Source organism: Heteronotia binoei, chromosome 6 (assembly GCF_032191835.1).
Source record: "Heteronotia binoei isolate CCM8104 ecotype False Entrance Well chromosome 6, APGP_CSIRO_Hbin_v1, whole genome shotgun sequence".
In the NCBI taxonomy this organism is placed as follows: Eukaryota; Metazoa; Chordata; class Lepidosauria; order Squamata; family Gekkonidae; genus Heteronotia; species Heteronotia binoei.
The window spans coordinates 103,073,713-103,182,142 of NC_083228.1; the positions used below are offsets into that span (position 1 = coordinate 103,073,713).

The 108,430-nt window shown below is 42.1% G+C and overlaps 2 protein-coding genes across 3 annotated transcripts; both read left to right on the forward strand.

Annotated features, from left to right (window-relative positions):
* The first annotated feature begins 1,255 nt into the window (after positions 1-1,255).
* Positions 1,256-7,053, forward strand: RNF7 (ring finger protein 7). Of its 2 annotated transcripts, none has more exons than XM_060242260.1 (3): positions 1,256-1,519; positions 4,842-4,889; positions 6,412-7,053. In XM_060242260.1, exons 1-3 carry the CDS (start codon positions 1,342-1,344, stop codon positions 6,528-6,530), a joined length of 345 nt encoding a protein of 114 aa, XP_060098243.1. In that variant the 5' UTR covers positions 1,256-1,341; the 3' UTR covers positions 6,531-7,053. The 2 variants fall into 2 exon arrangements, with proteins under 2 accessions (XP_060098243.1, XP_060098245.1); XM_060242262.1 differs by having other exon boundaries at positions 1,272-1,512; positions 6,412-6,468.
* A 7,626-nt stretch (positions 7,054-14,679) lies between these two features.
* On the forward strand, positions 14,680-84,959 carry GRK7 (G protein-coupled receptor kinase 7). The gene is made up of 4 exons (XM_060242263.1): positions 14,680-15,594; positions 16,156-16,593; positions 63,631-63,905; positions 84,422-84,959. Exons 1-4 carry the CDS (start codon positions 14,992-14,994, stop codon positions 84,744-84,746), a joined length of 1,641 nt encoding a protein of 546 aa, XP_060098246.1. The 5' UTR covers positions 14,680-14,991; the 3' UTR covers positions 84,747-84,959.
* Positions 84,960-108,430: the final 23,471 nt, after the last annotated feature.

A 108,430-nucleotide genomic window follows, 5' to 3' on the forward strand; every position in this document is an offset into this window, starting at 1 on the left:
AATATGGTGCATTTAGAAGACCCTGGGACGAATTCAAAACTTTATCCCCAAATCATTCACTTAATTATTACAGGGAACACATACTCATAGGACTCATCCATTGTTGCAATTTACTTTTTGCTATATGGAGCTTGCCAATCATTTTTCTTTTATCTGGAATAAATCCATCACTTCTAAAGTTGACATGAACTGGAAGGCTTTGCAATAAATTGTTTTTATTGTCTATTATTGAAAATTATAAGTAAAAGTATGGTAACCCTTATATCACAGTTCTATTTTGTATTCCCAGAAATCTGACAGGGCGCAATTTTCAAGTTGGCCAGATTAGTATGAGAGACATTCATTCTCTGGTTTTACAAAGTTTTTGTGGATCCAGAGGCAGGCAACAGCAAACCACCTCTGAATGTCTCTTGCCTTGAAAATCCTACAGCGTCACCATAACTCAGCTGTGCCTTGATGGCACATTCTACCACCAGAAACAACAGCCATATAAAGTAAGTTAAGAATGTTAGCAGTCTGAGAATAGAAGCAGATGTTAGCCAGCCTTTCTCCTCAGTCTGCACAGTGTGAGTGATTCTATGAACATTCAGCTGTTTCATGGGTATTGGAGAGGTAGGCAGTTCAAATCCAGTCTCCTTGCAACACAACATGAATGGAAAGGCCTCAGATTCCTTTCTTTCCTATACAAAAATGCAGGGTCCCCCCCCCCCCCCACACACACCGTTTCCCCTCTGCTTGTAGCCCTCCCAGTCTGCACACCCAACTGAGCCACTCATTGCCTGACTTGCCTGGTGCGATTGCAGCTGGCCTTGTCGCAAAGTTTGCCTCTCCCCCTCTCCCCCACAGCTTTGTCAAAGGGGCTTTTGAGAAGGTGCCTGCAGTGGGGGCCGTGGGCAGCAGGGTGGGTGCTCCGAATCAGATAATTTGTGAGGAGGCCTCCGAGATTTTGACTGCCTAGGGGCCTCCACAGGGCACAGTGAAAGACAAGCTGGAAATAGAGGCATTGTGACTGCCCGGCAGCGGCATCTACCTAGCTTGCTAGCCCCGCCAAGGTGCCTCCCTCTTAACCTTCTCAATCAGGTGAAAGGGCGAGCCCCTTCCGCTGCCCTTCTGACAGCCCTTGGCTAGTCATCCCGTTACCAAGGCCCAAATCATCCTCAGGGCCCTCCATCAGACCGTACGAGAAAGTCCTTTTCGTGTAGGCCCAACAGACCTTGTTCGTTTCCCCCGCCAGCCGCTGGGAGGAGCCCGAGTTCTGTTTTGCAGCTGCCGGGCTTCGGGAGCGGGGCGGAGCGCTCCGGCCTCAACAGCGGCAATCTCCTCCTCCTCCCGCCCCCAGCCATGGCCGACGTGGAGGAGGGAGACGAGCCGGGCGTCTCCGCTTCTCACGCGGGCTCCTCCGTCTCGAAGGCGAGCGGCGCCGACAAGATGTTCTCGCTGAAGAAGTGGAATGCCGTGGCCATGTGGAGCTGGGACGTCGAATGCGACACCTGCGCCATCTGCCGAGTGCAGGTCATGGGTAAGGCGGAGAGAGGAAGTCCGGATGATGGAGCAGAGTAGTCCAGGCCTCGCTCCGCGACGGGGCCTGCAGTCGCCTCACGCCCCCCTGCCTGGCTCAACCGGACGGGGCGGGGTTGGGACGGACCTCGCCTCGCCTTTGCCGCCGGCCTCAAAGGGAGCCTTGAAGCATTTTCGAGGCTTTTCCTGGCAGTCGTTGTCCAGGGTTGGACCATTTGCTTCACGAGGATGCCTCCCACCGATCTTGAAAAGGGGGGCTTGCTCTTGGTGCTGGTGCCGTCATGGAGGCTTGCATGTCAGTAGCTGGCACCAGTGTTTCCTCTAAGCTGAGTTAGCGTAAACTACCTCACAGATTTTTAGCCTCCAGCTCACACATTTTTGCCTTAGCTTAGGAAGGATGACCCCAGAGCACAATAATGTATGCAGTAGCACACAACTTTAATGCCAGTAGCTCACAAAGTAGAATTTTTGCTCACAAGACCCTGCAGCTTAGAGGGAGCATTGGCTGGCACAGCGCCTCTGTTTAGTCCTGTGGGAGAAAATGGTTTCCATCCTGGTGTCTTCCGTAATAGGGATGGGTCTTGAAGGAACGGAATCTCCTGTATTCCCTGACGCCTCGCTTTATACGACAGCGTCGTTTTCACTGTAGACATTAATTCCTTCTCTCTGTCCAGGTCCCCTCGGTGGTGATGTTTTCCCCTTGCGGAAAAACGGTGCCTTGAGGATGTTCTGTGGCATCTTCTCCCTGAGCAAATCCATGCAGCCTTTGTAGTTAGGTGTTTTGCCGCAGGTTTGAATTCAAATTATTCAGGGCCTGTGAAATGAGATTAAAGCCCAGAGAAAGGGACCTGCTGGCGAACTATTTAAATACCAGATGGACATCTGGACAAAATGTTCAGTCGGAGTGCTAGTTCAGGAAACTGGCAACTATCAACCTCCCTTACTCAAGTCTCTCAGAATAACCTTGCATTTGATTGCCTTGGATATCATCAACACAGATTTTTCTCCACCTTGACTTACTAACGGCAAGGGGGGGGGGGTGCTGTCCATTCAAAATTGACTTCTAATCATCCATTTTTCAAAAAGGAGGAGGGTAAAAGTTTAGCCATTTTTGTTGTTGCAGTGAGAAGGGCTGGAGACTTAAAAGTTGGGAATTTAGAGCAGCTAGTAGATTGTGCCAATACATCACTATAACATTATTGTGCTATAGGACAATAACAGTTACTGTTTGTTTGTTTTTTAAAAATCAGCTGTGGCATGGTGGAGGAAATGGCAGTTGGTGAAAGAAAGTGTGCACAGAGTTCCCATGCAAATACTGTGTTGCCAGTGCAAGTGTGTCTGCATTTGTAGCTGTGAGGTTACAGAAACAGAATTGTCCCTGTGTTTATACAACCTTGGTTTGAAAATCACAGCAGGACCATAAAAGTCCTTTGTTAGAACCACCTAAAAAGATTAGCAAAAAGTGAGCTAGCATTTGATTTAATCACAGCTTTTAATCAGGTTATAATTTAAGCAAAAGTACAAATATGAGAAGAGCTTTTGGGTGCAAAAAAATCCCAAGCTGCACCCTAGTGTGTAGGGCTATGAAGCATGTTTGCTCTCCTTAGGACAGTATGAATACTAGCAGTTATTCACATGTGATTAGTGTTTCAGGATTGGAGAGCTCTATCGAAATTGAAGAATTCACTGGCAGATTACTAGGAGATCTTTATGAATTAACAAAATATTATTGCATGGAAATATGGCATATTTATATCATCATGACTAAGTAATACTAAATACTAAAGCTGGCAGGCTCCTTAATATGAAGGCAGCAAACTCAGGTTCCCCCATGTTAGGAGTTCCTGCATAGTTGGGAGACCCTAGATATTAAAAAAAATTGACTTTTGTGAACTGACCAAAAGAGAAAAAAGAAACATACTGATGAGGACTGAATGTGCAACAGGAGGCATGGAATAATGAAAGCAGCTTAGAGTCATGTAAAGAGAAAAGGCTGGCAGGATGAGAATATGATCTTGCAAACTAATTGAAGGTGATGGAGAGGGGCAAATTTCCATATTTTCATTTAATAAAAAGTGGGTGGTTTATGCCAGTCAGAAAAGTACCAAAACCAGGCCACCCACAGTAAGCTTGTGGTGACAATATAATGGGGGGTGGGGGGTGGGGAGCAAAACTGCATATAAAGCTTGATAAGAACCAATCATGTTTATTGTTTTAAAACACTGGAAAAAGTTGAAAATGTGCTAAAGATTGGGGGGGGGGGGGTATGGAATGAAAGTTATGGAATCATAAAAGTTTCCAGATTGCTTATCTCTCACACACATCCTATGCTATTGTGATTTATAAATACAATTCACATGAGATTGGATATGTGACTGGTACAATTTTCTTATCATTTCTTCCATGTTTGGGAATTGCACTGTGTGTCTTTTTGGACCATTTTTGACGGTCAGAAAGGGGATTGTTTCTCCATGCAAGCCATTTTACAGAATTGTGTGGAAAAACACATTTGCTGTGTTTACATATATTTGTTTTCATTCTGCAGTAGTTCCTAATAACAGTACTTTTGGAAAGTAATATGAGTGAAAGACCTGCTGCAGAGTAATTGAGTTTATTCCTGGAGTTCATAATACATTTACCTATGTACTCCGGTATGGAAAGATGAAATTACAGATAGAGAATATCCACTTTTGACCTGAAAATCTTTAGCAACCTGTGTTGTATCTAACATCCATTACTCATTTGGTGTCAAATTTTACATGTTGTAGCAAATCTACAATACAGTAGCTTCCAATGTAACAAGATCACTTGAACACACATGAACACATGAAGCTGCCTTGTACTGAATCATATCACTGCTCCATCATAGTCCAGTGTTGTCTATTCAACCTGGCAGAAGCTCTACAGCATTGCAAGTGGAGGTATTTCATATCACCTACCACCTGATCCTTTTAGCTGGAGATGCTGGAAATTGAACCAGGAACCTTCTGCATGCCAAGCAGATTTTCTGTCACTGAGCTATAGACCGTCATTACCAATAATTCATTTTTCATGTGTAAAAAGAAACATATTGGAGCAAACCAATGTCTAGTCTGTAACCTCCACAAGCTCCTCTCCGTTATTCTGCTAATTTGAAATAATTATCAGTGAAAGTTGAGCTTTTAGGTACATAATGAATCATGATGATTTCTAGATACTACATATACTCAGCGCAATATGAATATTTCCAAAATGTTTTTCAGCAATTGTACATGTTTTGGTAAACCGCTTAATTGAGGTACATCCAGAACATTACATTTAGTCTTGTTCTTGTTTACATCTAGATGCCTGTCTTAGATGTCAAGCTGAAAACAAACAAGAGGATTGTGTTGGTATGTTGTGATTTCATTCTCTTGTTATTCAACCAAAGGTTTTCTCTTAGTGGGGTGCTTTTTAAATTTTTCAAGTGAATACTTATTTTTGTGCATCAATAAAATTCTTTTGAGCTTCGCTCAAGTAAAAAGACATACTGCTCATAAAATAGCAAATGCGCTGTAGATCCTTTGTGTGTATGTGACTGTTCAGGAGAAGTTACATTTATTCGAGAGCAGCAATGACTAAGTCCTCTTTCATATCTTCAGACATTTTTCTGAAAAGATGGCTGGCTGAATGAAAGAAGAATAGGAAATTTTGAAAATAAAAGCTATAATTTTTCATAATGGCTGAGATTCTTGAGATTTCAAAGATATTATTTTAATAGTAGCATGAGTTTTGTATTTAAAGAGAGTGTCAGAGGGTTGAGACTATATATCAGTAAGTTTGTACAGTTCTAGAAGAGATTGTGTCTTTTCTGGGCACATTTCTGCCCAAAATAAGCAGTTCAGATTATTTCAAAAAGACTGAAGACTGTAGTTTTATACTCCGCCCTTCTCTCTGAATCAGAGACTCAGAGCGGCTTACAATCTCCTATATCTTCTCCCCCCACAACAGACACCCTATGAGGTGGGCGGGGCTGAGAGGGCTCTCACAGCAGCTGCCCTTTCAAGGACAACTCCTGAGATAGCTATGGCTATCGCAAAGCTATTCCAGCAGCTGCAAGTGGAGGAGTGGGGAATCATGCCTGATTCTCCCAGATAAGAGTCTGCACACTTAACCACTACACCAAACTGGCTTTCCGATTGAAATCTGCACTACTTAGAAGTATTTAAATTTGCATGGAGCATGTGCTTAATTTGTATATATTCCTACATCTAAAAAAAGGAAGTTGAGATTTTTTAAAAAATATGAAAATACTGTAGGTGATAAAATATGGAATTAACTTAAACATTTCTTTGTTAGCAAGTCAGTGTTAATCACCGAAATTTAAAATTGTTCCTCTGTATTTAAAAGCTGTTGGAGTGGAGGCTTCACACATTATTGGGGGTGTTTATGTGTTGATCTGTCTTCAGATTTAAGAGGACAGCTTCCCCCCTGGTAGCATTTTCCAGTGCTCTCCCCACAGGGTGAACTGGCCCTGAGAAGAAAGAGGAGGAAAGCGCAATGTTTGGCTGAGAAATGTTAGCCTGAAATATCAACCTTCATAAAGTCTTTCAGGGGAATTCAGAGATTTAGTTTGAAACACTCAGTGGCTACTTGTTCCGAGTGTTATATGACTTTTTCTTTCTCTTTGAACGGTAAGTATTTTTAATTTCTCCAGTGCTGTATCACAAATTCTCTAATTTACGGAAATGCCTTACTGTTCAAGAAACAAAAATGAGTGCTTCTTTGGCAATGTGAAGCACGTGGCTTTGAGTCCTGGCTATGATATATGTAACATTTGTATGCAAAGGTGTAGCCCTGTTAGTTTGTTATAGCAAAATCTGCCAAACTAGTTTTGAACTGTCGTATCTCAAGTTTTATTTTCTTTTCTTTCAGTGGTCTGGGGAGAGTGTAATCATTCCTTCCACAATTGCTGCATGTCACTGTGGGTGAAACAGAACAATCGTTGCCCACTCTGCCAACAGGACTGGGTAGTTCAAAGAATAGGCAAATAAAAGCATCAGCAGTTCTTCTGCTAAACCTATGTAGAACATTAAACAACTGATGCCATATTCCCTAATGAAAAAGGACTGCTCAATATGTGGCAAATATTATTTTATTTATTCAGCTCTACAGAGTTTTATTACCTTGGTTTGAAAATTTTGTGTTGCTTACCTGATTTGTTGGAGCCTTCTTCAGAATTGTTCTTGCAAGAATACAGATGCACAATATTGAAGAATATATCTAAAGGTTTACTGTGAACTTTGTAAAATTGCTTAGGAGAGTGTTAGGGCTGATAAGGCTCATAAGTATGATACAACCTGAGCAATTGCAGCTAAAATACCACTGTTTTCTGGAAACTGGGTTATTTAACTGAAATACATAGGGTAGACACATTGGTTTTTATTTTATTTTTTTTGCTTTGTTTTATTAACTTTGTTTTGAATACTGTTTCTATGATATTTTAACGGTTAAATTGAATTTACTCCTTTCAAAATATGTACTTTAATTCACAGTATTAAAACATTACCCTATTAAGTGCTCAGCTTCTTCTTTTTGCAGAACAGTATAATTTAATTGGAAATTAAATTGGCAGTTTGTCTCCAGGCCAGTTTTGCCAGGGATCCTGGAAGGTTTTTGTTTTGTTTTGTTTTTTGCCATCTTCTGGGCATGAAGCAGGTGTCACTGGGTGCGAGGGAGGTATTTGTGAGTTTCCTGCATTGCGCAGGGGGTTGGACTACATGGCCCTGGAGGTCTCTCCTAACTCTATGATTCTGTGATAGAAATTTATGAAAACAATGTGAATTCAAACTTTTTTTTTTTGTAAGTAGCATTTTAAAAAGAGCATCAGAATAGTGGGTCAAAGCAGAACCCATGAAGCTCATTATTTTTTCTACATGAATAAACAAGTATTTGTTTAGATGTAACTCTTCTATCCCCAACATCTCATTACAGGACATGATCTTGCAAAAGTTCTACTTCTTGCTGTTTTCAACAGGATTTAAATGTATTTAATAAAGATGGAATTGTAGCTGCAGCATTTCAAGTATATTAAAAATATTGCTAAAATGTTCAGTTATTCTTTGGCACTTCCCTTTTTCATTCAGCTCAGCCTTGAATTAACTGTTTGTCCATATAATCAAATCCACTGTTGAAGCATGGTGAATGAATACAGCTGGCAGCTTTCTGTTGCAGAACCTATGCTGCAGCAGTCACAGAGAGGGACTTTAATTTTTAGTGGCTCTCTTTTTCATATTTGTCTTTTTCATATTTGTTATGAGAAGAAATTCACTGCTGGGCAGCTGCACATGCAACCCTTCCCCCATGGGGCAAATAACACCTGTGGTACCATTTTGGTTTGTGAAAGCAGCAGAGGGGGAAGGTAGAAGCCCCTCCTCCACCCAAACCATAGTCCCAACAAGAATTGATCTCCTGCAGCACTTCTAGATAAGAGCTTTCATGGGGAACTTGCAACTGGTGTATGGCTACCGTGTGGGAAAAGTAACATGTAGTTTGGTTCATAGATTGCCTTCCTTGGGGGTGGGGTGGGGGGTTTGGAGATACATAACAGCTGATTTCAGAGGTCAAAACAAACAATGGTTAACGAAATTTAGCAGCTTTTGGCATGAACTGATAAACCACGGTATATCCATTGGTTGGCCTGTAGAGGCCCCGCCATAGAAGTCAGAATAACATTGTGAACTGGTAGAGGTAAGTAATGAGAGGATGGAAAATAAAGGCAGTTGGGCCATTCGAAATTATGGTGCATCTGTTTTATGTTTGAAAGCTCAAACCATGGTCTTGATTATAAACTCTAGCTAATGAAAGCCGTGATTTGGCATGACAGAAATGAACCAATACATTTTGTACTTTTTGTAGGCCCTTCAGCTATTATTAGTCTACTAAGTTACAACTTGCTGTTGTAAATGGGTGATATAAGGTGCAATTCTGTTTTCTTTTTGAGCCAAGCAGTAGGATAGGATAAGAGTTGGTTGTCTTCCTAGGTAGGTTAGGGAAAATCTGTAAATACCTTTAACATGCATTTGCCATGCATTTTAATAGTCCTGCTCTACAAGCAGCTGGCATCAAACAGAAGAATCACTAGGTGACAGGAGTTAAAAATCTTAGGAAAAACTTTTATGTACAAAACAAGAACAATTAGTATAGATTATGAGACCCATCCATACCTGCCTCTTCTAATTTTAAGTCATGTTCAAACTACCGTCTTTATTCATATGGCCGTATATACAGAACTCAAGACTTTGACCCATGCCCTTATTTACTTATTTATAACTCACATTTTTATTATTTTTAGCATCGTAAAACCAATACTGAGTATATAAAAATAACATCACTTACAGTTATAAGACATACAGAAAAAGTGCAAAAACATAAATAAAACTTACATACAGAAAACCTTAACTCCGGTTACATGTTAACAACATATTGGGAGATCCAACTAATACAGAATGTAGTCCAGATATTTAGTTGGAATAGATGAACTGGATGATGGATTTTCATTTATGTATGCAAAAAACCAAAACCATTTTTCGACAAAGGTATCTGCTAATAATGGATTTTCATATTTCAATATGCAGGATGCCAAGTTATCTTGAATCAAGAGATCCCAGACTTTTATCAAACCATTGACGAATACTATTATTTATTTATTTATTTATTACTTTTCATTTATATCCCGCCCTCTCCGCAAGCGGACTCAGGGCGGCTTACAACATTATAAAACAATCCAATAAAACATATAAAACCATAATTTACATCAACTTTAAAACCATTCTATAGCGCTATTTCAATCCATTATAGGCGGTATTGACTTCTTAACTATGATCAGACCCACCGGTGTCCAGTGGCAGCCCTTTTTCAGTTAGATCACAAAAGCCTGTTTAAACAGTTCGGTCTTACAGGCCCTGTGGAATTCAGATAAATCCCGCAGGGCCCTTATAGCTTCTGGGAGGGTGTTCCAAAGTTCTGGCGCTGCCACTGAAAAAGCCCTGGATCTTGTTACACATAGCCTGGCTTCTCTTGGGCCAGGGGCGGACAACAGATTTTTTGTCCCTGATCACAGTGCTCTCTAGGGGATATATGGGGAAAGGCGGTCCCGTAGATAGGCAGGTCCCTGACCATAGAGGGCTTTAAAGGTTAATACCAACACCTTGAAGCAAACTCGGAATACAACAGGCAATTAGTGCAGCTCTCTCAGCATTGGCTGAATGTGCTCCCGTCGCGGCAGCCCCATTAGCAGCCGTGCCGCAGCGTTCTGCACTAGCTGTAGTCTCCGGGTTAGCGTCAAGGGTAGCCCCATGTAGAGAGCATTACAGTGATCTATTCTTGAGGTGACCGTAGCATGGATTACCGTCGCTAAGTCGTTGCGCTCCAGGTAAGGGGCCAGCTGCCGTGCTTGCCGAAGATGAAAAAAGGCAGATCTAACAGTGGCTGCCACCTGAGCCTCCATTGTAAGGGAGGACTCAAGAAGCACGCCTAAGCTCTTGACCTTAGGGACCGGTATCAATGGTACCCCGTCAAGGGCCGGCAGCTGGATCTCTCTCCCCGGACCGCCTCGACCCAGGTAGAGAATCTCCGTCTTCGTCGGATTCAATTTCAGCCGACTCAGTCTGAGCCAAGAGGCCACGGCTTGTAACGCCAGGTCTAGATTTTCCAGGGTACAGTCAGACTGGCCACCCATCAATAGATAGAGCTGGGTGTCATCCGCATATTGATGGCAGCCCAGTCCGTACCTCCTGACAATCTGGGCAAGGGGGCGCATATAGATATTAAATAGCATCGGGGATAGGACCGCTCCCTGCGGCACCCCACAGCTAAGAGAGTGCCTCTGGGATGCTTCCTCCCCTATCACCACCCTTTGTCCCCGATCTTGGAGAAAGGAGGTCAGCCACTGTAAGGCCAATCCCTGAATCCCCACATCGGCAAGGCGGCTAGTCAGTAGCTGATGGTCAACCATGTCAAAAGCGGCTGACAGATCTAATAACAGCACTGCGGAACTGCCATGGTCCAGATGTCGCATAAGGTCATCTATGAGGGCGACCAGAACTGTCTCCGTCCCGTGACCTGGCCGGAAGCCGGACTGGAATGGATCCAGTGTGGAAGTGTCCTCCAGGAATCCCTGCAGCTGAATCGCTACCGCCCGCTCTATGACCTTGCCCAGAAAGGGAAGGTTTGACACCGGCCGATAGTTCGCCAATATGGCTGGGTCTGCTGATGGTTTTTTTAAGAGGGGACGGACCACTGCCTCTTTAAGAGGTGTGGGAAAGATCCCTTCAGTCAGGGACCTGTTGATAATGTCCTGTAGTGGTTCACGCAGCCACGTTTGGCTAGCCTTTATAAGCCAAGAAGGGCACCGGTCTAACCTACAGGTCGTAGGGCGCACAGCTGCAAGGATCCTGTCGACTTTTGTCAGATTTCCAACATTGTGCCACATTGATTTTAGCCGCCATTAATAAAATAAAGAGTAGTTCTAATTTCAAATTAGAACACGGTTTCTTATTCCACATATTCAGAAGAATCAACTCCAGTAAGAGAGGGATATCACAACCTATTCATAGCAATCTTTAGCACTGATTTCCAAAATAATTTTATTGTGGGACAATCCCACCAACAATGTTTTAGCGTGCCTATTTCCCCACATCCTTTCCAACAACTTGGGTTTGGAATCAATTTACTACGAAATATACGGCGTGTAATACCATCTGGACCAGACTTTAAAGTTTTGGATTCTAATATAAGAGGACCTTTATTTAAATAAAGAGCTTTTCCATACTGAATTCCATTGTTCTTCCGAGAAAACCTTCTCGCAGTCTTTCTGCCAATGATTTTGTTGTGATGTACATTGTGCCCAGATCTTTAAGTTTAGTAACTGATAAATATTTGAAATTACACCTCTAACAGCTGTAGAGCCAGTCTTCTATCGAATTTCAAAGGTGTTTAGATGTCTTTGCACATGTAAGAGGTATAATTTTGTTCAAGGTATCATGTACTTGATAGTATTGCATCCAGGGGATTTTGGTTTTATATTTTGCTTCTAGTTGAGGTATCGTACTAATTTTGCCATTGGTTGTAATGTCTATTAGATGAAAAATATTCTTGTCACTCCAGAGTTTAAAATCATTCAAATTTTTACCTGGTAAAAACCAGGTTTGTCCAAGAAAAGCCATAAAAGGGGAGGTTGCTAAAACCTCTCTACATTTATTCCAAAAACTAAGTGTATGTTCTAAAAATGAATTGCTTAAAACCATTTTTGGTCTTTCAAATTTCCCAAGCCAAATGACCTCCTGTAAAATAGCCTCACCTAGAGAGTCCTTTTCAATACTAAGCCAAGAGGAATCGTAATTCGGATTCACATATAAAAGGATGTACTTGAGTTGAGAGGCTAAGTAGTATTTTTCTAAAATGGGGACACCCAAACCTCCTAGTGCTGTGGGTTTTGATACCATAGAAAGGGAGAGTCCATGGTGTTTATAGTTCCACAGGAAATCCATGAAGGCTTTTTGCCATCTTCGTAAGTCTCTTCTATCAATTGGAATAGGCAAATTCTGAAATACAGAAATTTCGGTAATAAAAAGGATTTTAAAAGATCAATTTTTTTCAAGCAGTGAGAAAGTACTTCCGGACTATTCAGATAACAAATTCTTAACGGAAAGAAAAAGGGGAGAGTAATTTACTTGAGCTAAATCTTTTAAGGTTCTGCGGTATATTAATCCCCAGATATCGCCCAGATTTTTCCACCCACTTATAAGAAAAGCAGATCCAGTCCTGCACCACAGCAGAAAGATCTTCACAATATGACTGAAAGAAAACATCAGCAACCGTGTTGTGGCTGGCTGTGTCCCTTGTGGCATTCATTTTGTGGCTGCATCCATCACTGTCAGAAAGGTGCCCACAGGCTCAAAAAAGTTGAGGAACCTTGGTGTACAAGCACAAATTGATATATAGTCTAAGAAATGACACTTCCTGATTTCTATCTGAACATCTACCATCAACTAAATTAAAGTTGATGTATAAAATGTATGGAAATTTTCTACCTGCTGTTTAATTGGGACATATCAGAAGGGACTAGTAGAGGGAGGGGAGATTTGTGGCTGTCAGCATATTTTAATGGATCATTATATCCAACCCAATGTATTGTTTGCCTTGCCCTGAGGGGTCTGTCTCCCCTTCACTTTTCAACATATTACTTTAGGTTACCTGACATCTAATTGAGCCCTCAAAGAAGGGCTGCTAGCCTTTGTAAGTCATGGAGTTCTGATTGCCAAGAAATTAGTCCTTACAGAATATACATCTTACTGAACCCCAGCCACTCGGAAATGGCTGCAAAAACTACACATGTAACTATCAGCAGCAGGTTTTATATAAAATAAGATGATCTTGATCAGTATGTACCAATCTGGTTCTCTTATTGACTTTCTTGGGCATAACTGAGCTGCCTTAACCACTTAATGCATCTGTGTTTTTGCCTTCTTGGCAGAAGCTTATATCTACTTTTTTTTCCTTCCAGTCGTTTCTCAGAGAAGACTTACTGGTCTCCATATTCTTCAGTTTTTCCACTGGAAAACTTGCAAAAAGGCCTCAAGACTTTTTTATGCTATACATTTGGAGTATGAGAAACGTTGGCTTAAGAAGCATTTTCAAAAAAACTTCATAGGAGTATTCTTTTTAAGGTGCACCCCCAAATTTTCCAATTTTTGCATTGGAAAAATGGGGAAATCCTTGGAAAATATTTTTAATTAAATTTCCATCCCCCAGCCTTCACCCATCTAGCAAGAGTCAGTAAAATAAATCACAGAAATCCTTTTTTTAAATAAAGTATTAGGATGATATAGAAGTCACTATCTGTTAGAATTAATGAAGACCTCAAGGCAAAACTCAGTTCTGAGTTTGGGATTTAGGAGTCAAACAGTAGTCCTAAATAGAGTTGTACCTTTTTGAGCCCATTGATTGCAGTGGATTTAAAAGGATACAACTCTGCTTAGAAGAAGAAAAGATTGGATTTATACCCTGCCCTTCATTGCCCAAAGGAGTCTCAGAGTGGCTTACAATCTCCTTTCCCTTCCTCTTCCCTCCCCTCTCCACAATAGGCACCCTGTGAGGTAGGTGGGGGCTAAGAGAGCTCTGACAGAAATTGCTTTTCCAGAACAGCCTCTGACAGCTATGACTGACATAAGGTCATTCTAGAAGTTGCATGTGGAGAAGTAAGGAATCAAACCCGGTTCTCCCAGATAAGAGTCTGTGCACTTAACCACTATACCAAACAGGCTGTCCTTAGGATTATACTGTAACAGTGCAACTTGGGAGTAAGCCCCATTGAATAAACCTGAGTAGAATTCTGAGTGTACCTGCTTGGAGAGCAATTTTTAGCAAGTTTACTCAGAAATCCCATTTATATTAATCTGGGCTTGTGACCAGGAATGTGTTCTTGGGACTGCCTTGTAAGGGAGCAAGCCAAAGCAGGTTTACTGAGAATCCTACTCGGGACTATTCAGTTTACTCCTAAGAAAGTGTTTTTAGGATTACATTAAAGTTGTGAAGCTGAAGTTGTACTAGTCTGGGGCAATAAAACAATATGGAAGTTCATAGGATATCTTGTGTTGTAAGCAGCTTTGAATTTCTACATCTGCCACAGGCTGGAGATTGTTTTTATTGCACATGGAATCATTACTCATTGCAGAGCAGCAGTCATTCTTTGCTTGCTCTCTGTCTGAACTGATTTGTATTCCTACAAAAGAACTGTGGATGACAGCAAATGCTTGCTCTCAACATTGACTGGCTCTGTATATCATCTGATTGAGGAAACAGGCTTTAGGCTCTAGGTCTGAATAATAATTACTTAAATCTAGTTATCTCCTCAACCTGCAATTCTGAATAGGTGTGTGGGGTTTTTTTGGCTAAATGTTTTGTAGCAAAGCAAAATGCTGGAAGTATATCATTTCCATTTTAGAAGCCTCTTTCAAAGACTGTTGCTGCAGTTAAAGTTGCCATAGATGGTGGGGCAAGAGATTATACCGTAACTCTTCTTTGAAGAAACAGTGTCCTGTAGTTTTTGCATGCAGAGGATAGACCCTGGGCTCAGAGTGGTGTAAGAGGTGCAGCATTCTTTAAGAGTAAGGAGCAGTTTGTGCTGAGGAATGTATTCAAGACTTTGGTGGCAGGCGGCAGGTTTTCCTGGGATGCCATTCCTTTAGCTATAGATAGTAAACACAAAGCTCCTTAGAGAGAAATCTCTTATCAGCTGCTTTCCACAAATGGTACATACATAACCTAAAGGTACTTAGTGAAAAATCCTTGAGAGGTATTTAATGCTATTGCTGTCAGTCTCCCCAGCATTTCTTGGAAGCTCACACACATATCCAGACAGTGGAACAAGGCAAGCAGTACCAGGGCAGTCACACCGGGTCTACACAGTGGTTTTGCCCCAACTTGGTTCTGCAACCCTAATAGGTCACCAAAATGTGTGACATGGGAGGACTGGATAACTTGATTGCCAACACAGCATATCTACAAGCCAGGAAAAGCAAGGATACTGACAACAAGGAAATACAAAAAAGGCGCAAGGGTCTTGCACTTCCAAGGATCGATGAATTATTTGAACTAAGAGATTCCATTAAAGTGGAATATGAGCACATCTGTGAGAAACAGCCCATTGGTAGACTTTTTTTCAAGGAATTTGTGGGAGAAGTGCCTGAATACCTGCTGGCCAGTGAGTTCTTGGATGAAGCAGATGGCTGGGAATTGTCTGAGGAGAAAATCAAGAGCAGCATCCTTGAAGGATTGGTCAACATGTACCTGAAAAATATCAGCAATAGCTACTTGAAATTCCTCAGTCCAGATTTGGCTGCAAAGTGCCAGGCAGCCACTAAGAATGATTTTGAAAATGTGATGATATTAGCCATTGAGGAAGCAAAGACCTTTCTTAACGGAAAACCCTTTGAAGATTTCCAGAACAGCCAATATTTTGAGAAGTTTTTGCAATGGAAAGCTTTTGAAAAGCAACCTGTGAGTGAGAAACATTTTGAAGAGTTCCGTGTATTAGGCAAGGGAGGCTTTGGAGAGGTAAGGATCAATATTTAAACTTTTTAACACAAAAACAGGTAGGCCTTAGCAATGCAATGAATAGGCCTTTATTTACATTCCAAGAATTGAGCAGCTAGCCACTTCCAGTATAGGCAAGATGTACTGTGGTGCTGGCCCATCTTTATCCCTTTTCACTGTTGACCACTGTATTAAAAGAAATTTAGCAGCATTAGGCTGAGATTTATTTATTTATTTATTTTGCTTTATTCCTTTCGTTCACATCTCTCAGAGTGGTTTTATTTTATTTGTGTAGGTTCCCAGTGGAAACTGCTAGGGCTGCTGTTATTATTCAACATTCCTTACGTTCCAGCAGTGTAAAGAGCATCTTAAAGAACTCAGATGTTTAGTTGCCCTTGCTGAGATGGTTACCAGCTAAGAGAACAAACCTAAGCAGGTCTTCTCAGAGAAGGGTCCTTAGGATTACATTGTAAATAAGGTATTAGCAAATAAATGTGACAATATGATGTGGCAATAAATGACATCTACTGTCTCCAGCTGCTAGCTTACATGGACTCCATTCCTTTTTTCTTGCTCCTTTAGGTTTGTGCTGTCCAGGTAAAAACCACTGGCAAAATGTATGCCTGTAAGAAACTGGACAAAAAAAGGCTGAAAAAGAAAAATGGTGAAAAGATGGTTCTGCTGGAGAAGAAGATCCTTGAGAGAGTAAACAGCAGTTTCATTGTCTCCCTGGCGTATGCGTATCAGACCAAAACTGACCTGTGCCTGGTCATGACCCTCATGAATGGAGGAGATCTTAGATTTCACATTTACAGTACAGGGGAACGAGGCTTGAAAATGGACAGGGTCATCTACTACTCTGCTCAGATCACTTGTGGCATCAAGCACCTTCACTCCATCAAGATCATCTACAGGGACATGAAACCAGACAACGTTCTCTTGGATGAGCGTGGCAACTGTAGGTTGTCTGATCTTGGCTTGGCAGTAAAAGTCAAGGAGGACAAAATCCTCACCCAGCGGGTAAGTGAGAGTTCACTGTAGGGCAGCATGTATGGCAGTTGAGACTGTGCTATTTCCAAATGCCCTGAGCCCAAGCTTTACTTCCTTACAGTTTGTTCCTTGCTAAGGACCTTATGTGGCCATTTCATTCTAAATGACAGGCGGTAAGAGGATTTGGTTAATGAACTATTTGGTTGTGCTGTGCAGCAACCAGGATGGTGTGCCTGGTTTTTTTTTTTTTTAATACATAATTAACAAAACAAATCATGTTCTTTTGAGGTTTTAAGCCATCCACATGTTTTGGGTCAACAGAAATATGTTCTCCTATGAAGTCCTACAATAAAGGAGATGGTGCTAGGAAATGGGTATTAGTGTATATTTTCTTTCTGATTATTAAGGGCACAATCCAGTTGGAAATTTTTCTGTGCAGTCTTCAGTGATGTTGACAAGACCAGTACAAGTGTTTTACGATTTTTAAACCACTCATGGCAGTGTATCTTGCATGGAATTTCCATTTCATTTGTGCCCCCCCTGCTTTAAAAAACCCATCTGAGAAATATACAAATCTGCAAGTATATAAACAACATAAATGTCTATCCATCAAATTCTAAAAAGGACAGATAAAAGAAACTGCTATATCACTGCTATAAAATCTGCTAGACACATGGTAAGATCTCTTGTTGTACATTAGTCTATGAACTTAATCCCAGTAATTAATAAATGGATGCCATTCTATGAATACTTGTATGTAATTCGTTTTTACTCCCAGATTACTATTTTGTGCCCTGTTTTATAAAGAATTCATTCTTTTAAGGCTTTATTTTTAAAAGTGTAGTGGCATAAATCCACTCTTACATTCTGTCAAAATGTGCAATAAGCAGGAGAAAGTGCTTAACAACAAAAGGTTCCAATAGATCAGATAATCCAAGCCACATGTTAAAAGTAATGCTAATCAGGCTGATCTAGGGAAAAGTTCCATTCTAACCTCAAATACAGCAGCACTGACTACAAGGGAACCATCCCCAATTTTTTCCAAGCATGAATTTTGAGAGGCAAAACTACATGCAGTTCAATATCCAGAGCCTAGCTATAGTGGTTTTGATATCACAGGATAACCATAACCCTCCATGACACCAAGGAACCTGCTTCTTAATAAGAGGGTATAGTTCCAAGATGTGTGAAACTTCATTGTAGTATGTCTTCCTGCCATCTCCAAACAGCAAGAAGAGAACCAGGTGACCAGTTTTACCTGCTGTTGTTTGAGGTGTGTATACGGTTGTCAATCCCCAGGTGGGGGTAGGGGATCCTCCACTTTGGAAGCCCTCCCCCTGCTTCAGGGTCATCAGAAAGCAGGGGTGGGGGAGGGAGATGTCTGCTGGACACTCCATTATTCCCTATGGAGACCAATTCCCATAGGGTATAATGGTGAATTGATCCATGGCTAACTGGGGCTCTGTAGGGCTGTTTTTGAGGTAGAGGCACTAAATTTCCAGCATAGCATCCAGTGCCTCTCTTCAAAAGATCCTCCAACTTTCAAAAGGATTGGACCAGGTGGTCCAATTCTATCAGCCCCAAAAGAAGGTGCCCCCATCCTTCATTACTTCCAATGGAGGGAAGGCATTTAAAAGGTGTATGGTCCCTTTAAATGTGATGGCCAGAACTCCCTTTGGAGTTCAATTATGTTTGTCACAACCTTGATCCTGGCTCCACCCCCAAAGTCTCCAGATATTTCTTGAATTGGACCTGGCAACCCTAAAAAGGAGTGTGGTCCCTTTAAATGTGAGGGCCATAACTCCCTTCAGGGTTCAATTGTGCTTGCCACACCCTTCCTCCTGGCTCCACCCCCAAAGTTTCCTGGCTCTACCCCCAAAGTCCCCAGATGTTTCTTGAGTCAGACTTTGCAAACCTAGGTGTGTAGTGTATTAATACCTGTGGTGATTATAAACTGATCCTATTCCAATGGCAGTTGCACAAGGAAAATCCATTGGGTTATGTAAAGACAGTGCATATTTCAAGTCTTAATGATGGTTACACAAGAAAGGTGTATTGGAGTAATTGAAATGTGGTACATCCATCTGATTATCCAATGTCCTTCTCAGCATGCAGTCTTGTATTACCCAATGCACCTTCCTTTTGTGTGCTGCTTTTGCAAACTGCCATTAAGATGGGTTAAGTTAGGATCAGTTCATAATCACCACAGGTCATATAACTTTACTATGCACTGTCAATGTACAATGACAACATTTATATACCTTTCTTGTGTATTTTTCATGTGCAACTGCTGCTAGGTTAGGAATACTTAAAATTAGGATTCATTTGTAAAAGTTAAATCTAACAAATTAATTGTTCTAATTTATGGAATGGTATGAATTGATAACATTTTTGTTGTTTCTTTAAATTCCCAAATAATTCTTATGAGAAAGGTAAGAATACATTATCTTACATAGGCCTTTCCCATCCATTGGCTAAACCAAGTGTTAGAATTACGGTAATATCAGTCAATCAATTTATTTGGCCAATGACCAAATCAAAAGCAAGAACTATTAATGCATGTATGGTTTGATGTGGACATAATAGAAATTCTCCTATAATTGGAAGAAATCTTACTTTTATTGTTTATATGATACTGGAATGTCATTTAATTAATTAAGTATAAAATTTATGTAGGTGTGCATTAAAGAGCCAGTTTGGTGTAGTGGTTAAGTGTGCGGACTCTTATCTGGGAGAACCGGGTTTGAGTCTCCACTCCTCTACATGCACCTGCTGGAATGGTCTTGGGTCAGCCATAGCTCTCGCAGGAGTTGTCCTTGAAAGGGCAGCTGCTGTGAGAGCCCTCTCCAGCCCCACCCACCTCACAGGGTGTCTGTTGTGGGAGAGGAAGGTAAAGGAGATTGTGAGCCGCTCTGAGACTCTTCGGAGTGGAGGGCAGGATATAAATCCAATATCATCTTCTTCTTAAATATACACCCTGTCCTTTTTTCAAGATCGTTTACAACATAACAATTAAAAATTTGAATAAGCAATTTGAAAAAGTATTGGATTGATTATAATTGTTTTTATTAGTAGTAACACATGTTGAAACCTTCTAAAAGTTAACAACCAAATATGCTTATTTCTAAAGCTACTTCTACAAGGGGGCTAGAAAAGTTACTTCCACTGTAAAAACAAGAATGAGAGGATGGAGGTGGGTAGGGCAGTGCTACACACCCCAGTCTCATGTCATGCACTACTGCTTCTGCCCCATCCCTCTGCTTCTGTGTCATATCAGTGTAGAAACGTTAATGATCCTGCCAGGCCACTTGTGGTCCTGTAACCCTTCTCCCCCTTTCACAGCTGAGCCACTGTTTAAGGGACACCACATCACAGCTGTAAAAAAATTTTTAAAGCCAGTTAAAGGGCTCTGGGGAGGAGAGAGGAAAGTGGGGCTTAGCTCTGCCCATCTGCCCAGACTGGCTGCAGGAAGAGCATCCATGTTGATGTTTCATCAACAGCTCCCCCCCCCCCCCCCGCTCCTTTGAGCTGGAACAAAGGATGTTTTTCTTTGCCTCAACTCAGAGAAGGAAGCCCCAGGAGAGCCCCAGGAGTCTTGCTCAGAAAGCGTATAATGTTGTGTGGAAGCTCAAAAAATACAGGGAAATGCTTTGTTCCATGTAGGGGAAAATCCCCATGGGGAAGCAGCCTAAGTTGCCAGTAACTGGAGCGTTACTTGAATGGGCCAATAGGGACATATGCCCCATGTGCAACTCAGATATAAATGCATTATGGATTCAAAATGTACAATTGTTAAAATATTAAATTATGTAACATTTTCATTTCTGTTTGGCATTGTTAGACATGTTTCCATGGCAGTGAGTTAAAACCGGGTAACGTCCTCATAAAGGGCTTAGGGATGGCAGCAGTACAGACTTAAGAGTTACTCCTGCAGCTTTTCCTGGCGTTGTGTCTGCACTGCAGCCTGTCATGGCAAAGCACATTCAACCAAGTACCGTATCATTGGTAGGGATGAGGGGAAAATGGTGGCAAGTGATTGAACAGCAGCTGTCACCAAAATTTTTGCATCACGGCTTTTCAGATGACTCACAGTATGTGTACAAACAGCAGGGACAGTCTGAATAGTGAAAATGACTGCTATATTACTAGTGGACACTGACAGTGCATAATTGGTGATATGGTAATTAGTGAATGTTGTTTTCCTGTTGAAAGAAGTTGAGGAAAGGGCCAAAAGAGAACCCCACTGTAACTAACTTGTGGAGGGGATGTGGCTCATTGGTAGAACATCTGCTTCGCATGCAGATCTCAGGTTCAGTTCCTGGAATCTTCATTTACAAGGGTCTGGCCGTAGGTGAGGGAAAAGACCCTGAAAAGGCACTGCCAGTTAGAGATGACCATACTGACTTTGAAAGACCAATGGTCTGTCTCTGTGTAAAGTACCTTTATCTGTTTTGTCCAGCTCTGTGTGGGTTTGGAGGACTCCAATTTTCAAACACTGAGAACAAGTAGATGACAGAATGATATGTAATATAACATCTTTGTGATCTGCAGAAACCTTTGAGATTTAATGCTGAAGATTAATAGTGTAGTATATCTGAACTGCTGGTATTGGACTCTGATTTGGTTTAAAGTAGAAATGCAACACCTGCATTATAAATCGTTATTTCATGGTATGTGTGAAGGCATGTATTTGCAGGTGTATAAGAAGGTGTGTGTCTGACCTTTTCTACATGAGTTATTAACCGATGGTTCAGTGCTGTGAGGAAAGTTCCCTCCCCCCCCCCACTTCCACACAGCATTGTAGTGAATTCATTCTCCTCCTGGGTCTCCCCCAGCTTTTCTTCATCATTTCCAAAACCTGTTTCACTGTGATGTTTTGGGAGAGATCACAGCAAAGTTTAGATGGCTTCTGTGTGAGCTGGAACATTTTTCCAGTCCCACCCCCACTGTAGCCATTTTCCCTTCCCCAGGCAGTCCCCCATGCTTCTGGGGGAGACTTTTAAAGATTTTAAATAGTAACGAACATATCCATATACCTGTAGCAGAATTAAGGCTGGATTGAGCCTCAATCCCCTGCTAAACCTATTACTGTAATTTCTGTAGTAAATTAGCTTCTATAGTTGAATAGTTGTTTCTGCCTCCCAGGTGGCCTTTAGATACCAATAATGTTATACATGACTTTTGCCTTATGACTTTTGCCTTTTGAAATGTTTATACACTACCAAATTCTAAATTGAAAGGGTATTTGAAACTAGCTTCCTTCACTCTCTGAGTCACCCTAGCTTTCCCTGATTTGCCTTGATCTTCCTGACCCCAAAGATAGAAAGGGCTAAGCTTTGTTGTATGCGTCAGGTATACGTCAGATGCTTAGCAACAGACTTGACTGACAGTTACATTACCTCCTATGGATGGAGAAAGGTACTTAATGGCTGGATTTGGTGTTATTCGGGGTTGTATGCCAACCACCCTGTGTTATGTGGCAACAAGGATATATTCTTTATAAAATAGTGCACTCTAATTAAGTATTTAATTAATTTTGTATGCTGCATACCAAATTCTTATATGTTTTAAAGGGGTTTGAAGTTAAAGAAATAAGAGGTGTTCTGAAACAACTGTCTCTCTCTCTCTTGATGCAATTGGGAAGCCACTTTCTCTCCCTCACCAATGAACACAGTGAGGATCGGAGTCCAGGAAAAGGTTCCCATCCCCACTATGTTCATAGTGATACATAATTATATTGGAAATACTGGGGAAACTAGGAGTCCAGGAAAAGGTTCCTGGACTCCTAGATTCCCCAGCAGTACCAATATAATTGTATATCACTAAAAAGCCCTCTAGTGGCATGTGGAGAGGATGGTGACCACTGAGTGGACCAGGGCAGATAAAAATGTGGGGAAACCTGCTATCCACAAGCCCCATTGCCAGTCTGCTGCAGTGGTGCAGGAATACTGGAGCTTCCACAGGAAAGCATCACCATGTGGGAGTCTTCTGTGAGAGACAGAACATATGAAGTTCTACTGACTGACTTTAGCCCTGCATGACGAACAGATTTATATTGAGAGGTGGGGCAAGAGGTAGGGAAAGGAACAATAGTGTGATGCCTGCTTACAAAGAAAAAAATAATTGAGTGTGGACAAGAAAGGAAACTAATTTTGGATGATAGAAGCAGGTACTATTTTAATATCTGACCAAGTCCTATACTGAACAGTTGCACTTGCTTTGATCTGAGCAAGGCTAAGAAGGAGGAAATGTTTAAAGTTGGAATTTTGGTATTCTTGTTACAGCTTTGAAACTATCTTTTCAGTAATAAAATATGTAACCCAGATTAAAGCTCTATTTATGCTTTATCAAGCTGACCCTTCTGATTCTATTAGTGCAGCTAAGGAAATACGTTGTGAATGGCTAATTAAACCTTGGAATGTCCTTGCTAAATGAAGTAAATCAGTTTTATGCAGTCATTTGTACCTTTGGATTGTTCTTTTCTGTCCTTTAAAAAAAACAAATTGTATGAAGTTGTGCAGTGACCAGATCCTGCAAGCTGCTGAAGTGGCCAATGTGTAGACAGGAGACTCCTGGAGCCCTGTGTATACCACCTTAAGTACCTAATGGAATGAAGGCTGGATATAAATGTAACAGGCAGGGTTTTTTGTTTTTAGCAGGAACGCACAGGGATGCATTTCTGGCTGACTTGGCATAAGGGGGTGTGGCCTAATATGCAAATAAGTTCCTGCTGGGCTTTTTCTACAAAAAAAGCCCTGGTAACAGATAAACAGATAAATAAGAGTGGGGTGAGAAATATGCCAAATCATGTTCTATCCCTTCTCAGCCCCCTCCTGTCCCTCCTCCAGTCTTGCCATATTCTCCCTTCTGCATGCATTGACACACAAAGGAAAATTCTTGAGCATATACAGCCCTCTCTCACTTGCAGCCATGTTATCCAGGCCAACTCTTAAGGGGTTAGCAGTACAATCCTAAGAACACTTTACTGGGAGTGAGCTTCACTGAATTTTAGGATTTTAAGCAGATCTGTTTAGCATTGGGTTGAATAGGGTTCTGAGTAAATCTGTTCAGCATTGCTCCCAAAAACAGCATTCTCAGCCTACTGCTGGTCAAGCTATCTTGCTCCATGGGATTTGACAGAAGAAATTTGACACATTTACTGCATGTGGCATGGAAAATCAGTTTACAGTATGGCAGTCAGTAAGTCTCAGTTGTAAGCCACATTCCATAGGATCTTGTGAACCTTCTTCCTAAACAAACAAAGAAACCCTTGAAAATACTTCATTGATTCCTGTGTCAGAAATCCATATTTTCAGAGTTTTGTAATTCAGTGCACATTGTAGAGTTGACAGATCTGATCCCCAAGGCAAGCGCACAGATGAAGTTACGTCAGCTAAAAAGGTATTATTGTAAAGTCAGGTTTATTACTAGATATACATTTGTACATATTAGTAACTGTCACACATAGGGAGGGAACACAATTATAGACAATTGGTACTTTATATACACCTACATGATGCTACATATAATATAAACTGCTACTTTGTCTTCTGATAAGGGTGATGTGGTCATGCTGTGAGCTGCAGAATTAATTTTAAAATTCAGTCCAAGGGGCAAATCAGGCACACTTTTTCATATGGGAAAATGCCCTGTAACTACAGTCCAATAAGGACTCTAATTTGACTAGGTCCTTAGTCTCTGTAGTATAGGTTTGGGGCTATGTAATTTATGTTTAAAAGTCTACAAAAATGGCTTTGGAAAGATCCTACCAAGTTATCAACAACCTAACAGCCTTATACAAAAACTGTTTATGCAAGTTGGCTATATGCAGGTGTAGGAATTAAAGTCATCATCTTATATTCTAATAGCCAAGTTGCTTAAATCTTTGGATGCTTAAATCCAGTGACTGGAGCTGTGAATGTGCAAGACAGATCTTTCTACAAACTCTAACAAAAATACACTGGAGTGGGTGGGATTAAAAAATGAAAATGATAAAAGAAGTACCTGTAGTTTTAAAAACCAGACTCCTTAGTGGCTGTTGCTAGGCAACCATGGTATTCATGGAACCACCGAGTTGGAAGGGGCCATAAAGGCCATCCTATCCAACCCCCTACTCAATGCAGGATCAACCTAGACTAGAGCATCCCTGAGAAATGTTTGTCCAGCTGCTGTTTAAAGACTGCCAGTGAGGGGGTGCTCACCATCTCCCTAGGTAACTGATTCCACTGTTGAACAACTCTTACTGTAAAAATGTTTTTCCTATCCTAATATCCAGCTGGTACTTTCCCATCCTTAATTTCAACCCAACCCATTAGATTCATATTCTTTGCTGCCACCGGGAACAGCTCCCTGCCCTCCTCTAAGTAACAGCCCTTCAAATACTTAGAGAGTGAACATATACCCCCTCAACTTCCTCTTTTTCCAGACTGAACATTTCCAAGTTGCTCCAGGTTGGGTTCTGTCAGTAAAAGGAAGAGGGGCAATATGGTTGCCAGGTCCCCTCTGGTCACTAGCAGGAGATGGTGGGATAGGGTTGCCAGGTGGGAAAATTCCTAGAAATCTGAAAATGGAGCCTGGGGAAGACAGGGACCTCAGTGTGGTACAGTGCCATAGAGTCCACCCACCAAAGTATCGATTTTCTCCAGGGGAACTGATCTGTAGTTTGCAGATGAGATATAATTCCAGGAGATCCCCAGGTCCCACCTGGAGACTGGCAACCTAGAGGGCAGGACCCTTTTCAGGCCTACTTTGGCTTTTTTAGGGAGGGGTACTTTGGGCCAGGCCTGACAAGGGTTGCCAGCTCCAGGTTGGGAAATTTCTAGAGATTTTGTGGTGGAGTCTGAGGAGGGCAGAGTTTGAAGAGAGGAAAGGGCTCAGCTGGATATAATAGCACAGAGTCTACCCTCCAAAGCAGCCATTTTCTTCAGGGGGAACAGGTCTCTGTTGTCTGGAATTCAGTTGTGATTCTGGTAGATCTCCAGCTCCCACCTAGAAATTGGCAACCCAAGGGCTGGCAGCACCCTCTAGTAGAGTTGCCAATCCCCAGATGGGGGCAAGGGATCCCCAGTTTGGAGGCCCTCCCCCTGCTTCAGGGTCATCAGAAAGGTGGGGGCAGGGAAATGCCTGCTGGACACTCCATTATTCCCTATGGAGACTGATTCCCATAAGGCATAATGGAGAATTGATCCTCAGGTATCTGGGTCTCTGGGGGAGCTGTTTTTTTAGAGGCATCTGATGCCCCTTCTCAAAACACCCTCCAAGTTTCAACAAGATTGCACCAGGGGGTCCAACTCTATGAGTCTCAAAAGAAGGTGCCCCTATTCTTCATTATTTCTAATGGAGGGAAGGCATTTAAAAGGTGTGCAGTCTCTTTAAATGTGATAGCCAGGACTCCCTTTGGAGTTATGCTTGTCACAACCTTGCTCCTGGCTCCACCCCAATATCTCCTGGCTCCACCCCCAAAGTCCCAGATATTTCTTGAATTGGACTTGGCAACCCTACCCTCTAGGTGACTTGATACCATCTGACTTGCACAACCCAACTAGGCCTGACTGCTTGCTACTGTTCAACAGCAGCCACCCTATGAAAGCCGATATGATGCAGCAGCAAATGCTTCAGAATAGGGTCTGCAAGATCCAGGTTCAGACCATCTTTCGGTGGAAGCTGACTGGGTGATTTTGGACCAGTCACATACTTTCAGCCTAACCTACCTCACAGACTTTTGCAGATAAAAAGGAGGAGAGAATAATGTTAGCTGCTTTGGTTCCCACTGTGGAGAAAGATGGTAGCTTTCCTAGGTAGACCCTCCGGGGGAGAGGGGGAGCAGGAATATAAAAAGCTTCCAGTTTCCTCTACAACAAATGTAATTTTGATTACAAAATTTTCCTTGCTTATAATTACAAGTGGTTATAATTATGATCAGCTATAATTGCTTATAATTACAACCAATTACAACTGATCTACAAATGACAGAAGCAAGTTCCCCTGGAGAAAATGGCCGCTTTGGAGGATGAAGTCTATGGCATTATACCTTGCTGAAGTTACTTCCCTCCGCAAGCCTCACCATCCCAAAGCTCCACCCCCAAATCTCCAGGAATTTCCCTACCTGGAGCTGGCAACCCTAGGGAATTGATCTCTGTAGCAGGGAGATCTATTGTGATTCCTAGCAGAGGCGTCACTAGGGTGGGTTGCACCCTGGGATGTAACTGATTCAAGTCACCCCCCCCCCCCATTGGGCATCACCCCTTTTGGAGGGCTACGTCACCCCCTCCGCACACAACCCCGCCCACTTCACATGGCCCCTCCCTCATCCACCCTCTGGTCACATGACCAGCCCCCGTAATCCAAGATACCAGTTTTGCAGCATTTAAGTTTCCCCCACTCACCCACACAATTTTCGCTGAGCCGGCGGCAGCGTGGCCCCCGTTTCAGAATCCCGGCCAGCCCACACACAGCAGCAGCATTCTAGTCCCAGGGCCAGCCCCTTCCTGTTGGGGGGGGTCATGGGTCAGTGCCTGGGGCCAATGAGAATGCTCTGGGGGAGGGCCGCTGATTCCTAGAGAGCTGCTGCCATCATTGCTGCTGTGCAAAGGAAGGAAACAGGCAGGAGGCCGGAAAGCTAAAGATGGTGTGTAAACGGGGGGAAAGTAGGTGAGTGAAGACAGAGGCTGCCAAGGGGAGAATCAAAAAAAGGTTATATAGGCATGGGGTGGTGGGGGGGGGGACGAAAAGGGGAAATCTGCAGGTACTTCCCAAGACAGGTGTTATGTGTTGGAACTGGAGTTTGGCCTTAGGGCCAGCAGAGACTTGGCTGAGCTTGAGACCCTAAATTAAAACAATAGCCACCTGGATTCAGGAAGGAGGCCCATCAGGGATTGTTAGGCCAGCTATTAACCTATAGTTGTGTGTAATGGGATGATGGTAATGGGTTTTTGGGTGGGGAGGTTTGCATGCATATGAACAGGGCTGTTGGTCCTGCCGGACAGTTCTGTTCCTATCTCTCTATGCTGAATCACTGAATAAAGAGCTGAACTCACTATCTCTTGGGCATCCTCGTGCTTTGAACCCAGTACATTATACAGGCAAAGGAAAAAAGCAAGAGCAGGGGACTGATGAAATGAGACCTTCCGCCATGAGTTCTCATGGAGTTCTTACCTGTGCTCTTTACAATTTAGGAGAGCAGTGTCAGGAAGGCACAGCTGAAAATCTGAATTCTAGCAGCCAAGGATTTTCTGATTATGTCAAGTACATGTAATGAAGCATATGCAAATAGTGGATGAGTCATGGAATGACTGAGCTGAATCTCATGTGTGATGGCTACAACATAATGACATGTAAACATCACAGAAAACACATTAATGGTGAAATGTAGCATATTTTCTCATCTTTCTTTTATCCTTGCATCAACTCTGGAAGTGACATCATTCTTGCTGCGTGGGCAGGGTGAGGAATGCAAGAGCAAGAAGCATGCTATAGTGTTAATAGCAGATATATATTTATAACTATTTACAAACCTTTACATAGAGATTTCATTGCTGTTCCAATTCCTGCTCAGCCACCACCAACTGTCTACCACAAACAGCTTCTACCAGCTCCTGTTCTTCTGTAGAATATTGCAAACCATGGCAAAACTGTAATTTGTTAAGCCTAGGGTACCACATTCTCTGCATTATAATACATTATTATTATTATATTAATGAGACAGAATGTATCTGTAAAACTGTGATTGAAACTAATAAGCTAATATTCATGCAAGGAGTATCTTTATAGACACAGGAGAAAGGTGTGTGTGCAACTGGCACTTTGTTTTATTTCTTGCTACAATCTACCCGTAAATAAGAGTAGTTCATAAATTGTTTCTCCAATTAATAAGGAAAATCTGGGCAAATTTAAGCAATCATTTCAGTAGAAAGATGGTAAACATATGATTTAACTCTCCCATTGAAATTGATGGAGCCGCAAAGTATTTAGCTTGTCTAGGCTTTTAATTGTCAGGATTATTCTTTTGGGATTGGAATTCCAAATAGCTATGTTGATTCATTACCCAAAACAATCTTTATTAGGACCAACCAACATATCACAAAATAGTAACCAAACTTTCAAGTCCAAGTAACCAAAGTTTCAAGTCTAGGGAGGATTAGCAGAAGTGGTGGCGACATAAGAAAGACTTTATTCAGTGTGATGGTGAACTCTAGTCTGCAGATTATAAATTTTAGGTTGGAATACAGGATGCGTTATGCAGGTTTAATTAGCTTATTAGACTGTGCTAGGTTTAACAAAGATCTCTGGTTATACCAAAGCCTACCGGGGCAAAGATGCAGCAGCTGTTATTTCTTTGAATATATAAAAGCCAGCAATAACTTGGATCTGTCTCCAGCACAAATCAGAACATAAGGCTCCCTTGTACAGCAGACTCCAAAAATACAGAGACATAACATAGCAGGGACATTTCATAAAGAGGCAACAGAAGCCCAGCTGGATAATATTACCTGTGGTTGGACTGGAAGGCATATTTTCTTCTATATATTGTTCCATTGTTGTCTTGTATATGCCCTCCGTTACAGGGCCCTCCTTTTGAACCCTTTAATACACTGTTCTCCAAAACAGACATAAATTGCAGCCTATACAAGAAAATAAACCCTATGCAATTTCATCCTGGACCTTTATTAATTATTTTGGTTCATTTACATCCATCCCTCCCTGAGTGCTCAAGACCATCCTCATGATCCTGGGCCTAGTGAGGCCTGCTGGCCCCAGGGAAGCCTGTCTCAGAGTTATACTGAAAAGCCTACATTTCCCAGGATCCCTTCTGTCCCTCTGATCGGGTGGCAAGGTTTTGGAGGGAAAATGGCCCAGAGAGGGGTGGGGCCTGGGAGGAGAAAATAAAAAGGCCATGCTCTGGCAGGGTGTGTTCTTTTCTAAGGAGGCAGAGCTGAGGAAGGGGTACTGCAGGGAGGATACCCTCACCCTTAAAGGAAGGGTGAGTAGGCCCAGGTCTGACTGAGACAGTCTAGGGGCAGTAAGTTCAGATGTGTTGGGGCATTTGTTTATTTTCCCTTCACCCCTTTTACTGTTTAATGCACCTTGTTTGTTATATTGCACTGACTGATCTTTTAAATAACCCTTTTTTTTCTATTGTTTACTCTGTCTGGTCCTCACGCCTGTTATTTGGCCTAAGCTAAAGGAAGCCTGAAGGGCTTGGGAGGAAACGCTGGGCCTTCTGAAGGGGAACCCTTAACCCAGAGTGGTGGCAGCAATTGGTAATACCCCCCTGAGTTGTGACCACCATGATCAAGCTATTGTCTAGAATCATTGGTTTTCAGACTTCATTTGCAGAGGGAACCCTGAGATTTCTTCAAAATGTATCAGTGATACTTCTATCAGTAATGACAGACAAGCATCTCTGAAAATATAAAAGCCCAGTGGCACTTCGAAGAATAACATTTATTTTAGTATGAGCTTTCAAGCATCACAGCTAATTTCTTTAGATATGTGAAGGCAAAAGATCATATTGGGAATTCTTCCTGTAGCAAATATTATAGCAAAGGGGTTGAGGCAGAGAGAAATAGTATGGGTTCTGTCATGTATCTTTCAAGCATAAATTCCAGATATCTGATAAAGGCAATTTGCACAAGCTCATTCTGTTGAAATCTTTGTGGTGTTTAAGGTGCTACTGGACCCAAATCTTGCTCATCTACTGCAGACCAACACAGCTACCCATCAGTAAACATAAAGGATGATGAGAGTGGTAAGATGTTCAGACAGATAAGCAAAGTGATGAAGTATGATACATAATTTATATGAAGATCAACTGGTACAAGGTTATTGTCTGATAAAACATGTTAAGAACAGCCAATTAAAATTTCTACAAAAATGGGTCCAGTAGAACTATTAGAGATTGTAGTGTGTAAGGAAATGGAAATCTTTGTTTAAGCCATGATGACATGTAGTTTTTAATTTCTTGATGAGTTCTAATTCAGCGTTATCACAAGTTGGCATCTACAAGTGTTGAGGGGGTTGGTTCCTTGGTTTGTGTTTCTGTTGGGTGATTCATGGTTGTTGGTGAGAAACTGTTGTAAGTTGGAGGGCTGCCTGTGAGCAAGGAAAGACCTGCCATCCAAAGGTTTTGAAAGAGAAATATCCCTGGAGAGGCTGTAGGTCACTAATGATGTGTTGAAGCAGCTTAAGTAAGCTTTACATGTGTTCTGTTGTTACCTCCTTTATGCATGCCTTATAACAGACTGTTTCATGGTACCGGTCTGGTACTAGGTAGGTATGGTAATTTTTAAAATGCTTTTTATAATCTCTGTAGTGAGAGTCCCTGTGTGAGGCACTGTGATTGTAACACAGTGCGTGGCTGTAAACTACAGATTGTTTCATGTTTACTGTAGTGGTTAAGAGTGGCAGGCTCAAATCTGGAGAACTGGGTTTGATTCCCCACTCCTCTACATGCAGCTGCTGAGTGACCTTGGGTCAGTCACAGTTCTCTCAGAGCCCTCTCAGTCTCACCCTACCTCACAGAGTGTCTGTTGTGAGAAGAGGAAGGGAAATAAATTATAAGCCACTCTGAGACTCAGAGTGAAAGGTGGGATATAAATCCAACTTCTCTTCCTTCTCCTCCTCCTCCTCCATTTCCAGATGGTAGCTGGAAGCATACAGCTATGTTTGATGGTCAGTGGTTTTTTGATAGAAGATGGTGCTTGTGTGTCCATTGCATAGTTTCACAATGGTGTCAAAGAACTGTGTGGGTTGTCCATGATGAGGTTGATGCTGGGGTGAGAATTGTTGAAGTGTCAATGGAATCTCTTGAAAGCTTTCTTCCCAAGTGTCCAGATTATGAAAATATCAATGAATCAGTGAAATTATGAAAATATCAATGAATGGTACACGGCAGGATTTAATGGAAAAGAGCTGAGGAAACATTCCTCTAAGTCCATCATGAAAAATTTTGTATCTTGTGATACCATTATTACATTTCTTAATATTTTGAACATTGGTAGACTGATTTCTGTAACCAAACTGAGCCTATTCAATTATGCAATACAAAAAAGTGTAGGGGACTGCAGTCAATCTCTTCATTCCCCCTGGAGCCCAAGTGCATTTGTTTGTCCCTGCTTTAGCTGATGCAAGTAAAATGGAAAATGTGAAACCAAGTCAGAGCTTGTAAGCAGCAGCAACACAACTAAGAGTGCTGTGGTACTTAGAGATACTATTTATGACTAGTTGATAGCAGCCTAAGCGAAATAGTTTACACCAGGAAAAGGAAGGAGAGGGACCTTGCTGGATGAAGACCTGGGATGGCCACAGAAAATCAAAGCTCCTGCATTGGCAGATGTAGGGATTGTGAGACCATTTCCCCACATACTGCATAAACTATGTGCAACCTAGATCCAGATTGGGTAGCCATGTTTATCTGAAGCAATAGAAAAAGTTAAGAGTCCAGTGGCACATTTAAGATGAACTTTCAAAGTTTTATTCAAAGCTTTCGTGTGCATGCACACTTCTTCAGCTTATACCTTGAATAAAACTTTGTTGATCTTAAAGGTGCCACTGGACTCTAACTTTGTTCTGCGTGCAACCTAGAACATTCCCAAAAATCCTTTGCAATATTCTTGGATTTCTTGAAAGACAAGATGGTGGAAGTGTTTCTAGTTTGGACTATTATTTCCCCTAAATTATATATTCCCAGGATTCTTTCATTCTACATATGTGGCCAAATCCTTCTTTACTTATGATAAACTATTTGATTTTCACTATGATTTTAACTTCCTTGTCATTAAAGAATGCATTCTATTCAGACTGATGTTAACAAAAAGAGCAAGGAGAATTGCACTAAACTTATCACTGAGTATGTCATTTGTTTAACACCAATGCAACCTTAGTATACACAAAACAAAAGCAAGAGTTTGAATGCAATCATTTGTATTATTTGTACTAACAATCCTGGTGCCACTGTAGCAGCTTTGCAGGCGAAAGGAGTGGGAAGACTATAAAAACAACACATTTCATGTTTTAAGAGGCTGATAAGAGGGGAGGAAGAGATGTGTCACTGTCTCTGGTTGCTGTCAGTTTTTTCTTTCTGTGGCATTTCTACCCACTTTTGAGTGGGGGTAAAACCAGCTGGAGAACATGATACAGTGCTAATCCCTCTGGCATTCCTCTCCTTGCCTCTCCCTGGATGCATCATCCTAAGGATCACAGAAGTCTTAATGTTTCCTACAGTATAGCTGTTTATGCGAACATACCCATTCCTCAAGTTCTTTAAAAAGCCATAAATTGATATAGCAGATTAATAAAAGTAATCAGGGGTGTCAAACGTCCATCATGTGGGCTTGATCCAGCCCCCACATGACTCCAATCAGGCCTGCCAAGTTTTTCAAGTTTCAAGTTTATTTAAATTTATATCCCGTCCTTCCCACCGAAGTGGCTCAGGGCGGCTCACAACACATAAAAATCTAACATAATTTTTGAATTTAAAACATCTTACACAGTTAAAACAGTAAAATAATAAAACATATAACGGCGGTCTATCAAACTACACTCAGCTTCCAATACCAGTTAATTATAAGCCAGCCGGAAGAGGGCTGTTTTACAGGCCCTGCGGAACTGGCCAAGGTCCCAGCAACAGGCCATCATCTGCTTCCTTCTCCTTCACCTGCTTCCTTTGGTCACCATTTTTTATTTCTTCCCTGTGATGAGGCAGCTGAGCAAAGCAGCCTCTTGCTCTTTCCTTCTTCATAGGAGGCGTCTCAGCCAATGGAGGAACTTGGCTCTGTAGCTCTACTGTGTAATTGAGAGAAGTTGGGTGCCAGGCTCTCTCAATCACACAGCAGAGCTACTGAGCCAAGCCTCTCTTCCTTCTGTTTGCTGAGGCTCCTTCCCCTTCCTGTACCCTAGGGAGGGAGGGAGGGAAAGAGGGAGAGTTTCCTTTGCCCAGTTTGATAGCATGGGGGAGATACAAAGAAAGCACATTTAAGACCAGTAATGTTTTATTCAAGTTATGAGTTTTTTGCTTTGCTACAGAGAAAGAGAGTACGTGTATTTTATTGGCTTGTTATGCCAGGCGTCTCCTGGGTGCAACTGGGTTTGCCTTCCCCTTTATAATTGTATTAATGATTTCATGATCCAGCCTTTCTTAGCAGCAGGACTTTTTTTGAGCAGGAACGCAGTTCCAGCTAACTTGGCACCAGAGGGCGTGGCCTAATATGCACGTGAGTTCCTGTTGGGCTTTTTCTACACAAAACCCATGTGTGAAACAATGGTGACACCAGGGAGTGTGGCCTAATATGCAAATGAGTTCCTGCTGGGCTTTTTCTACCAAAAAAGCCCTGCACAGCAGGAAAGCATGTAAACTGCTTAGAAGAGGAATAACAACTGGCCAGTGAGATGGATTAGGCTGTTGTGTCCAGACCAAGTTTACCCATCACATATTCCTCTGATTTCTTTTGATTTATTGAGGATTTTGAACAAACTTCCTAGATAGTAGGCTGATACTGACCACTATACATGGCTGTCTCTCTGTTCTTGCACTACCTCATAGGAGTTGTAGTTATTTCTCTGGGGAAGACTATAGCTTTGTAAACAAACACATAGCCCTCAGTCTGTGTCATGGTGCCTTCACATGTTCTTGACCATCACATGAAGCAACTTATGTACAAAAGCTCACAATGCCCAGCCATTTCATATTTTCTTCTGGATCATAGGATCAAAACATTTACCATAAGATTTCTGTTATGAATGTCAGTAATTCAAAAGTAGGTTTGCAACTTAGAGATGCACACCTGAACAGCATACTCAAGACTGCTACAGTTCAGACATTTCCTCTCGTTTTTGATGCAATAATTCAGAGAAAGAGATGTTAGTTATCAGAGACTGTCAAACAAAATATTGCAAACATGCTAATATTTTAAGCATGTTTTATTTTAAGTTAAAAAATCTTTAATTGTGTTTATCTTGCCCTTATAAAGTTTATAGCTGTGCTATCTGGCATTACATTTTATGACACACATGGGCCGGCCTGGCGATCTCATCTATGTCAAATCTGACCCTCATAACAAATTAGTTCAACACCCTAGGTAAACATATTATAGGCATTTATTGTCATCAAACTGAAGTGTTATAGCACAGCTATCTTTAATGGGGCTGCATTTAATGTTAGTGTGTGTGTGTTTTGCTTAAACTCTTATTCAGAATATACCCCTACCCATAATGTTTGTTCTGTTTCTATAAATAAAAAAAAAGTTCCAGAAAAGCTATTTTGATGTTTTAGAACAGGGGTGGGGAACCTCCATCCTGAGGGCCATGTACGGCCGTTGAGGTCACTTGGTGTGGCCCTCAGGGATTGCTGGACCGAACCAAGCCATGTGGCAGCCTCCCTGGGGCCTGGCTGGCCAGCGAGGATCGTGGGGCCCAGCCGCACTGTGCAGCAGCCTCCCCAGGGCCAGGCAGGGATCACAGGGCCCAGATGTACTGTGCGGCAGCCTCCCTAGGGCCTGGGTGGTTAGCCAGAATTGCTGCAGGGCCTGGAAAAGTTATTGTCACAGTTCAGTTTGCACTTGATTATCTCAGATGGTGTGGCCCAATATGCTAATGAGTGTGTGACCTAATATGCTAATATTGGGGGGTGTGGCCTAATATGCTACTGAGTTCATACTGGGCTTTTTCTACAAAAAAGCCCTGGACCTATGCATTTGCCTAGGGCGGCGGGCCGTGTGTGTGTGTGTGTGTGTGTGTGTGCCAGATTAGGCTCTCTCCACATGACTTCAAATAGAAAAACAATTATTTGCATTAATTTTGCTGGCCTGAATCATTCTACCTCAGCAGAGCACTTTTAAAAGTTGATAATTTTTTATGACCCGCAAATGATGTTATAAATATCCATATGGCCCTTGGCAGAAAAAAGGTCCCCCACCCCTGTTTTAGAACTATGCTGTTTAATAAAGAGAGCAATGAAGTGGTGGATAGAAGTCATGGTTGTGAAATCACAAGTTTATTAGTCCTAACATAGACTATTTCTGATTAACATATTACATGTCCATATGTTAAGATTTTGGGTGAATTATTCCTTGGCCCTTGAAAGCTATGAATCTTACTGAAACTGGCCTGAGCCCCGTCAGGGGAGGGCGGGATATAAATCTGATAAATAAATAAATCACAGTTAGCACAAACATGTTTACGCTAGTTTCTTTTACCAGCATTTTTCTTGTTGACCTTTCACCAGGAATTGCCAGATTCTCTCTTTAAACACACGGTGCAGGGTGAGTTTTTCCATTATTGGACTTGGATGATATGAGCCAATAGCCATAGATATAGTGCTTCTGAACATAACTCGTTAAGCAAGATCCTTAAGAAGCATTCTGAAAAGCAGTTCAGTCACTGAGGAAGAGCTTTGGAATCTCTAGCTTCAGTCTAATTAAGGTGTCATGACTTAGAGGTAGAGTATCTGCTTAGCCTGTAGAAGGTCCCAAGTTCAATCTCTGGCACCTCCAGTTAAAAGGATCAGGCAGTAGTGGCAAAACTGAGTAGGTGTTCCTAACCTTGATGGACCAATGCACTGATTCAGTACAAGACAGCTTCATGTGTTCATGTGTAACTTTAATTGCTCACAATTAGTCCTGTGTAGCAACTATGAGGTCGCATCTGTCCAGTTCAGTAGTTCAAACAAATATTGTGATAAGGATGTTCATGCAGATGCATAGCTTTGCATAGCCTCCATAACCAAATTTCCCTTGCTGCCTTTATTGAATTTTAAGGTAGATATTTGTATCCAGTTCAAGATATTGGCGTATCTGTAATGTATATACTGTTTTGTCCTACAGAAGGTGCCCATCTCTCTAGAAAGATGTCTATGCTTACAAAGTGAGTCAAAGTTTATTCCAGAGTTATCAAAGATTTCAGGTTTTCATGGCTGGTAACATCATTAGGGTTTGTAGAATCTTTCGGGCTCAAGTGCCGTGTTCTTCTGGAAGAAAAACTTTTTCCAGTAGAACACGGCACTTGAGCCCGAAAGATTCTACAAACCCTAATATTCCAGAGTTATTTGGGATATGGAAGATCTGGGAATGTGGGTGGTACACTAAGTGTAGCCCTGTTAATTTTGAACTAGGAACTTTAGTGTTGGTTTTTCTCCAATATCTGGATTTCCAGTTTAACCATATGGTAATTCCGGAGAGGTGGTCAAGTTAGTCTGTTGCAGCAGGAAAAAAAGGGGAGTGTTGTGGCACCTTAAGGACTGTGATATCTTATGGCCAGAGCGCAAAGGCATTGTAGATGCATGATGCAAATATATATGTATGTCATCATGTGTCCACAGTGCTCCTCTGCTTGGTGTAGTGTTTAGGAGTGTGGACTCTAATATGGGAGAACCAAGTTCAATTCTCTACTCCACATGCAGCTGCTGGGTGACCTTGGATCAGTCACTGTTTTCTCAGAGCTCTCTCAGCCCAGCCTATCTTGCAGGGTGTCTGTTGTGGGGAAAGGAAAGGAAGGAGATTGTAAGCTGCTTTGAGACTCTGAGTGAAGGGCAAAGTATAAATCTAATCTCCACTTCCCCCTCTTCCCCTTCCTCTCCTCCTCCTCTACATAGATGGAGTACATAGGCACAAATCAGAAACCAGCTTTGACATTCATTTTTTTAAAATTCTATGCTTCCTGAGAGGACCTGTCACTAGATTATCTGTTTTCCTCTCAGGAGGTACTGCTGTGGTTGTGGCTCCAGCACTTCGTTGTGGGGTGGGGGTGGGGGTCCAGCCAGCATGTATCCCCACATCAGAGTCATAGAAGGAGAAATTGTGGAATAAAATGGCCGCAATTTTATTGGTTACAGCTGTATGAAACATTGGCACAGCATGCCTGGATCCGGAGCATTGCCTGACCTGGCGCCAGTTGATGTACCCAGCATACCCAACCCAGCCAGCTTGGGATAGCATGTTGCCGGATCCCTCAAGGACAACTGCCCCTTGGTGGTCTCACTTGCCATCTGCTTGTGAGGGCAAGCACTAGTAGTACCAGTGGCTTGCTCCCATAAGCCCTCACACCAAAACTCCTTCTCCCCCACCAATATCTGGAAACAGCATGCAGATCAATTTATGAAATCTGGATGTGGATCTATGCTGTAACTGCCAGAAGTTGTGACAAAGTTGAACAACAAAGTAGCAATAAACAAAATAACTTGGCTAATAATAAGAAACTATAAACCACGTACAACATTGTCATGTCCCCTGAACAGCTACCTACTATTCACACTGACACCACCTCCAATCACTCACTATAGGGGGGGATGGGTGGGCAAACTGCTCCTTGGCTGGACAATAGAATGGGGCAAAGGGCATATGGCAAGCCCCTTCCCCTTGCAATGACCCTCCCCCTGGGTCACATTTAAATTTACTATTGGTGCCCAGGGCAGGGGAATGGCCTAACTTTCCCACTGCTCTGCAGTCCAGGCACCCCTTAGACCTCATCTGCAGCCAGCCCAGCTTTCAGCTGGCTCCCCCCTCCATGCCAGTCACTGCAAAAGTTGGGCCATGGCTGAGTCAAGCCCTCCCCACATTACTTTGATCCTTAAACTGAGCCTCAATAACAAAGAATCAAGTGAAACAGATATGTCTGTTTTTCTTCTGAGACATACTATTGTGTATGGGTGTTTGTTTTTCTAGAACTGACCCCTTCAGAAAGCAGAGTGAAGTAGATTTTTTTTCTGCATACGTTGAAGAGATTGGCACTAATGAGAGATTTTACAGTTTCATAGTATCTTTGATAATCCCCCAAATCTCCAGTTTCCCTCCAAGTTCACACTTTCTATGAACAGGACCACTGTCCTGAAAGGGGTTTTTGGCCTGGCCTATTGCTAAGAACAAGAGGAAGTTTGTTGTATGGAGTGAGGATAATTTGTAATATACAGAGATTACTGTGAAATAGATGTTCTGTTACAAATTTATGACTCTCGTGTGATGCAATTTCTGCAGTATCCAGGATATCAAGGTTTCATGTTCAGCTCATGTCAGTTGTTCATGTTTAGGTGGTTAATGCCTTCCTTCAGCCAATAAGAATTATGCATGTTTTTACACACCACTTGTTCATTCATTTATCACAAATTTCCCACCATTATGTTTTTCAGATGATAAGATTACTGGAGATGAGAATAATCCCTAATGTAGTTGCAGTGTGTGTATAGTGCCATTCCTAGTGTCAGTGGCATATTGTCATGTGCCTTCTCGTTCTTCACATTTTATCATGGGATGTTCCATCTATAATTGCTGGTGCAGACCCAGTGAAATGCTTGGAAGCAACTGATCAGTGTTCTTCTCATTAGACACAGTTTCAGAGGTCTGAAGTAGAACAACTAGATTCAAGTCCAGTGGCACCTGGTGCTACCAGACTCAAATCTAGTTGTTACATACAGAACTTGCCTCAGGGGAAAGGAAGGAGTTATAGGAGGAGCTCACAGCTTCCTTTTCCTGAGTTACACTTAGTATGAGCAAGTTCTTTTTAAACACAGTTTTCTCACCTCTTGGTAATGTATATAGAAAACAATATTTACACACACAAGTAGCTGAATTCTGTATTGTTTGGTTCTACAAAATCTGTCATAAGGAGAAAAGAAAATATTAAAGTGTTAAATATCAGCTTTTAAACACCTCTCTCTTCTTGAGTACAGATTCTATTGTACTGGAAAAATTTAACTGTTGCAAGGTAATAAAAAATTGTTCCTTAAATTGTTGGACAAAACCCAAACAAATTATTACCCAATTGTTATTGTGAGATGAAAGGCAAAAAGCAAGACTTGGTTTCTGCTACTCTTTTACACAGTGCATGACAAAGCAGAGGGAAAGAAAATTTTGAAACCAAACATATTGGACAGCTTCCTGCGGTCCAATGTTACATTCTTCCAAGGTCCATTAAGGCCACTACTGAAGGAAAAACGGAACAGCTGGAATGGAGAACAAAGCAGTCAGCGGCACCCCACGAAGGAAAGAGTAAGCTCTACAAAACAGCTGATCAGGCTAAATTCAGCTTGTTTTTCCCCCTGTTCAACAGTTCTTGTGCCATATCAAATAAAGGATGGACACACACATTTGCATCTCTGTTTGGTTTATGAAACTCATTGAGTTTGTTTTGTAAAGAGCTGTGGGAAAAGGTAGACATATCTAAATCACATTTTCCCTCTGCTGATGGAACCTGTGGGGAGAGTTGCATTGCGTTCCTTCCTACCCCATAGCAATTCACTCAGCTTAAATGCCACATTTCTTTGGCCAGGACAATTAGCAGTACAACACACTCTGCGGGACATTTTTTTTTTTTTAATGCACAAAACAAATTTTAGTTCTGGGTGCCCAGTATTTTTAAACAATCACGGCAGCATGCTGAACTCCTTTTGTGCCAATAAATACAGTCACCACAGTCTGTACGAGGCATGGCTTATAAACATAAAATCACTTTAAACCAGGAAGTATGTGTACATTTTGTTCATATTTCTAAACCTTTCATTGCCTGCTCAAATTTCTATAGCTAAGAGTTCTTTCTAATGTTACATTTGTTTAATTGCATTTTGAAAATACAGATAGAGAAGCAGTTACAAATCAGATGCAATATTGTTATGCTTATAGGCAGGGGTCATTTTGTAGAAAAATAGGTGGTGGAGCTCATCCAGGGATTGTTATACAGCTGCACATACTATTCAATGGACAAGGAGGTGGAACTCTCAGAAAGGTTCAGGAGCTGTGCTCCTGTGAGCTCCCACTGAATCTGAGGCCTGCTTATAGGATCACATGCAAGAACAAAGCAAACCAGTCAGTTTGGTTGCATACAGCAGTATATACACTGGATTGTGTGTTTGCACACACATGCTAGTTCATGGTTTTTGTCTCTTTGTCACACTTGAGTGAGACCAGGGCTTTTTTTCCCTGGGGGAACACAGCAGAACGGAGTTCTGGAATTTCTTTATGTTTCTCCTTCATTTCCCTTTTGAGAGTTCCAGCATCTCTTTTTCCAGAAAAAAAGCCCTGAGTAAGACCAAGAATTGAAAATGAGGTCACAGTTGTGTAGGTAATGACACAATTGACACTCAGCTCTATGGCATGCTTCCAGTTGATCCCAGGAAAGCTGTAGAAGCCCTGAACTGGTGCCTGGAGGCAGTTTTTGGGTGAGTGTGGAATAATAAATTGAAGCTTAATTGCAACAAGATGGAAGCGCTACTGGTGGATGGAAAGTCTGACCTGGGAATTTAAGGTGTAACCTGGTCTGGAATGAGGTTGCATTCCCTTTATGGAACAGGACCATAGCCTGTGGGTGCTCTTGAACCCAGGTGTTCTGCTGGATAAGCAGGTGGCAGCTGTGTCCAAGAGTGCCTTTCATCAGCTTTGACTGGTTAGCCACCTGTGGTATTTCCTGGAGAAAAAGCATCTGGCCACTGTAGTGCATACCCTAGTCACGTCTAGATATGATTACTTCAATGTGCTCTACATGGGGCTGCCTTTCAATAGTGTTTGCATGTTGACTGGAATGGTTTGTAGGGACCGTATCACTCGAGTCTTGACCCATCTACATGAACTTCCACTTTGTTTCCAGGCCCATTTCAGGGTGCTACTCTTGACCTTCAAAGCCCTTATGATTTTATAATTCCTTATGAACCTGCCTATTACGGTAATCTTTTAAAGCCTTTCTTCTGTTGCTCCTACCTTCTGAGATTAAATGGGTGGCAACCCAGGAGAAGCTTGCTGAGGGTAAAGTAGATGACTGGGGAAGGCAATGGCAAACCACCCCAAAAAAGTCTGACAAGAAAACATCCTGATGTGACGTCACCCCATGGGTTGGTAACAACCCGGTGCTTGCACAGGGGGCTACCTTTTTTAACCCAGGAGAAGACCTTCTCAGTCATAGCACAAAATCTCTGGAACTCTCTCCACAGGGAGATTTGTCTGATCCCTTCTGTTGCCTGCCATCTCCTGCCAGTTAGTGAAGACTTATTTTGTTTCATTTGGCATTCCCTCAGTGATCCCTAACCAAGGAGTTCCTAACCAAAGTTTTTATGTTTTGTATGTATTTTAACTGCCTTGCATATATTGTAACTTTGTTTTAAAATTCTTTTTAAAAACGTTTAATGATGTGTGTTTGAGAGTGGGTTGATTTTAATGGTTGTTCAATGCAATTTTATCATGTTATGTTTCAAATTGTTAGACACTTTGATGACTTTTGTAAAGGCAGAAAGGCAGGATACATTAAAAAGAATAGAGTGACAAACAACATCCAGTCAGACCACTGGGGCTACCAAAGGAAAGAGACTGTAATCTGTTGAAGAAAAAGAGTTGGTTTTTACACCCCACCCTTTTCTACCCTAATGAGTCCGGCTTACAATCACCTTCCCTTTCTCTTCTCACAACAGTCACCTTGTGAGTTCTGAGAGAACTGTTACTGGCCCAAAGTCACTCAGCAGGCTTCATGTGGAAGAGTGGGGAATCAAACCCTGTTCTCCCGATTAGAGTTCACTGCTCTTAAACACTACACCATGCTAGCTCTCACCATGTGCTCAATGACACCATGTGCTCAAATAATCTGTTTTATTGCTGGTAACCCAGGGTGGGGGTAGGTTTAACCCTCACTCTGACAATGCACACATCTTGTTTCTGTCTCTCATATTAGGGACCAGCTGCTTTTCTTCCTAGTGTAAAAAGCAAAGCATTGTACTTGGGAGGGAATGTTTGGATGAGGGCAACCCTGCCAGCTCCATTTTTTAACTCTGATAATAATAATTTAAGTCTGGTAATAAGTGGAAGCCTCTTTCCCATCCTCCAAGACATGGGTGGCCAAACTTGCTTAACATAAGAGCCATATAGAATAAATGTCAGATGTTTGAGAGCCGTAAGACTTGAATGTCAGATGTTTGAGAGCTGAAGGGAGGGAGGGAGGGGTAGAAAGAAAGCAACTAACTTTAAATGCATTCTCCAAGCCATCAGCTGGCTTGGCTTGGAGAAGTAATTTAAAGAGAGAAAGACTTTCTCCAAGATGGCCAATGATGCATTGGGGGCTTGGAGAAGCACACAACATGTGTGAAAGAGCCACATATGGCTCCCAAGCCACAGATTGGGCACCCCTGCTCCAAGAGGTCCCTGTAATCTGAAGGTGCTCCTTCTACATCCACAATCATTACAAAGATTCTGCAAATATTGTTTAAAAAGTCATAGGGGTATAATACAGGAAGAAAGGGGTGTAATATACAAGCAAGCAATACTCCCTTTAAGCCGTGGAGCCTTGTGAGCAAAAATTCTACTTTGTGACCTACTCACATTAAAGTTGTGAGCTACTGCAATAAATTAGTTTGCTTTGGGGCCATTTTTCCTGAGTTAAGACAAAAATGCATGAGCCATAGGCTAAAAAAGTGTGAGCTAGCTCACACTAACTTAGCTTAGGGGGAACACTGCAAGCAAGGCTGTATTTCTTGGAATAGCATTCCAGTGAAATAAAATAATGGTATTTAAGACTGAACTGTGACTTTTGAATTGGTTGGCAGTTTAAGGGCTAATGTTTTAATCTGATGGGTGCTTCTATGAACAGACTGATTTAGTCAATTAATTCATTTTCTTTTTTCAGGATGGAATATTTTTGACAACATGATCACTAATGTAAAGACAAGAGGTCATATTTAGATGACTGTATGTCTTTCTCTTCTTTCTACTATGAGAGATTGGAAAGCAACCCAAGAAAGTTCAGCTCTTATTTTTGCATTTCTTCTCATCCCTCATAGCAGCTGCAGTAAAAGGGCAAGGTGGAAGCATTGTATCACTTCTTTACTTAGGGTTCCCAGTTCCCTGCTAGGGCAGGGGTTCCCCTGGTTTGGGGCCCCAAACCTGTCAGCATGGAGCTAGCCCCCAGGGGGATCCCCACCCACAAAGAGGTCCATTGCATGTGACATGCCCGGAGACGGAGAGATTATGTCACCTGGAAGTGACATCATTGCACCAGGCACACCATGCAGGGGATGCTCTAGCAATTTGGCTAAAAACTCATCGCATTTGCTACAATGTCTCCAGTGTGACATGCCTGGCATGATGACATCACTTATATATGTGTGTGTGTGTGTGTAATTGTTTATACTATAGAGCTTTTGTCCAAACACCAAAGTGTCGCCCAGACATCACTAGTGTGATGATGTCACTTCCTGTGCACACCAGACATGATGTCATCAGGTCACTGGTGATGTTGCCTGCCTGCCTTTCTCACCTGGTAAGTCTCCCCACTGGTCAGTAGGGTTGCCAATGCCAGTTGGGGGTAGGGGATCCCCTGATTTGGAGGCCCTGCCCCCATTTCAGGGTTATTAGAAAGCGATGGAGGGTTGAATGTCTACTGGCACTCCGTTATACTCTTTGGAGACTGGTCCTCATAGGGTATAATAGAGAATTGATCCATGTGTATCTGGGGCTCTAGGGGGATGTTTTTTGAGGTAAGGCACCAAATTTTCAGCATAGCATCTGGTGCTTTTCCTTTAAAAACCCCCAAAGTTTCAAAAAGATTGGACCAGGGGGTCCAATTCTATTAGCCCCTAAATATGGTGCCCCCATTCTCTGTTATTTTAAGGAAGGCATTTAAAAGGAGCACAGTCCCTTTACATGGGACATGGGAATTTCCTTCAGAGTCCAATTGTGCATGTCACAACTTTGCTTTTGGCTCCACCTCCAAATTCTCCTGGCTCCACCCCCAAAACCCCCAGATATTTCCTGAGTTGGACCTGGCAACCCTATTGTTCAGCTGATTGGCAGTGGAGGGAACGCATGCTTCCATCAGGGGAGCTGGAAACTATGTTTGTTAGGCCCTGAGGAACTTTCTGGAACAATCTAAAAAAAGATGGGCTTTACTTGAACCAAAGGGAATATCAATAAGGTGGAAGAGCAGCTTTTGAAATAATCTCAGCATGAAAGCCTATAGGAGCTGTGGACTCCCCAGTTTGGATCATCTTAGTCCAAAAGGATTCTAGTATAAACATTCAGAGTGAAACTGCTAGGATGACAAAGGACAGCCATTAGCGGAAACGAAGGTGAGAGTTGTTAGAGAGGGAAATGCATTATAGCTACTGCTACGGATGGGCACGGACAACGGAAATTAAGGTTCATCTTGGTTTATGGTTTGTGAGGTCACATGAACCCTGAACCAGTTTGGTTCATGTGGTTCAGAGCCTCCCTCCTTTCTGCTGGTGCCCGCTCCCCAAGGCCAGCAGTATGGAAGTGGGGGGGAGATGTTGTAAAAGCCATTAAAGGGAATGTTCCCCTTAAATGGTTTTTGCAAGCAGGCACCCCACACAAGTGAAGTCCAAGTGGCTGGACTTCATTCACACACATGAAAGGAAAGGTCCCCTGTGCAAGCACCAGTCGTATTTCACATACATGGTGGCCACTTTAAAGGGAACCTTCCCTTTAAATGGCTTTTGCAAGTGGACACTGCATTTGCAAAAGCCATATAAAGGGAACAAGTGTTCATTCATTCACGAAATGAATTGTAACTATATATGTGCTATGCTAGAAGTTTCCAAGCCAAGATGGGGGAGTGGAGTGCTTGGTGCTAAATGACGATTTATATATAGTGAATGTGTCTGAAACCTGATGGAGTGGGGAAAATCAATTATATCATCATCCCACAGTCTGGCCTCTAAGGGCAGTACAAGGAAGGAATGTGTTGGGAGAGGTGTTGCATTGTATATCAAAGAGGGCATAGAACCTCATTAAGGCAGCTCGCCAACAGAAGCAATATTGGTTGAGATACTGGGCCTAAAGCTTATTTTAAAATTGGGATATACTATAGATAAATCTTTGGGGTTGATCTTGAAATGGAGAAGGAAATAAGGGAAGTGACTAAAGCAGATAGTGTTGTGATACCGTGTGACTTTAATAACCCTCACATTGACAGAATAAAGTTCAAGTCATGCTGTAGAAATGGGATTCCTTGACATCATAAATGACTGTGCACTGGAACAGTAGGTAACAGAGCCAGCCAGAGGGGTCATGATCTTTCTTAGACTTGGTTCTGAACAGGGCTCAAGGTCTAATGGCAAGTGTAAGTTGTGTTGCACCAGTTGGGAACAATGGCCACAGCTGAGCATTTATATCAATGGGAAGTTACTCCTAAAATCCTAAACAGTACCATTTGATTTTAAAAGAGGGAGCTTACAAAAATGAGATTAGTTAGAAGGAAGCTGAAAGGGAAACACAAGGGAGTCAAATCCCAAGAGGATGTTTGGAAGCTAATTAGAACTATGTTAATGGAAGCTCAGATAGAATGTATTCCCCTGGTTAGAAAAGCTATGTCTAAAAGGTTGTCTGCATGGTTAATGACCCACGTTAAAAAAGCATAAAGGACACAAAGTCTTATTTTTAAAAGAGGACGATCTGCCCTAGTAAAACGAATGGAGGTCTGGCAAAAGAATACTAGCCAGAGAAGCAGTTGGCCCTTTGGATGACCAAGGAATAAAAGGATTGCAAAAATAAGACTGTGGAATGGCAGAGAAGCTAAATTCTTTGCACCTCTGTTCCTTGTGGAAACTGGGCCACAGCCACTATTTTCAGGAAGAGAGTCTGAAAAACTGAGCCAAATTGAGATGATGAGATATGAAGGCCTATTGGGGAAATTCAAAACCAGTAAGTCTCCAGGTCCTGATGGTATATACCCAACTGTTCTTAAGGAATTCAAATTGTTGATTTACGAACCAGTATGTAGGGCTGCCAGCCTCCAGGTAATGGCTGAAGATCTCTTGCTATTGCAGCTGATCTCCAGGCAAAAGAGATCAGTTCACATGGAGAAAATGGCCACTTTGGAAGGTAGACTTTATGGAATTACACCCCACTGAAGCCCTTCCCTTCTCCAAACCCCACCCTCCTCCAGTTCCACCCAAAAACCTTGAGGTATTTCCCACACAGAGCTGGCAACCCTATTTAACTAAATTCTGCCCCTGTACCAAAAGACTGAGGAATAGCAAATGTTACCCTGGTTTTTAAAAAGGGGTCCAGAGGAGATCAGAAAACTTCAAACCAGTTAGCCCAACAGCTGCACCAGAAAAATTAGTAGAAAATGTAATCAAATATAGAATTATTAAACACATAGAGGGGCAAAGCCTGCTGAGGAAAAATCAGCATGGCTTCCTCAAAGAAGTTCCTTTGAGAAAGTGAACAAACGTACAAAAGATTGTGTACTTAGACTTACAAAGGGCTTTTTGACAAGGTACCTCACCAAAGATGCTTGGTCATGGGATAAGAGGGCAGGTTCTCTTCTGGATTAAAAAATTATCAAATGACAGGAAGCAAAGATTAGGAATAAATGGACAATTCTAACAATAGAGGGAAGTACACAGTGGTATTTACAAGGGTTAATATTTAGGCCAGTACTATTAAATTTGTTCATAAATGATCTAGATTGAATTAGGGATGAGTAGCATAGTGGCCAAGGGTGCAGATGACACAAAATTATTTAGGATAGCGAAAACCAAGGCCAACTGTGATGAACTCCAGGAGTATCTCTTCTTCTAAATTGGATAAATGGGCAACAATGTGGCAAATGCAGTTCACTGTTAGTAAGTGTAGAGTGGAACATTGGAACAAAAAAAAAATCCCATCTTCAACCTATATCTTAATGGGATCTGAACTTGTGAGAGTGAGAAGGAAAGAGACCTTGGGGTCACAGTGGATAGCTTAATGAAAATCCACTGCCAGAAGATGTAGCAATGGTCACAGACATAGGTGGCTTTAACGGGTTAAAGAAGTTCATAAAGGACAGGCCTGTTAGTGGCTACTAAGCCTAGTTACTAAAGGTAATCTCCACATTCAGAGGCAATAAATCTCTGGATACCAATGTCAGGAAGCTACATCAGGGGAAAGACTCAGCCTCTATGCCCTGTGCATCAGACAGAATGCTGGACTGGATGGACCACTGGTCTGATCCAACAGGGCTCTTTTTCTGTTCTTAAATGGCTGCCATACCTGAAATCAGTTCCATTTCCTTAAAGACTTGTTTTCTTCTATCTGCCTGTATTTTAATTATGAAACCCAAGCATAATGTATAGAACCAAAGTTTATATTGATAACTTTCACCTTTTCATGACAGGAAATTAAAATAAAAGCATCACAGGCTTGGATCTGGTAACTGCATTCTGCACATGCTTTGGCTACCAAGCAGTTCACTTCCTCTGCCACTAGTACTTCCAGTTATGCAAGATCAGTGGTTTTTAATGAGCCTTGTACCATAGGAAGTACTAATGGTGGAGAAAGTGAGCTGCACTATGACCTGGTCATAGCAACCAAACCATAATTTCTGCAGTGAGTAGTAGAACTTTCAATAGTGTTTAGATCCAGAAACTTGATGTAGTAATTAATAATCCAGTTCAACTCATGCTCAACTGATGCTCTAATGCTTGTTTTCTCCTTACTTTTACTATATTCCCTTTTACAAAATGGTTGCTTCCTATCTTGCCCCAGTTTTTAAAAACTGATCTGCAGTCTTTCTTTCCTCTGTTGACCTCAAGGGGAATAACTTAACTGGCTTTCTTTAATTTACTCTTACTTTGGAAATCAGTGATTGTATTCCTAATCCTGTCTTTTAGCTATCTGAATCCAATTAACACTAATGAGAATTATGCAGTTAAAAATGTATGCTTCAGCCTGCAAATGTGACCCCTGTGGTGCTATCTCTGCCTTCCTAAGCTTCTGCTATTTCTAGAGATAAGGCCAGTACTCAGACCCCATCTTTAACATGATACTGAGAATTCAGCTCTCGCTACAGACAATGTCAAACAGGCAGACAAAATAGTTTAGATAGTCCTTTATCAAATACATAAAGGCACTTTTTAAAAGACTCTAGCACATCTTTTTTTTGTTTATTCTGAAAGTCATGATTTTAATTATTTTGCTGCAAAAGTTTGTGTGCATCATATTTTGAAACTGACACATAATTATTGAAATAGTTGATATTTGCTAATGAATATCATTATTGACTATCTGCAGACAAACTAGCTAGGTGTACTGGTAGGACTTGCACATGAGGAAAATGCTTAGTTTGTTTACACACCTGCTTGCACATCACTGGCTCAATCCAACCCAAGGTATTTGGTATAGTATGAAAACTTGAGCAACATTGTGACTAAAAGAATGAGCTGTGATCCAGAAGGTTCCTAGTTCAAATATTGTCTCTGCCACAAATTTAATCGGAGGCCTTTGCCAACATAATTTTTCTTACTTGCGCTGGGTTGCCAACCTTCAGGTGGTGCCTGGAGATCTCCCAGAACTACAGCAGATTTCCAGACAACGGAGATCACTTCATCTGCTTGGGAGGGTGGTTTCTATGGCATTATATCCTGCTGAGATCACTCCAAATCCAGTCCTCCCTAGGCTTCATCTTTAAATGTTCAGGTAGTTTCCCACCCGAAGCTGGACTCTACCTCCCGTCTGTAATAGCTATGATCAGGGCTTTTTTTTGTAGCAGGAACTCGTTTTCATATTAGGCCACACACCCTTGATGTAGCCAATCTTCCAAGAACTTACAGCAGGCCCTGTAATAAGAACCCTGTAACTAAGCTCTTGAAGGATTAGCTACATTAGGGGTGTGTGGCCTAATATGCAAAGGAGTTCCTGCTACAAAAAAGCCCCGGCTATGATAGTACTGGGCTATCATATAGAGCTGTTGTAAGAATTACACCAAGAGAATATATATGAAGTACTTTTCATGCTGAAAGCACTATAAATAAATGCAATTGTTATTAATAATAATAATAATAAGCTTTTATTTATATCCCGCCCTCGCCGCCGAGGCAGGCTCAGGGCGGCTAGGCAGGCTCAGGGCAGCTAATAATACAACAGTATTTAAGATGTGTGGAGTACTGATTTTTCTCAGCGTCGTCCCTTTGAATTTAAACATGTGAAGAATGTGGCAGAATTCCAAGTGAGACTGAACCAAATCTTGTCTAGTAGCCATTTCTGTTTGGGTTTTTTCCTCATAAGGCTTTGTATCTCTCAAGCCTGGCCTGTTCTGTCAGTACACTCTGCTCTAGAAGACTTGTTGACATCTTTTAGATCTTCATTGTGGTCTCTGTGCAGTTCCATACATGGGTTTTCCGGCTGGAACGAACCCAACCTCAGAGAATTTAAAGCTAGCCTAGGCGTTTATTTTGGCGCGCATTCCCTCTCACTCTGGGGAGCAGGCATCCACTGCGCATGGGAACCCACCCAGTTTCTTTCTAACCACCGCTCAGGATAGTCCTTCCTCGTTGCGTCTCCTCAACTTTACTAGCCTATTACCTTCTCCAACCTTCGTAGTCCTTCATCGTCTTCTTCTTCGTCTTCGTTTTTCTTCGATCTCCTACTGGTGTGTGTGTGTGTGTGTATGTATGTATATATATATATATATATATATATATATATATATATATATAACCCGCTTTACTATTGTCTCGTCTTCCTTTCCCTCCCCCCCCCGGGCATATGGAAGGAAAGGATCCAAAACCACTTTTAAAAAGTGTACTTGCTGCGGGACAAAAATCCCCTCAACAGACGGACACCCAATCGGATTTGAGAGCTTCGGATATCATGAGTAAAACCTTGGTATCGAAAACTTCGGTATCAAAGCCCACGGCACCAATTGTTCCACGAGAACTTTCGATGCCTACCAATGTGGTTGCTGACGAGATCATACGGATTCAATCCCAGTCACCGTCCATTCACGAGTCCCTGCCCGAAGACATCTTAACCACAGAGTCTATGGAACCTTCACCTCAACTCCAAACACAACGAGCCAAGCTTCTTGAGGTGCATTCATTCCGTGAGGTATCGGCACCAAGAACATTTAGAGATTCTGCTGTCTCCTTACTCCATCAGGAATCCCCGGCTCGTCGGTACCAAGAAAGATCTCCAAGTCGACATAGAGATCGGTATTACTATTATAGCCAGTCCAGATCTCGGTCTCCATCTCCATATTGACACCATTGCTATTACAGGCCTTCTAGATCACCATCTGTAGAATACTGACATCGGTACCATGAACAACCTTGGTACCGTGAGGAATCCTATCAACCTCGGTACCGAGAGGAAGCTCATCATTACAGACATATTGAAGATCCACATCATCTGTACCATGACGAAGCCTACTATCGACTCCGACAGGTACCAAAGTAAACATCACTGGTTCCTTCAACATCTGCTCTATCTAAACAAACAGTACAACCAGACCAGCCTACCCTGGCGACGAAACCTTTAACATTGACAACACCTGCACTTGACAGACCTACGACTCCCGTAGATGCTCTGTAGGAATCCAAAGCCGAAAACTCTGAGTCATCACATTCAATCTCGTCACCAACATCACCTGCATCTGACATCACAAAGCCAGCTGACCTCTCTCCATCTGAGGGATCCAAAGCTTATTTGGATTTACTCACAAACATGGCAAATACACTCAACATAAAATTAACCACAGATCTGCCGAGAGTATCAGACGTGGTCCACGTGGATTTACCTGCAGGATCTTTCTTACCCATGCTACCTGTCCATTTGGAAGCACTGGAGGAAGCTTGGGATAAGCCGGCATCAGTACCACCGACATATAAATGAATTGAATCTCTATACAAAATACATGCACCAGATTCAAAATTCTTATTTAATCACCCTGCTCCAAATTCAGTGATTGTACATTCGTCCTCGAAATCAAAGCAGACACATCAACCTGTCCCACCGGAAAAAGAAGGAAAGAAGTTGGACACATTGGGCAGAAAACTTTACTCCATCTCCACAGCTACATCCAAAATTCATAATTATTTGGCCTACTTCGCTGCCTATACTTTCAACTTATCGTCCCAACTTAATACACTAGTCCCATCCTTACCTGAAACTTCTCAGAAACAAGCTTCAAAGATACTACAGGAGCTTAACCATGTAAGTAAGCAACAAATCGATTCAGTTCGGCACGCCGTTGCTTGCTCTTCGAGAACCATGGCCACCTCCATTGCCTTACGTAGACATGCCTGGCTCCGCTCCTCATTACTACAGCCTGACATAAAATTTAAAATCGAAGATTTGCCCTTTGACGACCAAGGTCTTTTTAATGTAACCACTGATGACATCAACCACAGTAGATGACAGCAGAAAGAGAGCCAAGAGATTTGGGGTTAGTCAGCAACAACCTCAAACTAACAGGCAAAGAGGATGGAAACCATCCTTCTACAAGCACCCCCATTCACCCAGGCAAGATGATTATTGGAAACGCAAAGCTCCACCAGCCAAGCAACCATTCCATCAGCGTCCACAACCACAATCAACTAAGAAGGCGACTATGGCCCCGAAACAGTCTCTTTGACTTGCTGATGCCACCATCACCGATACATCATCTCCATCCCCATACAACAAGACTGCTTCCCTTTTACCCCATGTGGGAATCCATAACATCAGATTCATGGGTCCTGGCGATCATCCATAGGGGTTACACCATAGAGTTCGATCACCATTGCTTTATACCTACTCCTCCTTCTCTACCCCTCCAGGAAGAGATCGCTACCTTGCTGGCCAAGGCAGCCATAGAACCAGTACCACCTCAATTCCATCGCACAGGGTTCTATTCCCGATACTTCCTGGTCCCAAAGAAAGATGGAAGACAACATCCAATATTGGACCCCCGCAAACTCAACCGTCATGTCCGATACAAAAAATTCCTCATGATCACTCTGCAGTCTATTCTTCCTCTAATTCCCAAGAATGCTTGGATGGCACTTATAGACCTTCAAGACGCCTATTTCTATCTTACCATCAACCATTGCCACAGAAGATTTCTGAGGTTCGCTGTTGGGAATGACCACTATCAGTTCCGCGCTCTTTCCTTCGACCTTTTGACAGCTCCAAGAGTTTTCACAAAGTGCGTGGCGGTGGCGGCGCTCCGTCAAAGGAAAATCTCCATATATCCTTACATAGACGACTGGCTCATTGTGGCTCAATCCCAAAAGCAACTTCAACAAGACATTTCGACGACTCTAACACTATCTTCACTAGGCCTACAAGTCAACCTCCAAAAATCTAACCTTGTCCCAACGCAAGACATCCAATTTATAGGTGCACGCCTATCAACGATAGCTCACAAAGCCTATCTGCCAGCAGACAGGGTTCACACTATTCAGACTCTAGCCAATACCATATCTCATCCCACCCAGACAGCTCTCATCTTTCAACGCATGCTGGGCCTTATGGCAGCTACGACTTTTGTCCTCTGTCATGCAAGGCTTCACATGAGACCCCTACAATTGTGGTTCGTGAGGTCGTTCCATCCACACTGTCAGTGCCAGCGAACTCTACTAACAGTCCCACATCACATTCTTCCAGCACTGGAATGGTGGACAATAGAACATCACCTTCTGGCAGGGATGCCATTCATGAGATCATCTCCATCAGCCATTGTCACGACAGATGCTTCGAGATGGGGTTGAGAAGCCCATTTTGACACACTAACGGTGCAAGGGCAGTGGATAGCCTACGAAAAATCCCTCCATATCAACTGTCTGGAGCTCTTGGTGGACCACAGAGCACTCAAGTCGTTTCTGCCATCTCTTCATGGTCTACACATTCAGGTCACATCATACAATGTTGCGACCGTGTTCTATATCAACCGGCAAGGAGGTACTGCATCTACCCATCTGTGCAAAAGAGCTCTAGCTCCCTGGCTCCCTCACAACATACATCTGACAGCTGTGCAGCTGCCCGGAATCCAAAATACTCAAGCAGATACCCTAAGTTGCCAACTCGTGAATGATCACAAATGGACGCTCAAATGATGCTATCTCCAACCAGTCTTCAAAATGTTTGGAGCTCCAGTCATAGATGTGTTTGCTTCCCTGAAAAATACCCAATGCAAACGATTCTACATGTGAGGTCCCCCATCGACTCAGTCTGTGGGAGATGCCTTTCTCCACCAATGGAAGGGACCGCTTCACTACCTCTTTCCACATTCCACTAGTAACGAGAGCGCTGCAAAAGATCCAGTCAGAACAGACTGATTGCATACTAATCACACCCTGGTGGCCTCGTCAACCATGGTTCACCACACTTCTCTCCAACAGTGTATTTAATTGCTTCCCTCAAACTCGGGACCTCCTCTCGCAACAAAATGGCAAGGTCCTACACCACGATCTAGGGCTCCTGCAACTGACTGCATGGAGGATCAGTTTTTAGAATTTTCTGCAGAAGTCCGACACGTTCTATTAAATGCCAGAAAACCATCCACCAGAAGGTCTTATTCTCAAAAATGGAAGCAATTTGCTGAGTATGCCGCACACCAAAATTTTTTACCTACATCATCTTCTATAGCTCAAATCCTATCATATACATTATCGCTCTCCAACTCCTGCCTCACCTACTCCTCTTTGAAAGTTCACTTGGCCGCTATCTCAGCCTTCCATCCTCATATTAAAGGATGCACGGTGTTTTCTCATCCTGCTGCAAAATCATTCCTTAAAGGCATTCTACACCTACGACCCCCAGTTCGTCAATTGCAACCTGCGTGGAGCTTATCCCTTGTTCTGAGTCAACTAATGAATCCTCCCTTTGAACCGATGGCATCTATCCCACTGCATCTTTTATCATGGAAAACAGCGCTATTGGTGGCACTTACATCTGGCAAAAGAGCTAGCGATGTTTGTGCTTTCCGGACAGACCCACCTTACACTGTCTTCCACCATGACAGATTGGTTCTACGTCCTGATCCAACTTTTGTCCCAAAGGTTGTTTCACCTTACCATCTGGGGAAACCAACCACGTTACCTTCTTTTTTCCAATGACACATGCCAATGAACTTTACACAATCTTGACATACGTCAGGTCCTTGCTTACTATATTGATACAACAAGCCCTTTTCGTAGCCTACGGAACTTATAAACAAGGGCAAAGAATCTCTACCCAGAGACTCTTGAAGTGGGTTGTGGCTGCTATTATATTATGCTACCAACTAACTAAACAACCTATACCTGAACATTTACAAGCCCATTCCACTAGAGCTCTTTCTACGTCCTCGGCTTTCTCCAAGGGCATACCAATGGAAGACATCTATGCTGCTGCAGTCTGGTCTTCTACATTGACATTCACCACGCACTACGCCTTAGACGTCCGTGCACGGCGAGACGTGTCCTTCAGACGAGCTGTACTTCGCTCTATCTTTGATTGAAGCCTACAGTCTCCTTTCCTGTAAGTACAGTACTTTTGGGTGTCTATATACATACTTAATCCATGCCGTTCCTTTTCAGAACCAGCACCCGCCTCTATGCACTTCAGCTTACCAGTCACCCATGTGTGGGACTGCACAGAGACCACGATGAAGATAAACAGGTTGCTTACCTGTAACTGATGATCTTTGAGTGGTCATCTGTGCAGTCACACATGCCCACCCAGCCTTCCCCACTGCTGGTTTATGCTATGCTTACCTTTTCAGATTCCTCTATACAGCGGCTAGAAGAAACTGGGTGGGTGGAACGCCTTCCCTTTGCTCCAGGCATGCGCAGTGGATGCCTGCTCCCCAGAGCGAGAGAAAATGTGCGCCAAAATAAACGCCTAGGCTAGTTTTAAATTCTCCGAGGTTGGGTTCGTTCCAGCCGGAAAACCCATGTGTGGGATTGCACAGATGACCACTCGAAGATCATCAGTTACAGGTAAGCAACCTGTTTTTTCAGCCTTAAAGTCATAATATCTGTGCGTCTCCATGGTTCACCCTTGACACAGAGGGTACAGTCAGATGATCACTTTGATCCGTTGCTGTTGCTTCTCCCAAATAGATTTAAAGTGCTTGTCCAGACATCTGCATTTGTCCTCTGTTCCCCTCTCATCAGCCACCTAGCTCACCCCTGACTTTCCTGACACTGGATAAAGTCCGGTGTTTTTTGGCCTGTGCACTTCTGACATCTGATTGCTCCATAGCGTTTGTGCCATTTGGGAGTTTTGTGACTTCTGGTCCCCAGCCACCATTTTTTTCCGCTGTTAGCAATGTGCATATAACTGCATATTCGCCCAATGGCGAGAAAGTGGTTATGTGCATGTGCAAAGCAGACTTTAAAAGCTGCCCATCCACCCTCTCTGCAGTGAGTGCACAGCAGCAGCAGTGATCAGTCTGATCACATTAGAGGTACACCCAAGACTGTAGTGTGACCACACCCAGAGATCATCACTGATAAAATGCAGATTGTTATTTGAAGAGACTTGGCTTCTTCCCCTCATAGTCAAAGCTCATGCCTTACTGTATGATACGGGTTGAGTTTTGTCAGGTGTGTCAGATGCTCATTACAGACCTGACTGACAGTTACATTAGCTCCTATAGCTGGGACAGGGTACTTAATGTCTTGTTCCTTGTTGTTTTTCGTCAAACACCTTTTTGGCAGAAGCAACCAGGATGCATCTTCTATACAGTGGAACTTAATTAAGGTATTTTCTTAATGTGATTAATTCTGTATGCTGCATTCTAGAATGTTATATGATTAAAAGTTTCTGCAATATGGTTTTAATGTTAATAAATTATTTTAACTTTGGAACAAGTTTTTTTTTCTCTCTCTCTCTCTCAAATTATGGGGTTCTTGCCAATCATTCCCCTCCCCTTATTCGAACTCGATAGGAATGGGAGTCCTGCTCCTAAAATTCGCTAACATGGTTCCCAGGTGAGCTGAGTACGTAAAATATTAATCAAATCTTCCTTCCTCCCTTCCTTCCTTGCGGCTCTCAAACGCCTGATGTTCATGTCCTGTGGCTCTCAAACATATGACATTTGTTCTATGTGGCTCTTGTGTCAAGCAAGTTTGGCCACCCTTGCCATAGAGCATGCACCTCAATGCAGCTGTTTTCTGTAGGGGAACTGATCTCACTTCAGCTTTCCATCTCCTCTCCCCTCCCTGCAGACTCTACCTAGGAAAAGTGCAGTCTTTCTCCACAGTGGGGACTAAAGCAGCTTACATCATTTTCCTCTCCCCCTTTTGATTTGCACAACAACCCTGTGAGGTAGGTTAGTGACTTGGTTGCCTAACAAGAGCCTTTGGCTAACAGCTTCCCCAGTGGCCCAGTCCTCATCTGTCCTGGGGCAAGGCTGAAAGGAGGAGGGAGAGAAGGAGTGACAGGAAAGAGGTGTCAGTCATGACCCCTGAGGAAACACATCTGGCAGGGCCAGGCCTTGCCACCTAGTTGCATTACAGCGGCAATGGCTCTCTGGCTATTTTGGTGGCCTTCAGAGGCTGCATGTGCTGGGAAGGCTGTCTTTGTGGGCGATTGATGGGCAGCAGAAGTCTGTTGCAGCTGTCGGCTGCAATGCCTTTCATAAGGCTGCAAAAGAGCAGCAAGCCTTTCTGAAACTGGTTGACAGAGAGGACACACAGAAGCATCTGAGATGTGTCTGTCTCTGAGGTAAGACTGTTTTGGCAGTTTGTTGAACATTCTTAGGCCTGCAGTAGGTGGGGGACAGGGGAGTCAGCCAATGGGAGGCCAAAGACACTTACTGACCTGTGATGAGTCAGTCATTTATGGAGTGCATGGATTGCACCCCTAAGCCAATAGGAGAGCTCCATTTGGCCACCACAACAGGGCTTTTATATATAAAGGATAATCTTGGCAGCGGAATTCGTTTACTTGAGGAAAGCTCAACAGCACAAGATGTTTAATATTGGAAACTTTGTTAATAGACTTTGCCATGAACTGACTTTAATTATTTGTATAGTGGATATGTTAGTGTGAGTTTTTGATACACTTTAAGTGTGTATGTTTTATATAGGCGCTAGAGCCAGTTCAAACTGATTGATTTAACCAGATGCTCAAGCCTTCTGGAGTTTGCTGGCCAATATATTCTGGAGTTTGCTGGCCAATGAATATATTCAGCAAGCTGTTCTTTAGATGGCCATTAGCTCTTATTTTCTTTATAATTAAGTTTAATGTCAAGCAAGCCCTTCTTTATGCAGCAATTTTAACTCAGAACACTTAAGTGCATGATTTTAACCAGGCCAGTATGGTGCCTATCCTGAGTCCAAAACCTCTTAGAATTTAAATTCTAAGAAGTTTTGGATTCAGGATCGGCACAGTCTTGGAATGAATGAGAGAAAAGATGTGATAAGAAGAATATGAACATTTGGTTGGTACTAGTGGCTGTTAAACCTGAAAAAACATAGAAAGGCATTACTCCTGAGGAACTCTACTGATGAAATGGGCCTATATCTTGGTGCTCATAGACTTTTTTTGCAATATGGGAATGTCAATATTGGACCTCTGTTACAACATGAAGTATGCGAAATTTATAATATGAAGTATTAAAAAACATGAATTGATATTTAAATTGGACCTTTATTACAACATAAACTATGAAAAATTTTAAATGCGGAGCATTAAAATATATGAAGGTTTTTAAATGGTTATAATAAATTTTGTTATTCATCACAGTAATTGTTTAACTTCCATTGTTTGCCCCTGGAGAAAATGGCTGCTTTGAAGGGTAGACTATGGCATTGAACCATGATGAAGCCCCTCCCTCCTGGCTCCACCCCCAAAGTCTCCAAGTATTTTCCAACACTATTCTGGCAACCTTATTCTGTCAGGTTGCAGTTAGGATAGGGCCTGGAGGGATGCTGTCTAACTTAAAGCATTGATTTACCCCCTGTATGATTTTTTAAAAAATAAATTTTTAACTTTATGATGATGATAATGGTGGTGATAAGTTTAAAATTGGATTTAAGTCAAAACTTAAATCTAATTTTGATTTCAGACAAAACTATCAGGCGCAATAAAAAAGTCACGTATGTAGGTAACAGAATCAAAGAGTAGTAATCCTATTCATGAATAAAAATTCATAGGAACCAATTTAGGCACAAAACCTTTCTAAAACCTGCCATGAGTTGGTCAGGCTCACCTCCCCATTAAAGAAGTTACTCAGTGAGGATATCTGTATAGAGAAGGTCCTGAATATCACAGGTTTCCACTTCACTTTTGATAGAGGGGGAACTCATAATTGGGCCTCTCTCAATGTCTTCAAGGCACAGGGGCCTTCAGATATCAAAGTACCAGATCACACTCAGCTTGGACGAAGCTGACAGAATTCTCTCTACTGTACGCCTAACAACTTGTGATCTGGACCCGTGCCCTTCCTGGCGAATTAAAGCTTGCCAGAGGGAGCTTAGGTGTCCTATACGGGACAGCGTAAATAGATCCCTCTCAGAGGGTCTTTTTCCAACACCTCTTAAAGAGGCTGTGGTTTGCCCCCTCCTGAAAAAGGTTACATCAGATCTGACCGAATTGGCACATTACTGGCCGGTCTCAAACTTGCCCTTTTTGGGCAAATTTATTGAGAGGGCAGTGGCATTACAATTGCAGAGTTTTCTGGATGACGCTTCCATCCTAGATCCCCACCAGTCTGGCTTCTGCCCGACCCATGGGAAGGAGACAGTGGTGGCCGCCCTGATGGATGATCTCCAGCGGCATCTGGATCAAGGTGGTTCAGCGGTGCTGTTGTTGTTAGACCTATTGGCTGCGTTCGACCACCAGCTACTGACCTGCTGCCTCGCCGATGCATGGATTCAGGGGTTGGCCTTGCAATGGCTTTCCTCTTTCCTTGAGGGTCGAGGACAAAGGGTGGCGATTGGGGGAGAACTGTTCCAGAGACACCCACTTAATTGTGGGGTGCCTCAGGGGGCGGTTCTCTCCCCAATTTTGTTTAACATCTATATGCGCCCCCTTGCCCAGATTGCCTGGAGGTATGGGCTGGGTTGCCACCAGTATGCTGTTGACACCCAGCTCTATCTGTTGATGGACGACTGGCCTGACAATGTCCCAGAAAATCTGGACATGGTGCTACAAGCCATGGCACGTTGGCTCAGGATGAGTAGGCTGAAGTTGAATCCAGTGAAGACAGAGGTCCTTTGCCCAAGCTGTGGCAGCCTCGGAAGGGAAATCCCCCTACCGGTTTTTGATGGTGCGCCACTGGAAACAGCGCGCAGGGTCAAGAGCCTGGGGGTACTACTGAAGCCTTCTTTATCAATGGAGGCCCAGATAGCAGCCGCTGCTTAATCCACCTTTTTTTATCTTAGGCGGGCGAGGCAGTTGGCTCCCTTCCTGGAGCATGATGACCTGGCAACAGTGATCCATGCAATGGTCACTTTGAGGTTAGACTACTGCAATGCCCTCTACATGGGGCTGCCCCTTTGCCAAACCCGGAAACTGCAGCTAGTGCACAACGCGGCAGCCAGACTGTTGTTGGGACTCCCTAAGTAGGAGCATATACAGTCTAGACTACGGGAACTGCACTGGCTGCCGATTGTGTGCCAGATTTGTTACAAGGTGCTGGTTATCACCTTTAAAGCCCTATATGGCCAAGGACCTGCCTACCTTAGGAACCGTCTTTCCCCATATGTTCCCCAGAGAGTACTGAGATCTGGCTCGCAAAATCTGCTGACAATCCCTGGGCCGAAGGAGGCCAAGTTGAAAGTTACGAGAGAGGGGGGCTTCTCAATTACAGCTCCCCACTGGTGGAATCAGTTACCAGAAGAGGTACGGGGCTTGGGGAGCCTTAACCAGTTCTGCCGGGCCTGCAAGACCACCCTCTTCCAGCTGGCTTTTTAATGTGGAATGTTACCGTTGTCATATAAAAACTGTGTTATATCAAGATTTTAGCACCAAATTAATCTGTGGTTTAAATTGTTAGTTTTAACTGTTGGTTTTAAATGTAATAGTATATTTAATTAAGAATTAAGATGTAATTGGGGTATTTTATTATTATATCATTGTAATATCTGTATTTTATGCTATGTGAGCCGCCCTGAGCCTGCTTCGGCGGGGAGGGTGGGATATAAATTAAAAATTATTATTATTATTATTATTATTATTATTATTATTATTATTATTATTATTATTATTATGGCTTTAATGGTTGAAGCTAGCACTTTGAATTGAGAAACTTACTTGACAACTGCTGCAGTTGCTTGAAAAACTGTGGAATATGATTTATCTAGCCAATCTCTGAAAAATTCTGGACCAGGTGCAGTTTTTTAATGCTTATTAATAGCAGCCCCCAGACAGAACCCATTGCAGTAGGCCAAGCCTGAGGTTCCCAGGCCATATATGTGGGTGGCCACATCCCTATTCACCAGGAGAGGGAGCAGCTGGCACACCAAACAAAGCTGAGAAAGCAGTCCTGGCCCTGGAGGCCACCTTGAATATCAAGTAATATGTTCAGATCCAGGATCACCTTCAAGTAGAATATCTAATCTTTCAAATGGAATGCATTGCCATTCAGAACAGGTCTATTCCCTGGGTCTCTCATCATCAATATCTAAGTTTTATTTGGACTGGACTGTGGTCTGTTGGTTCTCATTCATCCCAGTATCTTCACTTCTATCAGTGGCCTATTAGAGAAGATGGGACATCCTCTTATTTAGACAAGCTAAATGAGACATCCTCATCCCCTACGGACATCCTCTCATTTAGACAAGCTTTCACCCGAGTTTACCAGTCTCTTCTGGTATAGCAATAAAAACAGCCACTTGTTAGATTTTGCGCCAAACATTTTGTAATTTAGAGAGCAATACTAGTCGGATGTGTTCAGAAGTCCCACGTTAATCAATAGACTTACGGAAAAGTGCCCTTAGGATTGCAGCCATACTTTCTACATTTACAATCTGCCTTTCTCACAGACACTGAAGTAGAACATGCTCACTTTCATCTGTTATGTGCAGTCAAGTCACTTCTGACTTATGGCAACCCTATGAATTAATGACCTCCAAAATGTCCTATCATTAACAGCCTTGCTCAAGTATTGCAAACTGAATGCTCACGGGCAAAAGGCAGATTCTGCTGATAGCCCAAACTGGCTGGCATGTGGTTTTGAAAATCAAAATACTACAATCAGCTACCCTGCAGTACACAGTTTTGACAGCTATGCACTTTTGTTGCCCTGATTATGCAAAAATGCTACCAGTGGCTAAAATAAACATGCAGCTATTTGTGTCACTATACCAACAAGCTAGAAATAGGCAGGATGAGCAAAATTATGGATGGGTTTTCAGGGAACTGGGGGAGGATAGGGACACAGGGGCATGCAACTTTATGTATAAAACCATAGAATTTATAGCAATTCTTAGAGTGACCTAACATTGCTTCTGGTTTTCCCTGGAAGTGGCATCATGGCACATATGATGCTGATTTTTTTAAAAAATCCCTCACAACCATGCAGTATCAGGCAACAAGGGCTGCAGCAACCCTAGATAGAGAGCAGGGGTTGTCAGTTTCTTACCCCCTTGTATCACTTCCCATTCTTTAATTCTGTTTCTGCAGACAGACTGGCTATGACCAATTTAGTTGGATCAGATGGAAAAGAAAGAAAGGTCAGGGAGGCTGGGTTGCATCTGCTGGAAGCAGGGAATATGGCTGAACACTACACACTACTGTCTTGCAAACCCAGCTAATGAGATTAAAAAGTATGGGCAGCAAAAACAGTAAAAATGAAGAAAGGAGTATAAACTTCAGGCTTCACCACAGCCGTTCTCTGTATCAGACTATAGGAATGGCTCCTTTTCATAAAGCAATGCTAAGAGCCTCAGTCAGATGAAGAACAGAATAATCTAAGAAATTCTCTCTACTGAGGTATTATAAGAAAGAAGAAACTCATTAGCTCTGAGAAAAAGCACCACTTTTTAGCACCCCAGGATTGCTAAAACATACCTGTGTGCATCTGTTTAGTTATTGGTTTGTCTTTTCTTCAGCCACTATGGAGCTTGGGGATCTTCCCAGATTATTCCTCTGCCCTTTCTTGTTAGACATAGTATAGGAAAGGGAGAGGGGAAACAGGGTGCCTGGATAGGGAGAAAATACTGATAGGCTGAGAGGGAAAAAACCACATTACCAGAATGGTTGACAGAAGGGTTATTGGCAAGGAAGGAGGGATCTGAAGAAAAAATAACTTAAAGCACCAGAATTTGTCAAAACAGAATTTGTCTGATTTCTTTTGTTCCTGAGTAAAGTCTTATGAAAACATGTATTTTTAATAACCTCTTCATATGTACATACGTATGCTCATGGTAACCTTTAGAGTCCTAAAAAGATTGGTCCAAACATATGAAAGCTCCCAAGCTTTGAAAGCAACGGGCAAAGTCCTCCTGCAGGGATTTCCATTATGTGAAGTTCTGTGTGTATTTATATGCCATCAGGCTTGCAAATTGGAGGCAATGGGTAGCTTCCTTTATTGAGTCAGTGTGTCTCATGTTGGGCATTCTTCTTTTCCTACTGCCTTCAACTTTTCCTAACATTATTGTCTTTCCCAGTGAGTTTTGTTTTCTCATGATGTGATCAAAGTACCATAACCTTGGTTTAGTCATTTTAGCTTCTAGGGAGAATTCACACTTGGTTTGATCTAGAACCCACTCATTTGTCTGACATGAGCTTATCTTATATCCCATCAGACCTAGGTTATCAAGGTCCATGCTGTCCAGCCTGACCTGAGGAACCTCTCCAGTTTTTCAGGCAGAGGCTGTTCACATCACCTAATGCTTGATCTTTTGTTGGAAACTGGAAATTGAACCTGGGATTTCCTTAGGGCTGCCAAGCTCCTACTGGGGGCAGGGTTTTCTCTAGTTTGGGGCCCCCCAAACCACTGGCATGGAGCAGCGGGCCACCAGGGGGATTCCTGCTCCCAAAGAGCTCTGTTGTTGTACAACATGCCCGGTATGATGACATCACCCAGAAATGACATTGCACCAGGCATGTCATGTGAGGATGCTCTAGCATTCAGGGTAAAAATCTCTGTGGTACCGTAGAGGACTCCCCCACTGCAGCCAAGGTAAGACTTGTCGACCCTAGATTTTCTGCATGTGAAACAGATATTCTACTGCTGAGACAAAGTTTAGGCCTTGTAAAACTAGATTTTAAGCAAAAAGGTACATTTCTTTATTTTTTAGATCAGATTAATTTGCCAAGATTATTATGAAGTACATTTGTGTCAAGGTGTTTTTGTAATTTTCATCGCTAACATCTGCACTAAAATGCAGTTGTGTATAATTTTAACTTCTTTAATTCATGAATTTATTTATTAATATTTTTATTCATTAAAGCTGTTTGTTTATGACAGGCTGGGACTAATGGTTACATGGCTCCTGAAATTATACAGGAAGATGCGGCTTACTCCTACCCTGTGGATTGGTTTGCACTGGGATGCTCTATTTATGAAATGGTTGCTGCTCGAACTCCATTCAGGGATCACAAAGAAAAGATCAGTAAAGAAGAGCTAAAGAGAAGAACCATAGAAGATGAGGTGAAATTTGAGCATTCTGGCTTCGATGAGGCAACAAAAGATATTTGCAGAATGTTCTTAGCTAAAAAAGTTGAAAATCGTCTAGGAAGCAGGTATGTTTTTACTTTATTTGTTAAATAAAGAAAGTTAATTAGTGACTGTGGCCCACCTGTGGGCGGCAGGACTTCAGAAGCATCTTCCATGGTCAACAGAAAGTCACCTGGACTCAGCTGTGCTAATTCAGGTTCTCTTTATTGCCAAGAATCACATCCACAAGGTATCCACATGAGCACAGTTTCCTTCACCTGCCCACATTGCCCCTTAACACCTCAAGGGTCTGAGCTGTGCCTCTGCCATGGGGCCGTTCCACCAGACCTGCCCAGATCAGTCTAGTTGATTTATCTTGCCCAGGTCAGCCTAGTTGATTTATTCTCCCATCTCAGCCTTCAACAGCTAGCTTGCCTTCTTTTCCACCCCATCTCTCTTGAGTCTTGATATTTCCCTTTCTCCCTCTGGGGCTCCACCCAGGGTGGCCAAGCCCAGCACTGCTCCTCCCTTCTCTGAGCCTTGGTCAAGCCCTTCTTTGCCTTGCCCCACCCTGTAATGGAGCAGCTGTTGCCTTTGGTCAAGTAGGTGGAACCTCCTCTGGCTTCTGCTGCCGCCGCTTCTGTGCCACAGTGATATAGCTATTCATTTTTAGGAAACCAGATCCAAAGGTACTATAAAGTTTTGCATTACTGTCATTGACACTAAAAGAGACCTATGCATCTCATGATATGTAGACACAAACATGAATATTAGCAGTGCATGAAAGCAGAAGAGGGCTAAATTAAATATAAAAGGTAAAGGTAATCCCCTGTGCAAGCACCAAGTTGTTACTGATCCATGGAGTGACGTCACTCACGACGTTTTCACGGTAGATTTTTTATGGGGTGGTTTGCCATTGCCTTCCCCAGTCATCTACACTCCCCACCCCCCAGCAAGCTGGGTACTCATTTTACCGACCTTGGAAGGATGGAAGGCTAGTCAACCTTGAGCCGACTACCTGAACCCAGCTTCTGCCGTGATCAAACTCAGGTTGCAATCAGAGCATGTACTGCAGTACTGCAGCTTACCACTCTGCACCATGGGGCTCCTACTGAATTGAATATACCATCTACCTAATGTAGGTTTTACATTCACATTGCAATTATAGGGAAAGTGGTTCAAGATTCATTTGTTGAAATGCCATCAATCTATGCCATCAACTGAACTCATCAGAATAAGATCAAACTACATACAATATTGGGGATGAGTGACTGGATCCCTTACGGTTAGTTTAGCTTCAAAAACCAGCCTGGGGGAAGGAGGACTATATGGACTGAAGCTCACGCTAGGGAAGAGGGAGCTAACCCTTTAACAGAGACAGGAAAGAACTGGGATATCTCAGCCATTAAATTGTTTATTTCAAAAGCCTAAAGAAAATCTTCTACTATGGTTTTGTGGCTTTGTGACCTTTAGAGAATCAGATGTAAAACAGACTTTCCATCAACCTCTTCATCCTGAAAGGCATAACAGTGCAAATTAATGAATTTTAAAGTGATGTATGCTTTATGTCTGATTAACCGTTTGAGAAGCCACACATTCTGAGTCCTGAGCTGCATCTACATGGGATTTTTTTTTAAACACAAAGGCACACAGATTTAATGGGAGCTTTCTCATGATGTTATGCTCATTTGTGAGCATGACCCCCAGGCGTTCTGGGATTTTCCCTTTTGAGCTCAATCAAAGGAAAATGTACTTTCTCCAACAAATGACATATTTCTCTCTTGGAGGAAGACTTAGCAGAAGGGAGTCATTGGGATCATCCAGCTCAACATGACTAACAGTCCAGTCTTTCCTTAGAATTGGCACTGATTCCCAGAAAAGTGTTCTTAGGATGGCATTACTAAGCTGCAATATTGTGCACATTCCCATTGGCAAAAGACCTTTGAACACACTGGGAACTACTGAGTAATAGGACTGGGTTGCAAATTGATGTTTTGGGCACTGCAATGAATTTTACTTTATGCACATCTGTCTGTACTATGTATTGTTCTTTTGAGGAAGAGGAGGATTTAAGTGTGAAAAATTTAATGCTGTTTTGATATTTTAAACTGTTACTAATTGTGTTAGCATATTGCCCAGAATTCCTTGCATCTTTGCATTCTGAAGAGACATCCTTGGTTGCTTCCATTCTAGTCATTTAATCTGAAATAGCCATAATTGGTTCACTCAGTTTTAAAACAGAATATAGATATTGCTGGAAACAAGTTTTATTCCAGTGTATTCTTCGTTATCCTCCGACCTTTTCTAGCTCTAATGTGTGCCAGTTATCAGGCCTACCATCTCTTTAACATTTTCCTTCTTTCTTTTTGCTTCACTTTAATAAAGTACCTCCAGTTCTCTTGAGTATGAGTGTGACATTCCTGGATGAATGATTAATTTTTACTTGGGGGAAGATAGAAGCAACTAAGTACTATTTTCCATTTGCACATTATTGAGAATTAATGTATCAATCAAAATTTTGTAACTGTGCTGTTATAATAAAAATAAACATAGCTGTGTCCACTTCTTTAAACCAAAATGATACTTAATAATTGAGTCATGAAAACCATGACCATGAGAGAAGAGGAAGTAATTATTTAGTCTGGAAAAAAGAATAAAAAAGAAAATTGCAAAGAGAAGCAGAACTTTTGTTTGGCAGGACATACTTCCAAGTAAACTAATAGTAGGATGTTGCTCCTTGAGGATTTTATAGGTAAGATTGTGATTTTATAGGGAAGATGGCAGTTGATTGTGAAAAACTGTATGAGTGAGCACTGGAATGTGTTCTGCCATGGAAGCAGACTTATAGTGCCATTCTAAGCAAAGCTATACTCTAAGTCAATGGGCTTAGAAGGTTGCTTAGGATAGCACTTCTTTGTCCCTCCTCTCATAACAAATGAGTAATCGCATAATGTTTTATCATGTTTCTGGCCTATATATCATATCACTTGATCAAACATATACAATTGTACAGAGTAAATTACCTATCAGATATTGCCTGATTAAACTTTGTTTGTTATCACCTGCAATCCCTTTTGGTCCTTTCCATCTACTGTATATGGGGAAAGTGGTCCTACATGACAAGTCTGCAAAAGAACAGTGCAATCTCTTGATGGATCCTTGTTCCTGGTTCTTCTACTATTCTCCTCCAGCTTGTTGAATGTTATATTAACCTCTAAGGAATCAGAGAACTGCTTTGCAGAAGTTATTTGTGCAGATGTTTCTCATGCTGCTGTTATTTCTAAAATATGCTGCTTTAGCATTCTTTTGCTATTTGTGATAAATTTGCATGACTCCAAAGAAGCTTCCATTCTGTGACCCAGATCTCTGTACCATATAGTAATAAAATTGTTATCCAGCTCTCAAATGCAATTGGTGGAGCTATACAGACAGGAGATAAACATAGTACAGTCAAGCACTGGAACAAAAATGCCAGCTAACAAAATACACATAACAAACTATACAGCCCCTTAAATCAACTATTCTGTACTGGTAGTTGGTATGTGGAACAACTGAGATGAATTTTGCACAAGACTTGTTCCGGGTGGAGAGCCCTTTTGCTCCTGGTGCTTCTCTTGATTTTCGCACAAGGTGCTCTGGAGCTGTGAGTTGGCACACCACTTTTCCACAGCAAGCAAGATCCTTTCTGCTTGCCTCAGAAAAGTGGTGCACCAACTCACAGCTCCAGGGCAGCTTGTGCAAAAACCAAGAGAAGCGCCAGGGGCAAAAGGGCTCTCCACCCGGAACAAGCCCTAGTGTGAAATCGGTCCAAGAATGTATGGATTGAAATTTGTATACATTGGGTGTGTCTTGTTTTTCATCGACACAATGTGTGAAATATTTGGAAATATTAAAAGTGCGGACAGCCATCCATCATACAGAGGTGTCAAAAAGCATATCTTCGCCTAAGATTGGAGATATTGTTCAAGAACACCTCATCATTAGATTAGCTAAAGATTAGCTAAAGATTCTGCTAGGGTCATTGAGACCTTGGGTAATCTGTTTAAGTACCTGTTGCATAAGTTAAAGCTTCTCATAGGCAGCTTTAATTTGTTCACCTTACTCTTTCGTTTCTATTGAAAAGCCAGGGACAGCAGAGATTAATCATTTCATCTCCTGTCTTCACTCATGTAGGGTTTGTATACTCCCCCCCCTCCCCTCGTATAGCCATGCACAGCAAAAATAAACATTGAAGCACTTTGACAAGTAATTTCCCCCTTTTCTGTGATAGGAAAGAAGCAGAAACTAATCTTTTTTCCCTTCTTTTCTGGGGTAAAGCAAATTGGGAATAGAGAGCCAGCATGGTTAAGGTTGCCAGTTCTGCGTTAGGAGATTTCCGGAGGTTTAGGAGTAGAGTGCGGGGGAGGTGAGATTTTGGGGAGGAGAAGGACCTCAGTGGAATATAATGCACCCTCCAAATCAGCCATTTTTTCCCAGGGGAACTAATGTTTACACCTGGAGATCTTTCACCTGGAGAAAATGGCTGCTTTGAAGGGTGGACTATGGCATTGTACCATGCTGAGACCCCTCCCCTCCCCAAACCCTGCCCTCTCCCAGATCCATCCTTAATTTCTCCATATATTTTCCAACACAGACCTGCCAACCCTACTTTACAGTATGGAGATCAGTTGTAATTCCAGAATATCTCCAGACTTCACCTGGAGGTTTTCAACCATAACTGTGACATAGTGTTTGACCAACAAAGTTTTATTAATGGTATGTGTTTTTGTACGCATGCACATTTCTTCAGATACATTGAAATGGAAGCTTAGGAGTCCATACATAAAGTGTGAACTGCAATTAGCATGCAACATAATGAAGATGTTTAACAGATGCAAGGACGAAACAGGAACCAACAAGCTTGATTTGGATTTAATTCTGGGGAAACAAAGGGAGCGATCACACAAGAGATTTGGCATGACCTAGTCATACCTCACCCCTGAATCAAACAGGCGCAATCACATGCGCACATGTAGCTCCAGAGCCACAGTCATCCTTACCCCATCTTCTGACACTTCCCATCCAGATTAAAAAGCCGCCAGGATCTTTCCAGCGGCTTCCCCCTGAGTCTCATTCAGGTTGGATATTTGGTTGCTGTCTGATCGCTCTGGCACCTCATAAATGGAAAAGAAGTGTATTTGATAAATTTTATAAAGGAAGATCAAGCAGGTTTTCTTCCCAAAAGGCAAATAAGAGACAATATTAGAACTGTTGTAAATATTGTAGAATATTATGCAAGACATCCAGAAAAAGAAGTAGCATTATTCTTTGCAGATGCAGAGAAAGCATTTGACAATTTAAACTGGGACTTTATGTTTGCAGTAATGGAAAAAATGGAGCTTGGAGAAAGCTTTATAAGAATGATAAAAGCAATATATTCTGAACAAAGCGCAAAGTTATGTATAAATGCAGATCTTACAGAAGATATGAAAATCAGCAAAGGTACTAGACAAGGTTGTCCACTTTCACCATTGTTGTTTATAATGTCTCTTGAAATATTATTGATGCAGATACAAGAAGAAAAAGATATAGAAGGATTAAGAATAAAAGGATTTACTTACAAATACAAAAGCTTTTGCTGATGATATAGTGTTTATAAATGAAAACCCCATACACCTTTGTTGTTAGCTAAAATACAAGAATATGGGGAGTTGGCAGGACTTTGTATTAATAGAGAAAAATCCAAAATTCTGTGTAAAAATATGCAGATAAATAAACAACAAGAATTGCAGAAACTAACTGGCTGCGAAGTCACCTCCAAGGTAAAATATCCGGGGGTGGAGATAACAATGAAGAATATTGATCTGTTCAAAAATAATTATGAGAAGTTCTGGTGTAAAATGGATGAAGACATGTTAAAATGGAACAAGCTTAATTTGTCATTGTTAGGTAGAATAGCTGCAATTAAAATGGATATTCTACCAAGAATAATGTATTTGTTTCAAACTATTCCTATTGTGAAGGATAGTAAACAATTTGATAAATGGTGAAGAAAAATTTCAGAATTTGTGTGGGCCGGGAAGAAACCAAGGATTAAAATTAAAATTTTGACAGATGCAAAAGAGAGAGGTGGATTTCAACTACCGAATCTAAGATTATATCAGGAAACAGTTTGCTTAGTGTGGATAAAAGAATGGATAACGTTGTTAAACAGAAAACTTTTAGTGTTGGAAGGTCACAGAAATAAATTTGGCTGGCGTGCATATTTGCATTATGGAAAAAAGAAGATGGACGGTTTTTTCTCTCACCATTATATAAGAAATAATTTGTTAAGTACATGGATTAAATATAAGAAGTATGGAGATGAGAGAAGACCGCTATGGATAGTACCGGCGGAAGTAATAAAAATAACAGCTGAGATAGGGGAAGAAAAGTGTTGTCATATAGTCAACTGTTAAAAATACAAAGTGGCAAAATAGAACTGAAAACTGCTGAAGAGTTGAATAATAAATATGATTGGTTTCAAATGCAACAAATAAAGAGCTTGGTGGAGAATGATATTAAAACTGAAGAAATAAGGAAACAAACAGAAATGGAAAAAGTTCTGCTTGGAGACAATGATAAATTAATTTCAAAAGTATATAAATTACTTTTACAATGGTCTACAGAAGATGAAGTAGTAAAATCTCAAATGATTAAACGGGCAATTAATGTAAATAAAGAAATACAGATGGAAATTTGGGGATATTTGTGGAAGAACTCTATGAAACTCTCAACATGCCAGAATATAAAAAAAAATTGTTTTAAGATGATGTACAGATGGTATATAACTCCTAAAAAATTGGCAAAGATGAATAACAAGATGCCAGACAGATATTGGAAAAAGCATGAAGGTTCTTTCTACCATATGTGGTGGACTTATGAAAGAACTAAAATGTTTTGGCAGATGATTCAGCAAGAGATTTCTAAGATTTTGGGATATGAATTTAACAAAGTTGCAGAGACTTTTCTGTTAGGATTACAAATGGAAAAATTTCCAAAAGAAGACAGAACTTTAATCTAGTACTTGCTCTCAGCTGCTAGGACATTGTATGCGCAGTTGTGGAAGCAAGAAAAAATACCAGAGAAATGGGATTGGATTGTTAAAGTTATGACATGGAGTGAAATGGATAAGTTAACAAGAACTTTAAGAGACTATGATTTAGAAGTATTTAAGATGGAGTGGAAGAAGTTCAGAAGATACGTAGAAAAAGAATGGAAAATAAAAGGACATTGGACAATCTTTGATAATGATTAAGTATAAGTGGGGGGAAGATATGAACTTTGGTTCTTATTAATTAGGGTTACCTTTTAAAATGATGTTTTGAATTTAGTACACCGGCGGGGGTCAAGTAAAGGGGGGAGGGGGAGGTAGAAAGTAATATATGGGATTAAAAAAAGTAGTTATTAATGATATAAGAAATTGAATATATTGCCATATGTTTCCAATAAAAATTGTTTGAAACAAATAAATGGAAAAGAAGTGTGATTGTGCCAAGCCATTTCCGGTGTATCCAGTTTCCCCCATCCCAACCCCACTCTGAAGAGCACTCATACACTTCTCTGCTTGAGTGCACACGCCAGGGGGACTTTTTAAAAAAACAACTTTTCACGGCGGGCCCTTGATTGAGGCGCACTACCAGTGTGAATGGCCAACCATGGACTTCTGTTGTGATCTTGCTACTTCAACAGTGGCTGTCTGATTGCCAGGAAATGGATCTAACTCAAGTGGCTTTTTTGGAGCCAAGATATTTCAGTGAGAATTTCCCAGTGTGATCCCAGCCATAGTGAAGCAAATAAATATATCAAACTTGGAGGTTAATGCATAAATGTATCCATTTTAATTATGAAATGTTGAGAGTAATTAACTGAGACCCTGCTGTTACACTCCTTCTATCTCCTCTCAAGCATTAAGGTAACTAACAGCATCCTTTTCTTTAAGGTGGGGTGACTGGTTGTGTAGTGTAATGTCTCCTCTGTCATCAGATCAGAGAAATACATTCCAATTTACCATTCCAAATTACATTCTAATACTGTTCCAAATTACATTAAATTACAATCACTATTCCAATCTACTATACCAAATAAGAAATACATTAAAATAAGGAGGATGTATAGCTCTTCTTGGTGAGAATACAGATGTAAGGAATTAATGGCATTAGCATATTTAGTGAGATAAGAAATCAAAATCCCTGTTAAACCCTGCAGGGTGTGTGTGTATGTGTGTTCCAAGTGTTATAATTCAGCCATATCCCCTTTCACTCTGTTCCTGAACGTTCTTTGCAATAAAACAGCTACTTTGAGGTTACCCACTGAAAGTCCTGGAAGGCTGAAGTGTTCTCCTACAAGTTTTTCAGGCTTGTGGTTCTTAGTGTCAGATTTGTGTCCATTTGTCCTTTGGTGTAGGGAGTCCTGTGGTGCAGAGTGGTAAAGCTGCAGTACTGCAGTCTGAACTCTCTGCTCACAACCTGAGTTTGATCCTGGCGGAAGCTGGGTTCAGATAGCTGGCTCAAGGTTGACTCAGCCTTCCATCCTTCCAAGGCCAGTAAAATGAGTACCCAGCTTGCTGGTGGGAAAGTGTAGATGACTGGGGAAGGCAATGGCAAACCACCCCGTAAAAAGTCTGCCGTGAAAACATCGTGATGCGACGTCACCCCGGAGTCGGAAATGACTGCTGCTTGCACAGGGGATTACCTTTGCCTTTATCCTTTGGTATAGGGTTGACCTGTTTGGCCTATGGAAGGGCATTGTTGGCATTTAATGGCATATACAGTGTTAGAAGATGAGCAAGTGAATGCGCCTGAGATGGTGTAGTTGATGTTGTTAGGCCCTGTAATTGCATTCTCTGGGTGTGTGTGGCAGCAAAGTTGGCATCTGCGTTTGTTGCAAATTCTGGTACTAGTGTCCATGTTCAAGTTAGATGTTGTAGTATTGTGGGTAAGGAATTGTTTTAAATTGGGGCTATGTCTGTGCAAGAAAAGGTTCCCCCCCCCCCGTGCTTGTGAAAGAGAACTGTCATTATTAAGTAGAGGTTGTAAGTAACTGATGATGCATTGAGTCGAGAGCTGTATGTGACTACTAGTGGCGCTCTTTTGGGGCCCATTTCTAACAGGCTTTCTCTGGATATTGTTCTGGTTTTGTTAATCTGTTTCTTGACTTTGTCAGGTAGATATATTAGTTCCAAAACGGGTTGTTGTGGATCCCACAGTCAAGAATCACTGTCTGTAGAATTGGAGCAGATGCAGTTGTAGCATAGAGCCTAGCTGTAGACAATAGAGTTTTTGGTATGTTTAGGATGGTAGATGGATGGATGTAAATATGTTTGTCAATCAGTAGGCTTCTGGTATATGGTGGTGTCTAAGTGTCCATCATATATTTGTACAATGGGGTCTGGAAAATGTATTTCTTGCATAGATTAGTTCATTGTCAGGTTGATGGCGGAGTGAAAGTTGTGGTATAGTGGTTAGAGTGGCTGACTAGGACCTGGAACAACTGGATTTTTTAAAGAAACAATTGTTATGTTAGGGTTTGTAGAATCTTTCGGGCTCAAGTGCCGTGTTCTACTGGAGAAAGTTTTCCTTCCAGACGTTTCGTTCTCAGCTGCGGAGAACATCCTCAGTGGCGTTGCAGCTGGAGCAGGCGCTCTGACCTTCTTGGCTGCTGTGTATTGAGTGGGGCCAGGGCTGCTGGAGAGCTGCTATTTATAGGCTGGAGGGGCTGTGATGAAAGGGCAATTGGTTTGTGGATGTGCCCATTGTTTGGATGTGCCCCACTCAATGCACAGCAGCCAAGAAGGTCAGAGCACCTGCTCCGGCTGCAACGCCACTGAGGATGTTCTCCGCAGCTGAGAACGAAACGTCTGGAAGGAAAACTTTCTCCAGTAGAACACGGCACTTGAGCCCGAAAGATTCTACAAACCCTAATGATGTTACCAGCCGTGAAAACCTGAAATCTTTGATAATTGTTATGTTAACAAATACATAATAGTATCAAATTACAGAGGAAAAAAAGAATAAAGTCATTTAACAAATTTTGTTCTATTATTTCTTTTCCTTTTTGTTATTTCCTCCTTCATCCCTCCCTCCCCCTAACCATAACAAAAATCACAGGAACAGCAAAAGCATAAGCAAATAAGAATAAAAAAAAAACCCAGATTATTTGAGAACATGGGGATGGTTCATATTTTAGTGTCTAATATGTGCAAGGTGTTAACATTGCTTTAGAAGGACAACATAATCTCATATCCACTATGTTTCTTGACAGAGCCTTTATGAACTAAATTGTTATCAGTTTTTATCCAGAATAGAAAACCATTTGCTAACCAAATTTTGGTATGTTAAATAAGGCTCAGCTAAGACTAAACCTGCAGAAATTTTATCCATCATCAACACCCTCCTCAAGATTCAAAGATTGAACCTGGAAGTCCAATTCTATGGGCCCCAAAAGTAGGCACGCCCATCCTCCATTATTTCTAGTGGAAGGAAGGAATTTAAAAGGAATGAGATGGCCAGAACTCCATTCGGAGTTCAGTTGTGCTTGTCACACCCTTGCTCCTGGCTTCACGCCAAAAGTCCCCAGATATTTCCTGAGTCAGGCATGGCAATCCTATCCATATTCCTAAGGAGCAGCACCAGAGAGGCTGGTGGGCTGCAGTGGGAAGGGAGGAACAAGAAAGTTCCCTTCCACTGATGGAAAATTTAGTTGGGGTCCAACCCAGTTTCTGTTGGAGGTAAGGACTATAGCTAAAGGCTTTGTAGAAAAGAGAAAAATAAAGCACTACCAAGCACTGGCACTAAAATGTGAACGAATAAAATACATAAATCCAAAATGCATCCACTCTTCAGCTCACCTACACTGTAGTAAGTATCAGGAACTATGGAGTTTCAAAATCAAATGTTGACATTTATTGACAAGAATGTCTGATTACAGCAGCTGTTTTCTGGGCTGAGAGGCAGTGTTCTGATCTCCTCTGGAGCAATTCTACATGACCCTGGGAGACCCACCCTCCAAGAAACCCACCCTTCATGAGATAATTTTGGGTTTCCATAGCAGCTGGTTAAGATGCTACAGTTATAATGACAGCCATTTTGTTCTGGTGTCATGGGATTTATCATGTGGGGGGCAAGATTATGGGTCCCAGGTCATAGTGCATTGGGCCACTTGTTGTGCACCCCAGATCTAAGGTGTCCCTTAATATAGTATTTGGGAATGAGGGACAGTTATTGGACCAGGCTATTCTCAATATGCTGTCATATGCTTCCTTTCAAATCTTGTTCTTCAGTAGGTCACATGAAGCTTGGTACACATCCCTTTCTGTACCATGCTTTTTCCCCCTGTTCTTCTGTCTGCAGACCCACTGTTTAAGTTTGTTTATTTCAATTGATATCCCGCCCTTCCCACCAAAGTGGCTCAGGGCGGCTCACAACATATAAACTCTAACATAGAATTTTAAATTTAAAATACATCAATTACAACAGTTAAAACAGTAAAATAATAAAACATTTAAACAGCGATCTATCAAAATACTACACTGAACCTTCTATAGAATTTCTAATGCCAGTTTATTATAGGCCAGCCGGAAGAGGGCTGTCTTACAGGCCCTGCGGAACTGGCCAAGGTCCCACTGAATATCTCTTTTCTGCTTTACTACCAGTGTCACCTCAATTTTTAAAAAGGGGCTCAGAGGGAAATGAGCAAATTACAGGCCAATTAGTCTGCAATTTACCTGTTCCAGGTAAATTAATAGAAACTGTTATTAAATTGGATTCATGGAGGAGAAGTCTATCACTGCCTACAAGCCCTGGCAAACAGTGAGAAAAGAGGGGGTGGGGGATATGGGGGGGCAGCTGTCAGCAATGGCATGTCACTTTCAGGAATGCTCCAGAAGTGATGTGACACCTCTCTAGGAATCATCATAAACTCTATGGTAATACCATAGAGATTTTTGGTGATTCCTAGAGAGTACAGTGTCACTTTCAGGTTTCCCCAGAAGTGATGCCATTCCTCTCTAGGAACTGCTGAAGACTGTTTGGATTTACCATACATTTTCCAGTGATTCTTAGAGAGGTGTGATGTTGTTTCTGGGTTTTTAGCAGAAGTGATGTTAAACCATCGTCCTGATGGCCTTTAAAAAAAAATTCTACAGGAGCAGGTCTCAGCAGTGACAGGAAACAACAGATGATCCCCTGCCTGTACCAGGGGGACAGGCAACCCTAAGCCTCCAACTACAGAAGCAGCAGACTTCTGAATACCGGTGCTGGGAGGCAGCAGCAGAGAAGGCCCTTGGCCTTGTTTGGCCTACCATGGCAGCTGGTTGGCCACTGTGTAAAAGAGTATGCTGGACTAGATAGACCACTGCTTTGATCTGGCAGACATTTCTTATGTGCCCTGGTGGCTCCCAAGTTCTGCAAGACATCTTGGACTTTAGTGTTAAGCATGGCTACACTTACTACAAATTAACACAAAATAATCCACAAAAGAGGTGGCATGCCTCAACTAAGCAGCACTGCTCTCAAACATCTAGAACAGACTGCTTTAACTAGCATGACCTCAAACACTGGGAGCCAGTGTGCTATAATAGTACATTCTTGGCTTTGGGTCAGCTTGTTTAAAATCTGTGCTCAGCCAGGAAGTTCACTGTGTAGCCTTGGATAAGCTGCTATTTCGCAGTCAGATCTGTCTCACAGAGCTGGTGTGAAGATAAAATGAGATATCTCAGTATGCACCATCTTGAGCAGAAAGGACAGGATACAAAAGTAATTAGTAGTATTCTATTAACTTCATTGTTATAAAATAATAGAGAAGAAGAAGAAGAAGAAGAAGAAGAAGAAGAAGAAGAAGAAGAAGATGATGATGATGATGATGATGATGATGATGATGATGATGATGATATTGGATTCATATCCCGCCCTCCACTCCGAAGAGTCTCAGAGCGGCTCACAATCTCCTTTACCTTCCTCCCCCACAACAGACACCCTGTGAGGTGGGTGGGGCTGAGAGGGCTCTCACAGCAGCTGCCCTTTCAAGGACAACTCTGCCAGAGCTATGGCTGACCCAAGGCCATTCCAGCAGGTGCAAGTGGAGGAATGGGGAATCAAACCCGGTTCTCCCAGATAAGAGTCCGCACACTTAACCACTACACCAAACTGGCTAGAGAGAAGTGCCAAGGCTGTTGTCATGCATGTTTTCTGTGTAAACAAATCTTATGATGAATATAACATCTAGTGGCCTGAACTGCAGTACTAGGGTTGCCAGGTCCAACTCAGGAAATATCTGGGGATTTTGCGGGTGGAGCCAGGAGGAGGGTTGCGACAAGCATAACTGAACTCCAAAGTGAGTTCTGGCCATCATATTTAAAGGGACAGCGTTTGTTTTCAACGCCTTTCCTCCATTGCAAATAATGGAGGACAGGGGCACCTTCCTTAGGGGCTCATAGAATTGGACCCCCTGGTCCAATATTTTTTAAACTTGAGGTTTGGGTTTTCTTTGAGGAGAGGCACCAGATGCTATGCGGAAAATATGGTGCCTCTACGTAAAAAAACAGTCCCCCCCCCCCAGAGCTGCAGATACCCACAGATCAATTCTCTATTATACCCTATGGTATTATACCCTATGGTCTTCATAGGGTATAATGGAGTGCTCAGCAGACATCCCCACCCCCAGCTTTCTGCTAAGCCTGAAGCGGGGGGAGGGCCTCCAAACCAGGTGATCCCCTGCTCCAGCTGGGGATTGGCAACCCCAGTGCTGATATTTTTGGTACTAGCAAAAATCTTACATTAACTGAGTTATATTTCATTGAAATCAGGGCTGTATCCAGATTATGAACTCAGTTTATATAAGGCAGTCATTCTTATCATGTAGAATTTCTTCAGCGAACCCTACATCAGGATATTCACAGTCCAACGTCATTTAAAAAAATGACTATGGCTGCACCTCCTTTCTTCTTGCTACTTTGGCCTCTGGTGACTTCTGTACATGCACAAAAAAGCCTGGAGGTGGTGCTAAAATGTCACTTTCTAAGCAGGAAATAGGTGATGACTTTTCAGAACTCCATTCCCTACCATAACCTGCTAGCACTGAAATCAGAGGAAAGCAGAAAATAGGAGTGAAGTGTCCATGGTACATACATGGCAAAAGCAGTTAAGCACTTGCATCTAAGCTCTCTGTTAATTCTTTTATCACTTAACTGCAAAACAGATTTTTGCTAAGAAATGTGCACAATCTCTTATTTTACATAATTTTGGCCATAGGAAATCATGTTTTTAAAATATTTGTACATTGCATGAATCTTGTATATTTTCTAACGTTTGGCTGGACTTAAATAAAATCTGTGTGCATGAAGGTGATTAATCAATTTTATTTATTAACATAACTATATCACACTGTTCTGTTTAAAAATAAACTCTCAAGGATTACAGTATTAAAAAGGGTTTAAATAGATAGTTGCTACTGCAAACTTACAAGCATCAAGGACAGAATTAATTTTTAAAGAAAAGCTCTAGAATAAAAATATTTTCAGCTGATGCTGAACAGCCCATAGGGCAGAAGGAAGCAAATCCCAATTATTAAGCGGGGGGGGGGAGGGGTGTGCCACGGAATGCTCATACAGGTTTCCACTGCCATATTCAAAACTAGTTGCACCTTCCAAATTTTTTCAAAGGCAGTTTTACATCCAGTATGTCCTCTCTCTCTCTCGGCTTGACTTCGCGAACGAAGATTTAAGAAGGGTGCAGTAGTTCACGTCTGCTGCAGGCTCGTTGGTGGCTGACAAGACCAATGCGGGACAGGCAGATCCGGCCACAGTGGCTGCAGGGAAAAGTCTGATTTGGGGTTGGTGCTGTAGCAGTGCGATTCTTCCTCAATCTCCTTTTGTCCTCAAGACCAGCTATGCGTGCGTTCTCAAAGGAAGAGACAGCCTGGTGGATGGTGTGCCTCCATGCTTTGCGATCTGAGGCTAGGTCAGACCACTGGTGATAGTTGATGCGACAGGTGCCAAGGGATTTCTTCAAGGAGTCCTTGTACCTCTTCTTTGGTGCCCCTCTCTTTCGATGGCCGGTGGAAAGTTCGCCATACAGAGCAATCTTGGGAAGGCGGTGGTTTTCCATCCTAGAAATATGCCCTGCCCACCGCAGCTGCGTCTTCAACAGCAGTGCTTCGATGCTTGTAACCTCCGTCCTCTTGAGGACTTCAGTGTTGGTCACAAAGTCACTCCAGTGGATGTTGAGGATGGTGCGAAGGCAGCGCTGATGAAAGCGCTCAAGGAGTCGCAGGTGATGACGGTATAAAACCCACGATTCGGAGCCGTAGATGAGGGTTGTCATCACAACCGCTTTGTAAACATTGATCTTTGTGCCTTTTTTCAGATGCTTGTTGCTCCACACTCTTTTGTGTAGTCGGCCAAATGCACGGTTTGCTTTTGCCAGCCTGTTGTCAATCTCCTTGTCGATCTTGGCATCTGAGGAGATGATGCACCCCAGGTAGCTGAACTGCTGGACTGTCTTCAGTACTGATTCACCCACAGTGATGCAGGGAGGGTGATAATCTTCCTGGGGTGCAGGCTGGTGGAGAACTTCTGTCTTCTTCAGACTAACTTCTAGGCCGAATAGCTTGGCAGCCTCTGCAAAGCAGGACGTCATATGCTGCAGAGCTGATACCGAGTGGGAGATGAGTGCAGCATCATCAGCAAATAGTAGCTCTCGGATAAGTTTTTCCATTGTCTTGGAGTGAGCCTTTAGTCGTCTCAGGTTGAACAGGCTGCCATCAGTGCGATAGCAGATGTAGACACCATCGTCATCATCTAGATCTACTGAGGCTCTTTGAAGCATCATGCTAAAGAAGATCGTAAAGAGAGTTGGCGCGATAATGTAGCCTTGCTTTACACCTGTGCCTATTGGGAAGGGCTCCGAGAGGTCATTGCAGTGTCTGACTTGGCCTTGCTGGTCTTCATGCAGCTGGATGATCATGCTGAGGAACCTTGGGGGACATCCTAAACGTTCCAAGATTTGCCACAGGCCTTTCCTGCTAACGGTATCGAAAGCTTTGGTAAGGTCGACAAAAGTCACATATAGACCCTTGTTCTGTTCCCTGCATTTCTCTTGGAGCTGCCTGAGAACAAATACCATGTCGGTGGTGCTCCTGTTAGCTCTGAAGCCGCACTGGCTCTCTGGGAGGAGTTCTTCTGCAAAGGTGGGCACCACTCTGTTCAGGAGTATTCTGGCAAGGATTTTGCCTGCGATGGAGAGCAGGGTTATCCCCCGGTAGTTGGAGCAGTCTGACTTTTCTCCTTTGTTCTTGTGTAGAGTGATGATGATTGCATCGCGAAAGTCCTGTGGTAGTTTGCCTTGTTCCCAACAGGTGACAAGTACTTTGTGAAGTGCGCTATGTAGTACTGTGCCCCCATGCTTCCAGATCTCTGGTGGCATTCCATCAACTCCCACTGCCTTGCCACTTTTCAGTTGCTTGATGGCTTTAACAGTCTCTTCTAGGGTGGGGATCTCATCCAACTCTGTTTTCACTGGTTGAAGTGGGGTGAGGTGGATTGCTGAATCTTGAACTACGCGGTTGGCACTGAAGAGAGCCTGAAAATACTCCGACCACCGGTTCAGTATGGATGCCTTGTCTGTGAGAAGCACTTGGCCGTCTGCACTACGCAAGGGACTCTGAGCCTGATATGATGGGCCATATACTGCCTTCAGGGCTTCGTAGAACCCTCTTAAATCACCAGTGTCTGCACACAGCTGGGTTCTCTCTGCAAGCTTGGTCCACCACTCGTTCTGAATGTCTCAAAGCTTGCGCTGGAGGTTGCTACATGCAGCGCGAAAGATTGCTTTTTTCCCGGGACAGGAGGGCTGAGCAAGATGTGCTTGGTAGGCAGATCTCTTTTTCGCTAGTAATTCTTGGATCTCTTGATTGTTCTCGTCAAACCAGTCCTTGTTCTTCCTTGTGGAGAACCTGAGGACTTCTTCAGAGATCAACAGGATGGTAGTTTTTAGGTGTTCCCAGAGTGCTTCTGGAGAAGGGTCTGTGGGGCAACTGGGGTCCTCAATTCTTGACTGGAGTTTTGCCTGGAAGGCAGCTTTAACTTCGGCTGACTGAAGGCTGCCAACCTGAAGCTTCCTCCGAGGGATACCTCCTCTCCTGGGTGTGGGTTTAAAGTGAAGACGGAGATTGCAGCGTACAAGACGATGATCCTTATGACATTCCGCACTGGGCATTACTCGGGTGTGTAAGACATCTCGAAGGTCTCTCTGACGCACCAGAATGTAGTCGATAAGGTGCTAGTGCTTGGACCGTGGGTGCATCCAGGTTGTCTTCAGGCTGTTCTTCTGCTGAAAGATAGTGTTGGTGATGGTGAGCTGGTGCTCCGTGCAGAATTCTAGCAGGAGGCGCCCGTTATCATTGCAGTTGCCAATGCCGTGTTTGCCAAGTACTCCTTTCCAGGCTTCCGAGTCTTTACCTACTCTGGCATTGAAGTCGCCAAGGATGATCACCTTGTCTTCTGTAGGGGTCTTCCGTACGAGGTTGCGTAGGTCAGCATAGAACTTGTTCTTTTCTGCAGGATCTGCTTGAAGGGTTGGGGCATACACACTGAAGAGTGTTGCATGCTGCTTGTTTTGAAGTGGGAGGCGCATGGACATGATGCGATCTGAATGACCTGTTGGCAGGTTTTTTAGTTTGGAGGCAATGGAGTTCCTGACCATGAAGCCAACGCCAGAAAGGCGGCTCTCAGCCTTTGACTTACCCGACCAGTAGAGGGTATAGCCAGCACCATGTTCTTGAAGACTACCTTCCTCAGGGAAACGGACCTCACTGAGAGCTGCTATGTCAATATTCAACCTGAGAAGTTCGTGGGCAACTAGAGCAGAGCATCGTTCAGGGCGACCACTGTCTACTGTGTCAAGCATGGTTCTGATGTTCCAACACGCAAGCTTAAGTCTTTGCACACTTTGTGAGGCAGGTGCATGCCTTTTCTTTGTTGTTATTTTTTGACCGCAAGTAAGGATGCCCGTTGACCGCGGCTAGCCAACTGGGGTGGGGGAGACGAGCTTTGTTTAGGCCACCTTTTCTAGGCCCCTCTCCATGTGGAGCAAGCAGTGCTGTCCCTAGATAAGGCTGCTTGGTCATTCAGGGTGCTGCCGAAAGATGCTTTCGTCTCCGGGTCAGCATCAGGCGACCAATACCCTGAACCGCCTACATGCAGGATCGGGACTGCGGCTTCCAGTGGCATCTTCCACCTGCCATTTCGCCCCTTGCCCATCGCTGCAGGACTTGGTGTGTTGTGGGTTGTGGATGTGGATATGCCCTTCAGGCCTGCGCAGAGGAATTTTTAGGTGAAGCACAGTGTGCGCAGTACTGGCTCCACCCTTTCACCTTGGGGTCATCTGCCATGGCCCAGTAAGCCGGGACGCCGGCAGCGAGTCCTCCAGGTGGTAGGTGTTACATTAACGAGCTCTATCTGCTCGGGTTTGATGTTAGAGTTTTCCTTCTCTTGGCTGGCGAGGTTGGTGAGCCCAGCCTGCCCATCCGGTTATACCGCCGGACATTCAGTCGCACCATGACGTGGCAAACTTTGTGAGAAACGGGGGGGACCAGCGGGAAGGTGTTGCCACGGATGCAGTAATGCAGGAGAGGCCATTGCAGTGACCATCTGCCAGGCATAGCCGGACAGTGACCATGCGGCGTTCACTACACCGGGAGGAGGGGTGGGCTCCCTCCTGGGTATCCTGCCCCCCCAGGGAAAGTGTATGCGCAATACATAGCCTCAGTATGTCCTGGATGCTACCAAAATGTGTGACTATAACTTTGTCTTTCCCAGAAAAAGCTACTGATTTACCAATGTAAATCAGAAAGACACTCTGTTCACTAGTTCTGTCACCTGGGCATCCATGGTCAATGAGCTGTCCAAGAAAATGATCCTTCAGAGGGAGTATACTCTCACCCTGTGCAAGCTGAACACCTGTTTGGAAGGGTCTGTAGCTCAGTGGTAGAGCATCTGCTTGACATACGGAAGGTCCCAGGTTCAATTCCCAGCATCTCCATTTAAAAGATCTGACAGTAGGTGGTGTGAATTTACCTCTACCTGAGATCTTGGAGAGCTGGTGCCAGTTTGAGTAGACAGTACTGACTTTGATGGATCAAGGGTCTGATTTAGTATAAGACAGTTTTATGTGTTCATAGCATCTGTGATTTATCTAGATTTAGTTTGTTTTTACCCTCATCCAGCCCTTTATAGCTTCCAGACAGACCCACTGCTTTTCTGTACCTTGATACTGGTGACAATTCAACTCAGTCCCTTGGATGAGCAAATGGTAAAAGCCCAGGGAGAAAGTATATCTCTTGTTGACAGAATTTGAACATTCACCCATCTCTTGATGTAGCCAGGTTACAGTCTTTCTATAGTACTTCATATGCTCTGCCATGACAGCTTTGCTCATCTGAGTAGGGCTTTCTGCAGGTGGCAGCCTGCAAATGGGCAAAAACAACAACTGCCTGTACATGTGTATTCTCTGTTGTGGCCCCCACCTTATGGAATGACCTGTCTGATGAGGTTAGGAAGGCTCCCCCTCTCCTGGCTTTTCACAAACTATGTAAAACTGAATTATTCAATAGGGTTTTTCTACACAAATAGTAGGGCTGTGCTGCAAAAAAAATGATTTAGAGAGTCTTGGGTAAAGAGTTAGGGACTATGGTCTATACTACAATGTATATTTGCTGGTCTTAACGGTACTACTGGACTCCAACTCTGTTCTATTGCTTCAGACTAACACAGCTGCCCACGTGGATCTAACTTCCTGTTGTTGTATGTGAGATCCTTTGCTTCAGTTCTGTTTTCAGATTTTTGATTGGTTCCAGATTTCTTCAATGCAAATCCTACTGCACTGTTTATCAAATGTCCCATCCTGTTGATTGTATATATTTACTCTGTGCAATCAGCCTTGGGTTCCAATGAAAAAGGTAGACTATAGATATAAACAAATAAACAGGAAGAGAAAAGGGAGGTTAGTGAATGATCCTAAATAATCTTGGTTAGTGAATGATCCTAAAAATGAGAAGACCTTACATGTATATCTCTTTCACATCATCTCTAACCTATATAGACAACAATTAGTCAGTGCTGTGAAACAGATATTATTTGGAATTAGGGAATGATCTAAAGGCACCTAAGCATCTAAATTCTGCCCTTAAATTGGTTTAAGGCACTTCATAATATTTTACATTAGAATGGTTGTTCCTATGGCTTGTTACAAAAGATTTGATTAATTTAACAGGGATTTGAATTCTAATTAAGTAATGCAGTGTTTCTAGAGTTTGACCATCTTAATTTATTGAAATTTTATTTCCAGTTAAATATGCTTAGGGTGGGGGGGTTTCCCTTTGAGCAATCCCTGACTCATGAAGTTAAAAAGTCCTCTTGTCTCTTGATTCACCTCTTCTCCCTTGATTCAAAGAGTAAGAAAGAGTTCACAGTAACACGTCATTGATCACAATGCTCTGCTTCTAGGCTTTCCCAAAGATTTGTGCATTGGAATTTTGTAATTTAGAGCATACTTTCTTTTGCTTGACACTGTCTTTTGTCTTGTTGCAGGAATGCTAATGATGATCCCAGGAAGCACCATTTCTTTAAGTCCATAAACTTCCGTAGGTTAGAGGCAGGCATTACAGATCCTCCTTTTGTGCCAGATCCATCTGTTGTCTATGCCAAAGATATTACAGACATTGATGACTTCTCTGAAGTTAAGGGAGTTGAGTTTAATGACAAGGACAATCAATTCTTCAAGAAATTTTCCACAGGGGCTGTCTCAATACCTTGGCAGAACGAAGTAATTGAAACAGGACTGTTTGCAGAACTGAATGATCCCAACAGAATGATTGGTGCAGGTGGCAAGTCTGGAGTTTGTTTGTTGTTATAAATATGACATCAGAGATGAGAAGATAGGAATACACCTTCCATTACTTCAAGGAATCACAGATGTTCATCAAGGCTCTCATCAGCACCTTTACGGCAAACTGAATAAGCTCTTCTTGTTTCATCATGCTGATACCTTATTGGAAATTTTTGAAACGAAGAATCAGGATTCTTTTAAGAAGATTTAACGCTCCAGGCTGGCTTTTTGCTAAAATGTGGAAAACAAACAAACAAACAGACAGACATTTGGATTTTAAATGATTTTGCTTAGGACTGCTGCTACTTTGGCAGTGTTCATTGTAAAAAAGACGGTTGGAGTAGAAATGAGACAGTGGTCATGAATTGATTTCAGTTAGGTAAGAAACATAGAAATAGTTATATAAGTTATTCCTTCTTAGGTTTATATAGGATATTACTTTATAGGCTTCTCCATGTATCTGTCACTGGTATAACAGTCTACTCATTTTTGCTACCAATTTCACCTTTCTATCAGGCTTCCTGATAGTATATTTTCATTTTGATGAAAGCTGTAGTTTAAATTAAACTACAAATGAGTCATGCCAGTTTGTAACTGGCCTTTCAGAAGAGAAACAACAGAAAGGCAACAGCAATATTTATTCTGCAAGTAAGGGATTTAAATAAATTATTTTTACAAGTGCTTTTAATGTGGGGAAAATGTGCATACAAGTGTACAGCTTAGGTGCGTACTTTATTGGTTCTTGTAAAGGTTTTACCTCAAAATTATTATTTGGGGGGGGGTATTTTGAAACAGGCCTACAACCATGTGCTACTAATGTATTGTTGCCGGGACTCTTCAACAGCTGAAAACTATAGCTGTTAAAAGGCCAGTGTTGATATGTTCTTAAGGTCAACTCCTTAGAGCTCATTTATATTAATGCAAGGTATGGTTTACTCAGCTCCTCCCTTAATTCTGATATGAAGTTGTTTATGTTCATCGCCCAAGAGAGATGAAGAAACTTTATGGCAGACTGCAGCTTCATTCAGATTTACTCGAGAAGGCCAGCAGATGGAGGGCGGGCAGCAACTACTGCATTCTTGCATTGTGCCTGAATCCAGCACAATCTCCTCTTTAAGGAACATTTTGTACAGTACTTTAATTGTCATTTGTATAGACTTTTATTCCTAGTAGTTACTTTCAGACCCATTTCTGGGCTGAGAAGCACAATTAAAAGATAAATACATTATATTAAATTGGATGCAAGCATGAACTTTTAAACAGATGTTAATAAAGAATTCTCCAAGATTTTGATGTATTTTAGTACTTTACATATTGATTCTTCTGGATGGGGATAACCTATAGCTTAATAAGATATCTCTGGTTTGTACAACAGTGGGCCCTTCTCAAATAAAACAAAACAATAAACACATGCAATTTGCAGTACTGAACCTTAATTTCCACCCCCTCCAACTAATATATCCATATGGTTGTCATCTCAGAGTGTTAATTCTAATTCTGATCATTCTGAATTTCAGACATTAAAAATAATAACAAAGCTAATTAAAGACAAAATCAAAGTTTTGTATAAAGCTATGTGAATGTTGTATTTTTCTTTTTTTTTTGCAAACTGCTTCTTCACTATTCATTCTTGTCTTGTAAGTTTGCACATTTACAATGCAATCCTAAGAACAGTTTTCTGGCAGGAAGTCCCTTGTGCAGGCTTGAGTAGAGCTGCTTAGGATTCCACTGTTACACTGGGAGAGAGGGAGAGAGAGAGAAATATTCAAGTTTTCAAATTACTGGACTCTTGATATCTTCAGCAGGAGTGACTGGGGAGGGAATAGTAGACACAAGCCACCCTATGCCTGCCACTGGGAGGGTGGGATATAAATCTAATGAAATAAAATAAACAATCTTGATCAGATAAAGGGGGGAAAGATCTTTTAGTTCTGTGTATTCTTCTAGCTGAGGTGAAAAGCATCAAAAGTGTCAGCTCAGATAAGTACATGTTTGAAATCATTATGTGGCTTAGAATTACATGGGTAATAGAACTAGAACTTAAACCATCTACAGTAGATATTCTTATTATATCATACAATGCCCAAGTTTTATATTTTGCCCAGTATAACATTTTATTTTTACTTCTATCATATTTCCATTATATTTCGCTGGAATTCACTGCTGCAGGATGTGGTGGTGGCTACAAGCAGGGCTTTTTTGGGCAAGAAACACCAGGAATGCAGTTGGTGTCAGGGGCTAGGTGTCAGGGGGGTGGCCTAATATGCAAATGAGTCCCTGCTGTGCTTTATCTACAAAAAATCCCTGTGCAAAACAATGGTGATGTCAGGGGGTGTGGCTTAATATGCAAATGAGCTCCTGCAGGGCTTTTTCTACAAAAAAAGCCCTGGTTACAAGCATAGATGGCTTCAAGAGAGGATTGGATAAACATATGGAGCATAAGTCCATCAGTGGCTATTAGCCAAAAGGTATAGATGGAACTCTCTTGTCTGGCGCAAGTGATGCTCTGTATTCTTGGTGCTTGGGAGGCAACACTGGGAGGGCTTCCAGTGCCCTGGCCCCAATAGTGGACCTCCTGATGGCACCTGGTTTTTTGGCCACTGTGTGGCACAGAGTGTTGGACTGGATGGACCATTGGTCTGATCCAGCGTGGCTTCTCTTACATTCTTATATTTATCTCTAGTATCTCGTATAATACTTTCAGTCCCCCATACAAATGGCCCCTTTATGAAAAAAGGAGAAGCAGAGGATGGAGCGACCTCAGCATGATACAATACAATAGTGTCCACTTTCCAAAGCAGCTGTTTTCTCCAGATGCTGATCTCTGTAGGCTGGAGATCAGTTGTAGTCTCAGGAGATCTCCAGTCAACTCCAGCACCTGTGTGCCATGTTCTACCATGCATCCTTCTCTACCCTTCTCTTCTCTTTTGTATAGTGCTGCAACCCTGCTTCTAACCATAGTGGCTGTGGCTGTTGTAGTTTCAGCCATGGAGCTACATTTGCAAAAGGCCTAAGTTATTGGGAATCAGCAAGTGAGAGTGCCTTTCGAGACAATTGTTTTGTTTTTGTGCAGTAAGTATGCAGTTTTTGCCTAGCAGCAACAGGCAACTGAAAAATATATGCAGATACATCTTTGGGTAACAGATCACTCATTGTTTGATCTTAGCTGGATGTTTTGGTTGAAAAATGTTGTTTAGATTATGGAAAGTGATATGAATGCTTTGTTATGTAGAGTTTGACCTGTGGCAACTATATATAAGTCCTCCCTGGATGCTACAATTAACTGGTAAAGCTGTGGACTGGTCATTGTTGAATGGTTTAACCTATTACCATGAAGAGAGAAATCCTTTACCTTTATGCTGACGCTTTACACTGATTATCCAAGAATAATCGGTAAAGCTGCCTGGGAAAGGTAGTTTGTATGGTCTGATACGTCATGCATTGCATTGGTTTCTGACTCATTCCACAAGACGACCATAAAAGTCTGGTTCTGAAAAAGTTTCTGCCACAATAAATTTCTTAGACTTCAAGGTGATACAAGATTCTTGTTGTTTCTACATTTTTAACAAAATTCAGTTCTCTTGTGTCAGGAAATCCTCTTTGATAGCCTGTACTTGATGGCTTCATCAGATGAAGTCACCATATATATAAAACCATTCTCTGATGGTTTTATTTGAAGTAAACTAAAATTTCAGTGAGTTGGCAATCATGCACTACACACCACATTCAACATTTACAAGTAAAACTACAGCCTAATATCTTGATTCTGACTTTTGCACCTGAAGAATGTTGTCTCTGCAATGACACTGTAGCATCATGATTTGGGAGCACGGTGCTGGCAAATGAAGCAGTACATATGCATTTGGTTAACAGTGCAATAAGTCTTAGAATCAGGTTGACTGCAAACTAATTGGAAGAGGGGAAATTATTGGACAAGCCTCTCCTGTTTTGCACATAAAAGTTAATTTTCCATTTTAAAAAAGGATTTTAAAGCCTTCTGTCTTTGTTTCTAAATCAAAGTTGATGGACAAATGAAATCATTCTTCATTGGGATTGTTTGTCATGATGAAATCCCAGCTGAGTATGTTTATGAGCTACTGCATGTTCAAAAACAACCTCACGTAGCCAGCTAGACCGTGCCCTCTGAGGAAGAAGCTACTGTGCTAATACACAAGTTTTATTATTGATTGACAATTAGATATTTGTGCTGAACAGCAAGCAGGTTCCCGTCAAACTGGCAGCTCTCTAGTAAATTAAATTTTCTGTTCAATCTTCTTGCCAACATATAGCCATAAGCAAATGTCAGAAGGAACAAGAAGGGGAAAATGCATTAGAATGAAACCAATTTACTGATAAGCATTTTTAGCAGAGTCAGGGGGAATCAAGTGGACAATAAAGTAATCAAGAATACTTGCATTTAAAGACTGCTTTTCTCTGATTATAAAACCATAAATTGAGGTTTAACATTTTCCTCTGTAATATGTTAAATATATCAACTTCTAGTTTGTTAGATAACAAACTGCTGAACCTTGTGTATTTTTAGTAAGAATTAGGTGAATAATTAAATATATTTAAATCTTATATTGGCCTACGTTATTCCTTTTAAGGATATAAAGCTGACTGTTCATTGTTCTCTTTACAAAGGAATTCATAGAAAGCATTTTAAAATGGCGTAGCATCAAAGGCTGTTGGTATCAAATGGGCTGTCGTTTCACCAATATGCAGGTGACATCCATCTCTAATTTTCATTCCCACCTAATTCCATGGATGCTGCTGATGTTCTGAACCAGTGCTTAGAGCCAATAATGGGCTGGATGAGAGTGAACAAGCTGGAACTTAATCCTGAGAAGACAGAGGTTCTCTGGATTCATAGAAAAGGCAGACCAGTGACTTGAGATCACTCCTGTCTTGGGTGGGGTTATACTCTGAAAAGCCAGGTTCACATCTTGGAAGTGCTGCTTGACACAGCAGTCACCTTAGATAACCAGGTGGTAGCAGTAGCTCAGAGTGCTTTTGCTCACCTTCAGCTGGTGCATCAGCTGCACTCGTTCCTGGGTTAGTTCTAGCCACCCTGAGCCATGCCTTAGTGATATTTAGACTTGCAATGCACTCTGCTTCGGGCTACTCTTGAAGATGGTTCACAAGTTGCAGCTAGTACATAATACTGCCCCCAAAAAATTTGCAAAGTACTGAGAGCCTGGCAATTGAATGAGAATTCATTGCGGCACAGTTGACACTTGCCAATTAAAGAGCGGCATGCCAATAATGTCCCCACATCCATATATGGAAGAAGCTAACCATTGCATACTGATGCCAGTTTGCCTGTCAGATATCAGTTGGCCAGCAACCATAAACATAACACTGCACAAGAACCCACTACTGTCCTAAGTGACTATGGTATGCTCAGTAGGAGCCCACTAATTATAACCATCCAGAGAATTCTGCAGATGGGAGGCACTAAATCTCCTGCAAACACAATCCCTTTTGATAAAAGATCACACAGGGAAAGAGGCATGTCCACTTCAACCATACCACTCAAAGAATTCACCTGGCAAAGGAAAGCTCCACAGAATACCCATGGTATTTTCCAGGCAAGGTTTCAGGTCCAAGAGAAATGCCCCAAGGGACAGATTTTTGCAAGGCAATGCAAACAGACATTAGGACAGAAACGAAAGAACACACAACAGAACATTTTAAGTATCTTTGTCATGGGCCTCCACCATGAACTCTTATCATGGAGGGCATTGGGGATAAGAAAAAGCTCATCTACTGGCAGCAAGACAATCGGCAACATAACTGAAGGAAGACAGAATTAATTACACATGAAGCTATAGACACAGGAGAAAGACACATCATGAGACATTTGAAATCCTTCACTGGACCTAATCTTGAAAACCCTCCCGTGTAGCTACCGCTCACTGCATATATGAAATTCATTAATGCTGCTTGCTGATATTCATCCCAGTACCTTTCATCTCCCCACCCCATCATGTAGCCTATATGATTTATTACAAACCAGCAGCAGTCCAGGGGAGTTATGAACCTGGAGTACCGTGTCCCTGCCCCTTGCTAGAGCACAACTGTACAGACTGTGGTCAGCCTTCTCTGACTACATCCAGAGCATATATGTCTTATCTACCAAACTCTGGTCAAGCAGAAACAGCTGTGAAATAATTAATTTGTTTATTGAACAGCAGTAGGAATAGGATTCAGATGGAAGGGCCTGGAGAAGGTAATCAGATGGATGAGGGCCAATAAACTAAAGTCCAGTCTAGGCAGAGGTTTTGTTGGTCAATGACAAAGCTGTTTGGGATCTGGAAAGTCAAACTTTCCTAGGAGTTACATTAGGTTTCCCATTCCTGTCAGAATCATTGATGTCTGTGAAAACAGCCAAAGCAGGCAACCAGGAACTGGGAAACTCAGCAAATGGATTTTCCTCACATAGCCTCCTGCCCTCTTCTATAAAGTCTTTATAGTTATTGAATTGTAGATTTTTCACTCAGAACTAGTACCACAGCACTGCAAGGGAAAAATTGCTTCCAAGGATGCCAGGTCTCCTGCTTTGGCAAGAATTCTCCCATTGCCACTTTTTTTTGGGGGGGGGGAATAAAAGGGGGGGGGCTGCTGGTGATATGATGTGCCCATCCAGCTCTCATGTTTTCCTCTCCCCATAGATTTAATTTCTCCAATATAAAGAGTTCATTTGGTTCCTCCTGTTCATCATACATTCTCTTCTGTGCATCATTTCTCCTTTTCAGAAAACCCAGTATGAGAAACTTGGACTGTTTATAGGACTAATACCAATATGACATCCCAAATCTTCGGCACTGGTGTCCCATGCTTTTCCTTTACTCCCTGAGGCCTTCTTCCCAGACAGAGATGCATTTAGGATATTTATTCACAACAGTGTTTGCTCAGGCTGCCCAGAACAGTCCTTTCCAGTACATTAGATTTTCTGATTCAATGTACTACCCACAAAGATGCATTGTTTGTGCTACATGGTGCATAGAAAAAAATGTTTTGCATTAATCTAATTGAATCTTGACCTCATCTTCTTCCTAATCAAATGTTTATGTGAGCCTCTGTGAACAGTTCAGTGCCAAGTCAAAAGGTACCCAATGTATATTCTGCCCATGCCCTGCAGGCTGGGTTAATGTTGTTCCAATGGATTAATGTTTTTGCAAAAAAATACCAGTGGGATGACTATGATAGCTTGTCATAACTTGTAACCCAGTCAGCTATAGTACACTCACTGCTTAAAACAGCAGTGACTGGAAAGGGTAGTTGGTTCCATTGTATTTTCTCTGAGGAGCTTTCTAAAACAAAGGGGATGGATGTGGTGGATGCATCATGTGACTATGAATCCCTATAAGGAGAGGAATCAACCTGTATGATCAACTTTCAGATTGGTACATGCATCTGTGTATATGCAACATGAGTTATGCCAACTTAAGCAATAATATTAAGCAATACAGCCTGGATTTTTTTCTCTGTCCACATTGTTGTTTTTAGAGAGTGTTGTATTCCATACTAAATTGCTTCTGTGAACTTGAATTTCTCTCAGAGCTCCTAAAGCTTTATGGGTAATTTTGGTCTCAAACCTACACAGAATGTGCTGAGCCTATAGGAATACCTGTACAAAATATCTGTACAAAATAGGAGGAGTGAATCTGAAAGCCTTATGGGAAAAGGCAATGATAAAGGATGAAAGGGAAAAGGGAAGCTGCATAAAGGATAAATTATATGCCACAGAGACAGATCTCTTATCTTTAAACATAGGTCTTGTCTGTCAGATGTATAAAGTAAGATGGTAGGATAGCAGTTTGAGGAGGAAAGTGTTGGGGGCTACTGAGCCCTCTCCAACCTGATTGCTTTTCCCAGTCCCCCCACCACTACTGTTCTTCACTTCTGCTATAAAAGCTTGACTGGGGAAGATTACCTCAGGGAACTGTTCAGGGAGAGGACCAGGCTGGAGGAGAGGGTTCAGCATTCATGATATGTGGACTGTGCACATTTTTGCACTTCAAATCACATTCCAGTCCCACATTACACAGGATTTGGGTATATCTATGTTTAAAGTTCGGTCATCCTTACATATAGTTTGGCCATTCCCCCCCCCCACACACACACACACAACATAATATTAGGTGTTCCTTCCACACACACATACAATATGTCAAAGAACAAAAGGAGGACATTCTCATTGAATGCTTAACATGACATAGTGGTTTCATGGAAGATTTTATTTGTTTCGAACCCAGACGCCAGAGTCCTATTGTCCCACTCTAACAAAATTACGGAAAATATAAAATTTCTGAAGAAAAAGTTTTCTTTTGGGGGGGGGGAATAAAAGGGTGCAGCTGCTGGTGATATGATGTGCCCATCCAGCTCTCATGTTTCCCTCTCCCCATACAAAGAACAATATGATTTGGTAGTTGCCAACTGAAACAAAATACTTTCTTGATATTTGACACTCATGTTTGCCCTCAGCTAAATGTTGCAGCAAACAAGAAGAAAATGGATGTGCTAAAAATTATTTCAGATGAACAACAGATTCCAGATGCCCTGGTCATGATAATATATCATCCTCCAAATGGGGGGGGGGGACTCTGAAATACAAATTTTTAAAACTGGTTGTGAGAATGTGTTGGGGAACTCCAAACAGGCAGGGAGTGGGGGGGGGGATTGCTAATTTAAACCTATCTGAACAGTTAAGAGTTAACTTAAAACCAGTCACTTTTTTCTCCCTTAGCAGAGGAAACCTCAAATGGGGCATTAGAAACAGTTTATTGAAGCATTCTGATTCAGAAGGCTCTTTCTCAGGGCTGTCTATCAAAGAAACAGTCAACATGTTTTTAAGAAATATTAATATATTAATATCATAAGAACAACATCATAATGATCAAAGGAACGCTCCCATAAAGGTCAAGGGAGTACTATGATAAAGCCTATAAAATGGGACAACATTATGTACAATTTGATTTTATACCCCTGAGAACACCAATTGTATTATATATAGGGTTGCCAGGTCTGACACAATGAATATCTGTGGATTTTGGGGGTGGAGCCAGGAGCAAGGGTGTGACAAGTATGATTGAACTCTGAAGGGAGTTCTGGCAATCACATTTTGCTGACAATCACATGCCTTTTAAATGCCCTCCCTCCATTTGGAAATAATTAAGAATAAGGGCACCTTATTTTGGGGCTCATAGAATTGGACCCCTCTGTTTCAATCTTTTTGAAACTTTGGGGGGGGGGTTGAGGAGGGGCACTGGATGCTATGCTGAAATTTTGGTGATTATTCCTCAAAAAATAGTCCCTCCAGAGCCCCACAGATCAATTCTCCATTATACCCTATGGGAATTGGTCTGCATAACTGAATGCCCAGCATTTTCCTCCCACCCCTGCTTTCTGATGACCCTGAAGCAGGAGAGGACCTCCAAACCAGGGGATCCCCTGCCGCCAATTTGGGATTATCAAACAGAAACCACTGTGTTAAAGCATTGCAAACACTCATGCTATATCAGTAAATACACATTTATCTTCATACATTCATTATTATTAATACACTCCAGCTTTTGTCGCATTTAAAGTCCAAAGTTCATCAACATAAATAGAAATCCACTCCGGATGCTTGAAAATAAACAATAAGGTACCAGTCCCTGCTGTATTTGTGTATTCTTTCTCAGACTCAGGTGATACCATGAAGCAACGTTTTTTCTTTTTCAAGGCAGAAATCCTCAAATCTAACCGGTGCGGTGACACGAAACCGGCTGTAGTCATGTTTCATTCAGACTTCCACTTGGCTGCATCAATTAACTAGGAACTAATACAATCATATAATAAATACCCATAAATCATAATAGAACAGTTATACAGATACCAAAATTCCATACAATCTTACCCAGTGCTAAGGCAACTGCTCTCATTCGCATCAGCTTGTCAATTTCAATTAGCACAAAGAGGTTCTCTGACTACAGACTTCCCAATAGGCATTACATAGATTAACGCCAGGTGTTTACCATTAACATCAACGAACTGCTATTGTTACATTAAAGAAACAATATTAAATAAATACAGATAAATCTAAAGCAGGATTAAGACCCCGTGGTTGCATAGTACAGAATTTATGTATAAAAAAGCCTCCTTCTGTAACAAAATATTTGAGGCATTTTCCACATTGTAACAATGTTCCTTCAAAGCATATACTGCAGTACATTTAATATCCTCATAAGAATGTTCAAAACTGGCACAATGCTGGATAACTGGAGCATCAAGAACGCCCTGGAGAATTTGGGACTGGTGTTCCAGGAAGTGAGCCCGCAGGCTACGCATACTGAACCCGACGTAATATTTAAAACACGGGCAACACAAAATATAAATAAGTTTGGATGTGCTGCATACTGTCATGAGCCCTGAGGAGGGAGAGCTGGAAGGGTGTCAGGGCCCGGACCCGCAGGTAGAGACGGGCGGCTGCTGTTGCCCTGGCAATCGGCCAGGACGCTGGCAGCCGGCTACGGTGCTTTCAAGAAGTAGCTCAAGCGTTATCTAGCAGTCCTAATTAGTCTCTACCGTAAATCAGTCCAGCCGAAGGGAGAAGCAGGGCGCGTCGTCACAGGAATGCAGTGGGTCAGAAGCCAGAGGAAGCAAGCCGAATATATTCAAAGTACCGAAAGCCAGTCCACAGAGCAAAAGCAGAGTCCAGTTCCAAGTCCAAGATTCAAGCCGGGTCAGGAGCAAACGGGTTCTCTCAGCAGGCAAGAGGGTGCAGGGCGTGGTCACGTCCGAGGAGGATCGTTCGTTGCCAGCACAGTTTGCCCTAAGGTGAGGACTACAGATATACTGTGCTGGCTTGTTAACTCGTTAGTACTCCGGGCTTAGATCTCTCCTCCCACGCATGCGTGCTTCTTTCCGTCTGTCTTTGAACTCCTGCCGTCTCCTTTCACGGAGCCGGCTCACAGGTGGCGGGGATTCAGGAGGTGATGCACTAGGGCCCGGTGTGGCCTGATCAGTCTCAGGAGGGGATGAGCTAGGGCCTGGTGTGGCCTGATCAGTTTCAGGTGGCTCCTGCTTTGGGTTAGCAAGGGCTGGGTCTGGTGCAGGCATGACAAAGGGTTAACAAACCAGGAAGAACCAACAGCTGGCCCATCAATCACTCTCCCCACATTCCAGGCACCCGTTGACAATCAGTCTCCTCCAAGCTCTCCCCCTCCCATCTCAAGAATGTGCAGCCGTCTTTGACAAACACTGGCAGAACACAGGCGCGCTGCACGCCAATGCTTTCGATCTCTTAGCTCTGATTACTAGAACTACGGCCACCCAGGGAGCAGGCTGATTGAGGCGTCCATATAACCCACGCCCGGGACTTGGCAACCTCATGGAAGCAACAAGTTGATTCCCTGGCTTGCATCCACGCTCCTTCCTGATTCCAGTTCCTGACTGGTTTGAATTCCTTGGCACCATGACCCTTCGGTTTTGGACACAGACTTCTGCTTCTGGTTTGCAATTTTGCTGTGGTGACTCGGCTCCTGACTGACTCCCTGAACTTTGGCTTCAGACCGGTTTTAGACTCCCTCCTGCCTGTGCCCTGAGAATGTGACACATACACTGAAGTGTGTCAATTTCCACATGAGCGCATTAATTGTAATTTCTCTGATCTCCAGTGTACTAGAAAAGATGGAACAACTTTTGCATTTAAAGTGTCCTGTAGGTAAGCTGGATTTTAAAGGGATCTCCTGTCCTACATCCGTATGCACTAGAATGTCCCACAACGTTTTGCATTTCTTCCAACGAATCACAGGAAAAGCAGTACAACCTGGTAGGTCTGCTATCATGTCCAATGTTTCCACATGATTTTAGTTATCTGAGGAGATCTATATGAATATTGAAAGGCACATCTTAGACCCTGTTCTGTTTTTCTAGACATTTCTCATTGTTCCTGTAAGAAATCTTGTCTGTTCTTATACTTAACTTTACTCACTTCTTTCCTGAGAATATCCTCCAGATAGCCCCTCCATCTCAGTTGTTCACACAATCTGTATTCTGCCCTGTCATAATCTATTGCCCTGGTCAAATTGTGCTTCAATCTTAACAGCTGCCCATATGGCAAATTGGTTCTGATGTGAGTTGGATTAAAAGATTCAAAGGGAAGGAAAGAATTTCAATCTGTAGGTTTAGTATATAATTTAACCCTAATCCTGTGATTCTCATCCTTAAACACCAAAGTATCTAAAACATTAATCTCAGACCAGTGGCTTCAAACTTAATGGATGAATGAAGACCATTACACCATGCTGTGAAAGCCTCCACATTGCTCTGGCCTTTAAACAAGCAGAAAATGTCATCTATATACCTAAAATACCTTATAATGTTTTTATGAAATGGATTGTTATCAGAATTCATAAAAAATGTATTTTCAAAAAATTCCATCTATAAATTGGCCACGTCTGGCGCACACGGATAGCCCATAGCAACCCCGGACATCTGCAGGTAGAATTGATCCATAAACCTAAAAAATTGCGTTAAAAAACCAGGTCTAATATATCCAATAAAAATTGTTAGGGGGATGGGAAATGTCACTTCTCTTTTCTAAACACTCATGTATCACCATTCTTGATTCTTCGTGAGGAATATTAGTATATAATGTGCAAACATCCATAGTCATCAAAATCACATCAGGTTCTAATTACAAACCTTCAACAGTCTGAATAAAATGCTTAGTATCCTTAATGTATGATGTGATGTTAGGGACTAGAGGGTGCAGGAAAAAACTTAAATATTGTGCTAATGGTTCCAAAATTGAACTTGACCCTGAAATAATAGGGCGCCCTGGAGGTGGATGACCACTTTTATGGATCTTAAGTAAAGCATATATAATAGGACACCATGGGAGCATATATAATAGGACACCCTATTTATCTGCTCTTTTGTCCTAACAAGAGTTTGGGATTATCTAACATAAACTAATTATATTCTCTATGGATAAACCAGTTTATCCAGGGAGCAGCTAAGAATATTTTACTTTGTATCAGCCAGCATTTCTTATTTATAAAGCATAATTCATAAGTGAGGGAAGATGACCACAAAGCCTATAGCCCTATAATTATGAAATTAGAAAAGGTAAAAATAGTGGAAAGGCATGGGGATTTATTGAGAAACAGGGAGAGTGGGAGGAAGGAATTACTTCTATTGTTCTTAAATTAAGAAATATTAACACATTTTTATTTCAGCCAGTTTCTAATAAATGATTATCAAACATTTTCACTCCAAGCAGAAGAAAAATGGTTTTGAACTCCATCACCCTAAGCTGAACAAAGAATTCCAGAATGATGCAAAAGCTGGCAGGCTTTGCTTGGAGTCAACAAGTCATATTCGGTATAAGCAAGGAGCCTGAGGCCAAATTCACACATGGCAGTTAAAGTACATTTCAGCCCTTCTTCCTTCTGTCGAAACATGTTTGTATGAGTTTTATTAATCAGTTTACACCCACACAGGAAGACTGATTTACAACTGATTTCAACCTTTATTGCCCTTTACCCTTATGTGTGATTTCAGTCTTCCTCATGAATTGAAAGGGGGGAAAGTTATGAACTTGGTGAATGGAAAACTTAGCTTAAGTTGTGGCAATCAACTAAGAGATAGTTCCTCTCCTCCTTGCCATAACTTGTTGACCTCATTCTCACAAACAAGCACTTGTTTGAAGTCTTGGAATACCAAGTACATAAAAGTTGTTCCCATATAAGAGGTCTTTATATATCAGCTAATTGCTTTACCAAATTGCAATGGTTTCATTAAGCCATCTCAAGGATGTTGTGAGAAAAAAAAAAGACATAATATCATGCAGAACAGACTCCTCATAATAAGGATTTCAAGTATCTACCACAGCATTTTCTATCTGAACTACCTGGGTTAAGTGGCACTGCAAGGAAGAGACAGATACTTCTGCTACTTAACAGAGTGGAAGCAGCTGTGTGTCTTACACACACACACATGCACACACACTATTCTGGTAGTATAGCTGGACTAGTAAGGGTGAGCTGCTACATCACACATACACATTTCTAATAAAATTGCTTTTAATAGGGAAGAGCAGCTCCAGGAGTGGAAAAATCTTCCCAGTAGATACTTGTTTGTAAACCTTGGAAGGAAAACTGCTGTGTTTTCTGAATCCAGTGTTATTTTACGTTTTTATGTATTTAGGTAATTTAGGCTATGTATTTAGGTAATGTTCAGCTTTTGTTGCATGTGGCATGAGTGATGAATTGCATGCATGAATGAATATCATAGATTATAACTTCCATATCAGTCAGTGGAAACTGAAAAGCCAATGTTTCCCAGTGAGACAAAGCACATTCCTCTGAAAGGGGCCAAACACTGAATAATAAATTACTGAGAGAACAGTTGGTGTATTTGCATGTGTGAATGAGCCCTTATAGTTTCCTGTGCATGTTTACTCAAAAGTTAGTCTCACAGAATTAAACTGAAATTATTACTAGTCAATTTGCAGAGTGGTAAAGCTGCAGTACTGCAGTCGGAGCCCTCTGCTCACGACCTGAGTTTGATCCCAGCGGAAGCTGGTTCAGGTAGCCAGCTCCAGGTTGACTCAGCCTTCCATCCTTCTGAGGTCGGTAAAATTAGTACCCAGCTTGCTGGGGGGGGGGGGAGTGTAGATTACTGGAGAAGGCAATGGCAAACCACCCCGTAAAAAGTCTGTCATGAAAACATGAAAGCAATGTCACCCCAGAGTTGAAAACGACTGGTGCTTGCACAGGGGACTACCTTTACCTTTAAATTTGCAAAGGCCTGCAGATTAGACTCCCCAAAACTGATCTCAGTGAGTGCTGTTTTTAAGTAAACATTTACTTGGGATCTGGCAGGTATCCAACATCTTGACCTCAATTCAGAATACAGCTATTCTTACCATGATGGTCAAGTTTGCTCGTATTCCAGCACTATTATATAGCGAGTTCAGCCAGCCTGAGGTAAGCAAGAACATTTATTGAATAAGTGCAGAACTGAACAAAAAACAGGCAACACCACTCTATTTGGGCTGAGTTAAACACACACCCTTATGTGGGTGGCAATCCACCCTATTGGTCTCTCCAGGATCCTTCATCTGCATTTCCTGATATAAATGCCTCATGTCCAGATTGGCTGGTTCTAAAAGAACAGCCCACTGGAATGTAGGCATCAGGGTTCTGGAGGGCAATTAAGTATGCTTCAAGGTCAACTAACATACATAACAAGCCAGAAGTCAAAGCAACCAATACACAACAAGTACTGTCTACTTATGAAACATAAAAATTGCCTAAAATACTTAAAGTTTCCTAAATTATTTTGGAGTACTTAAAATACAATGTATGCATACTGCAAATATGTACTTTCAAACACATTAGTTTATTCAAGTACACATGCTAAGAGGTCAGCAAATAAGCTGCTAGCTATCTCAGTGCAAAACTAGAGCAGCTCTTGGGAGATCTGTGACTGGTTTTGACAGATAAATAGCAGCTGTAGTGTTGCTTGATCTAGATGGCAAGGAGAAAGAGCAGGATAACCTAATCTTAGATCCCTTTTCCCCTTCTGCCAGTGTCCAGTTGAGGAGAACATAAAAGCCACGTACTGTAAATTAACATGTTTCCAATAGGGCAAACAGCAGTTTCAGTAGGTCCGTTTGAAGTTGGGAAAAGAGGCTAGTAAAAGGATCAAATTCCTCTCCAGTCTATAGCTGTGTATAGTCATTTCTGGATTGATGAAGATGTGTGCCTGGATCTAAATTTTGGCTCTTTTTATTACAGTGCATGGAGTGATAAGAGACAAATGATAAAAGGTCTTGGGTAGGCAGTGGCCAAGAATGTGAGCTATAAAGCAATAAGTCTCTAGTTCAAACACACCCCAGAAATGAATTTAGCACGGGCCTTAAGCAAAGCTCACCTGCATATTTGCAATGTGTGAATAACAACACTGATTTAGCTTGCAGGGTTGTTGTCATGATCACCAAGATATTGTATTCGAAGGAAGATCATGAACACCTGAAATGTGTCACACAAATTCGAAGTATTATTATAATTACAGTTATTACAACTTAGCAGTGCCTAAACAGCTACTGTCATGGGGCCAATGACTGTCCAGCCCAGTTTTATTTATTTATTTATTTCTCAACTTTATATCCCGGCCTCCCCGCCGAAGCAGGCTCAGGGCGGCTAACAACAGTCAACTAAAATAATAAAACAGTAAGCAACAATTAAAATGTTAACAGTAATCAGTACCGGTTAAATAATTTTAAAACAATTTAAAACAATTTTGGTGCTAGCATTGATTCCATTAAATTCAGCAATGTTGGGCATCATACTGTAATTCAACTAAAGGCAAGTTGAAACAGAGCTGTTTTACAGGCCTTGCAGAACTGAGCAAGGTCCCACAAGGCCCTTACTTCTGGAAGTTGGTTCCACCAGTGGGGGGCCACAATTGAGAAGGCTCTTTCTCTGGTAGCCTTCAGTCTTGCCTCCCTTGGCCCGGGGATTGACAATACATTTTGTGATCCAGATCTAAGTACCCTCTGGGGAACATGTGGGGAAAGACGGTCCCTAAGGTAGACAGGTCCTCGGCCATATAGGGCTTTAAAGGTGATAACCAGCACCTTGTAGCAAATCCGGAATACTATTGGCAGCCAGTGCGGTTGTCACAGCCTTGGCTGTATGTGCTCCCATATAGAGATAACAGCCTGGCTGCTGCATTCTGCACCAACTGCAGTTTCTGGATACAAGACAAGGGCAGCCCCATGTAGAGGACATTACAGTAGTCTAGTCTCAAGGTGACCGTTGCATGGATCACAGTTGCTAGGTTGTTGCGCTCAAGGAAGGGGACCAACTGTTGTACCCGCCCAAGGTGGAAGAAGGCGGATTTCGCAGTGGCTGCTATTTGGGCCTCCATTGCCAATGTGGGCTCCAGCAGCACCCCCAAGCTTCTGACTTTGGGTGCCGATATCGGTGGTGCCCCATCAAAAGCTGGTAGAGGGATTTCCCTTCCCAGACCACCATGACTCAGGCAAAGGACCTCTGTCTTCATCGGATTCAGTTTACATCAACAACATGGAAACCTAGCTTCAGACATCTGCAAGTCTGTTAATTGTTTGGGATTGAATGGTTTTAACTATTTGCAGTTCTCAAGATCATCCTGCAAGGCTGAAAATAGCAGTTATGGCATAAAGACAAAGCATAATACAAAAGCTAAACAATAGTAGAAAGGAAATATTACTGCAAAGGATAATTAAAAAAAATCAAACAATGCAAGAAAGGAAATATTGTGATTGCAACAAGAATTCAGTAATCACTAATTTTTTAGATAATCCAGAATAACAAGTTGACAAAATTCTTTATGTATTTTCTAGGTAGCTGATTATAATTAATATTGCTATTCATTTTCAATCAAGTTAAATGGAAATAATCATGTCTCTGCAGTCTATTGCAAAATGATATGACTATTGTTTACGGGGCACTACAACTATCTCATATTTGGCTTTAGTGAATGTTTTGCAGGATCATAGCCAAACGGTGCATTATCATAACTGTTGTGATTTCCCAGAGAAGCTATTAACTAAAGAGCAACAGTCCATGAATTTTTAAAGGAAAAAAAATAGGCACTGATTGTAGAGATTACAACATAGTCTGTAATTCAGGGAAATGTTTCCTTCCACTCATAAAAGTTTCAAAATTGGAATTTTGGCTACTTTCACAAGTAACATTTGAGAAATTTAATTTTTTTAAAATCTACATTTTTAATGTTGCATTAGCATTCACATTAATCGAGGCAAAACCACATAGAGCCTAGCATGTACACTCACATATATGCAGTTGAAGAAGAAGAAGAAGATATTGGATTTATATCCTGCCCTCCACTCCAAAGAGTCTCAGAGCGGCTCACAATCTCCTTTACCTTCCTCCCCCACAACAGACACCCTGTGAGGTGGGTGGGGCTGGAGAGGGCTCTCACAGCAGCTGCCCTTTCAAAGACAACCTCTGCCAGAGCTATGGCTGACCCAAGGCCATTGCAGCAGGTGCAAGTGGAGGAGTGGGGAATCAAACCCGGTTCTCCCAGATAAGAGTCCACACACTTAACCACTACACCAAACTGGCTCATGAGAGAAAGACATATGTCCATACTGGTATGTATATGTGGACATCCATAGTATGCTTCATACATGAAAATGGGATGCAGTCAGTGCTATTAGTTTTGACAATTTCTATTATCAGTTTGAACAGAAGGCCACTGAATCTATGCACTTGTGGGTGGGGAAGAGAGGAAGGTAGGGTTGAATGCAGACTCATACTCACACCTATACTAGCAGCAAAGTTCCAAAGGGAGCAGTTAAACTGGAATTCATTTGCAGACCATCAGACTTTAACTCAATAACTCAGGATCCGGGATCCTAACCTTGTTGAATATATGGGCAATTTTTTAAGATTGAGGCAAAGCAATGGGCGTCTCCACAAAATGGCTGCCATGGAAGCAATCACAAAACACTGGAGCACTAGAGCCCAAATACAGGCCATGTGTCATCCTATGGCCCCATCTGAGGATAGTTAAATCTGTGGAATGGAGCCATGGAGACGGAAGGAACATTTCCCAACAACCTTGGGGAGCACCCTCCTCAGTTTGCAGAAAAATCTGTAAAGTTTTTAAAATTGAGGGTTTTTAAATCCCTTAGGAACAGAGGACTGCAAACTTACCGGGGAGGGGAGGCTGCCCATGAACATGAAAATGCCATACCCTAAATGTTGAAGCTGTAACAGACAAATTATCCAAGAGCATAACTAGGCATTACAAAAGAAACAAAGCATTCCTAACCCTGTGCCTCCCTTGTCTTCTTCATTTATTGTTACCAATATCACACCAATGTAGCTAGGGTGGAGCCAGGACCGGATCTACATGTTTTTTTAGAGGAGGGGGCAAAATTAAAAAATAGCCCATAGAATAGAATGGACTCCACACCCAATTTGGTTCTCCCCCTCTGGCGGTGCCCAGGGCAAGCGCCCCCACTGCTCCCCCCTAGATCCAGCCCTGGATGGAACACAAACAGGAGAGAACCAATTCATGGGAGGGATGCTTACCCTTCCCTCTTTCTGTCAATTCATCTTGAAAATGCTACTTTCCCTGGCATCTGTAGATCACTACAGAACTGCAAATGAATGAAAACTGGTTAGAGGGGAGGCATTTTAAGGGAAAGACTTGTCAACAGTGCTGTACTGTTGCATTAAATAATATTTATAAACAAAAATAATGGGTAAGCCACATTGGCCTGCTTGGCATGGGCTCATAAGAGCTTGGAAGCTAAGCAGGATTGGTCAGTACTTGGATGAGCGATCACTGATGAAGGCTAGTGATATGAAGAAGAAGGCAATGACAAACTACCTCTGCTTATTTCTTGCCTGGAATACCCCATAGATATGGTCTCTATGACTTGGTTGTGACCTATGGCATATTCTTCTCACATCTAGGTGTAACCAATCACAGTTTTAAAATAGGCATTACTGTGCACTGTCATGCTTCTTCGGTTCTATATAGGCTTTTACTGCAAATATTGCTTTTGTTACTTAACCTATTTTCTGAGCAAAGCATTTAGCAAATTAATAAAAGATGAGGACTGGCAAAGACTGTAGCAACAATGCATCCATTAGGGTTACCACAGGGACAAATATTAACGGGAACCAATTTACAGACATCAGACTTACACTTACAATTTTTTTTTAGCTTTAAATTCAAAGGTGCATTTTTCTTTGAACTTGGGGACATATTTGTTTAATGTGAGAAATTCACACTTGCACACACTCACAACCTGCCTGTCAAAATAGGGCCCTTCTTGAGAAGACAAATAAAAACTACAAAGGATTGTGTTGGAAGTATAAAGAGATAATATCTTTTACCACATGTGGTGGTCTTGTAAAAAAAATCTTAAATACTGGACGGGAATACATACTGAAATTTTAAAAATGTTGATTATAATATTTGCTATTTAACCAGAGACAATGCTTCTAGGAATTCTACAAGTAAATGCAGAAAGAGCAGTACATGAGTTGTTCAGATACATGTTAACTGCAGCAAGAGTCATATTTGCAGCAGTGAGAATGGAGGGTTGTCTAACTCGCAAACTGGATAGACAAGATGTGAGAATACGCAGTTTTGACAAAACTGACGAAGAATAAAATTTGAAAATAACTGGTGAGCTTTCTATGATTATTATAGCTAATAAATTTGAATAGTTTAATATTATACAATAACTTGGAATAAGGCTCATTGTGAAGAAAAATACAATGGACTCAAGAAAGTGGTTCTGAGCAAGTGCCCCCTCCCCTTGCTGTCTTCCCATTCACCCAAGTGAAGGCATTCACTCCCCATCCCCCTGCCATCTGGAGAGCAATTGTAATTCTGAATGATCGTCAGCCCTTGCCTGGAGATTGGCAACAGTGATTCCCCAGGAGGAGATGGCTGGCTTGGAGAGTGGAGCCGTACCTGTCTGAGGTCCCATCCCTCCTCATACCTACCATCTCCAGTCTCCACTCCTCAAATCTCCAGGAATTTCCCAACCTGGAGTCACACTAGCTGTCATGGGCAGCTGCTGCTGAACAGGAACACACAGCCAGGCCTAGTTAAGTCATGCCAGCCAGCCAGGTAGTATCAAGTCACCTAGAGGGTTCTGCCAAGTCTACTGTAGCCAGCCTCCAGGTGGAAGCTGAAGATCTTCTGGGATCACAACTGAACTCCAGATAACAGATCTCTCTCCCCATCCTGGAGATAATAACTTAGTTGCAGGTTGGACTGTATGCTATTCTATTCACCGGAGGTCTCTCCCTTTACTGACAGAAACTGATTGCCTAGCAACAGCCTCTGGCTCGGGGCAAAGCTGAGGGAAGGAGGGAGAGAGGGAGTGACAGGAAAGAGCCATGGCCTATGAGGAAATGCTCCTGGACCAGTGGAGCCAGGCCTTGCTGCCAAGTTGGATTATGGTGTCAAGCATTTTGTTTCTTTATTAGTATGCCTGTATTGTTAACTGTGATTCTACTGTGTTGCACATCAAAGCCATGTAACCTCTTCCTTAGTTCTCACTAGTAACAAATGCAGGAATGTCCTCTTTGAAGATAAGGCCTCCTGGTACGCTTTCCCAGGCACAGACCTGGACCCAGGATGTTGCTAAATCGCAATAATAGATAAAGTAGCAAGCGTGTGAATTTCACACGCCTGAGTAGGAATTCCTAAACTATCTTTGATGTGCCCCTTAAAGCTAGCATTCTAGAGTTAAACTGTATCACTTCCATTCTGGCGCCTACCCGAGCACAATGGATTATCAATAAACCAATACTTTGTTTCAAAATCAACGGCTGGTTATTTTGAGATCTGATGCTTGACATTTGGCAGCAGTGATTCCCTGGCTATTTCCGTGGCCTTCGGAGGCTGTGTGTGCTGGGAGGCCAGCTGTGTCAGCTATTGATAGGGAGGCAGAGATCTATTGCCAGTGACACTTTTTGTGATGCCGGTTGACAGAGAGGACAGAGAGAAGTGTCAGAGACATGTTTGTCTCTGAGCCTGAGGTAAGACTATTTTGGCAGTTTGTTCAACAATCCTGGGCCTGCAGTAGGCGAGGGCAGAGGAGTGAGCCAATGGGAGGCCAGAGATGCTGAGTGAGCTGTGCTGGGCCAATTATTTGTCGAGTGCCTGAAATGCATCTATAAACCAATGGGAGAGCTCGATTTGGCCACTACTATAGGGGAATTATTATATATGATGATACTATAAAACAGTCTTATGAAATATTAAGGCTAAGATTTTTATGTGATTTCCATTATAATAAACTGGTGTGAAAATGTTTATAAAAATCGCTATGAGGCTACTTATGTTATATCATATAATAGATAAGATTGACAAAATAGGAAAAATTATAATATACTATGAGAAAATGGTTGAATATAGTAGAAAGTTGCCATATGTTATATAGGTTGTGTCATTAAGCTATCATGCCATATATATTTGTAAGCCATCGCGCCATATATTTTTAAAATATTACACAAATTTTGACCAAGGCACATCCTTAATATCTGTACAATTGCCCTTTACTTTGTGTGTAATCACATTTTTATATGTTTTCCCCCATTCCTTTTTTCATTCTGTGTTCCCTTAAAAATTCAGATAAAATTCTGAACCCTTCTCAGAGAACAGATGCAGATGGAACTGTCATGTCAGGCCTTGCCTAAGGCTCTTGCATGACCTCCTGAACTAAGTCTGTTGTTGTACCTCCTTTTGACTTTTTGAAGGTAATGCAACTTTCACCTTTCGTTTAAAACTTTTTCCAAATGGTGAAGGCAAAGCTGATATATTTATTAGCTGTGTTCCATTAACTGGTTTTCTGTGATACTATTTTTAATGAAATGGTTGTTGGTTTTATGGAGGCATTAGAACATAAGAACATAAGAGAAGCCATGTTGGATCAGGCCAACGGCCCATCAAGTCCAACACTCTGTGTCACACAGTGGCAAAAAATCTTATATACACACATACACTGTGGCTAATAGCCACTGATGGACCTGTGCTCCATATTTTTATCTAAACCCTTCTTGAAGGTGGCTATACTTGTGGCCGCCACCACCTCCTGTGGCAGTGAATTCCACATGTTAATCACCCTTTGGGTGAAGAAGTACTTCCTTTTATCCGTTTTAACCTGTCTGCTCAGCAGCTTTGAACTGTGCTGTTACTTTAATATTGTAGGCTGCCTGGACTTTACAAAAAGATGGGATGAAAAAAAATCCAAATAAATTCAACTGCGGTTGCTTTCATTTCTGTGTATGAAAAAAAAAACACTCTCAATGTGTACAAACATTAGATGAAACAGGCCTTAAGGGGACTAGGTACAGATTTGCTTTACTTTCTAGGGTTGCCAGCCCACTTTTTCAACTTTTACAACTGATCTCCAACTGGCAGAGAATGGCTGCTTTGAAGGGTAGACTCTATGGCCATTGTAGTATGCTGAGGCCCTTCCCCTCCCCAAACCCTGCCCTTTCTCAGATTTACCCAGTCTCCAGGTAGTTTCCAACTCAGACCTGGCAACCCTATTTTACTTATACAAAACACATAACCTGGGTAGTTTCTGCCATGTAAACCCTCCCATTGGCCTTGTACAATGTAAACATATCAAATTGTAAGGAGAATGCCTTGTAATTTTTAATATTATCCCTGCATACATGTATTCATTTAACGTATTTTATATCGTCTGCCTTTCTCACTGAAATTCAACATAGCATAAATCAATGTAGTCAATATAATGGGATGGCTAAAAATAACATAAGAAGAGCCCTGCTGGATCAGTTCAGTAGTCCATTCAGTTCAGCATCCTGTCTCACACAATGGCCAACAAGTTCCTATGGGCAGCCAACAACAGGGCATAGAGGCTGAGGCCTTCCTCTGATGCTGCCTCTTGACACTGGTATTCAGAAGCCTTCTGTGCTTCTGTTAGTATCAGCGGAGGGAAAGAAAAATCCTGTCTGTTCTCCTGGTTAGCTTTCCGCATTCAGATTTGAAAAGATGTTTCATTTGATAGAACCTTGGTTGCCTCTGCAGAATACTGACATCAACTAAATTTTTCAGCATAAGCAAGTCTTTTTCCAGCAAGCAACATCAGGTCAGACTTAGATAAGCTGAAGCATTTTAACATCCACACTGTGGTGTTT

What these genes read in the sequence shown, in the direction of transcription:
- RNF7 (XM_060242260.1), top strand. Translation starts at nt 1,342, where the DNA reads ATGGCCGACGTGGAGGAGGGAGACGAGCCGGGCGTCTCCGCTTCTCAC. An exon ending in CTGCCGAGTGCAGGTCATGG is followed by an intron (nt 1,520 to 4,841) that starts GTAAGGCGGAGA and finishes GTTTACATCTAG; the next exon opens with ATGCCTGTCTTAGATGTCAA. An exon ending in CAAACAAGAGGATTGTGTTG is followed by an intron (nt 4,890 to 6,411) that starts GTATGTTGTGAT and finishes CTTTTCTTTCAG; the next exon opens with TGGTCTGGGGAGAGTGTAAT.
- GRK7 (XM_060242263.1), top strand. Translation starts at nt 14,992, where the DNA reads ATGTGTGACATGGGAGGACTGGATAACTTGATTGCCAACACAGCATAT. An exon ending in GCAAGGGAGGCTTTGGAGAG is followed by an intron (nt 15,595 to 16,155) that starts GTAAGGATCAAT and finishes TTGCTCCTTTAG; the next exon opens with GTTTGTGCTGTCCAGGTAAA. An exon ending in GAAAATCGTCTAGGAAGCAG is followed by an intron (nt 63,906 to 84,421) that starts GTATGTTTTTAC and finishes GTCTTGTTGCAG; the next exon opens with GAATGCTAATGATGATCCCA.